Source organism: Amphiprion ocellaris, chromosome 15 (assembly GCF_022539595.1).
Source record: "Amphiprion ocellaris isolate individual 3 ecotype Okinawa chromosome 15, ASM2253959v1, whole genome shotgun sequence".
NCBI lineage: Eukaryota > Metazoa > Chordata > Actinopteri > Pomacentridae > Amphiprion > Amphiprion ocellaris.
This window is the reverse complement of record NC_072780.1, coordinates 987,691-1,131,869: the sequence shown is the minus strand read 5'-3', so window position 1 is coordinate 1,131,869 and position 144,179 is coordinate 987,691. Positions and strand designations below refer to the sequence as shown.

Genomic DNA, 144,179 nt, shown 5'->3' with positions numbered 1-144,179 from the left:
GGATTAAATTTTGTTGGCTGTCTGTACATAACCTTCCTGGATGTAAATGAAAGTGATGGAAACTGCAAAGTGTGGCTAATTTGCCTGCTTGAATTTGTTCTCAGATGCTAGTGCTCTAACAAGATCAGGTGATTCTCAAATGTTGCAGCAGTCCTGGCACTGAGGCTTTTTGTGGCATCACAGACAGTCTGAAGGACATTACATGACATCAACCTCTACGAACATCCAAGAAGATGCTCTGCTCTGCAGCGCAAAACTGCAAAATGGAACTTTGCAAAAGAACATATAAAAAAAGTTTGATGAGCTCCTTCTTTACTGATGTAAGACCAGGTCCCACATGTGTGGAGCGAAACTGACCAGGACTACCACAGTGAACACTAAATGATCATTTACTGTTGAATGAATTATATTTGGACATATCTGTCAGTGACTTAAAAAGTTCATTTCACATCCTGGCATGCATGTATTTACACACATGCTCACGGCTCGTCACTGCTATTAATGAATCTAACTTCCCTTCATTGTTTTAGAGATCCAACAGATCTGGATCAACAGCTTCCATCACGGTGATCTGTCTGGTCTGGTAGAGGCCTGGTATAGGGGCTTTCGACCAAAGAGCACCAGGTGCTAGGTTGGTTCAAAGTTAAGAGCCAGTGCTTTTTTGGTTCAAATCTCGTGCAGCCCCAGAACGGGTTTGTGTTTCCATTCAGAAGGAGCAAAGTTGGAGCTGCGTCATTGCACCACCACAAAACGTGTGTACGTACTGCGTACGTAGCCGTTCAACAGCGTTCACGCCGTACGGAAACCCACACAACAACAATGGAGGACTTCATTGGAGTGGTGTTCATGGCTTTGCTAGTGTGTCTCGCCATCGCTGAACAGCAAAACCTTCTGTTAGGGGTTACCCATCGGCGTCGCCGTTCCAATGCCCAGCGATCACGTTTGAGAAGAAAGGTAATTATCAAAGACGTTTGGATACTTAACAGTAAACGTGCTAGCGTTAGCTTAGCTACTGAGCTTCGACTACGCTTGCATTGATTACTTAGCGGTTAAACACGCGCAATAAGTTGATGATCATATCTATGTTTATCTTTTTAGATGTTTTTAGATGTCACCCCGCCCTCTGCCCGTGACGTGCTCGGCTCTCAACTCTGGCCACCTCTGGCCCAGCAACGAGTTGGTGCCCGAAACGGCCCCAGTTTTTGGAGCCCGGAGCCGCAGCTCCGGTGGTCGAAACACAAAAAACCGGCGCCAAGTCGGGCGCCGGCTCCAACTCCGAACGGGCTCCACCCCAGTCGAAAAGAAGGTGTAGAGGTCTGGTAGTGGATCAGGTCTGGATCAACAGCTTCCATCACGGTGATCTGTCTGGTCTGTTTCCGCTCCTTTCAGATGTTCTCCTGATATGTTTGGTGGTAGAAAAGTGTTTATCAGTCGATGGTTTTTGTTTGTTTTTCACCACAATATTTCACGGGTGTAAAACAGTTTAGCTCTGCTTTGGTGAAGAACATCAGGAATTGTTTTTCACCGTCTTTAGCAGTAATTTTTGTTGGTAAATGAGAGACATTAGAATGGGACATGTCTGCATCTTCAAACCAGAAACAAAGAAGTGAATTGCGTGACGTACGTGCGTTATGTTTGGGACTACTATGATTGGTGGAACTCATGGGAGGCGGGACAAAATTACATAAAAGTTGTGGTGATTGGACAAAATTGCAAGGTTGCACAGAATTCATGGAGATTGGGTGAATTTGTGTTAATTGTTGCAATTGTAACATCACGAATTCCAGGAGGGACTGGATAGCAATCAAAAGCACACTGTCAAAATCAGACAAGAGTTTCTACAGATGGACAAAGTGAGAATTATGACTTGGACACATATGTCACCTGATTTGAATCCAATAGAACACTTTTGAGGTATTATTTAAAAAGCAACACAACCTCTCCTTGATATACAATTAAATGAAACCGATAGAAACTGGTGGAGAAATTCTGAAGGTGCTGCTCATAACGGTTCTCTACAAGAAAAAAAATTGCAAAAAAATCTTACAAATGCACTGATCTTATTGCAACAGAGTGGATGAGGCATGACGGGGTCAAGCAGCGCTCGAGGTCTGGAGTAGAAGGTGACTTGTGTAAAGAAAACTGAAGGAGATAAAAGAGGGCATGAAAGTGAGAGTGAAAAGGTATAGATTCAGACAGAGTGAGATTGGTTGGATGCTCTCTGTCAGCCTCATTGGATTTTCATCATTTTTTCCCCATTAGTCTCTGTAGTAACTCTCTCAAAAGGACCTGAGCTGAACATTAAACAGCATCAAGTTTCCATCTCCAACTCAAGCTTTTCTCAAAGCAATATTTATGATTTAAAACCTGGGTATCTGAATTATGGAAATAAACTGCAGCTTTCAGGGTAGTGCCATAAAGCAGTGTAGATCTGAGGATTTAAAGCTGTCTTTAGGCATATTTTTAATATCTACCATAACTGAGATGACTCTGGGTTGTTTCAACAAATCTTTGGATCCACTAAGCGAAATAAGATGCAACTCTACAGCAGAGCCCTTTAAACGCCATTCAGCTATTTATTTTAGTTCTCCTGCTTTAAGAAATTTCAAACAAATAAACTGAAACAACACAGTTCAGTTGAAGGTGCTGGACTCTATTTACAAACAATAAATCGTTGATACCTGCATTAAATGAGTGGCTGCTGAAGAAATTCTTAAAAGTTCAGATGTACGGTTATTGTGTAGACAAAATACAACTATCACAGGATGATAATGTTACCTCAGTTATTTCTTCTAAATATGTAAATAGGCAGATGTTTGCTAACATGCTAGCTTGATGAATTGATGGTGCATCAGTCCTGGGATTTCTGTAAAGCTGCACAAATCATTCCTGTTAATGACAAAATAAAAAAATGATTACATTTATTGTAGAGGTAATGCTACTACTCAAAAGATTTATCACAAAAAAGTTCCCTTCAGCTCCAATGAGCATTTTAGCATTTTTAGCATCTTGTTTTGGTCTTACTTAAAGTTTTCCATCTTGGTTCAGTCCCATACTTGAATTTCCTTCAGATCAATGAAATATCTATCGATTTTTCTATTTTTTCAGCTTCCAGCTCTATTTTAGCAAAAAAATAAACGCCTTTCTTAACCCATACGATCCTCCTAGATGGTTTTAATTGGCAACTCTTCAACCTAAATTTCATTTTTAGGAAGAGCAGACATCACAGGGAACCAATGTGATGAACACAGAGTGAAATCGTCTTGTCATGGCCAAAAAACTGAAGTAATTGGAACTCACTAACCATTGTGGTACAGTTTAATAATATAATAACATTATATAATAGAACTTTACTGGAAGACGAGTCTATAAAAGTGGGTTTTAAGATTCTGTGAGCCTTATCACCTCAGGCAGGTCATTCCAAAGCCGAGCGGCCCTGATGGAGAAGGCCAGGTCACCCTCGGATTTAAGCCTCGACTTTGGAACAACTAGTAGGGACACAACGGACGATCTATGGATCAAGGCGATGTACTGGGTTAGGATGTCCAAAATATAGAAGAGTTTTAAAAGCTTCAAAAGTGATCAGTAAAATCTTAAAATCAATTCTAAAACGGACAGGGAGCCAGTGGAGGGAAGCTAGAACAGGGGTGTTTAGGCTGTTTGTGTCAAATGTTAGTCAAATTACAGAGAATTCTGCTTCTACAGTCCAACCCTGGCTGACAAATGCACATTGCATTGAAAGTCAAAGAAAACTACAACCGTGCTCCTAGCCTGTTGTGCTTTGTCCAGTTTTGGAAACTGCATCTTTTCCGCTGTGCAGTTTCTATTCCTTTTCTTGATGGTAGCTGCAGATGAAGCTCTGATTTCCAGTGATGATCCTCAACGTGAAGGTCGGATCACCCGGCCGCTGACTGACACAGAATATGATGTTTGCTCTCTGCACCAGACTGAGGTCCGTGGAGAAATCAAAAGCATGGTGTAATGTGTGCAGCACGGGTCCTGATGTCGATAGTGAGGTCTCCTGACAGTTATTGCTCACATGCTGCTTTCACACGCACCACAAACAGTCTCACAGCCTTCTGATGCCCCCTCATGCAGGTGATCTATGTCACTGTTTGTTCACTGCCTCTTCAGCTGCCTCCAATGGATGTTTAAAGAGGGTGTTTTTATGTTATTGTACTGTTTATGTACTTGCCACCATAAAATATGCCACGTGTCACCACCTCACATTCATTTTATGTTGCTTTTATACCTTCTATGCTAAAATATGTGTTGGAAGATATGCTATGAGGACAGTAATAGGAAATTGCATTTGCTAAAATTTGACTTGTGGCCTCCAAGCAAAAATTTCCTGCTAAAATTTTTTAAATGTTGCTCATTTTAGAATGAGAGAAGCATTCATTATTTAAGGGGAATGGCCCTGAATGTGTAATGCGACGCGTTCCAGCTCTTCATAGCAATCCAATTTATATTTACATGAGGAAAAGCTTGTTCTGAATCACACCCTTTGAGTCGCCTCAGCTCCTCTGAGGACTGAGCAGTCAGAGCCAGACTTCAACTTTTCCAGGTGCGAGTGACGGCGGAGCAGAGACGCATCACTTCCGTGACATCAGAACACAATTCACAGTGACATGTGGCAACACGGTGACAGGACCTCACAGCGAGGCAGCCGGCTGGTGATAGGCAGAGGAAATCATAAATCACACGCCGAGCAGGAGAGGTGCAGGCTCAGAGAAAGAGGACTAGAGACTGAGAAAAGATGCTGAATGAAAGGTGACGCCTCTAGCAAACTGCTGTATGTTCAGAGCAATCCGGGAATTAGAAATTTAATTTGTGTGGGTGAAAAAGCCCCTCTCCTGAGATGGAAATTGAGTCAGAATGTAAATATTTCAGTGTTTGGATTGATGATAAATTGACATTTTATATAGATAATGCATCTCTACCTGTAGATGCATTTGACATTGTATCCATGTAAATATATATTTATATATTAGTGTGTTCAGAGCTTTCTCAACACACCAACCATATTCTGACTGACTCACACTGGCCCAGTTTAACCATTATCACTGTGGACTTGTGACAGATGTTTTTGTGATTTTGTGATACTGTAATGAACTTGTACGTAAATCTTATCTAAATTGTTGAAAGTCTTTAACCGGTTAGTTTGTGCTGCTGCCTGTCTTATCCAGGATAGAGATCTCATTGAGGATTTCTCTGGTTAAATAGAGGTTAAAAAGCAACAAAGACAAAAAGTGCTAGACTGAAACATTAAATAAGAAACTATACCTGAATCAATTTCTGTACAGTATATTGGATTATATGCGTTCTTACATAACAGGAAGAGTTTCAGAACAACTGCAAAACTCGTTTGGAAAATTAGCTTAAAAATGAGACTGTATTTGTTTTTTTTGTGCTTTAAAAAATGGAAATTTATTCACTTTACCCTCTGATGACTGCAGGTGTTGTTCAAAATGATAATATTCCATAAGTCAAATAAAAAGGTTAAAGGAAGAGTTGATTTTGCTTTTAACCCGATGATGGGATCAGTCCTAGAAAAGGCAACCATGTCGTTGTTGTTTACTGCCTCCAGATCCAGTGAAATACATTTACAATGTAAAACATGTGCCCTGTGTGGTCCGCTGTGTTTTGACTCACTGCCGACATCCTGCACTAATTTAAATTCTGACCAGATGAGTATCTGTTACTTCATGCACTTGGACACCTGGCCTGATTACACAAGTCACACTGTTTAAACGGACGATCGACCTTGTGTCTCTGCATTACTGCGTTTGTCTGCTAAATTATTTTAACACCAAGATGACAGTTTGTAATTTTTAATGGGAGTGACCCAAACCGAACGGCTGACCTCTGATAATACTAATGATGTCTGGAGTGAGCTGTAGCCGGCACTGAGTCTATTAACACCGTAGCACCGTGAACCCACCATGCTCATTTCATAAAACGCTACAAGACACCAAGATTTTACTGATCTGAATGTTCTCATCAAACAATACGCTTCAAGGATATCTGACCATTCAGAACGGTGAATATTAACATGTTTGGTTTCTGTGTTTTGAAAATGAAGCGCAGCATATTTGCACTTTTGTGACAGGCCAAAGAGTGCAGGAGCAGTGAATGATGGAGTACTACTCCCTGGAACGAGCCGTTTTCTTTTGGACAGCATCTGTTACGTGACTGTAAAGTGGATATATTCACTAAATGTCTTTGACTCTTTTGAATTTTTTCTCAAAGATGGAGCTAAAGAATTTGATTCAGGATGAAAACAAAAGATTAAAGCATGTTAGTGTGTGCTAATTTCTTCTGAATAGAAAGTACAGCAGCAGCTGACAAGAACTTCATTAGTTTTGCAGGAAACTGGATGTCGGACCACAATAGGAACCAGAAAACCACATATCTTGATCATGTTTTATGGCACTTATCCATGTAGTTCTCTGCTGAAAAGATGACAGGAGATGGAAAAGGTTTTAGAGTTGATCCTGAAGGTTTGTCAAAGATGCAGTCCATTAAAGGTCAATGAGATATTTCAGTCTGGACAAACATGATTTTAAAAAAGCCAACCAACAAGCCAAGGTCATTTCTAGAGCCACTCAGTGATGGATAAAATGTAGAATTTCCTCAGTCTGTAAAGTATTTTGGAAGGACCTCACTTGAAAATACGCGCTTTAATTGGACACAAACATCTTCTCCTAACACACACACACACACACACACACACACACACACACATATGTCTATACTGTGTATATGTCTAGTCATATTCTGCTCTATTTCTCTGTGAGCAACAACTTAAAGCAGATCTGTGAAAGTCCTCATGTCGACTCCTAGGACTAGATTTCTTTGACTTGTTTAGTTCCATTGAAGCAGCTTTCAGATGACACTCAGCTGGATTTGATCAACTCATCAGAGGTTCGTTCAGCTAAATCAACCTGCAGCTGTTTTTCACCTGTTAAAAATATGTCTGTGTTTCCAGTTTCCAGCAGAATTGAGGGAAAATTGGGGAGGTGTCAGAAGTCAGCTCTTCTTTGTCAGTGTCAGACAGGAGCTGGACTGAAGGTTTCTAAGAAGAGCTTTGTGGAAACTGAATCAATTAGATCCAAAACCCAAAGTGATCCCACCATCTTGAGATCAATACATAACCCTCCTTATCCCCATACCTCAGCATAAAGCTTTCTTCATTGAGAGACGGAACAGCAGCTTCATCAGGGAGAAACATTTAGATAAAGAAGGACCACAAGACTCCAAACAGCAGCAAAAAGCCTGAGAAGATGAACATCTCAACATGTCTTTTCTGAAAGTAAGATGAGATCAAACATTGGGGCAAAGACAGCAGCCGTGTAAAAATTCCAGTTATTGATGAATCCCAGTTAGAGAGAAGAGCACAAGATCACAGTGAAACATTGAATATTGAAGACTTTTGGATCTCAGATATTTGGCTCAACCTGTCTGCCAAATTCCTTGTATATCTTGGAAATGTCTCAGTTTTGAAAGCAAAGGCTTGTCATATCAAATAAATGTCGTTTTTTCTTCTTTTCTTGCACTTTGTGTTGAGTAATTGATTAAAAATGGCCCATTTTAAAGCATCTTTACTTCCATTGCTTTAAATTTTAGCACTTTACTGCATATCTAAAGGTTTGAGTAACATTTTATACAGTAATTGACGGACATTCTGTGTTGTGTGTCTAATTGTGTACCTGAGAGAAGAAAACTAATTTTTTAAGATGAATGAATTTAAATAGTTAATTCCATGAGCCACAGGGGTTCCAGATGGTGGTACCAAATCTCAGTCCTGGCTTCAAAATTGCTTTTCATTGATCTTGTCTACAGCATTAATATTCCCACCCTTCGTCCTTAATTATTTAACCCTATAAAGTTTGAATTAGAAACAAAATGCATGTTTGCCATCAGGAATGTAAGATGTGGAGAGAGTTCACCATGCATAAATCTCACATAACTACTTCTCCAAAGTTCCAAAACTTAAAAAACATTTCATGCAGTGACCTTTTCTTATTGTTTGTGATCTTTCTTTTATGAAACCTCCCATAATTCTTCTTGTAGCACTTTTGCTTTTGCTCTAATTTTCATGTTTCAGAATTGATCTTTGTGTTTTCCTTATAATTGCAGAGATGGTGTTCAGTTGCACTCTTCACATCACTTAATAAAATATAAATTCGGCAACATTATAGGCTTTCAGCAAGCATGAAGTACAATAGAGCTGTTGCTGAGGAGAGAAAAGAGGACCTCACAGGATATGCACAGGGGATTTGTGAGATTTTAATACAATTTTGTAGGTTAAAAGTATTTTTTTTGGTAAGTATCTTAGGCGTGAGGTCAGTGCCATATATTAATCGGAAGTCATCACCTATCTAGTTTGTTGAGCCAGTTTTGATCTGAGGTGTTTTAACTTCTTGATCAAACTTTCAAAACAAGAAAAACAAGCTTAATTTTCACAATAGTAAATGTGTGCAGCTGAGTTAAAGTTGTTAAATTTCTCACATTTTGGAAATAAAGTCGTCAACGTCGCCAGTTTCCACGTTTTCTCGCCGTGTTCCCTTCCTCAGAACCCTCCAGCTTTACTTAGTGTCAGAGATCCTGTGAAAGTGATAATTCATTTAATTTGGGAACTTATTAAGACGCAGAGACAAGAAAGTGCTCTGGAGAGTAAATTAATCAACTTTTTCTCCTTCCTCTCCTCCTTTTTCCCCCTGTCACTCTTATCTGAATGTAAGAATAAGGAACCTGAAGAAGTGGTTATTTTCCTCATGCATTGATATGCAAAAGCTGTTGTGTTTGTGCGCTGGCAGGCAAATGTACGAGAAGTGGCTTATATTTATATTGATTGACAGACTCTCACAGCTTGAATACAGACACACACTTTGCCTGTATGACCGGCTGACTGTTAGATTGACTGAATAGGTGCAAATTTCCCGATCATACTGATGTGAACTGAGCTACAGTGGCTTTAAAATATATTTACTTTGTATATTTTCAGTTTGCACACAGAAGCACTTGAATGTGGCTTAATCTGGTGCAAAGCTATGGAGCTAAAAAATCTGAATAGTGTGGAAATCAGCGCAAAAGAAATGATAGGTAGCTTATATGTATATGTGGGTAATGAAAAGGCCATCAGATATCAGTAATACACTGAAAAATCTGTCTGATTGTCATCTATCCTGCTACACTGTCTTTCCAAAAAGAAAACACACAGTATTTTAATTTTTCTGCAATCAGCTAATAATATCTTATTCTCCCAAATATTGGGAATCATTTGCAAATGAACACTGCAAATTATTCAACAGCAATCAAGAAAAAATGCTGGAAACACAAATTAAAGGTCAAACATTTTAATAAAAACACATAATAACTGAGGGCACAGTGTAAAGTGTGTCTTTTTTCCCCCAACAATAATTAAAATGTTGCTGCCATGTGACCCCTGAGAGGCTGAAGACAACATTCAATTTTAAAAAATGTGAGCTTAGAAAAAGAGGCTGTATTTTGTCTATTATGTACATATTTTAATAATGATAATGCTATTGAACAGCTGGAAATGTTCCTCTGTACCCCTGTAGAGATATTCCATTAAAAATCAGCTGTTTCCAGCTACAATAGTCATTTACCACATTAACAATGTCTACACTGGATTTATCATTCATTTAATGTTATCTTCATTGAAAAAAAAAAAGCTTTTCTTTCAAGAACAAGGACAAGTAACCCCAAACTTTTGAACGGTAGTGTACGTGTCAATGTGATGAGTTTATAGATGTAATCTGAAACCTCTGCAACAGTTCATCTCATCAGATCACCAAGTTCAAATCTGTGTGGATACGATTATCACCTTAACGTCTGGAGTAGTGGACACTTTTGACTCCACAACATTAAGTTTTGAAGCAACTGAACTGAATCTCATTTATGTTTTGGTGGCAACATAATTTCTTCCAGATTTAATTTCTTCGTGACATATCACAAAAAGTTTCTAATCAACTTATCTTTGGCTGAAAAGCAGAAGTAAAATAGACGACAACCAATCAAATAATAGTTAGATTGGAACTTGTTACCCTGGGAACCAAGAAAAATGAAAGGCCATATTTTAACCCAAGCTGGACTATTTTTGTGAACCTAATCAAGTAGTTTTGGTTCCTAAACGTAACTGAAGAACAAGTGAAAACTGAAAGCAAATGAGTGAAGGTGGAGCTAAAGTGTAAAATGAATGGTTCCATACAGGACGCAAAGCTCAGCCTCCTGGGAGAAAGTACTGTTGCTGACTTCAGCCCCCATTATTTGCTGCCACCTCCTTTGCATGAACTTTGTATCTTTAATACAAAATGAGAATGCAGTTTAGTTGTATAGGGTTGTTGTTTTATGGAGACACAATTGCAAGCGACGCTAAACATTCTCGGCCTTGAGGCTAACGTTAGCTCCAGATATTAAAGTTGACAGTTAAAATCTCAACATCAGTTCCTGTGGAAGAGCAGACCAACCGTGCTAGCGACATCTCCCAAACAAGTTTCCTGTCCGGACTCGTCTAGGCGTGTTTTATTTTGTTTGTTTTTTGCTTTCGTCACAGTAAAGTATTGTTAGCATTACAGCATTCTGTTGTGCCACAGTCTCCGTTTTGTTTCCATCTGTTTCCCCTTGAGATTGCATGAGCTGCTCCCTGATGCACCATTACTTTTCCATTCTTGCAGTATGTGTATGTCTGAGATAAAAGAGAAGAATATCAGTAAAGTTTCTCCTTATGATGTAACTTGACTTCAAAATCTGCTCATATTTTAACTCCTGTAGTGTGAGCCTGGATTAAGTCACTTTAAAGCATGATGGGATTGCTTTAAAGGGAAAAAAAAACTTCAAAATATGTAACTTTGAGACAGAGAGACGAGGTTTTAGGAGTTTGAGGGGGATTTAAAGTGTGCTGCTGCTGAACTTTTTGTGCTGTGACACGTTTGTCTTTTACTTTCTTGGCTGTGTCCCCTCTCTGCCATTTTCTAAAGTCTTTCATTTCATATGCTGTGATTCCTATTCATCCCCAGCAGAAGCCCAGTGAGTTCTCATCATTTCCATTCACCTGTGCTTAATCCCGCACACACCTGCTCGTCATTCTCCCATCAGCCCCTCAGTGTGTCCATATATCCGTCCTCTTTCACCGGCTCCTTGTTTATTGTGCTTTCACAGCCGTGGTGCTCCAGCATCCGCTCTTGTTTGTCTGTTTTTTCTTCTTATACCTCTTCCCCTGTCTGCCTGTCTGTTCTCCTTTTGGAATTGTTTGTTTTCTTTGATTGCTTGTGTATTACCAACCTCTGCCTCAAATCTACCCACCAAGTAAACTCAATTTAACTTCACCCTGCATTGCCCCCTTGTCTCGCTTTTTAGTCCCAGCATCTGTACCAGGAGTTTTCTACAAATCAGTCTGCATGGGGAGAAGTCATGTTTTCAGAACAGGTGATGTTAACAATGGCAGCTTTGTATAGAAGTAATCAATACAAATAAAGCAGAGATTCAAAGGGAATATATTCTAATTTATTTTTCTTACAATGTGGACAATAAACCATATGAGGCAGTCTGAAAACTAGAGCTCTCAGCACTTACCGAGCCATTTGTATTGATCTATAAATCTCTGGACGCTGGTGCAGATGCAGCAGTACGATCGCCCTGAAATGTGGTGCAATAAAGACCTTACTTATTGCCCTTTTAACTGAGCAGTCCAGATCATAATCCCCCGCTGACCAGAGGAGGGCAGCCTGGTTGGAGTTCACGCTCCCCATCAGCTCCTCGCTGGTCTCTGGGTGACCGCAGTAGCCACAAGCAACAACATGAAATGAAAAGAGAGCGTCTAATGACAGACTCATCATTCAGCACACATATACACACCTGCACATGGACTGTATATGATCAAAAACCTCATGTGACATCCACTTACCAACACTGACATGCCTGTAATTGAAATCCTCTTGTGGCACACCTCTATACGTACCCTGACGAATAATAAGCCTCTGTGCGTCACACTTCATACTTCACCTACGCATCAGTTCCACAGGAATGATTGAAAACCTCTATGTTGTACTGAGTTCAGTTTGACCTCCAACCCCCTTCCGCTCCCATGAAAGCTGAGAGCTGATTTGACGTTGATTGAAGTATCGTGCAGCTGATGGGGGGGAGGGTAGTGGTCTCACATGTACTGCAAATGTACTGTGAATGATGCATTTCTAATTACGGTATAAAATGAGAGGAACGTGCAGTGATGGACAGGGGAAAGGCCAAATGGTGGAGAGAAAACTAAACCAGTAAAACAGGAAGGTGTATCGTTTCCGTCTTAAGTTTGAACCCGTCCGCTGGGGTTTGATCCCATTAAGGCACATGTGCACTCGTGAGGTCTGACACCGATCTTGGATGATGAGGTCTGGCTTAACGGAGGCGTTTTGGTTCATTTCACAGTGTTAGATGAGGCTGAGGTCAGGTTTCTGTGCAGACCAGTGAAGTTCTTCCACATGAAACTGGGGAAACCAATTTGTATGGAGTAAAACTGTTGCAGCAAAGCTAGAAGCAGATTGTTGTCCAAAATTAATAATAATAATACATTTATTTATAAAGTGCTTTCAGTCAAAGTGTTGTACATGAAGACAAAAACAAAAAAAAACATCAGAAATTTACAAACATACTGAAACAATAAAAAGGAAATCAGTAAAACAAACAATTTAAGAGTCGTATGTAGCTGTAAACCAGTGGGTCTTCAGCTTTGTTTTAAATCCATCAGTGCAAGACGCCTGCTTGATTTCAGCAGGTAGACTGTTCCACAATGCCGGTGCACGGAAAGAAAATGCCCGGTCCTCAACCGTCTTTCTACGGACTTTTGGGAAGCCCAGTCCACTGGGAACGCAAAACACAAGTGGGGACATACAGGTTCACCAAATTCAACAGGTACGACGGGCATTTACAGTTTTCTATGTTAGCAGCAGCACCTTAAAGTCTGCTCTAACCTGAACACGTAGTCACTGTAGTGACTACATATTCATCAAAAGCGGGCCTTTTTGAGCTGATTTTCTAACCATTTTGATTTCAGGAAAGAAGAAAAACATGCATCCTGCAGTTTAGCGTTTGCACCTTTATTTGGCTTATTGATTGCTGTCTCCTAAAGGCAGCAAATTGTGCATGCAGTATTTTTTGACAGTTCCAGCAGACACAAGGTACACTTCAACAGTCCCTCCACTAGAGGGTGCCAGATGCAGTGAGATTTTGAAGGCAGAGGAGAAGAGAATCCAATCCTGCACTGACTTCCTGACCACCTGGCTGAGTGACTTATTCACTGCTTCAGCTTGACCCAATAAATCACATTACCAGTGCCGGTAGTGTAATTACTGGCCAGCTGTCACGTCTCTTTTTTAACTCTGGGCTGGACTGAGTGTGCCGGACTGGACTGCAAGAGAGTCACTAGAGTGGAAGGGACAGAAATCCAATGGAGAGGACTGAACTGTGCTCAGGTGAGCTATAATGAAGGGAGAACGAGACGGGAAGCCGCGATCCAGGTTAGTGTTACTGCAGCGCCACAACCGTGATGACAACTCTACTGTGCTGTCAGAAGCCATTAGGTCTCATTAGTGTGTGTGTGTGTGTGTGTGTGTGTGTGTGTGTGTGTGTGTGTGTGTGTGTGTGTGTGTGTGTGTGTGTGTGTGTGTGTGTGTGTGTGTGCGTGATTGTGTGTGTGCGTGCGTGTCAGTCAGACCTGTAGTGCCATATTTCACCTGTTAGATATGACCAGACTTTTCTTGAATATAACATTTAATTGCACACATCTGGGGGGTGGGGGGGGATGTGTGTGTAGCTCTAATGACAAAATCATGTTTTGCGTTTCAGCAAAGCAAATACTTGGGAAAATGGAAAAATTGGAAACCTTAAGTGTCCTGAAATTTCTGTTGTAGTCGTGGAAACTGGTCATTTGAAAGGAATGAAATGACTGAGAAGTACATCTAACTTAAACTGGAGGCACTAATATTACTTGCTAATCTATATTGGATAAACCTAATTAAGTTGTGTGTTATCAGTTTAAACAATTCATATAAGCTGATCGAACATTTTTCTTTCTTTAGTGTATTTGTTAAAATAAAGCTACATATTTTCCTGACTGCTTTCTCAGTCATTAAAACACTGCAAATTTTTCTATAAACAGAAAAGCAGCAAGATATATCCGGAATTATTTCATTTTTTTCTGCCCAATGAGCATTTTGTTCCTCTACTCGCTGCTTTCAGCATCACGTGTTGTTTCATCCTCAGCTGAGCCTTCCTTCATAACAAGTGAAGTCTGTCTGGTTCTGAGGCCTTTCTTAAGGTGCACTGCTATCATTTTTTTGATTCATAACTGATGCTTTAAATATGCAGTCTGACTGAGATCAGGACTTTAAGGACCTTGAAGAAGGAAGGACAATAAAGTTCCTTTAATCTGATCTCATGGTGTGGTAATAAAGTCAGAGCTGGCTGACTTAATATTGGCATCTGCAGGAGGGCGAGAGAGAGAATGTGGAGTTTTACTCATATTGTGGGGACAAAAATGTTTGTGAGAGGGGATTTGACTTGCTTTGGATGACAAAAAGACCCATAATATAAATATATATCATCACATTTTATGATTTAAGTTCAATTTAAATTAAGATGTAATTGGGATTATGGCAAATCTACATTAAATCAGTGTAAATCAGTGTAATGTCAATGGAAGTGATGGAAACCTGACAGTGTGTTTTGCATGTTTGTGTGTATGTTCAATAAACTCGTGCATGAGACATCTTTAAGTGTGTGTGTGTGTGTGTGTGTGTGCGTGTGTGTGTGTGTGTGTGTGTGTGTGTGTGTGTGTGTGTGGATGATGCCTTGCCTGATGAAAGCCAGCAGGAGACCCAGCACCCCTCTGAGCTCGACTCCATCAGAGAGAAAGGAGGAGACGAGCAGCAATGAGGACGGTGGGGGAGGGAGGGTGGAGACGTGGGTTTCAGACTGTGTGTGTGTGTGTGTGTGTGTGTGTGTGTGTGTGTGTGTGTGTGTGTGTGTGTGTGTGTGTGTGTTTGTGTGCGTTTGTGCTTGTCTCTTTCTGAGAGAACGATGAGGAGATGGAGAGAGAACACACAGTTCTGTATGTCAGTCATGATTCTTCAGCCATGAATGTAAAGTAGGACTGTAATGTGCGGTTTGTCTGCGTGTGTCACTGTGTTTCTGCAGACTCTGTGGCAACACATGACACGAAACCAAATGAAATGTCATCTTATGTTTGTATTTTCCCTTCACAGCTACAGAAAATAAATGACTTCTAATAAGACTGGGAAAGCTCCGTTTTTCTAGCTTTAGGTACACAAACTAATGTGTCAGGGGGAAATCATGGTTTGGGGTAAAGTAACTTCTAGGATTCTCTGTGCAACATTCAGAACCAACAACCAAAACAAGTGGGCATATCGACACACAAGAGCCAACAAAAAAGAACCCATCCACAACTATTAGCCCATGCTAGCACTGTAAAATGCATTTAATGGCCATAATGGCTAACTTTATCTTCACTTCACCTGTCGCTTCTTCTTCTCTTCACTCATGTCTGTTTTCATGGTTTGTCGGACTGAAGTGAACACAAACTGATACACAAAGACCAGAGCAGAGCAGACATGAGTAAAGAAAAAGAAGCAAAGGCTGAGATGAAATAAAGGAGTGCATATTCAATATACACATAACATAAATAAAATACTTTAAATTCTTTGGATTATTGGGGCACCAGACTGTACAATTAACTTTTCCAATGCAGCATGGGAAGTCATGCTGTCAGTTTAAGTGCAGGGAGGAACAACAGTTTCAACGGGAGATATACACATGCACTAACCACACAGAGCATAAAACAAGGAAACCATTTTCAACACAATTCTGATGAGGATGCCATTACTCCACCATATCTTTACATAGCAGGTAGCTCCTCGCTGCTATGTTAAGGCAATGTCAGTGTTAATGTCAAATCTTGCATTTTGCCCCCCTAAGGTTTGTAAAGGACTGTATGAACAAAAAACAGACATTTAAATGGAAGATTGAAGTCAGACTTTTGACCTGTGTGGGATATTTCTATCAGAACCAGTGCCATTCTGGTGCACAAACCTACATTTGACTATAAAAAGTTGGCTCTTGGCCACGTTGTTGTCCGACCAAGATTTCCTTAAAAAAACAACACAATAGTTCTGCTGCACATTGCTGGAAATGTGATCTGGCTCATACTGTGACTCCCTGGTGGAACTTCTCTGGCAAAAACGCAGTATGTTTTTCTCTATAACATTACCACTATTTACTATTTTCACAATGTCTGCAACTACTGTCACTTGAACAAAAATCAAAAGTCAATTTTTGTCATTGGCTCAACAGGTGACATCATTATCAACAGTCTCAATTGAGCATTTAACAGATAATGATGGACTGAAAATGAACGATACATAAAATATCATTTCTGGTGACTTACAATTTCTGTTTTTGTTGCTTTGATAACATTTTATTTGTGAAGATAATTGCTGGCTTTTGAGAATGAAAATCAAATGATAAAACATTTTATTTCTACTCAAACACAAAGCAAACCTGTAGTAAGTAATGGTATAGTTGGTCAAAGTGGTAAAGTTTGACATGGCTAATTTCATTTATATTCATTTGAGCTACTGCTGTTGATTTTCTTGGGAGAAGTGTGGAAGTAAAATGAAGACAACAAATAAGACTTTGTAAAGCCTGTTTGTCCTTAAAAATAATCGAAAACAAAACATCCAATTTGTGTGATTGAACACCAAAGTTCGGGGTAAAAACCAATGACGTGGCGCCCGTATAGCTCAACGCGTTAAGCGGGCGACCCATGTACAGGGGTTGGTCCCCGACGCAGCGGCTCCGGTTCGATTCCTGCTCGCGGCCCTTTGCTGCATGTCTCTCCCCCGTTTCCTCTCTCTGTCACAACAAGGCCAAGGAATAACTTTTAAAAAATGACAAATTTTGAGACAAAAACAATGACTTCTTTTGAAATTCATCCCATAAAAGATGCCATCTCCAAACACACCGACAGATAAAGATGTTAAAGCCCTAATAACATGAAGCAGCATGTAATCAATAGCACTATTATACAAATCAAGATAAGAATGGAGGGATGGGTTTCTCATTTCATGGCGAATGGGGGAAAAACCCTCTCAGTACACACTGGACACAAAGGATGCTAATTTTCAGGAGCTTCTAGCAGCAGCAGCAGCAGCAGCAGCAGCAGCAGCAGCAGCAGTGTGTGACGGTTGACTCATCATCGTGGTGAAAAATGCAGCGTGTAGCAGCTTCAACTAATAAACGGATGTTCCCCTGAAAATTAAAAACCTCAAAGGGCAAGTCTGCCCTGGTGTGTAACACCGCAATATATCAGTGCAGCAATTAAAACGTGTTAATTAATGAACGAGTTAACGAGCTCCGAGTTTCAGAACGGGTCGTTAACCGGCCTCCGATTGGTCGGTGAGAATAAACGAACCAAATCTCTTCCTGTTTCATGTGTGTATTTGCTGGTGTGTTTTAGGGTTTAAAGATGGCCACCTTGTTCACACTTCATCATAGGTGATCGCCACCACCTGGAGCGGTAGATGGTGGGAGCTGGTGGGAACAACAGACAGAGGGTCACAGTCTAAACTTGGGAAATATTTATGTCATGGTCAAAACTGACTGTTGAGATTTCATAAAGGAGGGCAGTTTTAAAATCAGAGTCAGAAATACTTTATTGTTCCTAGAGGGGAAATGTTTTACGTTGCAGTTGCTCCCATTTAAAGTTTGATAAACATGAACAGTAACAAAAGGTATGACTAAATATTGTACCACTCCATTACCATAATCTCAATATCAGCTTTAAGTTACACAAACATCTGCGTTTATTTCAAATGCTAAAAAAATGAAGTTATTGTTAAATATCGACAGATGGCTGAATTCATTGGAAAACACATTTCTAGCAGAACTTCTGTTTTGCTTTTTAAAGTGCAATTTGCAATACAAATATTCAAAGGGAAAATTTATCATTAAAAAATATAGATTTTTTTGTTTTGAAAAGAGGCATTTTAAATTTTGTTTTCATTAGAAATCACAACGTTCGATCCCTCTTCCAAAAAAAATAAAAAATCACAACTGTCCTTACATTTTAAGTTCTCTCACATGATCCTCATAAGAAGAAAAAAAAACGTCTAACTTGTCCCATTTATTTTCTGAAACCCTCAAAAAAAAATCAATAAAAATGTATTACATTTATTATGGTATCTCTGCCGACATCTGGCCTCATAATGAAGTCATGTTTTCTTTGATCTCTGCTGTCTTTTCGCTGGGCTTCGTCACAGGAAGGTCAGAGGCATGACTAAATGATAGTGGTGATTAATGACGGGCCGTTCCTCAGGGGGAGGATGTGCTTTGTCTTCATATGAGACACAATCCGGTGTACTGTACATGACGAGCACATCAATAAGAAGATAATTTGCTGCCAGCTACTGGAAACACGCTGCCACTACACCTTTATTTCAGGTTGCTCCTTTCTGACTACAAGGCCTCATACACAAACACACTATATGCTCACAAATAAGCCAATAATCAGTTGAGTCAATCTATAACTGAGGGATTTTTGAAGTCCATGGGATATATCTTGTATCCATTTTTATTAAAAGTAAAAAAAAACTAATGTTTTTATGTTCATTATGATAATGTCTTTACAAATTCCATAATTAATTATGATGGAAACAATCACTTATTAATAAAAATGACAGGATATCACTAAAATGTCAACTAAATAACCGTCCCAATTTAATAACCATTTTCTAATTAGCTAAACAATAATAAAATGAGCTGATTCAGAAATAGTTTGGATTGTGTTCTTTTATTAAGTTGAGATAATCATGGTAGATATTTCTTTATTGGCAATATATCAAATTTTATATGGAAAATAATAAATTAGATCACTTTGAACTAAGTTCCCCATAATAAAAACACCTCTCCAGGAAGTGTGTTAATTCCAGATCACATGATCTGCTCCACATGATGTCATTTCCTCCTGAAGAAAAGACTGGCCAGACTCCAAGGCTTTCTGACTTATTTAATATAAAGTAGTCAACAGGTTTACTACAAGATCTTTTTAAATAACTTTCAATTTTACTCAGTTGTGTATATGTATTATTTAGAAGAATCTTTGTGTAAAAATGCCATGTTGTGTTTGGTTCTAGGCGGCCATGTTTATTTTAGGCCTGAAAACAGCAAAAATGTCAACTATGATACAAAAACTCCCAAAATTATAGACTGACCCGGACGTTCATGAAAAAAATCTGAAAGGTCATGTGATGATAATCTTCACAGTTTAACAGCTTGAAGTTTTTTAGTTTTTTTAAAAAAAAATTTATTGCTGTTAAGCTGCAGTGACTATTTTTAGCCTCTGCTTAATTGGATGTGTGGAGAAGTTCACACAAGTTCAACTTCAGACCATCAACACACAGACACACACTGGAGGTCCAGCCTCCGGTCCAGTAGTCTGTCACAGATGTGCCTGAGCTGAATGACCGAAGGCTAAAAAACATTCACCCGCTCAGACATTCCGTCTCTCATCTGGCTGAACAGGAGGCCCTAAATGGGTCAGAGGCATCACAGACCTGAACACGCACACTTTCTCTCTCACGCACGCACGCACGCACGCACGCACGCACGCACGCACGCACGCACGCACGCACGCACGCACGCACGCAGTGTGGAGCAGCCATGTTTTAGTATTCATCGGTCACATTACAGATATTTATTTAGGAAGCATCTTTGCACATCATCATTTAGACGTCTTATTTGTTAGACAGAAAAATCACAGATGACATTACAACAGTCCAGCTATGGAATAAAAGGTAGAAACGGTTTGATTAGCATTAGCAAACATGAGCTGTTTTGCGTTAATGTGACCGAGCATGTGAATGAATATTTCTATCCTCTTGTGCGTATCTTGTGATAAACTAGTGTGTGTGCGTGTCGGTGCAGGGGGGTAAATATAGCCAGCGTGGAGGGAAGGAGTGAGTCCAGAGCTCCAGGTCCCTGCAGGGCTCGGCAGCGTCTGCCAACTCAGTGTGGCTCCCGGCGTTTCTCTCACGGGAAGCAGTGAGGAAGAGGAAGCTGCTGTTTATACCTAAATAAAAACAAGAACATCTGTTTGCTTCCTTGCTTTAATGGGATGTGAGGTATGGATGCAGGCTGTTGGGAATTAGACTTGTTGGTCACTTTAACCTCGATGTCAGGTTTTAATATTTGTCATGTTTGTCAGGAGGGAAGCTTGATACAGTCACTGCTACTGACGTAACCGTGCATTTTATGTCACTTTCAGTTGATAAAGATGCCATTGTGATGGTTGCTAGGGGGCTGGCTTGGTATTTCTGTAAATTTATGTAATGTCCATTTGACATTTGTCAGTTTTCTTTAATTTATTACATTTCTGTCATTTTACCATCAGTTTAAAACAGCTAATGTCGCATGCACACATTCAAGGTGAGCAACCAGGTATTGGCCTGCTGTGCACTGATTACTCACCTTCACCTCCTATGGACAGCCTAATGTCACTCATCACAATGTTCGTTTTAGAGCCCTGTTTACCAGAAATTACAATTCTGTCAAACTAAACTGCATTCTCAGTTACATTTTTTGCACAATACTTTTATTCCTACATGTCATTTATTTTACTACTTTGTTGTTGCTTCTTTTCAGCTAACAAGCATATATTAGAGACTCCTGGCAACTGAAAAAAATGCTTGAGAAGCTTCAGCTGTGTTGTTAAGGGACCAAATTTGAACCCAAACTTTGAAAGTTAAATGTTTGTCTAAGAATGGTGGTCCGACTCCAGACTTGCTCCTAGAACCTCCCCTCCTACCTGCTTATGCTGACTTAATGCAAAATTTAAGTTTCTTTCAAAACATAAATAAAAATGCAGTTCATTTGGAAATTCCATGCCCATTTGGATGAATACAAATGTCATTGTTCTTTATGCGTATGTGTAAAATAGTGTCGTTTATGTGGGCAGAACCATACCTTTTATGAAGAAATACTGAGGTACTTAATAATTCTGTTGTGTCTGCAAATCTTGAAAAGCATTCCTCATTTACTGCTGACAGTTAGGAAACTGAAAAATAAAAAGGTCATATGTAACAAACCTCAGGAACCAATCCCGTCCATTTGCAGGGTGAGAAGTTTCGCATCATGTAATGTGCTCAAACTGCAGTGACTGGGGAGAAGTGGAGACTTGAAAGATCTAGATCTAGAAGAAGCAATGGTGTAGAGATATGTCAGCCGTTATAAGGCAGGTGAATATGATCCATATATCCATCCATTATCTATATGATAACTCTACAGAGGGGACGCAGGGAGAATGGAGTCTATCGCAGCTGACTAAGGATGAAGGCAGGGAATGTCCTGGACGGGTTGTCAGTCTGTTTGTTTCTCCAGGTTAAATCCAGAGGGACTTTAAATTTGTCATGAGTCTGTTGTGTTGTCAAATCTGCAAATTTCTTCAGAATTAAACTTTTGACAGTTTTAACATTAAACTGGTGTCGCTCCTCTACTGGGAGGAAATGCAGAAAACATTTTTACATTGGCAGCTTTCCAATGAAGGAACTCGGGGCAGGCGTGAGGTGGTGTAGCAGGATGGTGTTCTTCTCGGCTGCACGCGGCTGGGAGCCAATCAGGACACGCCCACCAGCTATAAAAGCTGGGAAGCGGCCCCCCGTACCTTCTCTCTCTCGCTGAGGCTGAAGCCACGCCCTTTCCGGTTGCTCTCCCTGGTCTGTTACCGGTGTTTCAAACGTTCGGCGTGTTGTCTTGATTGGTGTCGGGTAGTTGTGTTACCAACGGTAGGTTGTGTTACCTCTTTCGTCTGGTTTATTCCAGCCAGCAGCCTGCCTGTTTGGTAAAATGTTGTAATTGTAGGAAGCTACAGCGGCTGGAGCGGCTCCTGACGTGCTCTCCTTGTGTGTATGTGTGTGTGTGCCACGCAGCTGCTCAGAGGTGTGCTCGTTTTCTTGATGTTGAACATAATGAATTGCCACATTCTTCTAACACAGCCTTTCTGTTGTCACCACGCTGTTTAGTGGCAGCGCCGAGGACCCGCTGCTGTTTAGCCTTGCTGCTGCTTTGCTTCACTTTGACCGTGTATCTGTGACGGGCTAGCTATACGGCTAACTGCAGCTAGCCTCCGCTACTTCTCTGCCTTATCAGCCTGGTCTGCTTCCGCTCGGCATCAGCCGGGTTAGACCAGGCAGCTTGGGAGTGGGGTTTCTTTTAGAATTCAGTATTTATCTTCTTGTTTCTAACATTTGTTCTCTTTGTGCTTTTATTTGTGTCCAGGTAGGGACACAATTTTATGGGTGGATATTATTTGGGTTTAGTTTCTTTTTGTTTGGCCTTATGGCCTATATTGGTTTGATTAATTAAGATCGATTTTCTATTGATTTGTTATTTGGTTAGCTGTGTCTAAAGGATTGGTTTAGTTTCTTTTTTTACTTTTGAACTTTAGTGTCTGTGATTCTTGCTTTTTTTTGGTATTTTGTATTCTGTGTTCAAATGTTTCGTGATGTTTAGTTTGTAGGATTTTTGTTGTTGTTTATAGTTTAATTTCTTATTTTGTTTATTGTTCATTTTGCATTCCCACTAATCCCCCTTTTGTTTTGTTTCAGAGGCTGAGCATCTGTGGTAGGGACGTGGTGTTGTCAGTGGTGGTATCCTCCCTGTGTGATGTGTGAACCCTGGGTATATTTTGTTTAATCCATCACCTGTGTGTGTGATTTTATTCACCTGGTGACCTCTCCCTGTTCCTCCCCTCCAGGGACACATCCTGCCACATGGTAAGCAACAGCCTCTGCCCCTTTGCACCTCCCTCCCCTTGTTTTATCTAGTTGTTTTAATTGATTTTAACTTGATTGTTAAAATAAAATTGGATTACTTATTTGAGCAACCACGTCTCTTGCCTGGTGGTATACGGACCTGTGTGCCTCACATGAATTATTAAGAGGCAGGACTTTTCCTTGGGGGGTGTGTCCCGTCTGCAGTGAGCCGCCTTACCTTGATTCTCTGGATCCTGGGTTCTGAACGGACACCTGCCGCTGCCACAGGAATACCAGTCACTCCATCTGGAACGCCATACTCCCCTTGCCTGAAGCCAGTCAGCGGTTGTCCCCTGGCAAGCCAGCCATACCACTGCAGGCTGAGTTACATCAAGGAGGAGATCCGTTTCCCTCTGGACTGCTCGATTCTGGCTTCTAGCTTGGACTCTGTTCACCCAGGACATTCAGTTAAGTTCTCCAGCCTTGCATTATCAGATTGGTAGACCAGGCCTGGTAGTTTTGATCTGTGAATTTTGTATTAACTTGATTCTGGGGTTATAGCCATTTCTAGTGGTTAATGTCTTGTGCTAGAAGTTAGTTTTTGTTCATAGGAAGTTTTGGTTATCAGGATTACATTAGCTGAGAAATTGTATATACGGTATTTAGTTTGTTTTCGTTGAATTCTTGCTTTGGTGTTACCAACAGTGGGTTTTCTGTTTTTTTGAGTTCTTCCTAGTTCTTGTAGTTAGCCCGCCTCACCTCTAGAGGGTTTCTAGTTCCGTCTATTTTGCGGATTCACCTTAGTTTCCGCTTTTCAGTATTCTGGTTTTGAAATTGTTTTGTATTTATTCTGGTGTTATAAATAAATACCTTTAAACTGCTTTTGTTGTGGAGATCTTATTTCCTGCACTTGAGCCTTTGCACCCACTGTAACACCTTAATATACAAAACTTTGGGGCCTTTTCTACACTCATTTTTCTCCTTGTAAAAACAATACATGTTTGCCAAGTATAACTCACTGAATTCTTTGTCACAGTGCTCCTTTACTAGCTAAACTCCCACAATGTACCCTGCTTGCCAACTTGCTACAGCATTAAGTAAGAGACTAACCTGCAGATACCTAATGTTAAATCACTCCGATCAGATTGCATGGGGGCACTCCAAAATACCAGTTTCCATAGGATATGTTTGGACCAAATTTCACAGCTTGTCATTGAACTTGTTTGAAAAATGTTAGCAGATCACCAGGCTAGAGTTGACGCTATCACTGCTAATACTCCTAAGTGGTTAAAACAGTTGGGGACAGGGGGCAGTGTTATGTAACCACGACCACGTCAGTGCGCTTCGTCTCAGCCTCCAGTCTGATCGCTGCCATATTTCACTTCAAGTGCTTCTGAGCTCTTGGACGGAGGCAGCCTGAGGCGGGTGCTGCTGTCTCTGACAACATTTCTGCCCATGAAAACACGATTCCCTCGGGTTCAAATCAGTTTTAACAGTATAGGCTCCGGCTGTGGTATCTTATATGCCGCGTGCTGCTCGGCTTCATTTGTAACATCCCGTCCTTTCTTCTTTATTTAACACTTCCCTCATAACCAGTGCGGCCCCGAAGTTCTGTGATAAGTTCCTCCCATGCCATAGTGGGAATAAATTAAGAGGATTGTTGCTGTTGTTTCTGCTGAGACTTTCCCTGCTGCGATACAGTACATGGAAGTTGGAAGGATTAAGAGAAAAGCCTGAGCCAAGACATAATGCCTCTTTGAAATCCTCCACACCCCCTGCAGATGACTAATTTCCCTCTTTACTTAAATCCACTCTCCCTCTGTCTCCCACCTCTTTTTTCCTCCCTCCATCTCCATATCTCTGTTTCCCACAGCAGGTCCTTCTCTTTGCTTTCCTGTCACCTCTCATCTCACTGTGCTCCTCCAACGTTAACGCTAAGTCATACTGACATCATATATGATGTTTGTGTTCCTGTGACTAAGCTGATGTTGCCGGCTGATTTCCTTCACTTTAATTGTATGGAAAATCCTGTGAACAGACCAGAATTTGTCTTGTGACATTGGTGCAGAAACACACTGTGAGCGAAGGCATCTTTGTGTCAGCACATTCAATGCAATTATCACCTACAGTCTATCCAACACTGCACGCCACTTACCGTGATTCAAACTGAGAATTTCACTTATTTTTTAAAAACACAGGTGAAATTGAAAAATGACTTTAGTCAATTCTGACAATGTAAGAAACTGATTTTCAGAGGATTTAGCCTCCTTCTCAATCTCTTTTCATTTCCCCTCTCTCCCTTCTGTTCTTATTCTCTCCGTCCCATGCCACCTCCTTTCGCTCTCTCTCCTCCCATTCACCTCTCCTTCATCCCCTCCCCTCCTCCCCCCGTCCTCTCCTTTTTGCTCTACAGCAACGTTCATAATTGGTCTGGAGACGTACAATACAGTATTGACAGCTCGCACGGCAACAACAATGCACATGCTGACGCACATTTTTCAAGGACGGCCAGGCCTCACACAGTGTGCACGAGCTACACATGACTATATCCATATATCTGACTTTCACTAAACGGCAGTAAACCGCGTATTATTCATCACGGTGTGTAAAATGACTGGGGGGGGGTCATCATTACAGTTTAATAAAGGTCATCAAGAGCCACAGTGTTGATGTCACTACAGGGCTAGATGCTAATTCAGACTTTATTTTCTAACACAGAACTTGATGCAAGAATTTTGGGTTATTAAAAGATGCCCTTCAATTCAAATTCATTTTTTTTACACTGTTAATATGTCCTGTTAATACCAGTTTGCACCATGACTGAAATTAGCGCCTTGAAACTGCACTGTACCAATGACAGATTTAAAAACATGGATTCAGACTGCCAAGGTTTCATTTATAACAAACCCAAGGAACCATTAGCATTAGCAGTTAGCAATGGGTACTTGCATCTTAGATAAAGTCTTCTTGTTTAGTCTGTGTCTGTGGCGAGCTTGGCTGAAGTTGTGAAGTATTTTAGCAATTAGCGGTTAGCATCGGCATGCAACATTAGCAAGTTTGGTGAGCTGGCTTGTATAGTTTCTTTGTAAGTGGTAAGTTTGCTTTGAACTTTGCAGTAGTCTTGCAGCTAGTATTAGCATTTGGGTTAGCACTAGCAGGTTTGGAGAGTATATGTATAGTTTCTTTGTCACTTTTTAGCAGTGGGCACTAGGTATTCAGCATCTTGCACTAGCTAACTGGTAGCATCTGCACTGGTCACTGCCTGAGCACCTCCTAAACGGGCCCGGTGAACATAACAGTGCTGTTTGGATTGTGTAAGAGCAGCGTGAACTGGCACTAGGAGGGGTGAATCTGGGATACCAGAGTTCACCATCTAGCCTCCTGGAGGTGTTGTGGGACTAAAGAGGCGAAACACTGTTGAAGGGAGGTTTCCACCTGGTGACCCCCAGTGATGTGTTAGTAACCAGTGCTCACTGGTGGGTATAGTGATGGGTCAGGGATCCTAGGGCCTTCATTGAGTGCACATCCTTCTCATTTGTAGCACAAGTGTATTGTGTTTAAATTAAAATTCTTGACTGTAAAACACCAGTTTCTGGTGTCTAAAATATATGTGTACTGTTGTCTAGCAGCATGCCCCTAGACAGGCCTTGGTCTATGAGTAGAAGACATTTAACTCATGCTACACTGTTAGATTGCTGGACAACGATGTGCCTTACACTGAAAGACTGTAAATTGGATCTTCGCTTCTTGTTTCCATACCTGATACTTCTGAAATAATTTAACGCACTTGACTGTGGAGTTTGTGCAGCTTTCTCCTCCTTCCCCTCCACTCCAGGAAACAACAGCGACCTACTACACCAAAAATTTCAAGTTTTCCAGAGGATTTTAAATCATGCAGTCAGGTAGTCCTGCTAGTCATTTTGGTAAATTAGCTATTTTAATCACAGTGCTTGCCTCCCTGGATGCAATGTTCCACCAAAACAAATCCAACCATTACTATTTTGAGGGGAACCATTGCTGTGTCCTGATCTTAGCCCATCCTGTACTATTGTGATTGGTTTACAAAAGAATACAAACAAGCCAGAGCATTTTTTCTTCCTGTAGCAAAATGATGATGAAGTGCAGAATGATCTGACTCTGACAGACCGCTTCTGGAACAAAACCAGAGAGGTCCGATTAATGTGATATTACATCAGAACACTGCCATTTATACATCTACATGACAGGCTGCCTGGTTTGCCAAAGCTGTGTGGGCGGAACTTGTGCACCTTAGAATTAACATTATGTTCCACAAATGCTAAGGCATAAACCTAATTAGAGCTTTTCAGGCTTATTCTATAGTAATTGTTTGACTCACTCAACCAAAGAAAGTAATGGACCAAATAGTTCAAGATGCTTACACACAATGATATATGCTGATGTGCATTGTGGATTTTAGTGGAAATAACAAAAAAATGAACAGAATTTGAAGCAATCGCAATGAATGAATGAATCAAACTTAATTTATATAAGAACAAACCAATACCCCATACCCTTAAACAATATGTTATCGATGTGGGACTCAATAAAAACAGGCATTGAATAACTGAGGAACTCATCCTGAAAATGTTTTATTCCAAATAATCCATATTTCAGCGATTTCTTCATCCGTGCCAAAACGTAGTCATCATAATCTGATTATGGTATTTACAGGGTTTTTGCTTATATGCTTGTTTAACGTTTCTTAATCGCATTACAATCCATTTTTCACATGCATGTCTACACGGTCAGGTATAATCTACATACGTCACACCACAGCTCTTTCCTCTTATCGCCCATCTTCTCTCCATGCTCTTCCAGCTTCTCCTTATTTTGTTGTTTTCCTGACTGTCCTCTGAAGATGCTGACCTTCCTGTTTGAGACTGTCGAAGCAGCAAAATCACTCCTTTTCTCCTTCGGTCAGTCTGCCTCTGTCATCCCTTTCTCCCTTGATCCTGTCTCTCTATCCTGTAGCTTAACCCAGTTCACTTTGTTTGCCAGCTAATAAAGGAGACTTGATGAGCATATGCATTTTATAAAGGAGGATGATACGAAGCCCTTTTCATCACAAGGACAAGACCCAAGGAGTCATACATGTGGACAATATAATGTCAGTTCTGGAAAATTAAAAGAAAATTGTCTTTCATAGGCTAGATTAAGAGTCTCTTACTTAAGTTCTTTATTTCCTTTTGTTGAGAGGTTTTTGTTTCCTCAAAAAAAGATTCATTTTGTTCTTTCTAGGAGTTAATGTATGTACATGTAAGAAACATGTCACTGAAAACCACATATTTCGAAATAGTTCTATACCATCAAAATCAATTCTGTCCCTATATGCTACCTATAGGCATACTATGCAGGCTGTTTGTAAGAAGGTTTGAAAACCTTCTGCAATGATCACAGGATGTCATTTTTGTTTGACTGTCAATCTCAGGAGGGTTGGTGTTGCCTAATATGAGCCAGGAGGAGCGCAGATGCTACATAAACAAGAAGAAAGGAAAGTGGTGTGCTGATGAAGGAGCAGCTCTTTTTGATCATGGTGAGCAATGAGTGATTACCCTCATCACTGAGTATAAGGGTAATTTAAAAAGTTCTCGTCCTCAGTCGGAAATATGGGTTTTAACTCTCGTTTTGAGGCTTAGCTGTACGCTATAAAGTTTTACATCTCTGTCCCCAAATGCAAGAGATGAAAACTTTGAGCTGGCTGCTGTTGCTCCAGGACAATGCGTCTGTCTACACAACACAGGTGGCCAATAAACTTTACTCACTGTACCTGGTACTATCTGTCTTGTATCTGTTTCCCAAACTGAAATCCCACTTGCACCATTTACAGATCGATGATGAGGTCATGCATGCTGTTGAGGAGTATCTAATGGCTCAATGTGACCTTCTTCTGCAAAGCGATAGTGAAGCTCGAACATTATTGGTGGACCAACAGCATTGACGTGAACGAAGACAAAAAATAATGCAAGAACAATCTCCTGTGACATTTTCTGGTAAGACTGAGAACTTTCTGAAGTACCATCGTACTTAGTAAAAATCTGTATTTTGCTTTAGAATACTGGTTGGCCAGCCTGGCGACAAAGTAGATGGAGGAACTGCATGTTGTCACTCCAGTATTTCACTCAGCCCTGCATCCTTTCCTTTTCTGATCTCCTCAGGAGTTCTGGATGTATAGGGACCAGCAAGTTGGCAATGGGTGGTCTTGCAGACACAAACAACAGCTTTGAGCAATAAAATCTAGAATCTGTGAGTGTGGAAGAATAACCCTATCCCTGGCCACAAGATGTCTCCTACGTTGCTGAAACATCTGTTCTTAGTTGGCATAGGAAACTTTCAATGTAAAACTGATCTCACATTTTGATGAGAGATTTGGGTGTATTCATGACAAATTAGGTCAACAACTAAACTGTATTCTCATTTACGCTTAATTTCTCACTGATGATGTTGTAGAAAAGGCTTCTAGTTCAAAGGGGAACCAGAGTCCTCTCAGGACCATTATTCTGAAACTTTGGTATTGTTTTCACCTGTTGTTTACTTTTACTTTTCACTTGCTCTTTAGCAAGGGATAGGAAAATATCACACTTTTGTTGACACTTTAACGACAATACATACATGTTTAAGGCTTAGTGAAGCTTAGGCACCAAAACTATGTGGTTAGGTTCAGGAAAACATCATGGTTTGGGTTGAAATTAGATTATTTTACTACATATTTAAAGCTTCTCTTCCGTTTTCTAAGTTACGAGGGTTCTGCATTACCAATCAGTAATCGGACAAAACATATGTTTCCGCCAAAACATAACTGAGAATGCAGTTTAGTTGTATAGAAATGGATTTTCTTTTGGAAACTGGGTTGTCTCAGCTTACATGCAACAGCATGAATTGGTGATTGGGTTGTCATCTTTGCAGCAATGCAGTCAAGTACAATGAGAATTCCTGCCCAAGACACATCAACAAATACAACCACTTGTACTTAACTTGGCCATGGAAGCCACCAGGTGAGACTTGTTTCTTTCCTTTTCCTCATTCTCCGGCCCAGAGGCTATTTATTTACCCACCAAGGGTTTTGTTTGTTTATAGTAATTATTAAAGACCCCCTCCAGTGACAATCCAGGTTGTTTCAGTTACCTTGTTAACACGTCCATATGATGTATTTACATGAAGAAAATGTGCTGGCTGAATGCCTCTAATATTACAACTTGCCATTGTACAGTCTAGTAAGTTTACAGTGCAAAGATGCAGGTGAGCTGGTGTGCTTGGGCTGCAGTCAGTAGTGGATATAGAGACGAAGACTTCATAGATCTGCACATTCAGAAGAAACAACAGTGCTGAGTTACTTCTAGGGCATTTTAAGCTATAAAGGGATTATTTTCATTAAGGAATTTCTAAATATGGAACTTTTATAAACATAGATGAAGTTTTTTTAGGTGATTAATCAGTGACCAGAAAGGAACTTTAATGTTTGTTTTAAAATCTCATAATGTATTTAGCTTAAGGCTGTGGGCTGTGGTAGTGCTTCCTGCTCTCTCTCTCTCTCTCCCAGGTGTGTTCATGGTGAAGCTGGCAGCAGGTGTGTTGCATGATAATCAGCAGATGAGCTGCAGGTGGGAGCGGAGTAATTGGTCTCTGGGCGTCTCCATAAAAGTAGACTGCACCCGTCATTTGAAGCTGGACTGTTGCCTAATCGCCAGTCAATACAGGGAGTAGAACTGTCTTTGCCACCAGCCTTTTAGACTTTTAATAATCCTGTTTTCTGTGTTTAGTGAAAGCTGACTCCTGCCTGCTGGTTCTGGGATCTTCTAGCCTGCTGGTCCTCCACTCTGCCTTGGATTCTGTTCTGACGGAGGATTCCACCTCTCGCCAGCTTCATCGTGGAAACCACAGACTTCATCTGGACGGAACACTCTGGGAGAAATACTTACCTTCTATGAAATCTTGGATGCCAACAACCTTCCATGTGTTGAGTTCATGAAAAGGGAGAGAGCTGAGAGAAGCCAGGCCAAGGACTGAATTCCTACTCGTCAGCTAAGTTTCCAAGCCTTGGTATCACCAGACTATTAGTATAACATTTTGTACATCAAATTTTACAATCTGCGTTCTGTACTTAATATTATTTGTTTAATGCTTTGCATAAAATAATTTTTAGTCTGGGGATCTTTGTTCAGGATTAGAGTCTAGGCTGGGTTAAGTTTTTGTATTTTCAGTTGTTCTCCTGCCTTGGTTATACCATATGTGGGTTAACCATAGTTTAAGTTCTCATCCTCGTGTAGTTATCCTCCGTACCACTAGATGGTTTTTGGTTTTCTTGGTTTAGTTTAGTTTCTGAGTTTGAGTTCCATTTCCAGTTCCTGTATTAATCATCTTGTTGTAAATAAAGCATTGCTAAAATGTCTATCTGACTGCGGTCTCATTTCCTGCTCCTGAGCCTATTTGAACCTGCTGTAACATTTAGGGCACTTTTTACATTTTTACACAAGCCTCAGACAGGGAATAAAATCCACTGGGAAAAGTGGTGAAGTCTTTTATTTTGGTGACATAATGGATGTTGCTGCTGGTTTATAACTTACTATTTCATTAGATTTCTGCCTCCCATGTGTATAAGATGGCATCTTTTCATAATTCATCATTTCAGCATGTTCCCTTCACCAAGGTAACATGTCAAAGTACACGTTATTAGTGGAGTCCTTGAAATCTGACATCAAAATTCTTTTGAAAAATACACGTGAATGGTCATGACTTCCTGTCATAAGATGTTTTTCTGTCTATTAATATCTCTTTAACCTCCCTTGATATCTGTTTGTCTGCAGATATAACAAGTTTGACAACAGCACATGTTCTCCAAGGACTAAGGTAATGATTCGTCATTCGCTTGAGATGAGTTGTTAGTGTTTAAATGAACGGTAGAGGTTAATTTTTATCATGTCAAAGTGCCAAAAGGAAAAAAAAAATTGTCATCACATTTTCAAAACGTAAGCATCACGTTTAAAGGCAGCCTGACAATGACTTTGCAAAAGAATCTCTATATTTCTTGCAGTTCCTCCATCACCCAAGTCCCTTCGTACATTGTCCTCCCAGTTCGCCTCCATCTGTCAGACAACCTGAGTCATGACTAATAAACTTAATTAATCTGTCTGTTTGTATTACGTATTCGGCTCGTGTTCTCATCAGTGATTTGTTAAACATTTTTCCTTTCCCGTCCCACTGCTCTCTTTCCTCTCCAACTGCTCCTCATCAGCCTCCTCTTGTCCTTGCATCACCCCTACTTCCTTTCTTTCATATGTTAATCTTTTACTGATTTTGTTCCCTCCATCACATCATCATTCCCTCTTTGCGTTCCTCTCCCTAATTTCTTATTAGTCTTCTTGTTTGTCTCCTTCCTTCCCTTATTCGCCTCTGTTCTCGTCCTTACTTTTCCTTTCGATTTCTTCTTTTGCACCCTCTTCTATCCCCTCTTCCATCTATCCCCACTTCACTTTCACTGTTATCTTTCTTCCACCGCTTCATCTCCAGCCACTCGTTTTCTACTTCTCAGCACTTATTTTCCTCCATTTCATCTTTTCCCTTCCCTCTCCTAATCACATCAACACCTCCTTCGCTCACTGTCAGACTTTTCCTCTAATTTAAATGCCGTTTCTATAATCTCTCCCTCCCTGCTCCCTTCCCTCCATCCTTCACCTCTTCCATCCAAATGCTATTTTCCTGGTGGAATTTTGCTGAAATCACCGTTGTCACAGCAACCACATAATGACTTCCAAAGTATTCAAAACAAGCTTTCACAGATGCAGATGGTGGGGAGGTTCCAGTCAGGTTTACTACCATTTACAATACATCACTCTTCTTATGCATATGTAGTGTCAGACACCAGCTTCTATTTTTGTCTTTGCGATTGAAGAGGGAAGCACGACTCGCTTACTATGTGTTTCAGTGGAGTTGCTGTGGTGATGTGTATTTTCTCATGCCTCACCTGTGTTCATTATCTCCCAGTAAGTCAGATTAAACATTCAGCAGACACTGAGTGCCATACTTCAGCTCTAACCTGAGGAATCTGGCTTTTTAGGCACTAAATTTTTCATTTTCTTCACCAGCTAGTTGCTGACTTTGTTGGTCAGCTCTATGGTGTTGTACTGGCAGCTTACAGTGGATTTCTCAAAGTTCTTTAGCTGGAAATACTGACCTGAGACTGAACCAATGAGTAAATGTGCAGTAAAGTACCAGCAATGAATAAAAAAAGGTTAAAAAGATTCAAGAGAGTTGTTTGGTGTACTAGGTCTGTTATAATCAGCACCTTTCACAAAACATCAGTGATTTAATCAAAAACATAAAAATAACATTGGTTAAATGCCCCATATTTTTACCCCTTTTCAACAAATAGATGAAAGTCTTACATGTCTCAAAAATGTGTCTCAGTTTTCAGCTCAACAAGCCATGGATGGTTTATTTAACTAGTGGTTTTACCATTATTCTATATGAGCTCTTTAAACGCCTGTAGCTTTAAATGAAGCTCAGCTGCTTCTGTTTACGCCCCATTCAGAAAGAAGACTCTCTCTGCGTCGCTGATTTACAACATAGAGAGGAAGACTTGACCAGGCCAGTCGACACAAACATGAATGAGTTTGACTCAGACTTTCTATGGCCTCTAACTTCCTTAGTTTGTTTGTCAGACAACGTTGTCAAGTCAGTAGTTTGACTGTATTAAAATGCAGTTGATGTGAGCACAGGGAGCAGGAGAGAAGTAAACGGATGTTGAGGATACACTGAAGCACAACATGCTATGGGTTCAAATGGCTCTTAAGGTTTCCCTCAGGTTTACACTTTCCACAGAGCTCTGACCTGTGAGCATCTAATCAAAGCTAATGGTACAAATAGCCACATTAGCCACACAATATGCTAACACTAAGAACTTTCCTATTGTTGTGTTGATATTGCCATAATAAATAAAAGTAATCCAGGCTTCAGGCTTATCTGGAGGCTGTAGGTAGTGAGGCGGCAGGATTACACAAAGTTTGAGCTAGAAGACAATTTTTTCCTTAGTTTCTATGAAAGTAGTGAATGCTTTCATGTTCTCACAGCTTTTATTTTACACCTCCAAGTTTTTAAAACAGGCAAAACACAATAAAAATGGAATTCCACCAGTATGGGACCTTGAAGGTTCTTGGCCAGCTGTTTGGAAACATTCAGGAATCACATGAAGAGACATTCATCGAATTAAAAGAGGCAGATAAACCAATTTGTACATGATCAGGAGCCTGGCTAGACCAGAATGCTTTTTGTGTAACGAGTTTGACTGTTCTCATCAGGAGAGCTTTTCAATGAGGCTCTTTTGCAGCACCATGTGAAATCCACAGCTGAATGCAGACTTTTCTTATAGGCTTCTGAGAAACAAAACATAGACTCAACAAGGCTTGGTGGTTTAACATAACGACATAAATCACTGTGTTCCACTTGAATACAGTCTGATCACCCAGGGTGCATGTTAATGCCACGTGCAGGCAGTCAAACACATGCACACATAAACACCAATGTAAACACATGCACAGACACAAACGGAGAGCAGCATCATGTACGCAGGCCGATTACATCCTTGCATGAAATATCAACACGCACTTGAGTCATTTGACATTTACGCAGCTTATACAAATATTAAAGTGGCATTATGGCGCTGTCATATCTTTGTTTTGGATGTGCCAATTAATTATCTAAGCACCACAAAAGGAAGCCCACAGAATCAAATGGAAATGGCCTAGAAATGTCAGTGATGCCACATTTGTACACAAATATTCATAATTACCAATAATTAGAGGAGTCTTATCCTATTGCTTAGTCTTTTCTCTGTGCCTCTGGAATTTTTACCTTTTATCGCAGAAATATTTTCATGCTGTTCATATTTGTCCATTAAATGGTGCATTGCAAGACGGATGAGTCGATATCACATGAAATGCGGTGTATGACTAAATAAATACGCTGAGGAATAAACCAACAGACAGGAGATGATCTAAAAATGACTTAGGCGACAGCATATTAGATTAGAGCTTAATTGTGCTGTGGATGCCTTAGAATCCACCAGTGCATAATATAATGACTAATGGAAAGTGTGACTAACACAGAGATTAATGATATGTGTGATAATGAGTCCAACCTTGAAAATAAGCATCCGACCAGATGTTTTCACAAAATTGAATATTTAACTTTGTGTAAAGACAGTTGGTCCTTTCAATATTTGACCAAAAGGTAACTCTTTAACATTTGCATTCTTTTAAAGCAGTAAAGAAAGAATAAAACACACTTTTGATATGAGATATTTGAGCATTTTTAATGAGATCCTTCAACTCAGCATGCAGGACCCTGAAGGAGCTTACTATCCCTCATTACAGCGTCCATGGATGTAGAATCCCTCATTTCAATGCTATTGCTCACATGTGTAGATCAATGTACAGCTGGCTATATATAGCTCTGCTCGTGTATTGGATTTCCCTGGCAGTGAGCTAAAAATAGAGTAAGCGGCGAGAAAGAGGGGAGAGGGACCCCAGAGGAATAAGACAAACACAGTAGGATGAAAGGAGGAGCAGAGGGAGGATCTATATGGACTCTGCTTGCTGTACTTGCTGTGCAGCCTTGTTCCTCCCTGTCAAGTTTCACTGTTTCTGTTCTTATTAAATGAATTAACAGCTTTACCCCATTTTCCACTAATGGTTTATGTGCAAACCAAAAATTCTTAATGACAGCACTGTTTGACACAGTTTTAAAACCTTTGAACAATTAAAAAAAGGGACAGAGTTACTTTTGTGGATCAGTGCCCACTTATCCATTCAGCATTTGGGTGCCAGGGGAGTTTTACTTCAGTTTCTCCACAGTGGAGCTCTTAAAGGATGCCTCAGGCAGAAGTAGTAGGTTTCCGTGTCCGCTGGGAGGTTTTTACGAGCTGTGTTAAGCAGAAGCTGGTGTTCACTGCTGATCGAGCTGCTGCTGCTGATGCTGCTGCTGATGATGCTGCTGCTGATGCTGATGCTGATGCTGCTGCTGATGCTGATGCGCACAAGCTTCCGTTCTGCCAGTCGAGGAGCCGTTATCCATCTGAACAGCAGGTTGATTTGGATTCAGAAGTGGTTGCAGGCGCTCCCATAGCATTTCTTTCACATGAGGCGTTTTGTTTAGTGCTGGCTTTAAGGCGGTAAAGCTGCGGCTAATTATTTTTATCAGCAGTTAATCTGTAGATTTTGTTTCATTAATCCATTTAGTGTGTTTGTCAGAAAGAGGAAAACATTCAAATGATTTATTTTGTACAATGGTCCGGCCGAGATCAGACTTTGCTCAGAGGCATAACCCACAGTTCATACTGTAACTAAAAACAAATACAGTGGATCAATATGCCTGAACAAAAGACATATAAGACATCTGTCTAACGTGTCAGTCAGCTATTTACTCACCGTTACATTTTCAGAATCGAGAACTATCAACATATTGTGCACCTTTTTAAATATGCGTCTACTATATATACACTGAACGTGTATATGTAGCTAGCGTTCTTAATACATCCAATAAGTTATCTTTACAACAATACGCGGCATGGCTCAGTGGGTAGAGTGGCCGTCTTGTAACCGGAGAATTACCGGTCCGATCCCTGGCCTGGAGCGCTCATGTCCATGTGTCCCTGAGCAAGACACTGAACCCCTAACTGCTCCTGATGGGTGGTGGTTAGCAGCTTCTGCCATCAGTGTGTGAATGTGATGTATAATGTCAAGCGCTTTGGGTATCGTTACAGGTATAGTAAAGCGCTATATAAATACAGACCATTTATTTATTTTATTGAGTGGCACTCTTTGCGTTTAGGTCCTCATTTTCGTGTTCTGTTAAAATATTCTTTTTTCAATAAATCACCTGAATTCATTCTGGCCAAACAGCGTCCATCTGCTGTTCTTGTTATCTTCCAGCTACGGGCGGCTGTGGCTCAGGTGGTAGAGCGGGTCGTCCAATGACCGAAGGGTCGGCGTTTGGATTCCCTCTCTGTCCTAGTCATGTGCTGTTGTGTCCTTGGGCAAGACACTTTACCCACCTGGCCTCCAGTGCTGCTACTCACACTGGGGTATGAATGCGTGTGAATGTTGGTGGTGGTCGGAGGGGCCGTAGGCGCAGATTGTCAGCCACGCTTCCGTCAGTCTGCCCCAGGGCAGCTGTGGCTACAAATGTAGTTTACCACCGCTGAGTGAGAATGTGTGAGTGAATGAATAATGGATTCATTGTGAAGCGCTTTGAGTGCCTTGAAAAGCGCTATATAAATCTTATCCATTATTATTATTCTAGCTCATCCTAGGTTTTATATCTGCATATTTGTTACTGTACTTTCAAAAAAAAGCTGCATTGATTGTATTGCTGTATAATGTTGTTGTACTATTCTTAATGCGCAGTACTTGTTTGTTGTGTTATGATATGGTGGCAAGACTGGACAAGAAACAAACTTGGAAGATGGAACAAACTACATATTGTTTGAAATATCACCTTCACACACTTCACTGACCACAGAAATGGATCTGTACAGACAATCTCATTTTAGTGCTGTTTCATTCCCCACACCATGTTTGGAGCCTTCACATGTTCAGTGATGTCACTTCATATGTCAGGGTTCAAGGCTGAGGGGGAACATTGGGACTTGTGCTTATGCCTGGCCTACGGGTCTTTGTCTGCCCTGTTGAACTAAACCGTGTTGTGAATTCAGAAATAAGTGTATGTGAACTCTGAGAAATGTGGTTGTTGAACGCTGGAGAAAAGATGAGGATAAAGAAGCCAAGTGGAACTCACAGAAATAGCCTCTATTGGGAGCTGAAGGAGCATTGGGCCCAGGTGCTCCCAGTTTCACTAGATGGACAGACACGCCTACCAATTTACTACAAGACAGCGAGGGAAAAACAAGCAGATACACTTGGAGCAGGCCAGAGAGCATCGCATTGTGTTTTAGACATGGCATCTCCTGAGTAAGTGATTTGTGAATGTGCAGGTCCGAAGACAAGCCTGAAACTAGCTCTTCAAAGTTTAGTCCATCAATGAGCATTTCATATTTCCAAATGTCTGCATAAACTGCTGGTACAGATTAAATAGCACTTAAATACAACACATACACTTTCAGGTAAAACAAAAAAGGCAAATTCCAGCATAAACAGTCAAAATATTATTGTACAACCAAATGTCCTTTTAAATTTGGTCACCATTATTAGCAATTAAACCAATAGTTGTGTTCATCTTCACCATCCTGCCTGACTACTTCATAAAATGCTGGCGTTTTACATCACTCGTAACATTTCAGATTTTATTAGGATTAAATCAGGAAACATATTGATTCTGAAGCCATTTTAAGATTTCCACACCTCCTGAACTCTACCCTTTGTATAATTATTGATTATCACTTTGTCTTTTAAAATAGACTTCTGCCTCATTGAAGGGATATTAGCATTGATCCGGTGGTATTTACTGTTGCTCTCAGTAGAAACCTTTTCTTTAAGTGTACAACACAAAGCCTCGGGAGACATTTTACATTACGCACGCTTTCACTCCAGTGATGAAACTGGAAAAACAAGTCTAAAGTGCAGATAAGTGCTGCGATTTTCAAGCCATCAGTGACCGTTAGTGGTGTTTTGGAAAAAAACGAAATATGCAGCAGAGTCACAGTTTTTAAAATGACAGTACACAATAAAATGCATGCCAGAGGCTAAATAATCCTTTTCCCCCTTTCAGGTCTGAATTTTGCATTGTTTCTATCCACGAGTAAATAAAGGCAGTGCAAGCACTCACTGTCCTCCATCTGTTGTTCATCAGCACTGCAGCAGTCTTTGGTCCTGAACACATTTGAACTTTCAGACACATAAAGATACTATCAATTGATTCACAGCTACACTGTATGTTGGTTGTATAGATGCTGGAAGAAATGTGCCTCTAGAAACAACAAGGAAGGAATAAAACTGAACACAGCTTAAGGACAGCGCTATTTGTTCGTATTTAAGTAACCAACTTTCCAGGAGTTGCTTCTCACTTCAATTTCAGCCCCCCAGTTTACAGAATTGCTTGCAGACAGCTCCTCACAAGGACAAAATGTGAGTTATTTTCTACACAGATACTTTGAAGCAGCTGTGAAGAAAAGTGCAGCAAAGTCTCACGGCTGCATCCGTAGTTATTTTTTCCCTGATTTGTGAAGCAGCAGAAGGCAGTTTGACTCAGGACCAGTTGGCCTGACTCTGGAATAACTGGTTAACTAGGCCATGCGCTCCCTCGCTATTACTATGTTTGTGATTATGAGTCACGTATTTCACCATAAATGGCAGGAGCTTCCTAAACCCTCTGCTGTTCTGAACCCTAATAGAAGAATTAGCGGTGGGAAGCCAAGTTTCACTTTAATCAAGTAATCAGTCATAGGATGATACCCCCAAACAACATTAGAGAAACAAAGCTGTGAAAAAAATATATTTTTAAAATTAATTATAATAATGGATAAGATTTATATAGTGCTTTTCAAGGCACTCAAAGCGCTTCACAATGAATCCATTATTCATTCACTCACACATTCTCACTCAGCGGTGGTAAACTACATTTGTAGCCACAGCTTCCCTGGGGCAGATTGACGGAAGCGTGGCTGACAATCTGCGCCTACGGCCCCTCCGACCACCACCAACATTCACACGCATTCATACCCCAGTGTGAGTAGCAGCACTGGAGGCCAGGTGGGTAAAGTGTCTTGCCCAAGGACACAACAGCACATGACTAGGACAGAGCGGGAATCGAAACGCCGACCCTTCGGTCATTGGACGACCCGCTCTACCACCTGAGCCACAGCCGCCCAAAATTTAATTAATTAAAATTAATATGATTTATTTTTTTAACTACAGACCACTGTGAATAATAATCAGAATTTGTCACTTGTGACGACAAAGAAAAGGCGGCCAATTTGGAAGAGCCATAAAATCTGATTTCAAACACTGTGAAACTACTCTACACTACATAATGGCAAGTTTTTAATGCTTTTTAATATTGTGAATAACTGGAACCAGAAACTGATTCTGAAGAACAATAATGACACATAAAGCTGACAGGGTTGGTTCCTTAGGTTTGCTACGTGTGAAACCCTGGAAGTCTGAATCTGTGTCTTTGAAAGATTCATCAGAACACCACAGTCTCAAAGTGGAAATGCTCAGCCATGGTGCTGACAGCTTTATTAAAGAGTTTTCAAGCATATAAAAACTCCATTTGGACATGCTAACAAGGTAAAACACTGGATTTTCCGCAAAGGGAGTCTTCAACTTCCTCAAGGTGACCAAAGTGGGACTTTTGGCAAAGGAGCATCAACCAGAGTATCAATATTACAGTGATGACAAGCAGTCTGATGTTTTCTAAAGGGACCCCAGTGTGTAAATGCACTAAAATCAGGCATCTCACGTGATGTTGTAGCAGAAATCCCTGAAAATGAATGGCAATCTTTACAGAAATTTTAATATTTGTTTGGTGGCACAAGTGCAAAGATACCAACAAATTACTGATGAAAAAACACTTTTACTACATGCATCACTTTTCCACATAGCCTGAGCTGTGTAGATGATAAAACAATTTCCCCTCCAGCTCACAAACATTTCCAGCCCAGGATAAGAAGTTTAGAATTTTCTCCTGGGGATGGGACTTATGGAGGCAGATTGCTCGGCCTGCAAAGCTGAGAGATGAGAGCCCACCTGAGGTGGGGGACAGATGACCCATTTTGAGGCTGAACTCATGTTTTTTCCTTTTTTTCTGAAGGCAGATCCTATTGAAACATGTGAGAATGTAGGCCAGCGACTGTGAAAAGTCAACATGTAGTGAAGGATGTGATTACCATCGACTCTGTACCCCACAGAGACCACATGGCAGATGTCACATCACATCAGGCTCTTGCTGCACTTGAAAGGATGGTGATATATAGACCCCGGCATGCACATTTTTAAAGACGCTATAGATCTTTCCTCATGGTGCTTCCCACTGCAACTGGGTATCATACCAGGGGTCTGCATCTGCATCTATGCTGCATTAATCTCGTAGGAAATGTTCTTCTGAGAGTTCAAACATTTACATCTCTGCATATGCTCGTTATTGATCAATGTCTGACCTTTGAGTGAAGTGAAATCTTGCATATTCTTGGTCTATTGATGGTCTCTATTTCAAATTCATGTCGATAATTCAGTAATATGTCCACATTGGATGATTCCACACTTCACAATGTGTCCTTTACCTAACAAAGATGGGATTTGGAGGTTTGGGTTGGTGGATGGTTGTAAAGAAAATATGATTTGAAGTTAGCATTTTGTCTCCAGCCTTTGATTATTATTAGTCACAATCTTTCTAATCTTTCGTTCTAGTCGGCTAACTTTGAAAACACCTTAACCACATGCACAGCTGTCCTGCTGACATTTACTATTGTTTTTTCAGCTCAGTTTATTGAGATTTACAATAAAAGTTCTGAAAATAATGCAATATCGTTTGGTTGCATGCGGTTCCTATAAAAAAGCTTTTCTAAGTATTCAGAGGATGCTAAAGATGCTGGCTGAGGACTTGGAGGAAGCGACGCCGTGACGTCACGGGTGACGACAGTTGAGGTAATTGGCTCAGGTGAGAATGCCGGAAGCGCAGGAGGCTCGGAGTTGGCGTCGGCTGGAGTGGACGCCAAAAACAGCGGAAACAACTTTCCTTTTGTTGCCGGAGCCGCTACCTTCTCATTCTTTCCAGCCCGTCCTTGTACTTTTGGAGAATTCCCGTGCGGTGAAAACGTGCGCCGTGTGCGTCATGGAGAGGAGATGAATGGGATGGCTGAGAGTAGTCGGGCCGCGTCTGCATGTCCAGTAACGGCTTTTCCAATGCATTGTGGAAGGAGGAGACCGATTTGGAGTTGGAGACACCTCGTTTGGTGAGCGTGGAGGTCGAGGAACGCGCACCACGGATGGCAGGCGGCTTTGGAGTGAAGTTTTACTGGGGGAATATTATTGCTAGAGTCGGATGGATTGATCAGCGGTTCCATGGTGAGTAGGCTCTTACTGCTTGTCTGATGTACGAATAAGGCAATGATGGCATGACGCGCGGTCTGTTGTTGAGAAAAGGAGACGAACGATGATAGATGTGTTAGCTGAGTATAGGTAGGCCTGTCAGGTGAGGCTTGGCCCTGCTCCCGAACCGAAGTTTAACAAGTTAGCTTCATTTGTCTTGCTGGAAAACAAATCTTCTCTTAAGTTGCAGTTCTTTTTCAGACTGCATCGGGTTGCTCTGTGTGAATGGGTGAATGGATGAATGAGAAACACGCTGCCAAGTGCTTTGAGGACCGCTGAGGTAGAAAGAAACTGTATAAGTGCAGACCCTTTAACATTTCTTTTTCATCACCCCCCCATCATGATGCTGCCACCACCATGCTTTAAGGTGGAGATGGTGTATTTATGAGGATTTGCAGTGTTTGGTGTCATCAGACCAAAGAATCTTCTTCCGATTGACCTAAGAGTCTCCCACATGCCTTCTGGTGACATCCAGTTGAAATTTATTAAGCATTTTTTTCAACAATATCTTTTCTTTGACTGGTATGGAACAGGCAACATTTGCTGCAGTGTGCATAGTCTCTTGTAACTCCTTCTGACGAGTCATAGGTGTCTTGGTGGCCACAGTGGTGTACTGAACTGTACTGCAGGAGATAATTAGTGACTTGCAAAGTTGCTTGTATCCATCCCCTGATTTATATTTCTCAATAGCCTTTTTACAGAGTTGTTTGGAGTCTTCTTTTGCCTTCATAGTTACAGGCACATTTGCTGATTAAGCAGTGACTGGGCCTTACAGGTACAGGTGTCTTTATACTACAGTCACTTGAGACACATTAATTGCACTCACGTGAATTCTACTTTACTAATTGTGTAAGTTCTAGCACAAGTTGACTGCATCAGTTAGAATTAAGTGAGTTGCTTTAAAGGGGGTGAATACTTATGAAATCAGGTATTTCAATTGAAATTTGACACAAAAATCTTATGATGTAAATTCTCAATTCTCCAAAAAAAAAGGCCAAATTAAATTTACTAATGTTTAGTGTTGAAAAGCGGTAAGAGAAGAACATTTCCAAGTGGTGTGAATACTTTTTATAGGCGCTGTATAAATAGCTCGCTGCTTCGGGCTCATTTCGTGTGTCATGTCTGTGCTTTCTGTAGCTGTTTTGTGTGTCACCATCACCATGGTGTTAAGATAACATGTGAAATGGTTAGTGTTAGGGGAAAGTGACTTGGCGTGTTGTAAAAATGCCTTTACGTGATCCCAGGCTGTTGGAAAACCATTAAAGTCAACAAATCCCACCCAGCATCATTCTCATCTCATTAACATGTGGTCACTATTAGGTGAAGATTTGATCGTTATGCTAATACTCAATATCAAAATCAAGTGTTTGCCACCTCTTGTGTTTTTTTTTTTACATTCAAATAGAGCTTGATTATTTGTCTGCTCTGCAATCAGCCAATCAAACTTCAGTGTGTTTCTTATGTAACCATGCACAGTCACTGGCTGGTTCAAAACCCCTCGACTCTGCGTTGTGTAATTTTCTGTATAAATAAGTCGGAAGGCTGAGACGTCTTCTTTGTGCCGCTTATTCAGGTAAATATAAGAAAACCTCTGGTCAGTTGGCTCAGGCATCTTGTGCACAGCCCACTTATCCACGCCTCTCAGGAGCTGACAGTGAATTTACACAGTTGTACAATATTCAAAGAGGGTAATAAAACACAGTATGTACCTGGTAAATATAAGAAAACCTCTGGTCAGTGGGCTCAGGTGTCTCATGCGCAACACAGTAAAAAGGGAGCAGCACATTTATTATGCTAATACTCGCTAGGCCAGCTCACAGAGTATCTCAGCCTCCTCAAATACATATTTACACAAGTAAAAATGACATTAAATATAACAACACACTCCAATCCAATCCATCCAATCCAACTTTATTTCTAAAGCACTTTAAAACAACACTGTTGACCAAAGTGCTGTACATATTAAATAATAGAATAAAAGAATAAATAACCAAATAAAAATACAAATAAAATAATGTGAGTATTAAAATAAGACATAAGACACAGTTTGTACAGTAAAAGTCAGCTCTAAGCTGAGCCATACGCCAAGTTAAAAAAATGTGTTTTTAATCAGCCAGTCTGATATTTAGTGGGAGCTCATTCTACAGAAAAAGCACGATCACCTCTCAGTTTCTTTTTGGTCATAGGCACCACCAGTAGAGCTTGATCTGCTGACCTCAGTGAGCGAAAAGGGTTGTAGGGAACCAGCAGATCACAAACCATGGAGGCATTTAAAAACAAATAAAAGAAGTTTGAAATCAATACGGAGGTGCACGGGGAGCCAGTGGAGGGATTGGAGGATGGGAGTTATGTGGTTATATTTCCGTGACCCCGTTAAAAGGCGAGCGGCTGCGTTCTGAACCAGTTGAAGTCTCGACAGTGAGGTTCAATCAACATCTGGATAGATCATAGTGTGCATACACTCGTTAAATACAAAAAGGACATCAAGAAAACAACCTTTTATGAGCCCATGCTGTGCTCCACAAACTACCTCGCGCACACTTCTCAGGAACTGACAGTGTGGCACCAAGGCCAGTTACACACTACAGCTCCACAGAGGGTGCTATTGAGCCGACAGCAATAAATGAAAACCAAATTACGGCAAGTGGAATTACTGTTACACTTAAATTGGCAAGAATAAACAAATCAGCCGATAATGTATCTTTTGGGTACAGAAGGCTCCGTGTGTGTCCGTGTGTTTGTGTGCGATTGGTTAGTGTTAGCAGGTGGGATGAATCCCCATGTTGCCCACACATGTACCCATGTATTTACGCTCATGCACACACACACATAGAGTGAGTCACAGGGCAAAGCAGCCCACTGTATCAGTCTGTGGGTCGCCAGGGGCTGATGGGGCCACTCAACCATGAAAGAGGGGTATGGAGGCATAACGAGCGCACAGACACACAATATCACATGCAGGAGGACAGGGAGACACATGCACACGGTTCCTTTTTTTCATATGTGACCTCCTGCTCACTCTTTCCTTCTCGCTGTCTTTCTTGAAACATGAGACTGGATTGACTTTTCCAGAAAATGACCAATATTAAGGATTAATCAAGGATTTTAGTGGTCTAACATTCAACAGCACCAAGGATGTTGGACCCAAACCCTCTTGTGCTTTTATCTAGTCAGTGATGCACACCAACCCTCTCCTCCTTGACACCAGAATTGACACAAACTGTTAGAAATAGCTAAATATGTTTTTTCGGATTATGATCAGTCTGAGACACTGCTGCTGTTTTCCAGCCAGCTTCAAGTCTCCTGCAGTATTCAGTTCAGCAACTCGGTTCAAAGAAAACTGAAAATGAATTTCTGAAAGGAGAATGCTGTGGAGCCTTTAAATTGAACGTCCTCTTAATATTCCTTGTATGCTTTAACTTTCTGCATAGTATTACCAGACAAATTTGCAATTAGTGCACTTGTAATTAATCCAGCTTTGGTACAGCACTCCCTCCCTCCCTCCCTGTTCTCCTTTTCGCTCATTTTCTCTTCCTTTCAAAGCTCAGCAGGCAGAACCACAGCCATTATTCTGATAACTTTCAATCTAATTTTATTTATGTAGTGCCAATTGACAATGTGAGTCATCTGAGGGCACTTCACATAGAAAGGTGAAAATCCTACAATATAATATTATCTAGAAAACCCAAGAAGTTCAGCTATTCACCTTTGAGATATGCTCCGGGAACAGAGCACAGGAAGAAACTCAGTTTTTACAGGTGAAATCTGCATCAGAACCAGGCTCAGAGAGGGTGACTATCTGCATCAACTGGTTGGGGTGAGGGTGGGGGACTTCTTTTTAATGACTTCACCAGTAAAAAGTAGACTTTAAAGTAAATTCCCCCTTTGAGCAGCACTTTGGCATGGCGACTGTCTGCCTCGACTGGTCGGGGTGAGGATGATCGACTTTTATTATAATAACTTTGCCTGTAAAAAAAAAAAAAAAAAAAAAAAGACTTGAAGATAGATTTGAAGCCCTTTAAATTTCAGATCACTGGCAATTATTCCACCATGCCAGTCCAAAACTCCCAGCTCCCATCCTGAAGCAGAAACACCTTAATGAACAGCTCATATTGTAGATTTTTTCTCTCCAGTTTGTTGCTAATTGCCATCAGAATAAAGTTTTCAAAGTTGAGCCACAAAGAGACGTGCTGAGCGGTTTTAATAATTAATTAGTTACACAAACACATTCAAATCAGTCATGATGTTGCAAACTGATGACAATTATGATACTTCCCAGTGTGGCTCAGCTTCTCATATCATAATGAACCCACTATTATTTTACATCTTTTACATCATATTGCATCACTATTTTAATTAGCAGGCTGGTTGCTGTCACATCATTCCAACTCAACAGTTTAAATTCCAGTTTGACTTTGAAATCATCCTTTCATTCCCGGCTCCTGGAGATTATTTCCACCCTTGTCAATCTTTTGACTGCTCAGTTATTATGCAGAGAAGATGAATGCATGCTCACACTACAGATACTGTTTGGCTGTTTTGTTCATTAATGACTTACATGACGCTAATTGTTGCTGTATGTTTGAATCAGTCATGCTGTCACTGTGCATGTGTCCTCAATTTCCAAGCCTCCTATGTGCCATGCTGCCTTTTTATGTGTGCACGCCTCCTTCTCCCCTCCAGCCTACATCACTGTAACACCACCACCACCACCACCATCCCCCTCTCCTTCACACACACACACACACACACACACCAGTCCCACCTCCCTCTGTACCCAAACTACAGTGAAGCCAATTCAAGCGATTCTCCGCAGTGCTGAAAGAGCAGAGTGAAGTAAAGAAGGAGAAGCAGGAGGAGGAGGAGGAGGAGGAGGAGTGAGGAAGAGAAAGAAGAGGGGGGAGAAGCAAAATAGAAGAGGGGAGGTTCGGGGAAACACGAGAAAGAGAGAGAGTCTGTGTAGAGGAAGCAGCAGAGAGAGAGAGAGAGAGAGGGAGACAGATCAAGGGGGGAAAACTGCAAAATTTGGTGTCCAGGCTTCCCAGTTGCGCACAGATCTCAGCTGCACCGTTCTGACCAGCTCTCCGCTCTGCAGGGTGAGTAGCTTCTGCTGTTGCTGCTGCTGCTGCCGTCTTTTATTTTTTTAACTGCGTCTCATTCCACCCATCTCATCTCTCTGTTTTTTCTTTCCTCCCCGCTTCCATCTGTTTTAAAGCCACTCGCACTCTTTGGGGGGCTGGTTGAGGGGCGAGCTGCTCCGTGTCTTTGGCTCTGCGCTCGTCAGGACTTCTGTTTCAGGGGGATGATGCTCACGCATGTGACCGTGTCATGGCATCACATTTTTTAAATTTAATTTCTGCCTCCCCCGGTTTCCCCTCCTTGTCAGAAATAAGCCAGAGATGATGTTGTATAAGAGAGGAGTCCTCCTGCTCACCTCAGGGGGTTTTTAGGGGGGAAGAGAAAGATGTAAGATGTGCGTTGTTTTTTTAAATTAATTAATTAATTGTCTAAATTTTGGGCTGACAGCTGCTGATGAGTGTGTCTGCCCGGCTCTGCTGCTCCTGTTAGTGGAGGGGGGTGTACTGTACGCTGATTAGTGTGGTGCATTTGGAAGCAGCGCACCGTTTGCACTGTACAGTCTGGAGAACAGCGCAGGAAAAACCGCTTCAGTCTCAGAGGCGCGTAGAGGAGGAGGGAGGGAGGGTGAGGCAAAGTGTGTTAGGATGATGTGATTGTGTCACTATATGTGTGAGTGTATGTGTGCTTGTGTGTGTGTGTGTGTGTGTGTGTGTGTGTGTGTTCGTTCTCAAAACTCTTGGCTCGTTCTTGGGGAACCCATCCTGTGATTCTGTTCCAACAGACTGCAGCACTTCTTATTGGGTGTCTCTCTCTTTACATACATATGCATAATATGTGGAAATGAGATGAAGAGCAGAAACAGGAGTGAGAGGGATGAAGGGAAGCATCTTGTTTTGTTTCCCCCCTTTTCATCCATCCCCAGTCTGCATTTTGCTCATTAAGGCTCATCACTGTGGAGATCTGCAGAGATGTTCCTCCTCAATGACTGTAAAAAAGAAAAAAAAATCTTTGAACACTGTACTGTGATTTTACATATTTTTTCCCAGTTTTGTGAAATAACAAAATAACATCACAGAAGAAAGTATTCATTTAGATGTTAAATTATAACAAGAGGCCAAAACTGTATTCCACATTAAAAAATTGGCATTTTTTTTTACAAGCAATAATTTGTCCTTTTTACACAGTTTGATTACAACTGAGTGAATGTGTTCTTTATGCTGCTGCAGATTCAGATGCAATAATATTAATATGCTGCTTCAACTGACTGCTGCACTTTTAAGTTGTTCAGTTATTTAATAATCTATACTATTTCTGTTTAACTCTACATCTCAGGCTGAATGATGCACAGGGAAAGCTGCCAGACAATGTTTTATTATATTTTTATATTCAGTAATAATAGAGGTCTATCGATCTATTGATGAGATCTAAAATTACATCTTTTCTACTGTACTATCAGCAACAGCTATTGTTATTTTACAGTTATTTGCTGTTATTTGAAAGAAAAATTACATATTCTAAGGACTGAAAAATGTTAAATTTTTTTTAAACATTTTTCAAACATACATTTTGCACTAAAAAATTTAATCTAATTTTAATTGACTTTAATTGAATAAACGTCCCCAAACTGTAAATAATGTACATATCAAATCTGTATATTTTTTTCCACAATTTTTTTCTTTTGCAAAATACAATTGCAGTTTTTTACTGTATGTAAATCTTTTTTTTAAAAAAATGCAATTTTACATATATTTAGTTTTTTTTTTTATACTTTTTACATTTTTTGAACATTATAGTATTCTCTTTTTTGCATATTTTTTCTGGCATTGTTGCTGCCAGATTTTCACATACTTTAATTTTTTACAGTGTACAATCTATATCATTAAAATCAACTAAAAATGTAGTTATTTGATGGATATTTGCTGTTATTCTCAGTTTTAATAGTTCGTTACCTTTTCAGCATTGCAACATTTTGAATAAATTTTTTTCTGTCACTCTTGCTTATTTTATTTTTTTACAATGCACCAAAACATAATGGGCTGTCACGTGACTTCAAACTACAATATCATTATTGTTTAAAACGTATTAAATACTTGAATAGATGCTCACGGTTCTTCTCAGATTCCTGCTAGAAAGGAATGATTCAGCCTTTTGATGGTCTGTCAGAGCTCTATAATGCATTCATATTCTGTACGATGGAGGCATGTCATGGAAAATCCCTGTGATTAGAACGCTTTCAAACCATGGAACATTTACGATAGCGTTAATTAGTGTGTTAAGTCACCTCATGACTGAAAAGCAGTGAGAGCTGGCGATGAGGAAACTAAATAAAGTGGTAATTTTTAAGATTAGCATTGAATTTGGTGTAGACATGTTCAAGTGTACAGTCCTTAGTCCAGATTAGCAATCAAATGCTGATGCCAGCTGTATAAACAGAAATTCTCCAAAGTCCTAAAAGATATTTCTATCTTGTGCAAGGGATGAATTTATATTTACTTCTGAGTGCAAATGATCTATGAACTGAACCGTGTGGAGTCATGTCGAAGACATTTTAAACCATGAAGGGATTATCTTCCTGAAAAAAAGCATCTAAATATGTAACTTTGATACATAGAGATAATTTTTTAAGGGTTTAATCAGTGACCAGAGAGTTTAAGACCAAGAGAAAGCAGAACTTATGCCAACCGTCCAGTCTTTGAATAAGTGGGGATATCTGGAAAAACTGCAAAAATGAACAAGAATGGAGACCTGAGGACGGTGACACCCTGAACCCTAAAACACGTTCTAAAAGGCTGCGTTTCATATCTGTTCTTAACAATCAAGGGCTTTTAGTGCTGCTGCCATTTTGTAACAGATTTCAAACAGTGCAGCAGAACAAGAGGGAGGGAACACAGAGACCAGTTCTGCTTTTTGAATGGAAAATGAGTTCCTTTCATGTGGTACTGGTGATTTGATGCAAGCCAGAATCCCTGCACAGCGGCAAGAAAGGTCAGATATAGAGTTTATGCCACTGCAGGGATGTCCAGATGTGTAACGTGGTTGCATAACGTGTGAGGTATCATCATCATCTGGCATGTTGCCCTCTGAGCTGAGCAGAAATGAATCACACACTAAGTTGAGTTGTTGAAGTGTCTGATTGATGATGTGAGTCCCGGACGACGGCAGGGTCAGTGCTTCCACTGAGGGGACTGTAAAGTGTTTCAGCTATGTTAGTCCAATAAAGAGATAACACATCTCTGGTGTCACTGAGACCTCAAGACTCCACATTAGTGCTGGGCGATATGGAAAAAAATCATATATCACGATATGGATTATTTTATATCACGATAATGATACATATGATGATATACCACAACAAAGTATGTTTTCAGTTCTCTGAAAAGTTTGACAAAAATTTCATTGCTTACTTTTCTCCATGAAACTTCAACCTGTTGCTAGGGCTGGACCCGAATGTCCGAATATTCGGTCCCCATGGTGGTATGCGGATATTAATTTTGAGATCCGAATATTCGCCCCCTCCTACCTCCACCCCCCGTGGGGCGTTACGAACTGAGCCGAAAATTCGGCTCTTTCCTCCTTTAGCTCACCGCGTCTGGCCTCACGGACCGAACCGAATATTCGGGTCGTCCGTCCGTCCGTCCGTCCATCAACACCCCCCAACCCCCACCCCCGGACGTTACGGAGCGGACCAAATATTTGTCATTAAAAGGGCCCAAATATCCGGAGCCCAGAAACTGCTATTCAGTCCAGCCCTACCTGTTTCGCGTCCATCTTTCAGCACTCATGAGTTAAGTAACGTAAAGCATGTCGCAAACCCGCGTGAGAATTCAAGAACGTAAAGCAGCTTCATGTCGCAAAAGCCACAAGACGGAGTTTCTTTGCAAAAAATCTTTTTTATTCTTCTTTATTTTCATGTATATAAATTTAGAGTATGCATAGTGACAAGAAAACACTAATACAATCGTCGCAGGCTATTTAATGATAAATTTGCTGTAATAATTGATAAAATTAGGTTAGAAACGATAGAAACGATAGAAGAGAAATGGAACGATACACACTTTTCTATCGTTCTCACGATATGTATCGTCATATCGCCCAGCACTACTCCACATGTCAGGTTTTGTAGCACGTTCAGCTGCAGGACGAGTTTAAAATGAGCCACAGTTTGACCAGATCCTGTCAAGGTGAAGGAGAACTTACAAACCAATTAAATATATTTGACTCAATCCAAGTCTGCTGACTAGATTTACTACTGAACAAAAAATACATTTCTTCTAGATTCAGCTGTAGGAATCTGTGTTGAATCAAACAAGCTTTAAAGCTAATAATAAAACTATTCTAAACCAAATGCATTTAATATTTGAAATTAAATTCTATCATTAGCAAAATGTGCTTTCAAAACACAGAAATGAAAAGAATAAACCAAATGGGGAAATTTGTGGTTGGAAAAAGAAGCCAAAGACTGCAGTTCCTCCAAAGTTCACTAGATGCTGGCTCTAAAAGTGAGTCAATCCCCATAGAACTCCATGTTAAAATATTCACCTTTAAAGCAGAAGTAAACATGTTTACAGCCTGGTACAAAAATGCTGCTGTAGTCTTTAGAGCTAACTTCTCTATTTATGACAACTGTATGGTGGGTGAATTTTTATATAACTCATCTGTTTAAATTGAACTGAGGCTTAAACTTCTGCATAATTAAGGGCGTGGCCACTTCATGTGAGAGGTGGCTGCCTTCATAAGACGGTACACGGCCCACTCGCTTCACCGGTTTAGTTTTGAATTAGCCTAAAGTTAGGAGGAGATAGAAACAGTTTGTTCGTCAGCCAAAGCACAAAGTCCATATCATTATATAAAATGGTTTACATAGTGGCATTAACATATTTGTCTTGTTTTCAACTCTCAGAATGAAGAGTTGTAACCTGAAGATTACAGCGGAGTAACAAAATGAAGACGTTGCTCAAAATTTCATTTTTATGGTATATTTCTGATGTATTATGCAGGAACCAATCAGAGGCAGACTTGAGTGAATCATAGGACCTGTACGGAGATGCAGAAATAGTCAAATAATTGAGCTTGTTCACAGTGTTGATGCTGGAAGATGCTGTTTTGTCTTATGTGTTATCAGGATATGCAGCAAATTCAACTGAGAACAAACCAAAACAAATTTCTATTTTTCTTACATACACCCCCTTGTGGCTGCATTAATAATGATAAGCCAAAGAATGACAAACCTATAACCTCATAGAGAGATGATTGAGGTGGGTAAAGTCAGCTTTGGCATCCCATCTCCTCCTATCTGAAATCGTTTAATTGGACTGGGACCGTGTTTTGTAGTTCCCTAAACCTAATCCAGCCTGAAGCCCACATCGGTCTGACAGACTCATGCGTCAAAGCAATCATCCTGTCTGGCTGTGATTTTGAAGGACTTGCTAAAATTAGAGGTCAAGCACCCTCGAGACACACTGGTTCCTATTTTCTAATGACAAAAAGGTTTTTATTCTGAAAGGCCACACATAGAGGTGGGGCAGAAAGCCAGCTGTCATCACGCAGCTGTGGTTTCTGTGTGTCTCTGCACAATCAACTCTTAAAAAATGCGAATAAACGAGCGCTCTCATCCAGCCTCTCCTCGAACACATGCGTCACTACGGGACACAGAAGGTGGCAAAATTAGCATCGATAATGACAACTTAAGAAACTCTTTGTGTCGGCTTCTTTAAGGTCCGAGCTGAACGTCATTTTCTGCGTAAAGACATTTTGGTTTCCATCTGTCAGGACGGATACGTTTTCAGTGTTTGAATCATGCACAGTTAAGGTCGATTCCCCTTCAGGCCAGTCAAATGTGACCTCAAACACAAATTACACAACATCCAAACTGACTGAAGGTGAATGAAGACGGGGGTGTGTGTGTGTGTGTGTGTGTGTGTGTGTGTGTGTGAGAGACTGGATGGGTTTTTTTAGGGTTTTGTGCAGGTGTGCAGGCATGTACGATGTGTTGAGCTGCCGACCAGCCCTGGTGCATGCATGTGTGTGAGTGTCGTACAGTATGTGTGTGGCACAAGGACTTTCCTCAGTTTTTGGGCCAAGGTCTTTCCCTGTAAGCTCTCTCTTCCCGTTTTCCTCTGCATCCCTGCTCGTCCCTCCTCAGCACATTAGCAGTCTCTTGCAGGCCCTCCTTCCCTCTCTCCAGCATGTGCACGCGTGTGCATGTTTTTTAAGCTAATTATCTTTATCAGCCCAGCAGTGGTTCCATAGTCTGCAGGACGACGGGTTTGTTTCCCAAAGCTTTCACCGTCTTAAGTACCGCTTTGAGAAATGAGAGTCTTGTCGTGGCTCCGAGAGACTCGAGGCGCGCTTCGGCAGAATTCCTAGAAAAGTCTGGGAGAATGTTGTGGCTAATTTTTAAAGATAAGTTGTTTTTGGCATTTTTGGAGCAAATGTCTTGTTATTCTTCACATCTCTTTTCCTCCATGCCCTCTTTCTCCTTCTGTTTATTCCTTTCTTCCATCCTGAGTTGACTGCTTTCAGCATTCAGTACATTTCATTCGCCTTCTAATCCCTTTGACCGGTTCTTATATCTCATAGCATTAACCCTCTAGTTATTTTTCTTTTATGAATTAATTTAATCTGGTAGATGTTTCTGGCTTTCTTCCCCCTCCCCATTCCTCCTCTTCCTCCTTTGTTTTCTCCTTCTGTTTATTCCTTTCTTCCATCCTGACTTGACTGCTTTCAGCATTCATTTGTTCTTTTTACTCTCTTCATTCGCCTTACAATCCCTTTCACCAATTCTTATATCTTATAGCATTAACCATCTATTTCCGCCTTTATTTTTCTTTTACGAATTCATTTAATCCGGTAGATGTGCTTGACCTTCTTCCACCTCCCCATTCATCCTTCTTCTCCTTTATTTCATCCTTCTGTTCCCTCCATCATGACTCCTCTTCATGTCGTCTCCCATTCTTCCCATCTTTAAATATCCATCTCTTTTCCTGCCAGTTGGCTCGATCCTCTCGCTGCTGACAGAGGGACATATTGCCTTCTCAACAGAAAACAAATCCCACCACCCCCCCCAACCCCAACTCTCACAAACTAACCTGGGAAGGCCATCTGTGGAGCCCCGCCCGGCACCATGGGACATGTAGTTTCGTGGTGCTCAGCAGTTGCTTGGCCCTGTTCTGTACTGACCCACAGTCGCTGTGCTTCGCTTTCATCTCCGTTTCATCCGCCTCCCTCTTTATTTCTTTGCCACTTCTTTGTTTCGGGAGCCAAGATCGCTGTCCTCTGTGGGTGTCGGGTAGCTAGAAGTTTCCTAGAAGTGGTAGGGAATATAATAAACAATACAAACTTTATAAAGAAGCGGTGTTTGCATGGTGATTTAGGAAAGTCTGTTTCTCAAATTTGGCTTCTTTAGAGCAGAACTATAGCCAAGATTTTAGAAATACTGAGGTCATGAGTCCAAATTCAAAATTCCAACAACCAAAGACTGAACCAAAGAAAAAATGAATTTCATTTCCATTTTCAGTTATGTGTAGTATTTTAAGAAATGTTATCTCATCAAGTAATGGTATAATTATTGCTTTTTCTGCTCTACCAATTATGTCATCCTGCTGTCAGATATCTTTAATCCTTTCCACGCTTTTCTGAGTCATCAACTCTCTAAGCCAAAAAATGCACCAATGGGTTTGAAAGTCACGTTATCTTTCTAAAAATTGCCAAAATGACAGTTAATTGGCCAGAATTAACCGAAAAAACAAAAAAATGGTCAGATCTATGACATGATGCTGCATTGCAAAGTTTAACCAAAACTATATTTAAAATCAGTTAGTTAGGGTCCGAGCACCGAATGGTGCGAAGACCCTATTGGAATGCAAGGAATTATTCTTTTTCTTTTTCACTCTTCTCCCGTCTTTTGAATTGCCTTTTTGGCGGCCTTATCATACCCCAAAACACATGAGACTTGGCATGCTCATCAGGACTGGCGAAAAATTTGATATTTTATGGGAGTTGCGCATGTGTGTGGCAAAGTGGCTCCATAGCGCCCCCTGGAAAATTGATCTTTCATCTACAGCTACAAAATTTTGTGTGCATATTCAGCACATCGGGACACGCGAAAAAGTCAATCATGGCCACACCCTAACCCCAACAGGAAGTCGGCCATCTTGAATTAACTGTAAATTTTTTAAAATTAATAACTCATCATCCGAAAGTCCAAAAGACCTCAAATTTGGCCTGTATATGCAACACTGCTTCCTGATGAAAGTTATCAAAATGCTCATCTCATTTCAGAGGGCGTGGCCATGGCGACTCCCAAAATCATTGATCCTTCGCCATGAAACAGGAAGTGGTGTCTAACTCAGTTGTACATGCTCCAATCTGCCTGAAATTTTACATGTGTGATCAGTGTCCAGCCCTGATGACATCCATGTGGTTATATACATTCACAGTCATAGCGCCACCTTGTGGTAGCAGGAAATAGACATTTTTTACACTTTGATGTACTATTCTTAGCAGGTTGATCATATTCACCTCAAATGTGGTGACATAAGCCAGAACACATTGATGATGATTCCCAGTGAAAATGGCGACTCGTCGTCAAGGGGCGTGTCTGTGGCGGCGCGGCGAATTTCGATTTCTCGCCATGAAAATTGAATTATTTATATCTCAGCTGGACATGGTCCAATCTAGACCAAACTTGATGTGATGGACACCAGTCCGGGTCTGAACACATCCACACTCATAAATTTAGAAATACTCATAGCGCCACCTATTGGCAACAGGAAGTAATTGTCATTACATTTACACCTACCATTGCCTGAACCTTTGTCATATCATCTTGAAAATTGGTCAACTCAGTGGTCACGCCTAGACGATGCCACAGTGTGAAGATTTTGACGATTCATAAAACACTGTTGCCATGGCAATGCATTGTTGCCGTAATAAACAAAGTACTTTTTGACAGGTCTGAGGGCGTGGCCATGGCGGCCTCTGGAATTTTGATGCTTCGCCATGAAACATCAACTGCTGTGTAACTGCCCTAAACATGCTCCAATCTGTCTCAAACTTTACAGGTGTGATCAGAGTCCAGCTTTGAAGACATTCATAGACAAATATACATTCAGAGTTATAGCGCCACCTGTTGGATGGACAGGAAATGCTGTATAACTAGCCTGTACATGGTCCGATCTGCCTGAAATTTTACATGTGTGATCAGAGTCCGACCCTGATCACATCCATAGGCCAATATACACTCTCGGTCGCAGCGCCACCTGGTGGATGGACAGGAAAAGCTCGATAAGTAGCCTGAACACTCTCCAATCTACCTGAAATTTTACACGTGTGATCAGAGTCCAGCCCTCATCACACCCGTAGGCCGACATGCACTCTCGGTCGCAGCGCCACCTGGTGGATGGACAGGAAAAGCTCCATAAGTAGCCTGAACACTCTCCAGTCTGCCTGAAATTTTACACGTGTGATCAGAGTCCAGCCCTCATCACACCCGTAGGCCGACATGCACTCTCGGTCGCAGCGCCACCTGGTGGACATGCGTGGATTCGCCGACCGGCAAGGATGCAAGGACCCGTCCAACGCTGCTTGCAGCTTTACTTCTTCTTGACTCTTTAAACAATTCTTGAAGCATTTGTATCAGATTCTCAAACTCTGTACTTCTCAGTACAACCGACAATCATGGAGCTGAAATTCAGTGATTTTTTTAGCTTAGCTGCAGGCTGTGCTGACACAGAAGGAAAACAGATATGGAGACAAAGAAAAATGTAAAAAGTAAAATATCTGTAGCATGAATTCATAGTTGTTGTGTAATAGATTGTATATTTTACAGGTAATACACGTGGGCACTGGAAACAAAAAGGTTTTCTCAATTATTCTAAAACATATAATCAAAGAAATCCATCTTTTGTAGTTTTTCATCATTTAGCAAATATATACTGTGACACTACACAAAGGACATTTCTGAGTTCTCTCTACTTCTAGTCATGGTTGTGCTGTTTTCATAGAGGTGCAAGACTTTATATTGTGGTAAAAAATGAGTCTGCAGTGAAGAAAAATTTAACAGGAGAAAAAAAAAAAGAAGAAACTCCAAGAAATATCACAGAGGACATGAGCCATGCTTTGTAGCTGTGTGGTTTATGTCCTAACATTCTTCCAAATGAAAGTGATAACTGTTCCTTTTATTCATTTGACCAACCGTTGTAGTAGAACTTGCTACCAAAACAAAACTCAAAGTCTCTGCTAAAGTATGTGTCTATAACATTAAAAATGTTCAGGATTAAATTCTCAACAGCCAAATAATATGAAAAAAAATCTGATATTTGTAATTTTTTGTGTAACTAGATCAAATCTAAGTGACCAAACAGCACAACTGTAATGTTGTAGGGTCAGTATATAACTGTGGGACTTTTTGTATTATAGTTGACATTTTTGCTGTTTTCAGGCCTAAAATCAACACATAACCAAACCCCACATGGCATTTTTACAGAAAGATTCTTCTAAATATTATATATACAATTGAGTAAAATTGAAAGTTATTTCTAAAGATATTGTAGTAAACCTGTTGACTACTTTATATTAAATAACTCAGAAAGCCTTGGAGTCTGGCCAGACTTTTCTTCAGGAGGAAATGACATCATGTGGAGCAGGTCATGTGATCTGGAATTAACACACTTCCTTGAGAGGTGTTTTTGTAATGGGGAAATTAGCTGAAAGTGATTTCTGGGACACAGATACAATTTGTTATTTCCCATATAAATTTTAATATATTCGAAAAAACGAAATATCATGTCATGATTATCTCAACTTAATAAAAAGAACACAATCCAAACTATTTCTGAATAAACTCATATTATTTTAGCTCATTAGAAGGTGGTTGGTATTAAATTGGGACGGTTATTTAGTTGACATTTTAGTGATATCCAGTCATTTTTTATCAATAAGTGATCGTTTCCATAGTAAGTAATTATTGAATTTGTAAAGACATGATCGTAATGAACATAAAAACATTGTTTTTACTTTTAATAAAAATATATGCAAGTTATATCCCATGCACTTAAAAAGTCCCTCAATTATAGATTGGCCGTGTTAAATCCACCCACAGAGCTGCTCTAAATTCAGCAAAGACGTCACTCATAGCAAGAAAATAATTGAGAAAATAAGTTTTGGAGCTCTATAAGATTCCAACAGAGGAGTAAAAATGTCCTTGACTCAATTTTTTTTTAATGTGTCTGAATTCTTTTCTACACCTTATTATTTCTCCATTTTTATCTGATTCAGAAATTCAGCTCTTCAGTCTTTTGCTTCTAACAGGACTACACAATCGTAACTTTATTCATTAAGTGAGAAGAATAATTACCAACACAAACATTACAATCACCTGTAAAGAGTCTTGTTGATGGCAGATAAAAACCACCCCTGTCTGACTGTCCTGCACAATGGGCTCCTTATTAAGTAAATGGACTATTTCCAGAAATTAATTCAGATGTACAAAGCTCCTGATTAAGGGGAACTTATTATCACTCCTCCACCGACAACCCCCTTTTAATGCCTTAATTAGTAACGCACACTCATTCATTAAGTTGAACTTCATTTAGGATGCTTCTAAGCCTCCAATGAAATTAAACAGAATTAATAATGTATCCAAATAAAAATGTGAATTGTGCTGAGGAGTATTTTGTGGAGCTTTGTAATAAAGAAGCAAAATATAACCCTCGGCGATGTACATCTTTACTCTTATAAAAGGCAGGAATGAGGCGCAGTTTGCTCGCTAACGATGCTGCAGGCTTATGTAGTATAAAGTAATTTATTGAAGCAGTCATCAGAGAAAAAAGGCAAAAATTCAAAGTGTGTGTAAAAGACATGACAGGCATCATGACAAATGTAGATAAATCAAATAAAATCAGAGATGGTCAGCATTTTCCAGATGCAGAAATGTCCTAGCTGACCCTGACCTCTGAACCGTCTTAGGAAAGCCTCTGAAGAACATTTTATACCAGATTTACTTATTTTTGTTTCTAAAATGACATGCTTTGAGCTGGGGGACTTTTACTGTTTTTGTATTTTTGCATTTAACAGCTAAAACACAACACTGCTTTCATCGTTTCTTCTCAGATGTAACAGTCAGTATTCACATGGCCTCATGAGGTTCTTACCAGTTGAAGGCAGCTCTGTGAGCAAACAAGGACAAAATTGCACAGAAATTGGGTCCAGGAAACAATCAACAAGCGACACTGAGAGCTGAAACATTTAATTTCCAATATCTAAACTAGTGATGTTTACTAGCACTTCACCTTTCTAGTTGTTGTCAAAAAACTGCAAAAAAATAAATAAATAAATAAATAAATAAACAGCAAATGTGCAAAAAAAAAGTGGACATTCTTGGTAGAGAGAAAGAGAGCGAAAATGAGAGTGAAAGAAGGGAAATATGTTTAGCCAAAGCGGAGGAGAGTCAGTGTGGTTGACTGTAGTGTGGTGGAGGTTTCAGCACCACAGTGGTGGACAGCTCCCAAAAAACCTTCCATTCATGTCTCTGTCCGTCCGTCCGTCCGTCATGAAATGCTTATATTCATAGTTTATACTTCTGCTATATTTTTCAGTGATTTCCGAGGCTTTTATTTTGGTAAGCCACAGTTCATAGACTTATATGTCAGTGAAAAGCAGACAGGCTGAAAATGTGTATTTGTCTACAGATAAGAAAACAAAGTCTCAAAGTCAGTTTTAAATGAATATCTAACGATTACGAATATATTAAGATGAGAAAAAACATTATTGATCCTTCACCAGGGAAATTCACATCATGAAAAGAATATATACATATATATAAAAATAGAATTAGAAATCAGTAATGCGGGTTTATACACAGTCAGCAAGTTTGTGATCAACTAAATGGAAATAAAGGATAAACCAATCAGCCCCAGCACTGGCTTATTACTATAGAGCTCCGTTTGTGCAGCTCTAATGTGGAGTCTGTGGGGTCGAGGATGTGGACCGTGGATTGTTTGCGTCCTGGAATGGTCGAGTTCCAGCACATATCACAAACACTCGATGGAATTAAGATCAGGGGAGCTCTGAGGCCGGATCTTGAGCTCTTGGTTGTGTTTCTTGAACTGCTGCTAAATAATGCATGCAGTGTGACGGGGGGCAACGTTCTGCTGGGAAACCATGAGTCCCCAGGTTTCCCAGCAGAACATCGCCTCGTAACCAGATGATCTGTGGTCATTTCTCGTCTGTTCCAAATATTTGCATCTCAATGGAAACAAAGTTAGATCTTTATAGTTATTCGAGTCATTCAAATATTTAAAATATTCACAAATATTCTTTCTTCTTCTTCAGCTTCATCCAAACACTGTCTCCCTGTTCTCTCCTCCCTGCATTCCTTTGTTTTTTACCCTCCTCCTTCTTTTCTCTCTTTATATCCTCCTTCTCCTTCACCTCCTCTATCCTTCGTACTAATCATGCTTTTCTCTTCTAATTGCTGCCTCTCTTCACCTCTCCTCTCATTCATCCTTTTATCATCCTTTCTCTACCTTTTACTTCCTTTACCTCCTCTCTCCTCTTCCTCCTTTTCTCCTGCACCCACATTGTCACAGGCACCCTCCCTCCCTCCCTCCCTCCCTCCCTCTCTCCCTCCCTCTCTCCCTCCCTCTCTCCTCCTCTCCTTCGTCTTCCCTCCTTTCCCACATCATTACCTCAGATTATTTGTTCCTCAGCACCAGCCCTCCATTCATCTGTAATTCATTACATCGCCTCTGCTCCTGGATTGCCCCCTTGCACACACAGTTAGTTAGCAGCTGGTGCAACCTGGGAATTGTGGTTATATTCTCCAGGCTTAAACTACAAAGAGAACCTCATCCCAGCCCATTTGTTGTCTGCTATCTCAGCAAACGCAGGCCTGGTTCAGAGTGTGTGTTTGCATGGACTTGTGTTACTCGTGTTGTGAGGACATAAATCTGTTTGCAGTCACATCTTGAAGTCTTGCTGCCCTTTTGGGGACGAAATTAACAAGTGCCTATGAGCTGAATCATTAGACTGTAGCAGGAAGTCTTGGTTTAAGGTTGGAGTAAGGCCTGCTGGGGGGCGAGTAGTGATTCTGGTCAGGGTAAGTCGATGTGATGTCCTTCCAAGTGATGGAAACTCAATTGTGTGTATTTGTGTGTCCGAAATCCTCGTGCACTGACCCATCACAACAGTTCTGTCCTCCAAACCCACATTTCTGCAGGCTGCTGTCTCTCCAGCCCGGTTTGTGTATAAAGTCATTTACAGAGCATCAGAGTGACTGAAACTATACAGGATTTTTTGCATAAACTGTAGATATTGTATTTATTCATCCCAGTCCAACCAATCCAACATACCCTGCAGTTAACGTGGTTTTACACATTTGATAAAGACTGAGGCCAAACTGTCTGTAATTCATGCACAAAAGACTGGAAAAACTGGAGCTATTAGGGAGGTCAGTCCCAAGTTTATTTTCTGAAATTAAGTTCTAGGTATGTTTCTGAAAATGAGAAATTGAAATTAATGTTAACAGGATTTAAAAAAATAAATTTGTAATGTTTCAGCCAATGTAGAAAATCTGCTGTTTAATCATTTCCACTGTCTTCTTTAACAATCACCCACTTGAATAAGTAATTATAATAAACACATCAAAACATGTCAGATGTATTGAATATGCTGCTGCTTAACATCCTGTACAACCGAATCACAGCTCTGCAGCATCATTAAAGTTCTCTGAAATACAAACTAAATGAGCAAAATCTTCCTTTCTCCTCAAATTGGTCCCATCATGAACTCACTGCTGCACAAAGAGGCTTATTGGATCCACACTAGATCACATTTTACATGAATGAACCCCAGAATTTGTCACATTTCCTCTCATTTTTTACACTTGACAAATATGTCAACTATTGTTCTTGTGACTTTAAGAGATGGTTCATGTTTACTCATGTTTGTTCTGCTACTGCTTATACTTTTAGGTTAGGTGTGTCACACTTGAACTCAAACTTTGGCAACACCCGCCCTCTGACTTACCATCCAATAGATTTGAAATGCTATTCAACCAATTATCCAATGAGAATCACGCACCTGGTTTAGTCTGGCTAGAACTGCATCATGTCTCTGTCCACTTTGACTCAAACCAGAAACATATTCAGCAGCATTTTGCTTGAAGATGCACAGAGGACCTTCATTTTGCTCCATATGTATGTATTTGTGGACCATTTTATTAATCCAGTGTCATAGAAATGATTGTGCACAAACTAGGGCTGCAGTGAATCAAAGAAGATTCTAGTGGAATGAAATCAAACCTGCTTTTCATGCAATCAGCTGGTTGCTGTAGATGAGTAGCTTTGTTAGCCTAAATGAATTCTTCATTTATGCAAAAATCTAGAATTTGCAGCATCGGATTGAACAAAATGCAGTATCATCTTCTCTGACATGGTGTCAATCACTCCAGAGTCGACTCTAGTAAACGTTCCATTCACGTTAAATACGTTAGACCTAGCCGTCTCCATAGGCACTTCAAAGTTGTGAAAATGTGTTTTCACAGGTAGTCTGTTCCTCCTGCTGCCATAAATAATGGATTCATCCTTGAAAGCTGTTGATGTGCAGCTTTATTTCTTATTAAAGTAGCACCAGAGATTTGACAACCAATGAGAATCTGTTTAGATGAGAGGGTATTGATCCATCTGTTCACTGTAGCGACGGCACCAAGTTCTGTAAATTCCTCAAACTTCTTGATCTCAGAGAACTAGATATATGTAGAAACCTATAGTCCAATATTTACCGACTACCTCCATCTGTTGTGACTTTCCTTAAGTCTGAAAGTCATTCTAGTTTCTATGTTTTAGTCAACAGAATGAGCTCTGAATGAAGCCCACAGGCTGAGACGGTTATCGGAGTCCTGCAGGTACTCGACTCTGTCTCTGGTGTTCTAAGTGGAGGATGGATTTATGTGTTTTGACTGAGCGCCGCTGAACGCCTGACTGCCTCTCATGTTGAGCCTGACATTTCCTCTGCTAAGACTGATGCTTATTTGCACGAGCCGAGCACAAATCAACCTCTGTCTCATTCAGAGGACGTGACTTTGGTCTCGGGAGGCGTCTTGTTTGACTGAAAGTCGCAGCGTTTTCTCTCTCCGTCTGTCTGCACGGTGCAGAAATCTGGATGTTTGGCTGAAGTTTTTCTATATTTTGGGGGATTGCGTCCTACTTTAAAATTTATATGTTGCCTGAAAACTAATACAAGCTGCACTGTTTGGCTCCAACCACAAATACATGCAATCCCTTCTTAGAAGTTTCAAAAATTCATGAATTATTTAGAAATTTTTCAGACTGTAGTGAGATCAGGGAGCAGGTGGAAGTCTGCCCAGGAAAGGAGAGGAAGGAAGGTTAGCAGTACAGAATAAATCTGTGTGAATGAGAGATAGGGTGAGGTTCCTGGGAGTAGAGAGAAAGAAGGTGGAGGATTTTAAGCACTAAGGGTCAACAGTCCAGAGCAATGGAGAGTGTGGAAAAGAGGTGAAGAAGCAGGCAGGTTGGAACAGGTGGAGAAAAGTGTCAGGTGTGATTAAAAAGAGTGAGAATGAAAGGAAAGGTGTAGATCTTGTCTGGTTTAGAGACAGGAGGCAGAGCTGGAGGTAGCAGAGACTAAAATGTTGAGGTTCTCTTTGGGTGTGACCAGGATGGATAGGATCAGGAATGAGGACATCAGAGGGACAGTGGATGTTAGATGTTTTGGAGATAAAGACTGAGATGGTTTGGATGGTGAATATATTGGTAGAAGGATGCTGAGTTTTGAACTTCCAGGCAGCAGGCCTAGAGGAAGACCAGAGAGGAGGTTTCTGGATGTAGTGAAAGAGGACATGAAGGTAGTTGGTGTGAGAGACGAGGATGCAGTGAATCGGGTTAGATGGAAGCAGATGATGGAGAGGAAAAGAAGCACATCCACGTTTTTCAGACTATTGTTTGGTCTTTGGTGGAGGCCTTACCAGGAGCTATCCATCCATCCATCCACTATCTATACACTGCTTCATCCTCAGTAGGGTCACAGAGGGGCTGGAGTCTATGCCAGCAGACTGAGGGTGAAGGCAGGGGACACCTGGGCAGGTAACAGTCTATCACAGGGCTACACATAGAGACAAACAATCACACTTACATTCACACCTACAGACAATTTAGAATCACCAATTAACCTCAGCATGTTTTTGGACTGTAGGAGGAAGCCAGAGAAAACCCACACATGCACAGGGAGAACATGGAAACTCCATGCAGGAAGATCCCAGGCTCAGGTCAGGACGTGAACATGGGATCTGCTAGCTGGAAAGCTACAGTGCTAACCAGCGAGCCACTGTGCAGCCCTGTTTTTCCTAAAAGGTTTGATTTAATCTCACTGATTTGTGCTTAAATTAAGATCAAATTTATTTGGTTGTTGTAATCTCATATTACATGGGATGTATATTAGCCTGGAGGGGTATATTCTGGGCTAAGCTATAGTAAACTTTAGCCGGGGGTTTAATCTGGCCTGTTACACCAGAGAAAACCTGCACATGCACATGGAGAACATGTAAACTCCATGCAGAAAGATCCCAGGACCATTCCGGAACGGGGAACTATTTCTTCTGACATTCAGAAAGTTAAAGTTGTGTTTTGCAGCTCCACTGAACGTTCTGTTTGTCTGCAGACTCACATGAGCAGCTCCACCGCTGCTTACCTGCGCGTCTGCTTTAATCTCTGCGGGGGATTTCTGTTGAGGGATGTTTTACGATATAAAATATTTGTAACGGGTGACTCACATCTGAGTTAGCGAATCCTGTCTGGCACTGCTGAATGTGCTCGGTGGCGTCTTACTTGAGTGATGAGGTCACGCCTCGCTCCCTTCCTGCCTGACAGCGACTTTCTTTTTGCTTCTTATCTGTTCGCTTCTGATCTTGTCTCGCCGAGTTCATTTTGTTCTCGGCTGGTCTCTTATCTGCTTCTCTCTTTCTCAGCCTCCCCTCGTAAACAACATTTTAAGAGTGAGTGAACCTTCCTCTAACGGCCCGCTTTGAATGGCATTTATTCGTAGCAAGATGGAAAAATATCCAGTTTATCTGTAAATATCCCCTTTGAACAGGACAACGAGGGGAAAAATGCCTGTGCTTTATAGGTTTACTGATGTGAGAGGGGAGAATTCTTAAGACCACAGTGAAAACGTCTGATCAGAAGGATGTGCTTGTTTTTGAAATATAAAATGAGCTGTTGAACTTTCTCTTATTTAAGCTCTATTGAATGGAGTCTTGGCAAATCCTGAACAAAAATTTAAGTTACAAAATGGTAGATAATTTAAAAAGTATGTGAAGCTTGGAAGTCATAGATTCGAAAAATAAATAAATTGTAGTTTGTTTTTTAAAATCTATATATAGATCATTCTAACTGCAATAATTACAGCAATAAACTGCATATATGTAGGGAAATTCAAGATAAAATCAAAGATTAGGGCCTTTACAACAAGACTAATAATATGATTTAAAAAAATAAAGTCTACAAATGGAGGGTAAAATCTGTTATTTTTTCACTGAGTCTCTACAGACTCCAGTCATACAATACCTCCCCTAGAACCATAGAAATATACTTTTGTGAATTTAGGTTGAATTTAAAGTGTTCATCCATCACAGAATACTGTTATTATGGTATGTACTGCATGCATATACTGCAGAGCGCACATATAAGCAATAGTATTGATCTTATTGACATTTTTCGACTTCCTCCTTTCTAAAAGTAGAGCTTCAGCAGCTCAGACCGTAAATGCATCAGTATTTTATGTACGTATTGACAGCATTGCAAACATTTATTTATTTTTTATAAATGCACATGCAGCCCTGTTTTATGGGCTTCATGCAGTTTGTGCACGGCTGCAGCTGATCTGATCTGTAAGTTAATATCGTCTTATTCAGGTTTAGAGACAAGCAGGTTGTTTCTGTGAAATAATTCTTGAACGTAGCTCACTTGGAGACAAAATTCAGACAGTAATGTGCAGAAATGACTGTGTATCTGAGAGGAGAATGTTTGTATTTAAGTGGAATCTGTGTCTCAGTGTCCACACAGTGTTTAGTTATTGGTGGAGTACAGCATGAAGCTTCACGCCTGCTGCACCCGCAGCACCAATGTCACCTCCATTTTGACTGGATGGATGAGGCTGTGTGTCGTGTGTGTTCGTGTGTGTATGAAAAAGAGAATGTTTCTCAGTGTGTCAACAGTTGAAGTGATGCATGGCAGAGGCAGCGTTTGTGCCACCTAGTGAGTGTCAAACTGCACTGCAGGTTACCTGGAAGCCTGACAGACTGGAGCCTCCTGAAGCCCGTTACTGTTCTGAGCCCAATGGTTGTTTTGGTCATTTACTGAACGTCATCATCGTGTATGGAACCAAAACTAACCTTGAGGATTAAAGATTTATTGATATTTTTGCCCTTTCGGTGAAAACTCCATTTGCCAAAGAAGACCAAACAGCAGAGTTTCATGTTTTTTGGTTTTTCTCACCTTTCAGTCGCAGTCAGGGTTCTTTTTTCTTGTTTTCTACACGATGAAAAAGCTTCTCATTTTCAAGGATTCTGATACATTATTGATCAGCGCCTGCATGAATAAACCCTGAACTCTACCTGCGACTCCCCGAAGGAAAGTCTGAGTCATAGTGAGCAAACAGGACTCCCATTCAAAGTGCATTGTTTGTCAGAATATTCACATTTTCTCCCTTTTTCTAATTAATCCTCTCATAATTAGTCGTCCTGTTTTGCCTTGTTTTAATATTTTATACTATTTTACTCTTTTTTACATATTGATTGCTTTTAGTGCTTATTTTATATTTAGTAATTGTAGTGTTTGTTACTTTTGATACAGAACTTTAGTCAACTGAGGTTGTTTTAAACAGGTTATATACAGAAACTTGATTTGATTTTCCCAATTTCATTGATAATGACTTTCCTCTTTGCTGTTGGCATCAAAATCCTCACTCTGGTGTAAAGAAACTGCTTTTTGTTCTGGTGATGGTGTGACTGATCACCCAGTTAAGATCCTTTCCTTGCATCTTTTACGTCAGTGCATCCTTTTGTTCGCTCACGGCCGTATTTCTCCGCCTTTATGTCATTTTTACTTGAAGACTTCTCCTGGAATTCCTGACCTTTTGAAGCTTTTCTCGAATCCCTTCACTCAGAGTATCATTTACAGTAAATGTAAAATGTATTCACACCCCCCTGGAATGGAATAAAATAAATCAGGAAAACTTATTTTATTGCATTTCAACTTTGAATTATGCTCAATTAATTTTGAATTCACAAAAAATGACTCTTTTATGTGCAAGTGAAAACGGACTTCTACAAAATAAGAGTAGAAAGATCAAATGTAACACTCTATAATATGGTGAATACTTATGCAGCCACTTATTTTAGTTTATTTTTAATTAATTCACAGTACATTCCAAAAATATCATTTCACTTAGGCATGAAAAAGTCTTTTATGTAAATTCATGTCCAAAAAGTGGACTTAAAATGACTCTGATTCAGTGTTGAAATGCAATACAATGAGAAAATGTCTGAAGGAGGTGAATATTTCTTTTATATAAACTGTTCTGCTTCATGACCTTTTTCTTGACTTGGTGAAATTCAAGGTCACGATGGAGGGTAAATTTCCTCCAGAAAACACGAAATAACATAACAGCACCATTTTCATTTTGAAAAAGCATTCACAGAAAAACATCTAAAAACCTCAAGACCACTATTAAGAGCTCTTCAGTGCTTTTTATGCTTCACAACAGAAAAAACTCACAATTTGCTGTGATGATACGGAGTTGTATTTTGATCTGTTCCTCGCCTGTCTTTCGTCATCTTCATACATGCATATTTATCAGCTCATGTCAGTTAAAGTCAAGACAGATTAAAAGCAGTGATTCCTCATAGCTGCCTTTGCTGTTTCTGCATATGTTAAATTCTACAAAAGCAACAAGTTAAATCAGTTTCTTTCTGCCCTCTTGTCACGTCTCTGTTTCTGACTTTTTGGATTCTTTGTTTTCCTCTTATTTGATTTCTTCATATAACCGGAATCCAGCGTTTCTTCCCTCCTCTTCTGCACCAGCTGAAATGAATGCAATAACTCTTTCCTCTTCCTCCTCAGATGAGTTCGTTTAGCACGAGGGCCCTGACACTGCTGTCGTCGGTGTTCGGAGCCTGCGGTTTGCTGCTGGTGGGCGTCGCCGTGTCGACCGACTACTGGCTGCTGATGGAGGAAGGAATCGTCCTGCAGCAGAACCAGACCACCGAGGTCAAGATGGCGCTGCACTCGGGCCTCTGGAGGGTCTGCTTCGTGGCAGGTCGGTCACAGTTTCATGCCAGTATTCATTCATTTTATGTACGATTGTTTTCAGTAGCTTTTTGCTTTTCTTTGTTAGCATACTTTTTTTTATATTATTTAACCAGGATAAATCTCATTGAGATTAACAATCTCTTTTGTAACAGAGTGCTGGCCAAGAAAGGCAGCAGCAAATACAAAACACAGGTATAAAATTACACAGTTAAAACATAATTAAGACACAGACAAAAAAAGCAAATAAATAATTACATTTACAAACAAGTTATGAAAACAAGTGCATGTGGTGGAATCAGCCTCAAGAACTCCTAGTCTGGTTTTAAAAGCGCTCAGTGAAATTAACTCAGTTAGTTTCCAGTCTTTCTGAAACACATTCCATGCTAAAGGTGCAGAGAAAACAAAAGCCTTTTTATCCAGTTCAGTATGAACGTTTGGAACAGAAAGCAACAAATGATCTTGTGAACAGAGAGAGTGAAGATCAGAACTTTTCTGTGCAGTTAGAGAACAATTGTAGGTGACAGTAGTCCAAGTATTGCCTTGTATATTGAAGTCTACCAAGGACAGATCCTTCTGGAGGCTAAAGCAGCCGTCCCACCCGAGAGTAGAACTCACAGAGGTGTGTTGACACTTTACAGGTCATAATAAACCTCAGAGAAGCAAACGGTGTCAACCATTCAAAGACATTGAGCAGAAGCATTCATATACACAAGATCTATGTAATCCAACATAGACAAAAAAAAAGCTGCAGTGGCAAGCCGCTTTTTTACATTAAAAGAAAAACATAACTTGTTTCAAAAATAAAAACCCAGTTTTAGCCTCAGCTTCTTCACAAGATTCTCCACATGTGGCTTGGAAGTGAGGGAGTCATCAGGTATTTCTACATGTCAACCACCTCTAGTTCATTTCCCTCCAGCGTGTCAATGAACGAATCATTTGTTTCCACTTCCTAGAGCTGGAGAACAGCATTAGCTTAGTCTTGTCTGCATACTTACTTCCATCTTGTGGTTTAGAAATAATTTGATGTCTTTTTGGTTCTTATTAACCAGAATATTCTTCTTTTGAGGCTGAAAGGGTATCAGACCATTTTCAGCTTAGATTTGTGTGTTCTAGTGTGACATTCCCTCTTCCCCATAATCCTGCAGGTCCTCTTCATGCTGTTTATCTCGTTCTATTTTCCCTGATCACAAGTCCTTTTGTCAAAGTGTTGCTTTTTATCACCACTGCAGTGATAAAACACTGGGGCTTTCTTTGAAAATGCACAAATAAAATGGAAAACAACGTGTCAGTTCAAGTGGAACCATAACCCAAAGTAGTGGAACCAAAACGTTTATTTAAGCCTTGAAAAGCCACGACATTTCCCATGTTTGCTGAGGTAAACTTCCCCATTGAAAACAGTTCTACATTGATTGTCTTGAGTGTCGATCTTGAGGATAATTCCAGGTGTTTGGTGCACAAAAACTAAAACTAGCTTTTGTGAGTTCAGAATAAAGATGACTGCATCAGACAGTCAGTGGAGCAGGTTTCTAGTTCAGCCATGATGTTGTGTAGGGTATGAATAGCAAATAATGGATCTGTGAATGAAAAGATGGAAGTGTTTAACATGCTTGTTGCAGTGGTGACTATCAGAGAGCTCTGGTAATGATTCTGAAGGTGGAAAGATAAACTCAGTCTGGGGGTTTGAGAGCGAAAGCAGCAGCATGTCTCCAGATTCTATCACTGATTGATAGAAAGACTGCCTTAGCTGTGCTTTTTTCCCCACAATTTAAAGAGAAGCAGGAACTGTTTCTACACATACACCTGAGTTTTGGCAACGAAAAGATTGAGATCAGGGAAGTCACTCTGAGGCAGAATCCATACTGAGATTTGACACCAAATTCTCTCTCTGTTTGGATCACAGTGGAATATATGAGGCGATAAAATGAAGTATGTGCTGCACATTCCAAATTTTGCTTTCCAATTAGAAAGCAAGAGCATAAGCAGTTGCTGCATCCACATATAGAGGTGACAAAGTGTGATTTTTAAAGTATTTGCCAGGGTACACTTGCTTATTTTCTTACTTGGTTAGCATTTATCTCTTGGTAAGTTTTCTCTCTTTGAGGCATCATTGTTGGACAAAGAATAGTCTGAGTTTTCACTGTCTGTTCTGTGAGTTGGTGCAAATAAATGCTGCTGTTTCACTTCTTTTGGCTGAAACAATGCAAGACTGCTGCAAATGATATTAACTGGTTGACTGGAACCAATCAGACCACTTTCTGCATGGGGACTTCCTGGAGTTGGAATCCCAATATGCAGGATGACATACCATAAGAATTCAGCGACACATTTTGAATTGTGTTTGATATTAGTAGAAATAATTTTATTTGTATAGCACATTTTAAACAGGTGGTTTACAAAGGGCTCCAAAAGAAAATGCCAAAGCAGGACACCCAAGAGGCAAAATATTAACAATTAAGATAAAGGCAAAAAAGCTGCATATGCAACGTTATTAAACATAATAATTCAATATTAAGTTTCTCAGTGAAGGTCAATTCAAACATTTTTAACAACAGCTGTCGAGCCAGACTGCTTTCCAGGAGAGAAATAACACTTAACTAGTTTAAATATTAAGTTAAAAACCCTACAATATTAACAAATTACCTGACTAATTTACATGATTAATTCGGGAATTATACATGGCAAACCCAGTGAATCCAAAGATTCCCTGTGAGCAGCAAATCAGTCAGTAAAGAGAATAAACTCCCTTTGAACAGGAGTAGACCAGCAGCAGAACCAGGCTCAGAGAGGGACACATCTGCCTCGACTGGTTGGGGGGAGGTTGAAGGAGACAGAGAAGTAAAAGCAGAGACAAACAAACAAATAAAAGAACATAAATACTGGACAGATTGGACTCCGCAGCCAAAAATACCTGCAGAGAGATGCAGGGATGTAGAGGACAGAAAGGACAAAGCACCAATAATAGACGATAAGGCATCAAGCTACCATCACAGCCCCTAAACTTCACCCTAACATCACATATAATGGTGGTGGATAATACAGTATATACCTATATTTCACAAGAGTATATACCAACTCCCATCACTCAGCTGTGCATCTTGATAACAGGTTAGATCCTGCCTGAGTCAATGGTAAGAGAGCCATATGTCATTTCAATAAGAAGAGATTATATGAAAATAGAAACATTAGCATGTCAGATCCAAGTATTTTGGTTGTTCGACTCTGTTGAGAGGCAACATCATCATCTCAGGTGAAGATGAGGACAGGGATCCCCAGAGTTTAGAGACCTGTGGTGGTGGAGCAAAGTTTGAAACCAGCTGAGAATCCCTGGACAACCCAGATGAGGAGGAGGAGGAGGAGATGGAGGAGGAGGAGGAGGAGGAAGAGGGTTGTACAGTCAGCAGTGTGGAAGGAAGACTGACAGAGCTGGAATGACTTTAAAAAACTGGGTTTAAGGGCTGATTGGCTCCGAGAGCGAAGGCTGATAGATCATTGGATGATCATTGAGATTGAGTGTGAAGTGATTTCGACGGCGTGGAAAAACTAAAGTGACAAAGAGAAGCAGAGCAGTGGGAAAAGCCCAAATTTACTAAGAAGAAGGGAGAAGATTGAAGTAAACCTGTGCCTATAAGCCTCACTTCAATGATTACCAGGATTACAAACTGTATTTATAGAATCACCAGTCAAACCTGCTAAAGTTTGTTAAAAAAAATGGTCAATTCCAAGCACTTTCTATGAATTTTCTGCTTCTGTCACTTTTATCCTAACTGTGGGCTCATTTTTCAATGTAAAATAAAGTTCTGGGCCTTTGTAGAAACAGCACAACTATGACTAGAAGTAGCAAAAACTCTCGTTATCGTGCGAAAAGACACAAATATAATGCCATAAATCAAAAAGAAAGATAACACACAAATTTCTTTGATCATTAATTTGACAAAAATTGAAGGAAAAAAACAGGAATGGACATGTAAAACATTCTTCCAAGGGCTCACAAGTGTTACTAATGCTAGGGAAAAAACAGGAAAAGTTTTTAATGTGTTTCTCCTACCTGCTGTGTGTGAACACAGCCTGCAGTTCAACCTAGTTCACCTGGATAGTTGCTGAATTTTAATTTCTGGACAGACGGTTGCAGTTGAGGCACTAATGGCTTTATGTTTGTACCAAAGAGTGCAGAATTTTTAGTTTTAGTTGAAATGGTTCATTTTTTTTCTTAATGAGACAAGTAGAAATAAAGTGATTTAGATGGAATATCCCAAAATTTCCCTTAGATTTGGTTAGAATGGTACATCACAGATGAGTAGATCCAGGACTGTTAGAAACTTGAAAGTCCAACAAGTATTTTACAGGTTTTCTGCTTGATAAATGGTGTCATGTTGACATTTTTTAAAAGATAACATGTTTTTCAACCTTGCTGGCAGGTTTTGGGGTTTAAATTTCCCCACATCGTGATTCCATCAGTTCAACTACATGATTGGTCGGATGTGTCCCAGTTGGGCCGTTATAAAGCAGATGATTGGCTCTTTTGGACCAGGGGGTCAAACTGCAATCTTTGTTGATTCTCCCATAGCGTTCTCTTCTTTAAGTTTCGAGTGTTTACCTCGGAGACGACATGAAGTCTTTTGTCCCATCTGGTGGAACTTTGCTTTTCTAGACATCTCTGTTGAAACCCAAAAGAACTGAATTGTGTTTTCTTTTCCTGTACACACAAACAACAGCAGGGTGGACACAAATAACTGCCCTTAATGCGGTGGCTGTCTCAGTGTTTCGGGTCATGATGGTGTTGCTCTGGGGAGGTGGCCATGTTTGTGTTTCCCTGTCGTCTGACGCCTGGTACAAAAGGTCAGAGGAGGGAAACGCTGGTGGCATTTGGATCGGCCGAGAGGGAGGAGAGACGTCACATTTGTCTGCGCATGCATGCATCGTTTTTGTCGACATATTTTTGTGCACATACAGATGTCTGTTTTGTGTATTGTGTGTGTGTGTGTGTTTTCTCTCTGCCTACAGTTTGAGGTTAATTGTCGTCTGCATTCAGCTCCTCTTTCTCTCTATCTGGACTCAGACCTTGTTTTCTCCCGAACTTCCTGACCTCCATCGGTTTCTGCTTCTAATTCACTTTTTCTCTCACTTCCAATCTCCGCCTCCCCGTTTTTGTTTGTTTATTTGTTTTCCGCCATTTCTTCTGGGGTCTTCACCTCTCGTCCTTTCCAAATCTCTTTAGAAACTCCCACTGTCTGCCCTCCATCTGTGTCTTTTAACCTCTTTATTTTTTGGTTTGTTTATCCTGGTTTTTATTTATATATGCAAATAATTCCATATTGTTTGTGACCCAAAGAAGACCCCAATAAGGCCGAACATTTATAGCTCCTTCTGTTCATTTTCCTTCCTTCCTCAGGACCGGAGAAGGGCAGATGTGTGGCGTCAGAGTATTTCACTGAGCCGGAGATTGAGATCACGACAGAAAATACAGCCAACATACTCAGTAAGTTCCATTTCTATGCATAAGAACTTTATACTGATCAGACAGATGAGGTGAATTACACTGAAGTTGATTTATTAGAAGCAGAAAAAAAGCAGCGTAAGGATGTTAGTGGAAAGTGTTTCTTTAACTCTCAGTTAAATAAACTGGTTTTACCAATAACTAACATCAAGTCCTAGAAGGAGATTAGCTTCACACCAGTTTATTGTAGGACTTTTTTTGTAGATTTTTCTTGTCAGTGTTGGCATGTCAAATACAAATGAGTTGTGCATCACATTTAAATCCTATTAATTCCTATCTGCAACATCGGACCCGACATCTAGCAAATCTAGCAAACAGGATATCTGTGACTTTTATGTTTTTTGGGTTTTGTTTTTGGGTTTTTTTGTTCTCTGCAATGGCTCCCATGAATCTGAAACAAAGCACATCGAATGGACCTCATATATGTTGCAGAAACACACAGGATCAGAAGTTGTTGATGAAGGTTTGACTCATCTTAAACGTCTTCTGTTCTTTTGAAGTGTTTTCTGCTGAATTTGATAATACACTCACAAAGCACAGACGCAACTTTGTGTGATAGATTTTGTGCAAAATGAATTAGAAAAACATATGGTTAAATACAAGCTAAAGTGATGAGTTGTTTTAATGTAAAACTATATGTGCAGTTTATAAATTAGAGGTTTGGGTTTTAGGTTTTCTGTTCCTCTTAAATCTAGATTTAGTTCTGTGTGTGTTTTAACTGATTTGTTCCAGCTAAGCTACTGAAAAAGAAAAATGCAAGTTATTCTTAAAAGAATTCTAAAAAAACAGTTTCTGTATTAATTTGCATCTCTTTTTTTCAGATTTTTATACAAAATTTATTTGAAATACATCCTGTGTGGTTAAATGAAAGATTAAATGGTGAAGCAGGAAGTTGTACTGTATGAATACAAAACTATATGTTCAGTTTGTAAATGAGTTTTTTGTGTAGGACTAGTTAAAGACACAGTTTAGAGGTTTGGGTTTTAGGTTTTCTGTTAAATAGTATATAGTTATGCATGTATTTTAACTACAGGCTTCCAGTTAAGCTGCTGAACTCGAACAAGACAAGTTGTTATTAAAAGAGCTACAAAAAACAGTTTCTGTATTCGTCTGTGTCAGTTTTACCTTCTGATTTTGTCCAAAATTTATTTGAAAAGTATGCCTGTGTGGTTAAATAAAAGGTAAACTGGTGAATCATGAGGTTATACTGTATGGATAGGAATCTATATGTGCAGTTTGTTCATTACTTTTTCATGCAGGACTTCTCTACTAGTTGTAAATGTGGTTTAGAAGTTTACATTTCAGGTTTTCAGTTTAGCTGTGCATACGTTTTAACTGAAGCCTTCCATTTAAGACAAGTTATTCTTAAAGGAAATGCAAAAACTAGTTACAGTAATAGTTTGCATCTCTTTTTTCTTCTGATTTGGTATAAAATGTATTTGAAAAATATACCTGCATGGTTCAATAAATAATGAAACTTGTACTGTATGAAAACAAAACTGTATGTGCAGTTTGTTAGTTAGTTTTAGAAAACAACAAATTTAAGAGCTGAAAAACCAGTTTGTGTGTTAGTTTGTGTTGCTGTCTTCTGGCAAACAGCAGCAGGAGAGACTTAAGGATCAGGTGTCACTGATTTTCCTCATCAGGTCACCATCCTCACCTGCAGATACTGAGTGTTTGTAGCTCAGAACTCACTGCATTCCTCCATGCTGAGAGCAACATCTTCTAACATGTTGCTGCTAATGGCGAAATGTTATCCAAAGTTCGATTTCTGGTCAACAAACCTGTGCAAAACCATATTCATTTTTCAAGAATTCTGTGTTTACGCGAATATATTTTTCACTCAGTCGGGACGATGTTCCCCGCCGAGCCATTTTGTCTCTGAGCTGTTTGAATGATTTAAGATGTTGACACTGTGAACCGGCTTCAAAGTTCTCTCCTCTCTGCAGTTTGTTCTGTCTCTTTGAAGTGAAGCACACACTGTTGTTAGAGACACCGGCGGGGAAGACGTGCGGTCCGTTTAATGCCAGATAAATGTCCTCAGGTAGACACACAAGTTAGAACACCTGCCATGGCTCGATGGGAGAAGGTGCTGAATAAATCATAGAGCAGCTTAACACCAACAGACCTCTGGTTAGGAGTATACAGCCCAAATTTATACGATCCTTCAAGATTTCTGACTCCAACCTGCCCCATTGTTAGGAAACACATTCTGTTCTTCAAATTGAGACTTGCTTTTATGTAGTTTTCCTACTTTTTCAAATAATGGTGATGTTTTTTGAAAGTTGCAGGAGTTCCTGCTCTTGTAAATTAAAATGCACTCAGCCTTGCAACAAAAAACATGTTGGAAAAAATGTTCTCAGAGGAAGACATGCCTCTGAGATTGAACACAGCCAGAAGAAACAACACACTAGGGAGTCTTTTGTATAGTACACTATCCTTTGGAGCACAACAAACTGAAGTGTTTACAGCCAACTTGAGCATGACCTTAGGATGTTAGCGCCACTTATTTTAATACTTTCAACAATTTTTAATGGTTAGTAGCTTCACAGCAAAATACTTACAATTAGGAAAATTTTTTGCTGCTGCACCTTTGAACCATTCAGATGTATGCAGTTTAAAGTGATAATTGAGGCAGATTTACTACATTTCAGCAACTTAAACAGTCTTCCACCTTAACATCTGTCTTGACCTTGAACCCCAAATGATAAAGACCATTACCTAGTATGTACATTCACACATGGTACTACTTTATTTACACATTTTATTGTGTATTTTTTGTGTACCACTACATGCCCACTCATTTAGCATAATGACAATTTGACAGTTCAAAACTTGACAAAATTGCATCGTCTGCAAGGTGACTATTAGACAGTCTAGGGCTGAAGTTTAGCAAAATTTAAGTAAACCAGCTGAAATGAGAAGACCTTTAGTTCAAGCAGAAACTGCCAGGGCTCTAAAATGAAGCCAATGTGGAAATGCAAAACTGTAGTTCCTCAAATTGCTGCTAGAGGCTGGCTCCAAATAAGATCTCCATGTTAAAATGCCCAAAAACACTGCAGAAATCAACATGTTTACAGGGTTGTAGAAGAAATGTTTCTGGTGTTTATAGCTAGTTCCCTCATTTATGACTACTATATGGGGGTTAATTTTGTAGAACTTACTAGTGTGGCTTAAAGTAACGAATAACTGAACTGTCATAGGACAATTGGTGGCCCACCTCAGCTCTACGTACACTCCATCTCATAAATTTTTTGGATTAGTCGTCACTTTATCGAGACGGCGCCACCACACTGAGCTTCAAAACCCTTCAGAGGACAGTTTATCCATCTTTTTATGCAGTCAGTCCTTTAATCAGTGCAACACAAAGCTGCACAATTATAATTACAAGCTGCACCAAAAAGTTGAAACGGGCGTTTATGGGCTTACTGAGGGCTACAGTTGTTTTAATCATTGATGAACAGTTTTAAACCAAGCAGCATTAGAATCCAAACCTTCACACCCTTCAAATAATAATGAACCTGAAAAGCAGAGAAACTTATGACTCACTGTCTTTGCCTTGGACTAACAAAGTCGAAATAACTTGCTGGAAAAATTTTCAATTATTTAGGATTCCCCCGCCAGAACATTTCTCAAGGCTTCTGTGTTTGCTGCATTTTAATTTTCCTCATTTTTCCTCTCACCTTACTTTCTCTTACTAACTCTCCCTCTTCCAGAAATGGTCCGAACTGCCACTCCCTTCCCCATGGTCTCCTTGCTCTTCGTCTTCACCGCCTTCGTCATCAGCAACATCGGACACATCCGGCCGCAGCGCACCATCCTCGCCTTTGTGTCCGGTATATTTTTCATACTATCAGGTAATACACACAGCACACACCTGTTTGTCAAAGAAAACTGTGAATATGAAGGTTTTTTTTATGCCTGGTTGAAGGTTTCAGACCATAAAAGACGTCTCAGCCTCTGAACAGCAACAGAAGGAGTTTTACTCACTTCACACCTTGTTCTTGTGCAGAGAAACAAGTTATGCAAAACCGTCGAAACCTCACAGAACACAAATTTTATACTCTCGTGGAACAGCCTACACTCCATGATTTTTCATGTCGCAGTTTGTTTCCCGATTTTCCAATTACTCTGCTGTATCTTGTAGTCGTTGCAAAGCAAGCAGCCTGGGAGGCAAAGCTCAGCTGTCAGAGAGTCTGGATGCAGGGTCTTCAGAGAGAAAACAAGTTTTCTAGCTGTACAAAACGCAATGTTGCTCTGTGCATTTACGCCAGAATCACAGCAACCTCTATCCAGCTAATGCCACATATGCTGCACCGCCACTGAGGAGCAGTTTTCTTCCAGGCGCTTGCGAAGGTTTATGATCAGGCGATTAAACCCAACTGTGAACTTTCCTCAGCTGCTCCCAGGTCAATCTTGCATTGCCTCGTTTTAAATTGCAGACTTGACAGTCCATGATGGCGAAGATTTAAAGCTCATCCTGGCACTGCAGATAAAAAGGCTTTAGAGAAGGCGACATTCTGTATCAGAGATCAAAGAATGACTGAGGTTGGTTTCTGTAATGACATTTTCACCGTACTGTCCTCAGTTTTTGTATTGCAAAGGTATTTTCTTTGGTTTTCTGTGGGCGCACAGATATTTCTTAATGCTTTTTGTGCCTGTTGTCCTTGAAAAGCACAATATATTTGTGCAAGCACGAGCAGATTGCATCCTAATCAAGAACATGATAGTACACAATAAACACTGTGTGCATGAAGGTGATGAGTTTATATAACTTTGCAGAGTGGAAAAACTGCAACAATTCCAGTATAGTGTTAACATGATGAGTACCGGATCAGTGGATTTCTAAATATGTAAAAATGAGCTGCATTTGATCAAAAAGTTACGTTTCCATTAGCAAAGGCTTTTTAAGAGCACTCAAAGTTATTCAAGGAAACAGTATAATGGTCCAAATTGTGGAATTTTAATTTGAATACACACCGCAAAAAGTTTGTTACTCAATATATTTTTTTCTCTCAAATCACCCCACAAGTATGGACGACTCTAAAACTGCATATTTCTTCTAAGTCAAACTATAATCCGAAGCCAGTGTCATTTTTTTCACTTTTTTAAGTAATACAACTGAAAGCAACACAGCATGAGTACATCTGACTATGATTGCAGTCACTTCCTCCATTAAACCAGCATGTTGCTAAGATGTTTTGCATGTCTTGTAAGACAGTGTTTTATTCCTTTAGCTTGGCAAAAAAATAAAGCAAAACAATTAAGTGGCTTTGAAATCGCAGGTAGCTCTAAAAATTCTTGCCGTTACCAAGAGAGCTAATCAGTAGGTGGTGTTCTAGTTCACACTGATTTGTTATCTCAAACTTAACCCTTTCAAAGATAGCTCAGCATAAGTTACCATGGTGATGTACCCCAGTAAGAAGTAAACCACCGTGAATCCAGGTTTAAACCTGATGTTAAACCTGCTAACTCCAAATCCTGCTTTATAGCCCAGTTGTCATTTAAAAATGTTTTTAAGATGAAGGAATTCCACACCTTAAGTATGTATATATTATAAGTGGTGAAGGGTTAAACCTGCCTTTGCATTGTTTGGTTATTTGTTGTAGTTTTACTTCTTGTTTCTGTTATGTCATTGTCTGTGTCTCAATCTGTTTGTCTATTTGTGCCTTCTGGCTCCCTTTTTAGTTACTTTCAGTTTCATTTTGAAGTTATTCACCCTGCCTGACTCTGTTTTCTGTTGTTTTTTTTTTTTTTTTTTTGCTGCCTCACTTTGTGTGTTTTTCCTGCCTGTGTTATTGTCATTGGTTTCACTTGCATTTTGTTCCCCAATTAGTTCCCTGTGCGGTCCTGTCTCTCCTTGTTCCCTGTATTCCTGTATTCATCTCCTGTGTTTGCTCCCTGTGCTCCTGATGCCATGTCGGTTCATTTTTAGTTTAGTTTTTGTATTCCTCTTTTGTTTATTTTGGATTTCTGTCAGCCTGTTTCCCTCCGCTTTTGTGTCTCGAATCAGTTTTGGGTTATTGAAGCTTTCTTTTTGCTTCTTCAACCTGCCTATCTAAAGCTTTGCAGCTTATTTAACAATTATTCCAAACAGTCCTCCTGAAGGAGTCAGTGCATCTTCAGTCTGGACAATATTATTAAAGGGTTAATAGAGTATTTCAAGATGTTTTACACACACAACTTGAAATAAGGATAAAATAAACTATTCTAAAAATGTAAAAAGAAAAAAGGTCTGAATTCAGAATAACAGAAAAAACAGTTGATGAATGAGGTGTTGTGCAGTCAGCAGTGCAGGTCTGTTAGCAGATTGTGATCATTTTAGATTCAGAGAATGGCAGAAAAGATTGAGGTGCATGAAAGTCCTGTCACCTGTCGACTTAAATAAGACGTTAAATAGCAGCAGAGCAGAAGAACAGAAGTGTTCCTGCTGAAAGTCACCATCCTTAAAGGTTAATGATAAAAAGACAGCTCAGTGGATGGAGATTCACTCTGCAGCTCTTCTATGCATTTCCCAGCTGACGGCTTGTCAGACCATACCTTGTTCTCACTGCTGGCTGAACAGTGAATGGAATTTAATTCCAAATAATTGCTCTCTGCTGAGAAAGCTGCAGGGCGGCAGCGATTTGATGTTTCACTGCAGGCTTTTGGTTAAAACTTTCAGCTTAAACCGTCTGGAATGGGACTTTGTTGTGGTTTGACAGAACTACAGTCAGAAAGACTGTAATGAGGAGGTTGGTTTTCTTCAAGATGTACCTGAGCCAAAACTCTCCCATTATCTCACTGCAGCAAGTGGACTGGTCATCAAGCTTCAGTGCAGTCAGATTCCACTATTCCAGACATGCAGCTCAGTGGAAAGTTACTGGATGATATGTTTGATCACAGTTTTATAGACCCAAGTGGTTCTGTACCAAAAAAAAAATCCACCTTCAAGTCTGTTCCATCCAGATTCTGCTATGTGGGAAAAAGTGTGCAGACAACCCTGGTCTGGTGCCGTTTTTCATGATGTGTGTCCAGATTTCTCATTCCAGCAGAAAAGAAGTTCCTTTTAGTGCTTCATGGTAGTGCCCCTTTACACAAACCCAGGTCTATAAAGAAGTGCTTTTTCCATTTTTGTGCATAAGACCCTGCACAAAGCCCTGACCTTAACTTCATCTAACACCTTTGGGATGAACTCGCACATTGACTGTGAGCCAGGCCTTATTACCTCACATCAATATTACACCTCACTAATGCCTCTTTTAGCTAAATGAGACAAAATCCCTGCAGCCAGGTTTCAAAACCTTGTGGAAAGGATTCAAGAAAAAATGGAGCTATAATAGCAGCAGATAAATGTTCATGATTGTGGTGAGACGTGTTCAACATTCAGATGTGGATGTGATGTTTAACTGCCTACACATCGTGTTTGTCTGTGTACAATGTTCCCAGTAACAAGCAGATGCATCTGCTAATGGCAGCCCATTTGACAGGAAGAAAACTGGAAAGATTTGCACCTCCACCACAGGAGGATTCACTGAACTGTGTAGCGTTTTGACTGCTAGTCGCAAGTAAAAATATACACATGCATGAGTATGTGACATTCTATATTCCAGCTAATAGTTTTCACAGAGTAGTTGTCATAATTAGGCAAAAAAGCTGAAGCAGACTGCTTGTGAGTATCACCGGATGTACCAGATAATTACAGGAAACAACAAAAATCTCCAAGCAGAAAAAAAAATGCTGAGAATAGTTTGCAGCATTTGTAGTGTAACAGGAATATTCTGTGCACTGGTTATGGACAGAGTTTCACTTTCCAATCATGTTCTACCAAAACTGGTTCACCTCCTCTCGACGCTATTTTGCAGGGTCACCATTGCTGCATCCCGGGCTGATGAAGTTGTTGACTGGACCTCTTTTTGCAGTTGTCTCGCTAGAATTTGGTACTCATCTATAGCCTCCACTAATTGTCCCCACGAGTCAAAGTCTGTGCCTTTCTTAAAACTGGCGTGCCATTTCTGAACAGTCTTGTTGACATCAGACATTTTGGCGAGGCGGTGACTCTCAGGGCAGTATAGCCAGGGAGGAGGCCCATCTAGTGGGCTTCAGCGACAGCAGCGTCGTCCACCAGGTTATCTGTTGTCCAGAGTGGCACGGATGTACCGGTGAAATACAAAAAAGACACTGCATTTTCACCCTGTAGCAGAATCATAATGGTGTTCAGCCAGATAGTTCTCCAGCAGTGACAGCATTGTGGTGATATAGAAGTATTCCTTGGAAGTTTTCTGCTTTTTACCACTGATCATGATCAGTTTAATTTTCGACAAGAATCTACAAAAAAAGAGACAATTTTATGTCAAAGTGAAAGTGGATTTCTATAAAGTAATATCAGTTATTAAAAAATGTAAAGTAACTAGGGATGTCCGATAATATCAGCCCATCAATATTATTGGCCCGATATTGGTATAAAAATATAATATCGGTCAATATCGTTATCGTTTTTTTTTTTTTTTGCCTATCATTAAAACCAATAAAATAAAATAATGCCTGGATTTCGCTGGCAGTGTGAACTGTTGTTTGGAAGACATATAGCATAATTATGGCATTTTTCCCATAACTTAAGTTGAAATACTTTTCTTATTTTGCACTGACAATGTTTACATTTGGAAAGCCTTGTTGCATTTGAGAATGCATCCAATGGGGCATAAAATAATAAAATCAGGCATGATGTGTTAATTCCACTACAGGAGATATGTGATGTTACCTAAAAATAGTTAAATAGCCCACATATATTGGCATCAAATGATATCGGAATCGGAGATTGAGAGTTGGACAATATCGGCATATCGGTTATTGGCAAAAAAGCCAATATCAGACATCCCTAAAAATAACTGATTGCATGAGTGTTAATCCCCTTAAAAGTGACTGAGAAGTCACACAATTAGTGCAATGGAGGTTAAATGAGTGCAGTGAATGTGTCTCGAAAATGTTCTTGTCTTGTCTTTATGCTACAGTAGCTAAATAACTGAGCATCCCTTAAAAACGGTTATTATAAAAATGGAAGGAATATGGCCGTCTTTACAAATTGAGTGAAAAATTGAGTGGCCGCCAAGACACATATGACTCCTCCACCAGCAGAGAAAGTATCTAAAACTGTTGCTGCAGACAAACAACAACGTACCGTACGTAAAGGGTTCCTGCAAAATTCTTTTTTCACTGCAGCACAGACTAAGTGGAGACACTTGCTGATCGGTGAGCTCAGAGCTGTGTAAAGAAGCCATGAGATGTTGGCCCTGGTGAGCTTTGACTTAAATGAAAAAGACCACAAAGAGAACTTTCCCAGAGCAAAGAACAAACTTTGTCACTGTAATCCATCTTCTTGTTTCAGTGGTTGCTCACAATCGATAAACAAAGTCCTCTCTGTCAGGTTGCTGGAAGAGCAGAGCTGCGATATCTCTCACTGAGCATTCTATCTCATTTGTGTCCGAGTTGTTTTGGAAGCGAGCCTAACTGCAGCTAAATAGGTGACATCAGCTCCTGCTATCTCTGCAGGATGCTGCGTGACACTTTTGGTCATCTACCTCCAGCATAGGGTCAGCTGATGGAGTGGTTGCTGGGATTTTTTTGGGCATTATTATTCTCTCCATTTCCCTGAGCAGACAGGATGACATCACCTTCCTGTTTTGCATGAGGGAGCTTTACCTCGCAGATGCTAGCTTAGCATGGTGGTCTGCTGACAAGACACATGATGTCATGGGGATGTCACCGAGCCAAGATGATGGAGGAAAAACACGTTTGTGCATCACACACACACACACACACACACACACACACACACACACACACACACACACACACACACACACACACACAGATATAAAGAGCTCAAAGATGTACCAATCTGTGCAAAATGTGTGCAGAGAAACATCCAAAAACTGAAAATTCCAAAAGCATACCCAGGTTAGAGCCTTTAGCTAATTGTGCATTCCATTTGCCTTTTTCATGCACAGTCATTGATTTTTGTGAGTATTTTCCTTCTTTTTTTAAAAAAAGTCTTATTTTATTTAGTGCATAAACTTGAAAATTTATCAGATAGAATAAGACTTAAGTATTTCACATAAAAACATTGTGTTCTCGTGAAAAAACATTTCACATGTGATAAATCAGTTGACATGTGAGCAGACGTGTGGTGTTTTGACACATCACGCTTCATAAAAATTTGTAAATGATAATGCCACCTCCATCCATGGTCAAGAATGTAAGAGGTGATTTTTGAGAACATTTTTTTTAAAGTTTATTTTTCAAGAAATGATTAGGTGTAAACAAATCTCCGCAGGGTTATTTTGATTTTTTTTTTTTTTTTTTTTTACTTTGAAGTCCTTTCAACAGATAGTGACTGTAGGTTGGTAGCTGTTGGGAAGAATGAAGAACTGGTTCCCTGTCAGAAAAAAGCATCTGATCATTTATGGCAAAAAAAAAGAAATTGAGAAATCGACAATCAGCAGTTGCCAGTTTCAGCTCAGAAACAGCAACTGGAGCAAGACTTTGTGTTGGTTTACTCTAAAAGCTGTTTCTCACAGGCAGCTGCAGCTATTTCACACAGCAGGGAAGACGAACAAAAACCACAGAGGTCAGTGCTGTTTTTTGAATGATGTCACGTGACTCCAGCAAAAAAAAAAAAAAAAAAACCTGCCGCGTTTGTCTCTGTCAGCATGTGTGTATTTTTGTCATGAAAAATGGCCATCAGTGACCATCAGCACCCTGAGGTTACCGCATGGTGACCGTGGACCAGCTGTTTCCTCCCTTTTCCTCCTGCCTGTCCTTCCTCTCCAGTAATTTCTCTCCTCTCTGGTGTTTTTCCCATCTTCTCCTGTGAATGTGTGCGCTCATTCATGCACATGTTGGTTCCACGCATGGCCAGCAGGCTGTTTGAGATGAGCACTGAGTCACAACACTGCCATCTGATGGCCAAAAGCGGGGATCACACCCCCCTGTACTTTTCCCCCCACAATTAAACCAAATTAAAGCAGTCTTTATTTATTGTCATATTTAGTATAATGGGAAAGATTGACGCTGAACATGAACTCAGAAATTTGCTTGGGATTATTTCACCGCCAATTCGTTACTAAAATTTTCAATCTATTCTTTTATTTTTTAGTTCAGTCTCATCATGTCCTTATATTGTAGTTTAATTTTTATGTGTATTGATGTTCTGATTTACTGGTTTTCTGATTGTCACTCCTCATTTTTGTTCTTCTGTTTTCCAACTTTTTTTTGGAGCTAATGATACAATTAATGCATTTAGACATAAAGTCAATGTCAGCTTTATTGACAGTTCTTCAACATGTACATGACATGCCAAGGACTGAAATGACGTTACTCTCTCTCCGTGCAACAGTATACATTAAATAAACACTTAGAAGGTTCTGAGAAAAAAGTGTAATATAAATTTTAAAATACGATATAAAAAATAAGATTTGAAAAGGGCAAAAACTAAGTAAATTAAGAACTCGAAAGCAAAAATTGGGTAAGAACTAAAGAAGCAAAACTAGAACTAAGCAACAACTAAGAACTAAGATAAGCAGAACTGGGTGAAATGTAAACATGACCATGAAATGAAGTGGCATGGCAGATATAGTGCAGAACAAAATACTTATGTTTAAATATAATATATATTATGGGACAAAAACAGGCAAAGCTAAATCCACCATCTGATTTCCTAGTAATTAATCACAGAAAGACCGGAAGCAGTCCATCCTCGTCTCTTCCTAGAAATATGAAAGTGTTTTGTTAATGCATATCTGTTGAGTCCCTTCAGTGTTTTTTTCTTTCACCCATCATCTTATAGGGATAAAGAGAAAAGTACCTATATTAAAACACCACAGATTATTACTATAAGCCTCAAGAGCAGCTTGATGTTCCGTCCTTCATCGGCTTTGGATTCCTGGAAGCATCTTAGCTCATAGATTTGTTCCATCATTAATGTCCTAGGCTGCAGTGGCGTAGTGGTTAGCACTTTCACCTTGCAGCAAGAAGGTCCCTGGTTCGCGTCCCGGCTTTCCCGGGATCTTTCTGCATGGAGTTTGCATGTTCTCCCTGTGCATGCGTGGGTTTTCTCCGGGTACTCCGGCTTCCTCCCACAGTCCAAAAATATGCTGAGGTTAATTGATTATTCTAAATTGCCCATAGGTGTGAATGTGAGAGTGCTTGTTTGTCTCTGTATGTAGCCCTGTGACAGACTAGTGACCTGTCTAGGGTGTCCCCTGCCTTCACCTGAGTCAGCTGGGATAGACTCCAGCCCCCCCCATGACCCTAGTGAGGATTAAGCGGTGTATAGATAATGGATGGATGGATGGATGGATTAATGTCCTACAAATCTCCTGCCTGTCTCCTCGAGGACCCTCCCGCTACGATTAGTGCCATTTTACAGATGCCACACCAAACTATCCCACTGACAAATATGTCTGGAAGTCATTTTGCACACCTTGTGGACAGAAAAACGGCCTTGGAGACAAATTGAAGTGTCTCTAATTTGTGCAGAAGAAACAATCGCAGCTTCCAGTGTTGCATCTCACTGTCTCTGACATGCAGTTGCCTTTTGAAGGAGGAGCAGAGCCGTTCTGCAGAGCCTCAGAGCCTCTGCGGCACCCCGAAGCACGAGCCTAAATCTGGTTTAACACATTTTAACTCCATGTAGGCTCTTTATAAATTTTTTTAGGACTTAGCACAGTGTCGTATATGGAGATGCCACTGATGTTTTGTAGAGAAAAACAAGAACTTTGAGGTGATTTTTACATGGAAGCATCTGTGCGTTGTGTCAGACTCACTACTGTAGGATTTTGCAGGTCAGCTGCAGTGGTTGGTTTGTCGACAGGGGAGGAGCTGACACACTCTTAATGAGGCTTCACTGTGTGTGTTTGTTTGCGTGCATGCAACCAAGATTTGTATTTTAGTGTGTTGCATTCATGCGTCTCTTTCGTACTGATTTTTCTTTGACCACAAAAGTGCATGTGTGTGGGTTTGCCCTTATTTGTGTGTAACTCTGTTCTTGTTTATCTCTTCACCACAGCACGGCCCGTTGTTGGGGTTTTCTCAGCCTATTTACAGTACAACCAGGACACGTTATCATTAGCCATTCGAAGCTACACAAGCACACACACACACACACACACACACACACACACACACACAGATACACACAGAAAAAAGCACACAAATACAAAGAGACTAAAGGGCCGCTCAGACGAGATTAGTATTACAAGGTAACGAGGGATATGCAACGTTAGCCTTGCACCTCCTGCTTTTCCAGTTATTTGTAGTTTGTAGCCTGGTTAAACATTTATGAGGGCTAAAAAAAAACAAACAGAATCTCCTAATCTCCCATTTTTTTCCCTCTTCAGCTGCTGTGCCTCCTCTTCAAATATGCACTGTTACTGTGCACATTTGCAATCTGTCTCAATCCACACCAACCCACAAAGCATAGTAGTGCACCTTTGATGCACGGACACCGTTAACTTGTTGCTTGTTTCTCAGGTTGTGTAACTGCTGTTCCTATCAAAATAAGTTTACATACATCAGCCAACTATAACTGATCACACGGTCAAATGCTAGACTGACTTCATGAACAAGTCATTACAAACAACTTCTTTTGTTTGAAAACGAAGGCTATATGAATCTCAAAGTCAAACTGATCAGCCAAGGATTCCCTTTTCTTCCAAAGTTGAGCGCAAAGTTGATTTCTTGTTTGATTTCTTTGTGAAGTTGGGTTCCCCATGGTTAGATTTTGATGGTAGTGTCTTCTCCTCTTGTGCACTATAATTTGGCTATACTCTACTTCTGTATTCATGCGCTGGATAAAGGATAGAGCTAGCTAACGCATCAAAACTCTCAGCTAGATCTTCGAAGTGCTAACTATGAACTGAAAAGGTCAACAAATCAGAAGCAAAACTAAGTCATTTCAATTTCTTTTTTTTAAAAGGGCAGTGTTGAGGAGGGGAATGGTCAACAAGCTAAGACTACAGCTCCTTGATACTTGATCAGAAATCGATGTTGTAAGACATGACTTTCAAGCCTGCTGACCACTGACAAGGAATTACAACAGAGATTTCAATGAAACAGCAACACAAATTTCCTTCTGTAAATGTTACTGAAATCAATAGAAATGGGCTTCTGCTACAAAAACTCATTCCAATAGTATTTTTTTTTTTTGCTAATGAGATTGTGGACTAGAGGAAGCAGCTCATTTGTTTACAAAAAGTATTGTTTTTTCATGAAAATGCTTCCAAATGCTTTCACAGTTGCTGCTATGTGGTTGCTGGAATTCAGAATTTGTTGCAAAAGGTGTTCCACAAGGCTCAGTTTGGGGCTTTTGCTATTCCCCTTTATATAGATGAGATTGTCTCTTCTGTGTCCAGCTGTAATGTTACATCTTTATGCTGATGATACAATTTTGTACTGTAGTGTGGTTACTGCTCTCAGAGCACTTCAGGACTGCTTTGCTGAGTTAAAAGATGCACTCAGTAAGCAGAAACTTTTCCTTAATGGAGATAAAACTACATTTCTGATCTTCACCAGAAGCAAATATAATGAATATAACAATCTGGTCATCTGTGGGTGCCACAATAATCTGGGAAGTTGGATCGATGAGACATTCGAATGTCAGTAATGACAAATACCAAAGTAAATTACTGGTTTCTTTTACATGAATGTATCATGTTTCCCACTGCCTTGTAGAAAAAGCTTACTACGGCAGTTTTTCTGTCAGTCGTGGTTAATGGTGACATTTTATACATGCATGCATCAGCTTTGACTCTTAAGCCCTTGGACACCGTATAACACACTCAGTTCTAATACTTTCCACAGTGAGCTGCATGCTAAGGATGTGTGGCCTTCCTTCTCTGTGAGGCAGAACGACATTGGATTTAATTAAAATATGTTGGTCATAGGTCACACAAACATAGGCTCTGACTGTTTCTTTTTAATGCTGCCTTTTAATGCCTTACCCATACCAAATGTTTGGATTACGCTGCAGGTCCTCACTGCTTCTACTGAGCTCCGAAAAATCTTCTTGTACTCTCTGTGCACCTGCAACCTGGAATAACCTCCAGAACAATCTAGAGCTTGACTCATTTTTATGCTTTAGGGCAGTTCAGGTTTTTAATTTCATCTCAGTTCACTTCCAGCTGTTCTCGTTTTAGGTGATTCATTTGTTTCTACATTTTAAATGCTCTAATTAATTCTTTTATTTTCTCACTAACTTTGCCGTCTTTTATTTTTTATTGCTATTGTCAACTAAGTTTCTCATTTTTGTGCCTGCGTCTTTCATTTTCTTACTCAGCTACGTCATAATTGAGGCCTCAACACCTCCACCTAAATTAATGAATTTTCATAATTAAAATGTATCATAAGAACAGTATGATTGAGTCAGTCTGTGTGTGTTTTTGTGCCTCTGCAGGTCTCAGCCTGGTGGTGGGTTTGGTTCTGTACATCTCCAGCATTAATGACGAGGTGATGAACCGACCCAGAGAGCCCGAGCAGTTCTTCCACTACCGCTACGGCTGGTCCTTCGCCTTCGCCGCTTCGTCCTTCCTGCTCAAAGAGGTGATCGAGGCGCAACACACACCAGCGTACACATGCACAAGCACAAAGAGTCGGTCACACATGAACTCGTAGCACTGCGGCATGTACACAAACACACAGAGTAAACACACGCCGAGCGCTTCACAGTGACACAAATATGTACTGATGCTTTACAGAGACTTAATGTGCGGCGACACACACAGATTGTTTGGAATCCGGTTTGGATGTCCACCAACCGCCATTTAGCTAAACACACTCGAGCATGTGCACAAACACCAGAGAGAAAAAGACGCACATACACACACTCCCTGATTGCTGAAAAGCAGACTTCTTCCACTAAACACACACTTAAAAAAGTGTGTGCGTAGGAGCCCATCATCCTGCCCACATCAATATTCAGAAATGTTAATAGCTTGAATACTTGAGGGCAGCAGCTCTGTCGCAGCACGGCTTCATATGCAGCAGAATATTTTCTCACTGAGGGGAGGGAGGCTGCTCTGCTACTCCTCCTTCATCCTTCACTTCTCGTCTCATCTCCTCTGCTTCATTCAAGCCTTCTTCTCTCTCTCCATCCTCTACTTTTATCTTCCCTTCTTTAATCCTCTGTTGTAGCCTCTCTCCTCTCTTATCTCTTCTCTTCTTTGCCTTCTGTGCATTTTTGTATCTCCTCTTTGTCTCTGTCTTGTCGTTTCTGTTTTGTTTTCCCTATCCCGCCTCTCACTTGTGTTCTGTAGCATTTCTTCTCTTCTCTCTCTTCTTCTGTGCAAGCTTTTATTATCATATTTCTTCTTCTTTGGTTATTTTTCAGTGTCTAATCCCGTTAGCCCTCCTTTCTTTTTTCTCTGTTTTGTCCTCTTACTTACACACCAGCTTCCCTTATTCTATTAACATCTATTTTTTAAATTTTTTATTTCCACATTTTTTTCTGTCCTTGTCTCCTTTCATGTCTTCTATTATCTTCCCATGAAGTTGCTTTGTCATCTGTTTTTCTCTCCTCCTCTTCTTCTTTCATGCTCCTCTGTAATCCTGTTTTTAATGTTCCATTATCTTATCTCCGTCATCCCTCTCCAATCTCCTGTCTCTCCTCATCTGTTTTTATCTTCTGCATTTCAACACCCCGATATCCTGCGTTTTTTGTCCTCTATTTTCCTTCCCTCTCTGATAATCTGTTCTCTCATTTCCTCTCCTCCTACCTTGTCCTCTCTCAGCTCTTTCCCGCCTTCCCTCTTACACTCGTTCTTCTTCTAATCTGCTGCTGGAGTTGCAAAGCACATTTAAGCGCACCATTTTCCTGTCGTACACACAAACAGGGTGATCAGCATTCACATTCCAGGGTTGTTGTGGCGACGGTGTTGTGGATGAATACAGAATGAGCTGTGAATGCTCGGCGGATGCCCGAGTGAAAACATGAATACATTTTTGATAATGGCTCATTCCAGTGAGGCGCAGCAGGCCTTTTTGTCAGCTCTCTGCTAAAATTATTCGGGATTCCTTTCATTTTTCCCCCCTCTCCTGACGGCGATGTGTTACAGTTTAAGGATGGTGCTGGTTCTAGTGTTTCATCAATCTTTGGTGTTGTTCAGTTTCGTTCCCTCTGGCAATGCAGATGTTGCGTTTCCACGGATGGAAAGTCTCTTCTCTCTTCATGTCAGTTTCATTTCTTTTAGCAGCAACATTCTCAGCATGTATTTATTTTTCTCAAATCTACTTTACTTTCACCACTGTCTGTGAAGAAGTGGAGCTTTTTAAAAATGTACAGTTACAAACAAAACTGCAACCAGTAGGCAGTACGTGCTGGACTTTACATCTGATTTAAATCATTTTACATGTCATAAGAGGATAATTTTCCCAGTTAGGAAATTTGTCAGTTTATCTTATTAACATGTTTTCTGTTTACTGCTGCAGCAGCCTGCCGTGAAGCATAAGAACATAAAGAACAATAAATAGTTTGCAAAACATGAATTCCCAACAGGATTGAATGATAAAATGCTCGAAAGATTAAACCAAATATGGATCTTTTTATTGTATAAAAGCAGTGACTATACACAGATATAAAAGACAATTATTGGATATAATCTGACTTCTTTTAGTCAAATAAATGCTGTTGTTCATAGCGTAATATTACAGCAAATTTCCTGTATTGGGAGGCAAGACGAGCTGAGTAGTACTCTACAGTAGTGTAGTGTCCAAGCAAAAGATGCGGCTTCGGTCTTTAGTGGAAAAAGTAACGGATGGAATTGCCGGTCAAAGCATTGATAGACTTTGGGGAGATGTTGTTGCTTATTTAGTTTTTAAAATAATTTAAAAAAGAAGGAGTCTGCTCAGCACCACACTTTGATTCAGCTATTATATCATGTTATCAACAAATGTAAAGAAAACCCGAAGAAGCCAAAATTTTATTGTCTCCAGCTGAAGAATCCGATATCACTCACTATACCCTACATAGTGCACTATGTAGTGTGTTCGCCGTTTTGTAGTTGCTGTCCCAATGCTAAGTTCCAAATGTTACACCCTATATACTGTGGTGCACTCAAAATATCCCAAAATGCACCTTGAAAAGTCATGTACAGCTGATGGCCAATGCAATATGTACCAAAGTGTATTATGGGAAGGGGGCGAGACGAATGGGAGCACGAAAAACTTGTCAATAAAATGTAGGTAATTTCCTGTTTAGGCTGTACTGATGAATCTGATTTTACCAGTTATTAGCCATGTAATAAACTGCATTTGATGTGTTGTCACTACTGAGCTGCAGCACAAATCACGGCTAGCAAGCAATCTGATTAATAGCTGGAATAGTGTCAGAAATATTACTCTGCTGAAGTGCTCCCTACATAGTTCACTATACGGGGTCCTCGACTTACGTTGGAGTTTCGATCCTACAGTGTGACATAAGTCGAGTTTAATCGTAAGTTGGAAATCCAGTGAAAATCTAAACAAAGCTGTTAGTGCATCATGGTATTGATCAGTTTACATATATGTACAACTACAGTAACGAAAACAGTCATTAACTCACACTGAAACACAACTCGGTAGGAAAATACCGGTGAAAACGTAAACAAAACCATTACGTGCATCACCATAAGGCTCACTGGGATATGCTGTTGCTGTTGGTCTTCCAGCCAAAGCAGTAATAATCTTTCCATCAATAATGAGACCACTACACTGCTTTGTAATCACGGTTGATTTCACAGGTACAGATCCTTTCACATGTTCAAATATCCGCTTTTTTTCACCGACTGATCGTCGAGACAGTCGTGCAACTTAGTCCAAGCAACCAGCCGATGTTCGTCTGTGTTTCGCCCTGTTCTGAGCGTTTTATTACATCCAGTTTCACTTCCATGGAGACGGCTTTCCTTTTCTTCGAAACATCAGAAGAATCTGACTTATGCTTGGGAGCCAGAATGAAGTTAGCGAATGCAGCGTAATCCGATGTGGTGGCAGATATAAAGAAAGTGTCTAATAGCGCTGTGTGACTCCTGTACATACAGTATTCATCCGCTCCGCTCGCCAGTTGGTTCCACTGAACCAGTAACGACGAAATGCCGTACATTAAACCGAGGACCAGCCCGTAATCAGTTCCAACGTAACGGCGAAACGACGTAAGTTGAAGATGTCGTAAACCAAGGACCTTCTTTATAGAGGTGCCTAGACAGTGGGTGGTTATGTCTGACCTCGTATCTTTGTGTCTGTCTCCACCCAGGGGGCAGGGGTGATGTCCGTCTACCTCTTCATGAAGCGCTACGCCGAGGAAGAGCTTTACCGGCCTCACCCTGCACTCTACCGCCCCCGCATGTCCGACTGCAGCGACTACAGCGGCCAGTTCCTCCACCCAGACTCCTGGCCTCCACCACAGCGGGGTCGCAGCGCCTCCGAGGTCTCCTCCGACATCTCCATCCAGCTCAACCAGACCCCCCCACCGCAGCCGCCTCCCAAAGGGGGCAGCAGCTCCCAGGCGACGCCCTCATCCTCCGGGCCTTCGTCGGCCGCCAGCTACCAGCTCCAGCCGGCCTCTTCCTCCTCCACCTCCTCCTCCTACCCGCACCCCCTTTACCCAGCTGCCACCTCCACCCTTCCCAGGGTCTCCCACGCCCACGGCCACCCTCAGCCTCACCCTCACCCAAGCGGGCCCCCACCTCAGTCCCTTCCGATGGCAGTGCCCCCCTCTGCCGTGCCTCCTCCCCGCTACCACACAAATATGCGAATGAGCGCCTCGCCATGCTAGGCTACATAAGCAGGGAGTGGGAGGGAAAACACAACTCGGGGTGGGCTAGGGGGGTTAGATTGGTTCTGTTACAGCTCTGACACACCACACGACATAAACACAGATACAAACACAAATCCTGTACCCTCAAAGTGTGTGGGAGGAGGGTTGCGGCAGAGTCACTGAAGGAAGGAGGTTTAAGGAGATCAAAAAAAAAAAAATGAATAGAGAGGAGGGAGGGGAAGGAAAGGGGAGGGGGAGAGGCAGGTGGTGGGCGGAGGGATGACTCACCGCCGATCCCGAGCCCGAGATGAAGACAGACAGTTAACAAAACTTTTAACACGCTGGGAGGGAAGCTGGGAGGGGAGGAGGGAGGGATACGATGATTAGTAGCAACAGGACGTTTGTGGGGTTTGTGACGGGTACATTCATCACCGGGGCCGTGATACACAGGCAACAGCGTGGAGCAGCGCGGCAAACAGGAAGCTGAACCATCTCCAAAATGCTGTCCGTTCACAAAAAGAACAAAAATGTGAAACAAGCAATGTAGCTTGTAAACATACTGTCCTTTCATCAACCAAGGATGTAAGTAAGACACCTGCTTGACGTTGAAAATACCCAATTTCCTTTGACTCTATCATCTGTTTCTGATTTCGTGAACATGGTTGGGAAGGTTGATTCATTATATGTTGATTATTTTCAAAATAGTTGAGAACACTGTGAGAGACGACCCTAAATTTGACTTGTGTTGTTCAACGTATATCTGAGCAGTAAATTACCACAGGAATATTACATGTTGATGGAAAGGTGCATATTGGGTCTTGATACAATCAAATTTTAAAAAGTCTTAAAATAAAAAATCTTGGTCCCAACCAGGAGTAATATTTTTTTTTAATTGCTGACTAAAAAGTTTAGCACCTTTTTTTCCAAAATTGTTGTCTTTGTTCAGACACAACCTATTTATTAAGGCCTTAACATGGCACCAAATACATATAATATATGATATATTGAATTTTGCAAAGGTGGACGTCATATAAAATCATTTTTCAGGGCATGTTTCAAGAAATAACTAGCATAACAACAAGAAGTAACTGGACACTCAACCTTTTAAAATGAGTCGAGGGCAACAGTCTTCCTTTCCGGCTAGTATGTTTAAATTTTACATTTGTGTTTAATTGTAATATTTGCACAAAAAATAGCATTTACATAGTCAGAAACTGTCTAAATTGAAAAAATATATATACAATTTTATTTTTACAACTGTAGATTTACAATTTTATGGTTTTAAATTTGACTTCCCAACTTTGCTCATGAAAAACTATATTTGAAAAGAATGAGGAAAAATACCAATATGATACAGAACGTCCATTTCGTCAATAAACAGTATTGCTTATGGCTTTTGCCCACGCACCATGACCAAAAACACAACTATTATCTACACTTCCAGAGGTGAAAGTGTATGCATAGAGATTTATACTCCAACTGTATAGACTTGTTTCAGTATGCTGAAACAGATGTTATGAAAACTTAATCCTGTACGTTTTAGGTGTTTTAGCTATCGGATTTTCTAAGTTGTTTGTACTTTAGGATGGAAACTTTGGGAATGAATGTTCAACATTTTGTGCAATGACATTTGAAGACGCAACTGAGAGACTTTTTAAAGAGTCGAGCACAGTCGGAGAACCTCTGTGGGAAGTTTCTCTGACCTGACTGAGCAGGGAATGTCTCTTCACCCACGGTACAATCAAAGGGGAGGCCTTGGCGTTTTGGCATTTACAATGCGAGTCTGAGATTTAAATGTGTTTGGTGTGTACATAGTAATACATACAGATGTGAGAAACTACTAGCTAAAGCCAGGTTCAGATTCCATTTTAATCAATTCGATTCAGGAATAAAAGAACTCTGGCAGGGATCCACTGTTCAGAACATGATGATTGCTCAATATAATAATAATGGTGGAATGTCCATGGCCAATTTTGTTGTGATTTCCACCATCCCAGTTTTATTCGTGACAGTTTGGAGGTTTACTTCAGATGATTACCTCTCAGTTCTCTGTTTGAGTGACAGTGCACTTCCTGAGTTGACAGATTTTAAATGGAATCTTGTTCTTCCTGGTTTTATTGAAGTTATAGAAAGTTTCTATAAAGAATATATGGAAGAATAGAAATGGCACTTTGATGAACACGAGCTCAGATGGAGAGCAAACTGAAAACCTGTGTTTTTTTCCAATTTAGTTCCCGTTTTAATCTGTTATTTATGAAATTAGCTTAGCAGTAAGATTTATACTGACTTTACATCTTCATGGATTCATAGACAGGTATGTTTGTGTGTCATCAGCATAACAGTGGAAGGATACTGAAGCATAAAGGTACCAAATATAAAGAAAATAAAATGGGCCCTAAGATGGAACCTTGAGGTACTCCACAAGTGATTGGGGCAGACCAATATCTATTCGTGTTTCAATTCCCTGTGACTTTCAGAATAAAATGATTTTCCAAGAGCTTGAAATCACCAACGGTATGTTTTATGTTTAAAACTATGACATGAAGTCATGAGACATTTTTATAGTACAGCCAAAAGTCACTGAGAGGAAGATGTTAGGGTTAGGAGTTACTGGAATTTGTATGGCTGCATTCGAATATTTTTTAGTTTTCACTGAAGATCCAGGTATTCACTTGTTCTTCTTCACGTAACAATAGCTAATTAAGAGATGTAGCATTTCCTGTCCATACTAGCATAAAACATTAGGTAAACAGATTATTGTTTGACAGTGGAAATGGCTATTTAAGGAAATATAAATAAACTGATCAGAAATGACATTTAAACCACCTAATTATTAGTCTGCAGCCATGTTTAGGTGAGTGGTACATGTCAAAGTAACAACCACATGAATGCAGGACCCGAGGTTTAACAGCAGAACATGATTAGTCTCATTCACTCACCTGTCATTGGTTTCAGTGTTGTTTTGGATACACAGGTGTTTTTCAGTTTGCCTCCTGCCTAAGTTCTCATGTTGCACAGTGACTAGTAAGATTGCCTGTTTTTGTAGCATATTAACAATCGTGCCCAGCATAGGGCATTGTTAGTAGCCATTTTTAGACCTATCGGGGAAAATGTTATGCTTACAACCTGTGGTACTGTTAAAGAAAAACATTGTAGCAAATTACCTGCGGTGTTACTAGCATATTTTATGAATATTTGCTATGTGAAAAATTAAATAGGAAGTCATTTAGCAGCTGATTATAAGAGCTTTTGCTGATGTTTTGAGATGTTTATTTGAATTGCCAAAGCTGAGCATCCATGCTGTGTAGTGAGCGCACACATCCAACCACCACAGACACACAAAGACACACATACAGATGTTTATGTAGCTGACCTCTGAGGAGCTCTTTTTTTTCTTCATACAAATGAATCTGAATCAGTGTTTTTTCAAGGACATCAGAGCAGAGGAGTAGAGCTCAGATGCAGTGAACCACTTTCTGAAATGTTTCCTTCTTCTGTTCAGTGCAGACATTTCTTCAAACTGTGATATGGGTGTAAATATTCACACTGTATATTCTGTATGCAGACTACCTAAGATATGTTTACATTATAAAAGGTAGAGGGAATTTTCAGGTTTACATGGTCATTCATTTTTGAGTCAGTACTATAAGACTGACTAAATACATGTCAAACTGTTGGTTTAAATAGGAAATGTTTTGTTTTCACCATTCCTGAAAATGTACTATTTGCAGGATTTTTATCTGCCAGCAGTGTTTTGTTAAGTTTAAAACCAATAAAGCTTGCCTGGTTCCGGAGGGCTATTTGCTCATTTCATAATCATATACACCTGTTTGGAATTTAAACAGCAATTAGAAAGCAAGTTTGTTTGAAAACTGTGTCATCTCTCAAACACAAATACCTTAGAATGATATTCAAAATACAGAACCCCAAAATACAGCATGTTCTGTGAGCACCAGAACTTTCTTGGGACTGTGTCTACTTGCATGTCCGCATTATGGCTCCACATGGGAAAACATTGAATTATTGGAGTAAAAAATGTATTGAGGGACAGGAAAATCGAAAACGAGCTGAAAATCAGTGTAAAAACAGTTCCAGCAGTAACTAGGAGGTACAGAACTAGGCACAGTAGCACTAATCAGACCTGCAGTGGTCATCCTGCTAAACTGATGCCACAGACAGTGCACTGCTTTCACAAATTAGTTCTGAAAACCAGAAAGACATTTGATTCAGACGTGACAGCGGTTATTGATGGACATCAGAGTTTCTGTGACAGCTCAGACACTGCAGAGGACAGCTCATAACATCAAGATGCATGGACAGCGTCCAAGAAAAAGCCATTTAGTCGAAAACTGAAAGATGAAACTTTACTAAATGAAAAGAAGCCTGATGAATATTCAGAGCACATTCTTTGGTCAGACGGAATCAAGATGAATGTGCTTGGCTCTGATAGGGTGCAGCATGTTTGGTGTAAACATCAGCAGGACTATCACAGTGAATGCCTAGTCCTGACAGTGAAGCACGGAGGTGGGAGTATGATTATATGGGTCTGTATGAGTGCAAAAATGTTGTGGAAATGACATTTAAAGTACTGCCAAAGTCACACAAGAGTTTCTAAAGAAGAGCAAAGTAAGAACTATGACCTGGATAAGTGTGTCGCCTAACTTGAATCCATTAGAATACCTTTGGCGTATTTTAAAGAGAAAGACGGAACAACACAACACCTCCCAGCAAAGAGCCACTAGAAAAACAGTCTCTAAAGAATGACAGAACATCTCCAGAAATCTGCAGACACTGGTATCATCCATGCTGAAGAGAGTTGAGTTTGTTATTGGACATAAATATGAACATACAAAGTACTGAAAAAAATAAAAGATTAGAATCTTAGTAATGTAGACTGGCTTTTGTTGCAGACTGTATTTTTAATGTAGTAAATCTGAACTGGTCATTTTTAATTCGACATCAGAGCAAATACTTTACTGTTCAAATTACAAGTAATGTGATTACTGCAAAGAAAAATACCTCAGTGTCATACAGCTGCTCTTCATTAGCAACATTCAAAACACTATTTTCATTTGGTTTATTTTTACAGGTTGCTCTTTTGGTGCATTTGGTACTGTACACATCCTTTACATTTTATTATTACTCCTTTGACTCACCTTCTGATGACATGGACTGTGTTAGATGCAGCAGGGGGGAAACATCCAGAATAGGTTACAAAATGAGTCATAAATTGATTAGTTCATAACCATATTTGCATGTCTTGATACCCGCACTTATGTAACAATTGCAGGTTTGAAAATGAAATGCATTATGGTGCTTTATTAAAATATGACTCAGCCCTTGCATAACGTATTTGCTTACTAAGTCATTTTGATGTTATATGTTTACAGACTATTAAGTGATATGGAATCATTCTATTCATTTGGTGCAAAGCACATCATTTCTGTGTAAGAGTAGACTATACCGATGGCCTCTGTAGGAGATGAATACCTTGTTATCGGATATTTGTTCCTCCAGTTTTTAGTTGAGGGGACAAAACATGCACAAATCTCAAAAACTTAATGTCTCAAAAAAGCTTCATGTTCATGTAGGAGTCTAGTCTCATTTAAACTGTAAAACATTCACATTTGCTTTGTTTTTACAGATGTAGAAAAGGTAGTCAAAGTGTTTTTTCCCTTAACAGAGAATGCATTTGTGAGCCAACGTGAATTAAATGTGCTGACAAAGAAACCCCATAGGGTACTTTCAAACAGGTGTTTTCTCTGAAGCTAATTAGATCTCATTTCAGTTTTGAACTTGGGTGGAGTTTTGCTCTATATAAGCCCAGGACTGAGGGATCATTTGTCCTGCCTGATGTAAGAGGTGCAGCAAATCTAACAAGCGTTTCAGAGAGATGGCACTCAAGCAAGTTTTTTCACACTTGAATGTTTCTTAGAAAAAAATCTAATCAGCCCATATAACAGAGCAGACCTCAGCTAGTGCACTGTGGGTATTGAGGAGTTTTAAGAGCAAACAGAGATGTTGCTAAAACCCTCCGGTCCAATTTTATGTTGGAAAACCTTATTATCCCTTTGTGATTTCAGATAACTGGCCTGACATTAATTATAAAGTTTGCGAGTTCCTCTCAAACTTGACGTTGCTTTAGAAGCGAGGGTGATGTAATGCTGTCCGCACCACTGAGCTCACAGCTGCACCTTTTATTTGAGCAGCAAGAACACACTCTTCTGATCAGAGGAGGAAGTTCCAGGCGTTTTGTGGAGGCAGTCCACTATTTGGGCAGCCGGTCTCTCCCAATTTAACAACTTATTTAGAAAATCAAGTCAACTTCAACAAAACAAGCAAAAAAGAAAAAGACTTCAATTTTCAGGCGCACTGATGAGCCAATAAGATTGAGCTGAGCAGACAAGGAAGCAGCCTCAGGGGGGATTAGTTGATGGGAATCAAATGTGCAAGAGCACCAAACTCACCAAGGGCACCTAATGGGTGACCATGAAGATAAACTAATGACATACACTTGTTCAATTAACATGAGGGAGGCAAGGGGATTCGACTGATTAATATGATGACCATGACAAGGTAAGGTCACAAGATCAACACAAGTAGAACAGACAGTGTTAACACTTGAGAGCAATTAATACGCCAAAGGGAGTGACACTGGTGCTAAAAATGGTTCCAGATGGAGCCAGGACCGCATTTGTTTTTTGCATGCATTTTGCTTCAAAAAGTTCTTGTCTGCTTTGATTTTTCCAACACGAGTTTTACATTAGATTACACCAAACAGTAGCTTCCCACTGTCACTGGCTGCTTTGGTTGTTTCTATCAAAGTGAAATGCATCCTCTGTGTAAATGGCCACCTTGAAGCCTCTTAGATCCTCAGAAAAGCAGCCGTTAACTGTTTTGTGATTGAGGCTGGTGGCAGGTCAATCAGGGAGATGATGCCCTTTCAAACAGGGCTCCCAAGATTTGAAATAACCTTCTTTTGTCAATCAAATGTTCCTCCTCTATTTACATTTTAAACAAAATAGCTAGACATACATATTATCAATGGATTGTTAGGGGTGTTCATATTTTTGTATATTTATTTTATTCTAGAGTTTGATCTCACAAGATGTTCTCCTGTTAGTCTTGTTCTTTAGTATTTTATGTTCATTTTGTAAGTTTTATCCTATTTTCTGTCATGCTTCATTCCACATTACTGTGTTGCGTGTGGTAAACTGAGGCTGTTTTAAAAGAAGCTTTTTAAATAAATTTGATTAGATTTAGCATGCTAACATTTTCTAATCATCAACTGAACACAATAGCTGAATCAGCTGAGAATGTAATTTATTATTCCAGTGTTTAGTCATAAACCACAGGACTGTGGACACATTTTACATTTTGACCTGGATGAAAGTTCAAGGAATCACTAAATGATTAGGATTCATACTGAGAGGGATCTGAATGTTTGTATCAAATGTCATGGAAATGCAACCAGCAGCTCTTGAGACGCTTCACTAAATCCCACAAATGTCAGCCTCTTGGTGGATTGAGAGAAGTCAGAGGGATCATGGCAGTCATTGGGATTTGTCCTCTGGGAACCATGAATGTCATGGCAATCCATCAAACAGCTGAGATATTTCAGGGGTGGACAAACCAGCGGGCCCTCCAAAGGCCATCTATAACATAGTGTCATTGAAATCAATATTCTAACTTACTACTAAAAATCCTCTTAAGTATTTCAAGTCTTTATGTACCTACTTTTACTTTTATATGCTTGACTACATCTGACTGCTAATGCTTGTTTACCTGAGGCCCTGCTTGCTGCTGTGTGACTGCACTGTGAATGTCAGTGGAGGTTGGAACAGACTGGCTTTTACTGTCACTACAGAGTGGGACCGCACTTAATTTCTAAATGTTTGTCTTTCTGGCCTGAGCATTGATTTTCTCTGTCTGTCTTTATTACTTTGGCTCCCCTCCTGTGAATATCCCCACCGCACACACACATCCACACAAACATTAAAGTCTCAACTCTCCCCTTCCCCAGGCAGACTTCTGATCCATATTGACTATCCGTCTTGGTTTAGCTCCCCTCACTGTTCCTTATTAAACCTGTAAAGGCTGTCTTGTTCTACCTGTCTGTTCTCCTTTCCACATTCATTTCTCTCATTCCTTTCTTCGTTGCCTCCCTTCTGTCTTATTTCTTCAGCCTCTATATACTTTGCTGCGAGGCAACAGAAGTTACACAATCATCCCAATATAAGGCCTTTAAATTTACTGTCTGCTGAGTCTGATCCAATTTGTTTACCAACATAATATCAATATGCAAGGGGGATGTTTTTGACAGCTGTTGAGCTCACTCCTATATCTTCAGATCAATTACGCCCCAGTTATAAAGATAGCAAGATGTAATATCTGTCATGTTGTTGCAGTGGTTGACACTGTGGCCTCACAGCTAGAAGGTTCTTTGCTTAAATGGGTTCTCTTGGACATTTCCTTTGCACGTCTGCCCTGTATCTGCATGATTAGTCATTCCAAATTGGTTGTGAGTGAGCATGCATGGTTGCCTTTCCACTAATGTCTGTTGGGATAGGCGCTATCTCCCTGCAACCTTCTACAGGATAAAGTAAGCATAGCTGATGAACGGGTGGATTTTAATGTTGAATAAACCAGCAATAATACAGTTCTTTGTTTGTCCAGAGAAGTCATTCTTGGAAACAACTTGGAAAAAGGCAGGCACTTTCATGAAATACCCGGTAGGTTGGATGAACTATCCATCCATCTATCACCAGCTCACACCTCAAACAGAGCTGTACCTGCCAGGAGCTCCTCATTGGAGGCCAGATGGTCCGACTATCTGTGAAAAGCTACAAGCATTTACAATTGTAAACAAAACTTGACATACACTTGTAAAGACTTTTGTATCATGGCAATCATGAGTTTCCCGTGACTCCTAAAACCCCTAATTTTCTTTGATGAAATCCCTCAACAAATGCATGCCCCTTGGCCATTTTCACCTCCGTTAAGTACTTTTGGTAGCTGTCCACAACCGTCTGGTTGTATCTTTGACCGCTCCTCTTGACAGCATGGGTCCAGTTCAACTAAATTTGTTGACGTTCTGACAGAGACTTGTTTCTTCAGCACAGTCTACAGATTCTTGATCGGGTTTAACTCAGGACTTTAGGGAGATCAGTCTAAAATCCTGATTCTGCCATGTCTGTACCATTTTGATGTCTGTTTGGGGTCATTGTCTTGCTGGAACCCAACAGCGTCCAAGACCCAAACTTTCTGGCAATGATTTTAGCTTTTCCTGAAGAATATGTTGGTTACGCTCCTTCTTCAGTGCTCCATTTACTTTGAGTAAAGCACCACATCTACTGGCAGCAAAACATCCCCAGAACATAATACTGCCACCACCATGCTTCACAGTAGGTTTGGTGCTCTTGGGCTTGAAAGCTTCACCTTCTTTCCTACAAACATATTTCTGGTCAAAGTGGCCAAATAACTTGGTCTCATCTAATGGAAAACACTTTCCTTTAGAAGGCCTTTTCTTTGTCCATGTCATCAGCAGCAAACTTCCGTTGAGCCTTAAGGTGTCGCTTCTAGAGAAAAGGCTTCATTCTTGCATGGCAGCTTTTCAGCTCATGGCAATGTAAAGAACTTTGTGGTCACTGAAACCTGTGTTCCAGCAACTTCTAGTTCTTTGCAGATTTGCTTTTAAGGGATTCTTGACCATCCTGACCAGCTGTCTCTCTCTGTACCATGTGCTTTACTTACAAACAACTGAAAGCACAGATAATTTTGAGTTCTGCAGCTGCTTTGAAATGGCTCCAAGTGACTTTCCTGGCTTGTTCAAATCCTTGATTTGTGTCATATTTGCTTAATAATTACATGGAAACATGTCCAGTGATTATCTTGCTGTGTCATGGCACACACTGATTTTGAGTTACCTTCTATCAACCACTTCACTTAATGAGAGGCAGATTGATAAAAGCAAACAGAATGAGATGTGACGGCCTAAAAAAAAAGTTAATTCCTGACACAGAATTGTATGAAATATCCTAAAATGTGAGACAAATTAAGTTTCTGACTCCAAATAGCAGAAAGTTCACTGTTTTGTCTTTGTTGTTATTTTTTATTTTTCTCAAAGCAAAAATCCCATCAACCTCTCAATGATAATCAACCTCCTGCAGACACGCACATAAGTATCCAGCACTTCTACCTATTTTTGAGTTCCACCCTGCTGTGCTCAATCCTTATCTTGATTGTCAAAAGAACTTCAAAAGAAATTGACCCAACCTTTTGCCTTCATTAATTCGCATTCATAATGGAAGGGAGACAGATGGGTACTGATATGATTTGTGGAAAAAGGCCACCCTAACGTTTTGTCTAAGAAGGAGTCTCATTTATTTCTTGAAGGCAGTGAAAAGTTTACATGTATTGCTACACATGAGACATTTTATTTTAATTAAAAGGCTGTTGGTAGAGAGAGGATTGCTGGTAGTAATTATGTTCAGTTTGCATGAACAGTATTGTAAAGTTCAGTCTCATAATGACGGAGATATAGTGAAGAAGGTGTTTTGTCAGTACACTGGCTGTGTTGCCTTTTGGCTTTTAAATGTATTTAAATGAAGAATGAGTTTGCGTGTTCCCCCAAATACTTCAACTGCATCAGTTGTGATTAGTTTACAGAAGAAATACAAACAAGCCAGAGCTTTTTCCACCTGTAGCAGAATGATAATGAGATGCAGCCAAACCATTATGTGCTAAAGAATTGGCCGACTTGTAATAATGTAAAGAAAAAACACAGAAGTAGTTCAAATTCATCATTAACATCTGGAACATGATGTCTTTTGTCACTTGTTTGTCATTTTTGGGAACAAAAATCTTTCTCTTTCTAAAAATGCCATGTGGTGTTTGGTTATAGGCAGCCACGATGATTTTAGGCCCGAAAACAGCAAAAATGTCAACTATGATACCTGGCAACTGTGTTACAAAAAGTCCCGCAATTATATATTGACCCGGTGGTCATGAAGAGCATGATGCATTTGTAAACAGTTTTTTTTTTTTTTTTTTTTTTTTTTGCATAAAGTGACTATTGCAGTGATAAAGTGAATTACAGTCACTTCATGCAAACCCAGTTTCCATACACCACACCCTTCCTATATACACTAAGTTCTACTTTTCACATTGCACCTTGTATTTTATAACACTCTGTTTTACTGTATTCTGTACTCTTATAACATTCTATTTGTTGTAAATACCACCAGCTTGCACCTCTTTCTAAATACCAACAATTTTTGCGTATTTAAATGCCAGAAAAACTGTACTTCTTGTAATTTAGGCACCTTATTGCTATTTCTTCGACAATTTGCACAACAATTGCGTGCTCTTTTGTACATTGTTTCACATCTACCTGTATGTAACGTGTGAGCCACTGTACACCTTGAATTTCAACAAGGCGGTGAATAAAGTATCTGTCTATCTAGGAAAGAGCTTAGCCCTGAAACATGCTCATGGTAACAGTTTTGTCCAGAGTGTCTCGTTGTGTTCCGGTCTGACCCGGTTTTCCACATTTAGATCTGAGGCACAATTTGGACTCCTCACATCTGGTGACTCTTTGTCTAAAGACATTAAAATGATTTGGTCACATCCCTGTCCAAAACTAAGCTCAAAGCACCTGTTCCCTTCAGCCTCCACAGGTACAGAGGCCAGCAGAAACGAGAAAATGACAGAAAACAAATTGACTTTCAGTGCTGAGACAAAGCACAAAAAGGCTGTCAGTGACATTTAGGAGAAACTCCAGTATGTCACAGTTTGTTCCATCCCTGATTACACATCGACGGAAACAACAGCATCCACCTCACCTCCCTCCTCCTCCTCCTCCTCCTCCTCCTCCTCCTCCTCCTCCTCCTCCCTCTCTGTCCAATCATGCGCCTCCATCATCGGCTGCAAAAGTTTCTCTTGCAGAGGTGAGCGCGTAGCCAATCAATACCAACACAGTCAGCATACCGGAACTTTATTTCTATGTGTTAATGACACGACTGCGCGTCAATGGGAGCGCGATGCGCATGCTTGGAGCTGTGGAGGAGCGCAGCACATGGACACATTGTACTGGAAGCGTCTGACGGCGCACCGCTCTGTGCTGCGTTTGTGTTCATTTAGAGGCAGTTTAGAGCTGCTCTTATCGGACAAAGCTCCACGCTGGAGGTGGAAGTGAAGAGAATCCGTGCAAGGTAAGACAGATCTCACCAGAGAAAACAGTAAATGTCGTGAAAAAATAATCCAAAGATGCAATGTTATGCAAAACTGTTGGGTGTGAAGATGCTCAGGGATCAGCTGTTCACTGTAAACTTCCATTCACACCGTTTCTCCGACTGGACGATAATATAGCATCATTTAAAGGACGTGTTTGGAATATTTAATTCTAGCACATCAGAGCATCACATCATGAACTTTCCGTCCTTGCTTTGTGTCCTTTGGTAAAGAACACCGTGTCTTATAGTATGTGTAGGATGTGTGGAGTGTGGGCTCCAGGAGTCTGCATTTAGATTCCTCTGTCTGAGTGTTGAATGTTCTTGAAAGAAGCAAACTGATCCTGCTTCCTGCCTATTGAGTTTCACTTTGCTCCAGCTGGGCTTTGTGCTAAATGTCAGTGTGGGATGGAAGTTATAAAAAGCTTAACTTTGCTGTCTTTTACCGAAAACAGTGGCCAGATTTGATCTTTTTGTAAAATAGGAAGATGAGAAGATTGTTCTTCTGCAGTATAGTATGGATTTAAGGGCAAACATTCCCATAAATACTCTGCAGAAATGTCTTTGAAACTCAAATAGCCACAGAAAATTGTCAGCAGTATTGTGCAGTGTTTTGTATTCTACACATTCATTCAAAGAGAGCAGCCTGGTATCATTAAACTGTGTGTTACGACAAGTCATCTTGTGTGTTATCGTGTCAAAGTCAGCTTGATTGTCAGTTGTGTTGTATGTACAGGACATAGATGGGATTGAAATGCCATTTCTCTCAGACCCTGGTGCAAACATGCAAGGCACAGTAGGAAAAAAAGACAAAGACACTAAGACAAAAGCATTGCAGTGCCACAGATAGTGAACTGGTGTCACATGACCAAAGACTCATTGATCGGGAATTTGATTACTCACGCCTGGTTTCCCACCTGTTTTATCAGAATTTTTTAACACTGAATCAGTGATACTGAATTGTAGATGCGGCTCATCAAATCTGAGCAGTCTGAATGTTTGTGCTTTGAATTTTTCACGCTGAATTTGTGAATATTGGAGAATAACGATGACAATGAGTTACTGAAATTTGCACTTGTTGAATTCAGAGTCAAATAATCCGATGACTCTGATTGTCCGCCCTCTTTGCTTTTTGATGGTGGCTCCCCGCTGTGTTGCTCCCATAATGACCAATGCCACAATGAGCTGCTACATTTTGTCCACGTTCCGCTGCTGTTCTGTATTCACAGCAGGATTCATACCATTGTTGCATTGGTTGCTCATTTTGTCCTTGAACTTTCATCCTTTTGCGTCTGTGCTGCCGCCGGCGAGCCCTTTCCAACATGTGTTCTGTTTGTGTTGCGCTGCAGCATCAGGACTCCCTGATAATCCACAGTCAGTGTGAGCAAGCAGGTTTATTTTCAGGGCTCTGAGCACAGAACAACAACGTCTGACTTCCTGCTTGTTGTTAGCGATGGCGGCAGGCCTCCCAGGGGGTTCTGCAGGGCTTTTCAGTGGGCCTCAGAAGAAGCAATCAAGATGAATACTGAGCAACATCTCAGCTGCAACTCCTGCAGGGGCCACTAGATGGGCCACACAGGGACTTAGATAGCACTGAAATTGTCATCTAACAAGAATAATCAGTTGTTTTGTGCTGTCATAAATTAGTTTTATATCTCTTCAGTCATTAATTAGAGATTAAGTGAAAGGTTTGCTGTAATTTCCAGGTAGAGATGGCAGATTTGACATAAATGCATCAAGTTTGCAACAAACTATTCAATTACAATAAAGTCTTCATTCAGTTAAAGATAGAATTCTGCAAAATTTGAGAGAATTTTCTCAATTCATGGAGTTACATAACTCATCAAAAGGCCATAAGGTGGTGATAATTAGTCTGACTAGTAATTCAGCAGGATTTATTCTAATCAAAAGCCCCCCAATGTACCCCAGGCAGGATTTAAAAAGAGGAGGCATCAACCTTTCAGCTTTCAGCATCGTTTTGAAATGCCTGCAGATAAATGCTTATATACAGATCTGTGTAGATGTGGGAGGAACTGCCAATCAGAGAATGCTGCATTTACAGAAACATCTTCTCTTCATCTACTAATTTATACTTTATGCGATAATTTACCACTGAGTTCACGTCATTGATCTGATCACGACAAAAGAAAATCCAGCTACTAGATGGCAAGAAGAGAGTTACTGTCTATTGCAGAGCAAAGAAGGAAAGCAGGAAACCCAAATAAAATGCTCTTTAGGAACCAGAGTGACATCAGTGATGGTACGTCAGTTCCGTTCCTCTGTCTGCGAGACCAGAGCAAAAGAGATGTTTAAATGCTGCATGAGAAAAAATTCACACTTTGGTTTTTCACCAGTATTTCCTGTAAGTTTCATAATCCAAAAATCCTGCTAGTCAATGCTAAATTTCTCCTCGTTCCCTGGTGGGGGTGGATGTGTTGAAGAGTTCCAGCCAGCGTTAGTGTGTACAGTTTTCTCTGGATGGACTCCTTGCTCACTCGATGCCATAGAAAGCTTTAATTTCTGACTGTAATTTTTGATTCTTTGCTTTCCCTACACGGGGAATAATTTGTTTTACTGTCTCTGTAACAGCAGCGTTTCCTTTAGAAGAGAGCAGAGACTCTTCAAACCCCCAGCTTCAGATGTAGGCCGTGAACGGGTCATTCAATTTAAACAGATGATTTTTGGAACCACAGTTTTGTGTTGTCGTCTTTGAATGTGAAGGACTGATTCCAGTGCAGAATAGCTGTTGCTTACAGTAGCTGTAATGTTCATGGTAGAACATGCTTTCCAGATGTTCCACTTTTCCTATGTTAATTGCGACACTACAGACCAGAAGTTGTCATGGTTTCTTGTACATGTGACTCAGTCTGAATCCTAGAGGATAACAAAACTGGAATTGAGGTTTTTCGTAATCAAACGATTCCAAAGCTGACATACAAACCGATACTTTTTAGCTACATTAGAGTTATATTGAGAAGGGAAACGATGGGATCATTGTTTAGCTTGCTATTAATATATGACACAAACTAGTTCACAACTAGATCAGCACCTCCAAGTCTGAGGCCATGGTTCTTTGCCGGAAACCGGTGGATTGCTCCCTCCGGGTTGAGGGGCAGTTGCTTCCCCAAGCGAAGGAGTTCAAGTATCTTAGGATCTTGTTCATGAGTGATGGGAAAATGGAGCGGGAGATGAACAGGTGAATTGCTGACAGTGTCCGCAGTAATGCGAGCGTTATACTGAACCGTCATGGCTTGCCTTACGGCTCAGCTCTCAATTTACCATCCATCTACGTTCCTACCCTCACCTATGATCTTTGGTAGTGACCAAAAGAACAAGATCGCAGATACAAGCGGCTGAAATGAGCTTTGGGTGGCTTGACTCAGCCTTAGAGATAGGGTGAGAAGCTCGGAGTAGAACCGCTGCTCTTTTGTGTCGAACGTTTAGGTGGTTTGGACATCTGATTCCGATGCCTCCACAGAGGCTTCCTTTGGAGGTTTTAGATTGCCCCAAGCATCTTTTCCTGCATGGTACTCTGTTAAAACAAACAAAACACAGAACGTCTTCATATTAGCCACATATCCAACAATATATACACCCATACCAATAAATCACCGATAGGCCGATATCAATCGTAGCTCATAAGTCGAATTCTATTACCATAGCTCCCAGTTGGTTGCAAGAAATGTAAAATCCGCATGTTATCCCAAGGTTAACTGAAGTGATCAAAAGTGCACTGAGGTGCACTCTAGGAGCAAGCCCTATCAGCTTATATCAATTCCAAATAAACATAAAAAATAGAGTTTGCAGCATATTAAATTGCTCTAATGTGGTTATTTTATACCAAAATAATAACAAAATCAGTGCAGACTACTGTGTACAATGGGTCAATATATAACTGAGGGAATTTTGAAGTCCATGGGATATATCTTGCATACATTTTTATTATAAGTAAAAAAAAAAAAAAAATGTTTTATGTTCATTATGATCATGTATTTACAAATTACATAATTATTTATTATGGAAACAATCATTTATTAATTAAAAAAAAAGAGCAAACATGTTTTTTTTTTTTTTTTTAATTATTTTAAATCACAAATCAAGTCCTGACTGTCCAATGATATCCAGGAGGATGTGTCCACTACCGAGGCCGATGCCCTAATGTTAATGAAAGCGATCTGAATTTAAAATTTAATTGCCTCTTTTGATGTTTCACCTCATCAAGTTTAATAAAAGTCATCTTTGTAGTTTTCGGATAAGTCTGTTGACAAATAGAAAAATAGCACTGACAACAGGAAAAAGAACTTCTACAGGCTGGACTATGTGACTGATGTTTTTAAATGAAGCTTACTGAATGTATTAGTGGTTCAGAATCCAAATAATGTTAAATTACTTCTTGTACAGTTGGTCATTGGACTTGAAGCCTCTAACAGTCTAACATTTTTTTAATTAAAAGTAAAAAAAATATTTTTTTTATCTTCATTATGATCATGTTTGCAAATTCCACAATTATTTATTATGGAAACAATCACTTAGTAATAAAAAAACAACTGGATATCACTAAAATGTCAACTAAATAACCGTCTGAATTTAATAACAACCACCTTCTAATGAACTAAACAATAATAAAATGAACTGATTCAGAAATAGTTTGGATTGTGTTCTTTTATTAAGATGAGATAATCATGACAGCTATTTCTTTTTTGCCAATATATCACATTTTATAAGGAAAATAATAAATTGTATCTGTGCCCCAGAAATCCCTTTCCACTAAGTTCCCCATTACAAAAACACCTCTCCAGGGAGTGTGTTAATTCCAGATCACATGACCTGCTCCGCATGATGTCATTTCCTCCTGAAGAAAAGACTGGCCAGACTCCAAGGCTTTCTGACTTATTTAATATAAAGTAATCAACAGGTTTACTACAATATCTTTAGAAATAACTTTCTATTTCAATTTTACTCAGTTGTATATATAATATTTAGCAGAATCTTTCTCTAAAATGCCCTGTGGTGTTTGGAGGGACACAGTGGGGCTGATGTGGGCTGAAGGGCAGGGTGCATCTGTGTGTTGTCAGTTAGCCAAATCCAAGCATGAAATACGTTAGCACTAGCAGTTTCAAATTGCGGAAATGTGGAGGTATTTAAAGGTAGTCTGTTCTTCTTGTTGCTAAAAATGATGGACTGATCCTCGAATGCACTGAAAAGCTATTGATTGATGAGAGCGTATCAACCAACCAGTTGACCTGGACACTATAGTCGACCAAATGTTTAGATTTTCTGATCAAAGTTTGCACGAAATCAACTTGTTTCTGCTCAAGGAAAGGCACTTGAATAAGTTTACGGGTAAAAACTCGTCACTGCAAGAAGATTTTTCAGCTAAAGTTTGTCTTCATGAAGATTTCTGGCTGTTTAAATTCCTCCCAGTAGTTCATCCATGTCTGCTAACAGACAACAGTCACGATGCACTGCTCTGCTCAAGTTTTTTAGTTTTGTTTTTGTCAGTTAAATGTGTTTTGAACAAAGAACGATGCTGCTGATTTTCTTGGGAGTTTCCAAATAGTGAAGCAGCTCGAGATCTCCTGCTGTGTTGCTGCAGATATCTCTCATGTGGATTTCTGGTGCCCTGCAGTTTTGGCAACAGCTTTCAGAGAAAAAAAACAACAAAAAAACAAGCTAAACGCGACCCCGTGTCAGTGCTGATGGGGATTCTCTGTTCAGGAAGACTCTCCCTTGCTGAATGTAGGACGTGAGTTCACGCGGGAAAGCGAGCCACTCTGCAGTAATGCCCTTTAGCAAGGCATCGAAATCCCGGAAAAACTCTGCATTGTGCATTTGAAAGCACGACACGCTGCTAAATGCCTGTAATGAACAATCGCACCAATAGGAAGAAAGTTGGACGGATGAAACATGCCGAGACACTGTGACCGCAGCGCTAATGACTCACAAGTCTGTCATCTCTGCTGTGAATGTTCATTCCTCGTGTGCTGTACGCGGTCACGTACATCCGCTACACAAACATGCGTGTTTCTGACATCCTTCATGTTTCACATCCAGGCTCCTCCACACACCGACCGAAATCACACACTTATTTTATTTTATTTTTTATAATCTCAGCAAAATCCTCTCAGCTGTTACATCCATCCCTCTACTCCCCCAACACACACACACACACACACACTCACACACTCACCAGCTCCACCATAGACTTTGGAATTCAGTGTTGCCATGGCAATGGAATAGACCACGCTCTCTCGCATCGCCTGTTCTTTTCTATTGCTTTATATCTCTCTCTCTGTGGAGGCAAACCAGCTTCTTGTGTTTGACAGGGAGGGGCTTGTAATTTTTTTTTTTTTTTTTTTGTTGCTGTCGGCATCAGGTTTTTGGATGTTTGCATGTTTGTTTGTTTGTTTTTGTTTCTCTTGTGGTATATTACCATGTAGAAAACATGTTTGCAGAGGAGATGCTTCCATACAGGAGCATCCTCTGGTTTCATGTCACGTTCGTTAATCGAATCCCTCGCCCACCCCCCCACCACCACCACCATCTCATCTTCTCATCTCGCTCCCCTCATCTTCTTCTCCCCGTCCTTTCCCTTCTGTCCCTCTCTTTTCTTTCTCTCTCTCATCTCCTCTCACCCTTCCTTCCCCACACCTCTTCTTCTTTCCTGCCTTTCCTCAGTAGCTAAGATGACTGCCACGACAATTCAATGAGAAGAGAGGACGCCAAGTGAAGAAGTATCTGCCCCCCTCTACTTGCTGGAAAGGAGCGAAGGAGGTGTGTTCAAGATAAAAAAAAAAAACAACAAAAAAACAAAAGAGAGCAGTTGGTGGAAAGGAGGGCGAGTGCAGGAGGAGAAGGAAGAAGGGTTAAGAAAAAAGAGGAAGTGGCAGAGTGGCGAGGGAGAAGGGGGAATTAGGGAGAAGGGGGATAAACGGTGGATGGAGGCGGGTCGGACCGGGGAGCGCTCTTCACTGACGAAGAAGAAGAAGAAGATCAGCAGCAGCAGCAGCAGCAGCAGCAGCAGCAGCAGCAGCAGCAGCAGCAGCAGGGGGGAGAGGAGATGGAGGCGAAAGGCAGAAACATGCCCCCAGGTAATAACAGACACACACACACACACACACACACACACACACACACACACACACACACATTAGAGTACAGATGTGTCCAGATGTGTGGATTCAGAAGGCTTCGATTAGTCTGCGCTGACATTTGTGTAACCAAGCTAAATGTTTGCATATTTAAATGACAGAAGGGACGTGTGAGGAGTTGAGGAAAACTGTAAAAAAGAAAAGTGGATGTAAGGAAACAGGTAGCGCAACGTTGGAATCACCTGCTTGACACTTGACATGTTGTTTTATTTTCATTTAGTTGTCTCTACATGCACCGTGGCTCCGAACAACAGATTTTCAATTGTATAGAGCAGCCTTGGTTGGTCGAGTGCCATAAATTCTTTGAAGCGAGCGGCCAATCAGGAGTGAGTACAGTGAGGATACGTAGGATTGTGTCACCTCTTGTTGTCTAGACTGGATGCAACACAATTTTTGTAAAAAGAGAAAATATTTAGTGGAAATTTGCACTGTTGCCTGAGGCGTATTTACACACATTTTCAGTTTATTTCTGTATACTGATGCAGAGCCTCTACCAAGCAGTGTCTGATTGAACACTTTTTAAAAGTTGAACATTTCTGTTTTTTAATTCCCTTTTTTTAATCCGTCATAGGAAATTTTCTAATAATGTGAGATATTGGATTTCAAAATTTCATGAGATTGAAATATTCCACTTTATGTGAAATGAATATATGAAAGTTGACATTTTAGAATTAAATTATCAAAAAAGATCACGTTTTCACAGTTTTCTAACTGTTTGAGACACACTAGTCTGTTTATATATACAGTATGTATGGATGGACAAGACTTATTTATTGGGCTGTACTTAATAAGGTATATATATAGTTTTATGTATTTATTCATGTAAATGATGGAGGATGGCATATGCTGTATACATTGTAAAGCACTTTGAGAAAACATATGGGGAATTTATTATATTATTATAGTAATGACTTGGCTAATCACTTTGGCAAATTTATCTCTGTTATCTTGTCTGAAATATAAATATCGATAACAAAACATAACAAAGGATAAGTCAAGATAAGCTTTATTAATCCCTCACTGGGGAAACTCTCACATATCAACAGGTAGATACAAATGAAGCATAGTAAAAAACACAAAAGTACAATAAGGATAAAAATAAAGACATAATAAATACTATATACGACCTTGACATGTACAGATATTGGAGGATGGATAATATATCCAACTGTAGTGTGTGTAGTGTGTAGGATTGTATTGAATGTATACAGAGTAACGGTGCTACGTAAAGTTTGGTCTGAGTTGTGTTATTGTCAGATCCCCACTCAGCTCCAGGGTAAAGGTTTCCCCGACTCTGCACATTTTAGTATTAACATGTTTCCATCTATTTTTTATTTAGTTCTAACCCACGTTCTAATGTCTGGTTGTTCCACATGGCCGCTCAAGAGTTTAATTTTGTTTCCTTAAAGCAAGCTGAGTCAAGCAGAGCGGTTCCCCTGGATATCTGCATGAATAAAAGAAGTTTCAGGGATAAGTTTGGGGCTTTTTTTTTCTACTTTTGCTTAAAATGCTGAAAAGACACGCTTAAATGCACATTATGACCACGTAACTTACAAATAATGTCTAACCCCTAAACACTCACTGACCTGAGTGAATATTCTGTATTTTTAATGGCACTGGTCTCGATTATATATTGTTAGAAAGCATGATTCAAACAGTTTAAATGTTTTTCAGGTAGCAGTAACAGCTATAATGGCAGCCATATGGTAGCTTCTTATCTGTTCTCTCCTAAATAGGGATGCTTACTTGTTGAATCACTGTGAGCTGCACAGAGGTTTCACTGTTAGAGTCCAGCAAACAAAATGCCTCGGAGCTTTTAGTCTGTTTTTATAGGAAAAATGGAGGTAAAAGACAACTCAAATTAAAGATGACTCACTGCAGTTGAAATATTTCCTTAAGTGCATTACAATAGACCAAAAAAATTAGAGCACAATTTTGATATAGAAAAAAAATTAATCTGAATACTAATTGCAGTAACGTCTTCCTGGGACTTACCTTATGCATATTCCAGCAGGCGGGTCACTTTCAGGGTCAAAGTAGCAGTGGTCGCTGTTATTTTGGGATTTGCATTGCCATGGCAACGCTCAGCAGGACAGCTGAATTAGCCAAATAGTTTGAAAGCATGCAGTGGGATTGGTATTCTCTGTGCGATCGATTGTTTACATTAATCTCCCGTTTGTGGCTGCATGAATAGAAACCGTGGTTCAGGGTTTCTCCAGAGCGAATGCTGGTGCCGGCGTTTTCTCTCCATCTCTATTAAAACGGTTGAAAATCTTACTGGGAGCTAAATGGAGTCCTGTGGCTGCAGAAGCATCCCCTCCTCTTCCATTTTCATTTATGTCTCCTGAAGCACAACAGATGTGTTGTAGCTCAGTTTTCCTCTTCTAGTCGCTCTCACTGTTCACCTCTCAGCTCCCATTTATGCCTCTCGTCTCCACTCCTCTTATCTCTTCTACCCTCTTGTTTTTATTAATGTGTACAAAAACCTCAGTATTTCTTTCGTCTATCTTCAGCTGCTCTTTACTGATCAGAAGCCGCCATACCTCCTAGTTTTGTTGTTTTTTGCTTTGATTGTGAAACTCTTCAGAAGTCCTGTTTTTTGGAGGAAGGTCAGTATTTAAATCTGCTCAGAAAAGCCGCTGAGCTATATAATTGTTCAAATTTTCGAACCTTCTTCTTTCCATTTCTGTCCACTCAGCTTTGGAACAATATTTGGAGTTTTAGTATTTTTGTTGATGCAGTGGGGTCGGCATTTTGTTCTTAGCTGGCTGCGTGCCGCCAACATTTCTTTACCGCTTCGGGCTGTGTGTGCTGTTTTTTGATTTAAAAAAATAAATAAAAAACGCTCCAGTGTGCTCACACCGAATCCAACCCCATCACAGCTCCCACCAGTCACCTACAGTGGCCCATGAGGGACAGTAGTTCTATTAATGCATAAATATTTGACAGTTCAATGAATAAATTGTGAACAGGCTGCAATGCAGAAATGGTTACATGTCTTTTTTTGTTAGTCATTTTCAATTTTGCAGGCGTTTAGGCATTTCAGGAAGATTTTAACCAGTAAATTATGATGGATGTCAATGGATTAAGCAAGAATCTGCATATTTTCACATGAATCCAAACACTGAAATAAATAGCCTTGTTTGAAAAGCAGGTTTTCCTAGAACTGCGATTATGCTGTCCAGTTTGGTTATAATTCTGTCACCTGTAATCACCTGTTGTCACTAACTACCACTGATAAAACGTCTATACACTGATCAAAGCAGGTAAACTTCATCCAAATACAAGTCAGATTGAAAAGACAACCACTTAAGCACTTGCATTATCAAATTTGGATATTTTTTTCCTGTGATATCATTGTAAAATTAAAGAGTTTAAATGTTCTCTGTGCATTAATCAGTCTCTCTAGGATTTTGTGGGCATTTTTCCAGATTGTTGAGGCCCAAAATGCCTGAATTTGCGGCAGCTTTTCTAAAAAAAATTGCGACGTAAGTTGCGATGATTTAAGCATATTTGTTGCAATGAAATTGCGGTAGGCGGTGACAATTGCTAAAAAATTGCATTTCTTCAGCTTTTAGAACATGTTTCAACATTTTAATTGCCAATATTTGTTCCTAAACTAATTCTTTAATGCTCCAACCCATTTCCACCAGCTGGTGCACCACGGTGGGAAACTAGCAGCAGCCAGATACTGGTTTAACAGGAAGTGGTTGGTAGATTTAAGCCACTAAATGATCATTTACTATTGAATCAATCATATTTGGACATATCTGTCAGTGGATTAAAAAGTTAGTTTCACATCCTGGTATTCACACACGTGTTCACACGCTCACGGCTCGTCACGTCATTAATGAATCTAACTTCCCTTCTTTCATTTTGCCAAAATGTACTTTCTTAGGTGAAAAAATGGCTCAGTGTCCTACAGGTAGCTAACTTAGAGGAACTAATTATGAAATATTTTTTGTATTATTTTAATATTTTCCTTCTTTTTTCAGTATAAATCTTAGTTTATATAGTGCTCACATACAGGTGTAAGACTTTCAAATATTTCACATGAAGACGTGTTCTCATGTGGAAAACCATTTCACATGTCATGAAATGTCTAAATGATGATTTAATGTCACCTAGTTACAACATTTCACCACAACTGAATGGGAGAAATGACCAAAACAGAGACTTGTGTGTGAATTGTGTAGGTTCTCAAAATATTTACAGAAATTCTATTAGTCACCTGTGAAGTACATAATCTTTAAGTCAACTTTATTAGAAGTCCACGGGATGAGTGTGACCAGTCAGCGCTGAGTGTTTCAGTAATGGGCGACTGGAAGTAAGGGATCAATGCTGCTAACAGCCACACAGCTAACACATGGATTTGTGATGGACTTCTTGCAGGAAAGATCATCAAATCTGCAGAACTTTAAGTAAAATAAAACAGTACCAACCTTAATCCAGCTTCCTGTAATCACCTATTACTGTTACTTGGCACAGTTTAAACTCAAGCACTATGTTGTGCAGTAGTCAGACGGTGGATTTTGTTGTCTGTGCTCTTGCCAGATGTTAGTTTCCTTCCCCGCCCAGCCATGGTGTGGTGGGAACGAGGCATCCAGGTGCTGTTGACCACCATGGGAGCGTTCGCAGCCTTCGCCCTGATGACGGTGGCCATCGGTACGGACTACTGGCTGTACGCCCGGGCCTTCATCTGCAACAGCACGGCTAACTCCTCCCAGGACGACTCCAGCTCCAATAAGGACAAGAAGGACCCGGGGGCTCTCACCCACTCCGGCCTCTGGAGGATCTGCTGCCTCGAAGGTACGGCTGGTGTTTGTTTAAAGCCATGGAAACCTTCTCTCCATGCGTTGGGGGTTGAATGTACGTATTGTCTCTGGCGTTTGTCACCGGAGGGTCTCGGAGAGGTCAGTGCGGCATCAGTGTAATCAGAGCAGACAGAAATAGGTGTTCTCTTACTCACAAACACAGTCACATTTACACGCCACCAGTGTGACGTCCTGCTCTACTTTGGTTTCATTTGTCTATTGCGTTGATCTGCTTTGTAAGTTTTTACCATCTTTGAGGTCAGCCATAAGAATGTCAAGTTGCAGCAACAACTTGAGGTCCCATGATGAGTTGACACTGGTTCAACTTTCAGTTCAGTTTAGTTCAATATCATTCAGTTTTGCTCAGTTTAGTCCACATTGATTCAATTCAGTTCAATTAAATTTGATTCAGTTTAATTCAATTCAGCTCAGTTCAATTTCATTCAGTTTAGTTAAGTTCAGTTTGATTTTCTTGAATTAAAAATATTTTAATTCAGTTCAGTTCAGTTAAATTTAGTTTAATTCAGTTTAGTTCAGTTCAGCTAAGTTCATTTTAATTCAGTTAAGTTAATTCAGTTTAATTTGATTTAGTTCAATTTAGTTTAATTCAGTTCAGCTCATTTCCATTCGAAGTTCAATCCAGTCCAACTCAGCGTAACTCAGTACAGTTTAATTCAGTTCAGGGTTCAAGAAAAATCAGCATTTTATGTCTACATGAACTGAATCGGCCTCATATCACTAAGTACAACCTGCAAGCCTTATTAGCTTAAATGAATACTAAATACACATAAAAATGGAATATTTGCAGCAGATGAAATTATTTGAAGTTGGTTATTTTATACTGAAATGTTAAGAACAGACTCAGAGAAGACTCATATTCATATTGAGGAATATAACACAGATGAGCTTGCTGCTGTTTTTAGATGATCTGTCATGTTGTTTTTTTAGCTGTGAGATGCAAACTGCTGTTTACAGAGTTTACATTTGACTTTTTCAGCCGGCCAACACAAAGCAGCCACACCGACGCCTTCTTTGACGTGGTGTCAGTGAGTCTGGATCAGAGTCAGAGTCAATTCAAAACATGACCCTCTGAAGTCTGAGCAGTTTCTGGTCTTGGGCTTTTATAGAAACGACTCAGACATGGCTAGAAGGAGAGTTAAATCAAATGCCATCTGTGTCGTATGTGCACTTCTAATGCCATCAATCCAAAAATGTCTACATGGAAATATTGCATAGAATCTTTAGTTTTGGTCAGAGCAAGGATTTGTTTAGCAATTTTCTCAACAAAACATGTATAATAAAGTGATTTGATGAACTATCATCATTTTAAGAGTAGATTTGGTTTAGTTCCTGACCAAACGGCACATTACAGATAAGTAGTTCAAGTACCATTGCAAGGTTAAGCCTTCTGTTTTTACACTTTCTGACAGATAAATGGTTTAATTTCAGCGTTTCAAACCTGCCAACAGTTTTTAGGGTTGAGAGAGTTAAAAAGGTGAGGTTATCTGTTTGTTTTGCCACCAAAAATAATGGATTAAACCTGCATTGCTTTTAGTAGCCTGATAAAAATCTATGAGAATTTGGTCGGGTAGAGCATATCAATCAACCAGTAGACCACAACAATGACGGGAACAGTCCCAGGAAAGCAACGGAGGTCAACCCTGTCTCCTTGACAATACATTTGTTTTTCCAGTGATGTTGTTGGAAGGTTATACCTGAGTGGATGGTGTTTAGAAATGAAATCCCACAGAGGTGGTTAAAATGGACAGCAGACTTTGATTTAGGAGTTTTTGGGTTCATATCCTGAGCTTTATCAGAGGTTGGGTGTTGCTAACAGATATGCTGCATGTCAAGACACCTTTAACCAACCATTAAACATCTGGACGTATATTTAATTGCAAGGCTAGAAACTAACATATGTAGTTTGAGATGCTCACTATCAGCATGACTAATGCTCCCCCTACTTTCCCACTTAGTTGGGCGACATGTCAGAATAGAGCAGGTGAATAACAGCAGCCTGTAGCAGATGGTGCAGGTCGCTGATAAGACCTAATGGAACCTGATGGCATGGTGCATCCTGTTGCCCATTTAAAATGCAGAACACCATGATATCCAAGCAGCCCATACAGCGACAACACCTTCAGTCCTTTAGCTACAAGCAGATGTAGTGATATTCAGTTGTACCCATAATGCATTATTATACAAGGGCTACTTTCTGCTTGGTACTAGGAGGCTAATTAACTCCAAATGTTCATTCTTTTGATGCATTTTTGAAGCTTTGCTTCATTTTTTCTGCACAGACACACAGAAGACACTTAAATATATGCACACATACCACAACTCATCTAATGCCAAGTAAATAAATGATTGCATTATTTTCAGTGCACTAATATGATTATAAATTAGAAAACACCATCAACAACACCAACCTTCTCACTGCATTTTTCATTTCTTGCACCGAGATGTGACATGGAACGATGTGTCTGTGAAATATTCCTCCACAGTGGTTTCATCGAGTTTAGTAACTGTTTTGGCTGTTTTCTGTCCTGCCAGATGTGGTCAGTAGTGACATTTGTTGTTGCCTGCAGTTCTTTTTAACTGATTACAAATATCACATGGATTTCTCCCAATTCGCTGACAGTCGTTTTTGGATTTGTCATGTGTTTTTCATCCAGTTCTTGATCCTCTCAGGAGAATAATTCTGTCCGTGACATGTCTGTTCTGAAAAGATCTCATTCTGCTTCAGGTTTTTCTTGGTTGATTTCTTTTTGTTGTTCATTTGTTTTGTTTTTTGTTGTTATGTTTTGTCTTTTTGAAAAAGACTGGCATCTCTGTTTCCTGCTTGATGTTAATTTGGTCACAACTAGCTGTCAAGGTAAATGGCTATGTGCCAATAAACCATGCAAGTATACTGAAACAGTTTCTGTTGTGATTTACAGCATAAAACACTGCAGGCTGCTGTTGTGCTGCGTTTAGTAAAAGGCACAGAAGAATATTTTTAACCTCTTTAGTTCGGCACAGGGGCCCCAGAACAATGTTTCATACAGGGAGGCGGAGGAAGGCATATAGCGTTTGATGCTTATGATTGATATTCTAGTGGTTGGACTTTGAGAATAAATCATATATATTCAAATATTTTCTCCTTTTATCTACCTGCTGTCCATCATCCTTATCTAAATAGTTTTATTTCCCCTGAAAATGGCATAGTTGGCCCACGACTTTGGTTCAAACTGAAATTTTTGCACATTAACATAAAAACTGGCAGCTGCATCCCTCTGACTTTGGTGACTTTTCCTCTATTTTGACTCCAACTGCTTGGATTTCAATGCTTATACATGCTATGATAACATTTGCATAATAAACAACAATGACTGTGATCATACACCTGTTAGCATTATCGTTGTAAGCATGTTGGTGTACTGTTAGCCTTTAGCTCAGAGCACTACTTTGCCTAAGCAGAGTCTCACAGAACTCGACTGGAGAGTCACCAACTACTCATCACCGTCCTCTGACTGACTCAGAGTAACTGTGCTGATGAATGATAATGACTTCTGCCATCAGTCTTTTCACAAGCATTTAGTGCTCAGGCCTTTCTTGCTCTTTTTATCTTTCACTTTTGCATCAGTCAGCTGTCTTTGCATCTACAGTATAAAGTCCTACACGTCTATGGAAACAGCACAACCACGGCTAGAAGTAGAGAGGACTCAGGAATGTATTCTGTGGTGCATGATGCAGCTATATTAAAAAATATATACATACGAATTTAATTTATTTTACAAAAAAATTAAAAGAAAAGTATTGGGATCTGCATCTGTTACATTTCTCCACATGCCTACAGTTGGTGTTAACAATACTGGGGGAAAATGTGAATCTTCACACTATAGTAATTTTACTGCTTTTTAAATCTGACACCCCTGTCCTCTCTGCTCTGTGGAAACACAGCCTGCAGTTCAGCCGAGAAGTCTTAAATTTTTGTCACTTGACTCTTGGTCACAACTGAGTCATTAATTGCTTCATAATTACACCAAGGACCACCAAATTTTAGGTTTTTTGCTGAATATAGTCAGAAAATTGTTCATTTTTGGTGATTTAAAAAAAATGATTGCATTTTTTACTGAAATATAAAAAATAAAGGGATTTTGATTAATTATAACAAATTTAAGCTTAGATTTGTATAATTTTAAGCATTAAATGATACATCACAGATGAGTAGTTCAGGGACCTCTGGAAAGTTCAAAATTTGGCAAATTTTTGTGTTTTTACAGTTAAAGGCTGTGATAGGTGGGTCATTTTTGGCAATACCTTTATAGAGAACATGAAATTCAAGATGGGCTGCATAGTGGCGTAGTGGTTAGCACTTTCGCCTTGCAGCTAGAAGATCCCTGGTTCGCGTCCCAGCTTTCCCGGGATCTTTCTGCATGGAGTTTGCATGTTCTCCCTGTGCATGCGTGGGTTTTCTCCGGGTACTCCGGCTTCCTCCCACAGTCCAAAAATATGCTGAGGTTAATTGATCATTCTAAATTGCCCGTAGGTGTGAATGTGAGAGTGATTGTTTGTCTCTGTATGTAGCCCTGTGACAGACTGGTGACCTGTCTAGGGTGTCCCCTGCCTTCACCTGAGTCAGCTGGGATAGACTCCAGCCCCCCCATGACCCTAGTGAGGATTAAGCGGTGTATAGATGATGGATGGATGGATGGATGAAATTCAAACCAGTTCTGGGGGTTCAGAGGGGTTAATTATCTCTTTTCATTGAATTCATTTCTCTGTCTCAACTCTTGTCCATCGTTCTACATATGATTTTCCTTCCCATACCTCTCCTTTTTTTGCTGTCAGAATTTTTTCATTTGCTTTCTAGAACAGTTGGCTTTTCTCCACTTTCTCTTGCTACTCTTCTGTCTTTTACCTGTTGTCCTCTCCCCTTTTCTCTGTGACCTTCTTCTTCCTCAACCTCTCCTCCTCTTCCTCTGTCTTTTGTTTTTTTCCAGGCCTGAAGAGAGGTGTGTGTTCCCAGATCAATCATTTCCCCGACGACGCAGACTACGACCAAGATGCTGCAGAGTATCTGCTGCGTGAGTGACGCGCACACACTCACTCTTACAAATGCACAACAAATGCACACAAACATGTGTGTATGGAGACATTAGATAACCGCACACTGGTGCACACAGCACACAAAACAACACACATATACACACACTACAGTCTCCATCGCACTCGGATACAGAAAGGACAGAAGGGGATGGTGGGCGGACATCAATGCACAGATGTCAGATTCAAGCAAAGTGTTCCTGAAGGTGTGTGTAGCTCCAGCGTGTGCATGTGTGTATAAATGCCCAGGTGCATGGGGTTGGGAGTCTGGGGGTGGACAGAAAAGCATTTTCTTTTTCCACAGATGGATTGAAAGATCAGCCTTCACTAATGGATTATTTTCAGCTGCAGGGTTCAGTTTTCACATCCTGCCTCCCTTGTGACAGCAGATTGTGTTCATGCAGCCCTGAACCCTCCTGCTTTACAAACTATATGTTCCCTCTATATATTATATAAAGACAGCTATTTCTGTGGAAGAGGCTGCGATGCTATCTTCAATTCTCACGTCTGCTTTGCTGTGCAGCACTGACTGAAGGAAGCTTTTGGCTCCCCGAAGGCTGCATAGTCTTTTTATGTGTTTTAATAGCAGAAAATGTTTAGAATTCCCGGGAGACATACAGGTTTTACTCCTGTAGCTAATGAGAAAACATTAGAAATGCCTAAAAGTGCCTCATATTGCAATGTTGAGATTATTTTTTCATTGTTAGATCAGCAACAGCAACAAGTTTCTGAGATGCAACTATGTTTTCACTATCAATCCCATAATATCTGTTCTCAGTAATCAATTATTCATATAGTAAATGAAAGAGAAAATAGTCTACAAACCAAAGACATTTCAGTTTAGTCATGAATGACACGGAAAACAGTGAATTTAGGCGTTTAGGTGCATTTTTCCTCTAGAAATCACCATTTCTCTCTTAATCAGTTTGTCAGTTAATTATTTTAGGTCTTCTTCCATCAGGCTAAAAATTCAGCCTCAATGAAAGAGGCACTCATTACATGACTCATTATGCTGTTGAGAGTTTTTCACCTAAACACCCAAAAGGTCAGAAAATCACTACAAAGCCACTATTTTAAACTCGGTGCAGCATTCTTTCCTTTCAGCTACTTATCAAATCATCCATAAATTGTCCTGAAGAGGCAAACGTCGCCCACATGCACCTTTTTGCTTGTCAGAGAATCGTTTGCAACAACATGTCTGACAGGAGCCTCGGTGAATGTATGTTTATCACAGCAGCATCTTTTTTCCCTTCAGAGGCAAACAAAAGCTAGCGCAGCTTGAAAAGTCACCTTGAGAATATGAAGGCTCTGCTGTTCCATGTTTCTGCCTGAGATGGAGCTTTTCAACATTTTAATCTTCTATAATGTCTCTCTGTTATCGCTGGTGCTTATAGGCTTGAGGAGTCTGCAGAGGGACACGCTGGAGAGGATTTTTATAGAATGCAACCTTTTGCAGTCAGATTGCAGAGATTGAGCAGCTGTGAACTGCTTACCGACTTGTTATTTTTTCATTTATTTCTTAATTTAGTTTTATTTTCTTATATTTATTAGACTGCAAAAAGGCAACATTTTTGTGAGACCTGATAAACACCCATTTCTTTAAACCTCATCTTGTAGTACATGCTGTCTTTTCCTAATTACAAGTGCCGATCCATTCAGTTGATGTCACTTAAGTGATTGAGTAATTTCCTCAGTTTTGACAAAGCTTCTCCAGAGACTAAAAAGACATTATGTACCAAAGATTATGTGATAAATGTATACATAGATGGCAGCTGGCCCACGACCAAGTTGTAGTGTCAGCCATAGCAAGTCTTGGTAACACCTTATCTTTCCAGGAGAGTCACAACGCTGTTAACTTTGCACCTTCAAATGCTGCAGAACCTCAAAAAAACTAATATCAACTGCACTATGATTGCAAAAGTACAGGATTGAGTTCTATATCAGATAAAGTTGTAAAAGCAGTGGCTGTAAAAGGGTGATGTATCTGCTGTCGTGTGCAGGCGTGGTGAGAGCCTCCAGCATCTTCCCCATCCTCAGTGCCATACTGCTTCTGCTGGGTGGAGTTTGTGTCGCCTCCAGCAGCTTCTACAAGAGCAAAAGGAACATTATACTCGGTGGAGGGATTCTCTTTGTGGCTGCAGGTGAGACCACAGGTTTGCTCTTTTACTGTGAGACTTACGTTTGAATCCAATTCAGTTGTATTCAAACAGCACTAATATTCAACATACGAGGACACTTCAACAAGTCCTCGGCCTCACCAGAAGAGACTGATCTTGCATTATTTTTTAACATAGTCTCCTTTAACTTCAGTGCACTTTGGTTATCACTTCTCAAGATTCACAACTTCTCACTTTGAAAATCACGCAAATGAGATTTCAGTTTGGGAAAAAAGAAGTAAGATGGTGCCAGACTGGGTGACTAAGGTGCAAGGAGCAACAATTCAAAGCCAGATTTGGCTGCGTTTATACTGTGTGGAGAGTTGTATTGTTCTGGAGCAACAGCAGCCAGCTCAAACTTTGGAGTTTTTGTGGGCACTGATATAAGACTTTATAGTGTACAGTTTTGCCCAAAAATGGGAGTTACATACATTGCTTCCAGGTGAGGCCGTACCCTCGTAAATCATCTCTGTGCACTTCACATAGTAAGGAGAATATTTTATTATACAGAGAAGCCACAAAAATGTCCACATACATTCCATTTGAGCAGCTATTTAGCCACAGTCAGGGGAAAAAAATTCTCCTTTAATTGGAAAAAACCTCCAGCAGAATGAGGATCAGGGAGGGCAGCCATCTGCCTCAACCAGTCGGGGCGAGAGTAAAGGGGAGCAAGAACAGGAAAGCAGATAGAAATCAACAAGACAGCAACACTCAGGACGTCAGTGAGGTCAGGAACTGCAGATAAGGACAAAAGGACAAAACATGAATTACAGGAGAAGACACAAAATTAGCATCATGCAATGGTGGCATATAAAGACAAATAAGGGAGAGAGGAGTCCAACCGGCAGCTTTGTCCTATAGCTGCATAACTAAGGAATGGTGCAGGGTCACCTAAAAGGCCCCATCTATAAGCTTTACTAAAAATGAAAGTTTTAATTTTAAAAGTAGAGAGGATTCCTACCTCCTTACCCTAAACTAGAAGCTAGATTCTGAGAGCGAAGTGCTTTGTGGGGACAACATGGTGCAATAAAGTCTTTAAGATGCAGTGCCGCTTGTTCATTAAGGGTTTTCTATATGAGGTGAAGGATTTTTAATTCTATCCTGGATTCCATAGGGAGCCAATGAAGTAAAGCTAATATGGGAGAAATATGATTTCTCTTGCAGGTTCCTGGCAGAGCTCTAGTTAGTGGGACATCCTAATAAGAAGAAGCTACAATATCCAGACTATAACAATCAAATACTGTGCTTCACTTTCATTTCAGCAGAAAGTCAACGTGAATTTGGTTTAATATTTTAGCATTGGCCTGCTTTTCCAACCCTCACATATCACTCCAGTCTGTCTTACCATTATTATTATACTGCAAACTAAAATGAAATGTTGTTTTTTCAAGATGAGAGGTTTTGCACCTATCAGTCAAATACAGCCATAATAAGAAGTTCTTATGTATGATATGCAGATTGATTTTTATATTGTGCCTGCCTCTGCTCTGTATAATTGAAAGGAAGTGCTCCTAGTGTTCCTGCCTGCAAAACAGTTTAATGAAGCTGCAGGTTAATTTGTCTCAGAGGAGCACTTAGAAGTCTTTTATATTTCCTCAGGCCTCAGCAACATCATCGGGGTGATCGTGTACATCTCAGCAGCACTCAGCGACATCTCCCCCAAGAAGGACGAGGACAAGAAGTGGCACTACTCGTACGGCTGGTCGTTCTACTTTGGCGGCCTGTCCTTCATCCTGGCTGAGATGGTCGGCGTCCTGGCTGTCAACATCTACATCGAGAAGAACAAGGAGCTACGCTGCCGCTCTCGCACCGACCTCTTCAAGAGCACCACGCACGCCATGCTGCGCCTCCCCAGCTACCGCTTCAGACGGCGCTCTCGCTCCAGCTCACGCTCCACCGACCCGCCACGTTCGCAGGAGACCTCGCCCATCGGAGCTTCCAAGACCTTCAGCCTGCCGCCGTCTGCCCCGCCGTTCTCCGTGGCCACCCTGCCCAACCCGCACCACACCAGCAGCGGTGGAAGCGGAGGAGGCGGCGACATCTCCTTGTACACCTTGTCGAGGGACTCCAAGCTAGGCAGCCTTGGAGGAGGCGCCCCACCGCTCTATGGCACGGTGGACCGCGCCACGCTCTACCAGCTCCACAACTACTTCCCAAAAGATTCCAGCGGCAGCGGCGGCAGTGGAGGAGGAGGAGGAGGAGGAGGAGGAGGAGGAGGAGGAGGAGGAGCGGTGATAAGCAGCGGTACGCTCCCATCTCACTCCAAATCCAACCTGGCAGCGGCGGCAGCTGTAGCCCAGAATGCGGCGCCACTGAATACCTCCACATCAGCCACTGCTCCGGCCCAGCCAGCCCCGATATCTACAGCCACCATGGAGCGGGACAGGGGCAACGTGGGAACCCTGGACCGACTGACGGCCAAAAGGGACCGGGATAGCAACTCAGATACACTTAACAGGAAAACTACGCCAGTTTAAAACTAAACCTCAGAGAGGAGGGGGAGAGGGGAAAGAGAAAGCAAAAAAAAAAAAAACATGGAGAGTTTAGAAACTTAGAGAGGAAGAGTAGGACTGAAAATGTGTGGGTGACATTACAACGATAAGATTTCTATCCTTGAGCCTGAGGTATCTAGCTGCCATAAATCCAACCAACATCATAAACAGTCATAAAACGCCTAACGCCATGTGCAAGTTCATGACAACTGCATTAAAATCGAAGAACCCTTGTTTGTTAATGGTACAGCAATGGTGCAATCGAGGATTTAGTTGTTTGTTTTAATTTCTGAATGACTTTTTCACGTGTTAGAGAAAGTCATTTCCTCCCAGTGCAGCAGTTTCATGCCTTGCTGAGGAGACAATTATATTTTCCCCATCTCTACTTTGTCTTAACAAAACAGAAAGATCTAATTTGGTGTTTCTTAGATCCAGATGGAATATGTAGTCAACTGTAAATTTCTACACATCTAGGAATCTGTTTTCAACCTAATTTTGAAGGCACCTTTAGCCAGTGCTAGCCACCTAATCCTTGCTCTGTCGTATTGTAAACTGTACAACACTTTGAGACATCACAAATAATAAAACTAAAAAGTGGCCAGATGGCATAAGCCACAACTCTTTGTTCCTTTTAAAACAAGACTGGAACAGAGTGCCTCAGATGGGAACATTCTGCCAAGTAACAAGCTGCTCAGTGACGAGTTGACTGCTAATTCAAGGTCAACAGTAGCTACTTCACCTCTGGTCCCAGGAGAGTAACCTCAGACATATCTAGCCTATCGACACACACCAGAGGAGGCTGCCACACTGGGAGCCTATTTATTTTTCATTGTGTGTCAAAGGTAATTACCGTGACAGATGGGCATTCTCCTCAGTCCTACAGAAAGAAGCAGTGTTTAAGCTTCACCCTCAGTGTCTCCATTCCACCACAGTTGTCACAGTTTGGTTAAATACTACAGCATGATGGCCATCTGAACAAGTAACTTCATCTGACATCTAGAGTCTTTGTTCAAACATGTGAAACATTTGCTTGTTCTGCTTTGACAGAAACATTCAGTATTTTAATATGCTGTCAAGATTAAGCATTGAGTAGACTTACCAATCCGAGAGCCAGACAGAAACTTTATTATTGGAAAATCCTTTGTTTATACAGGGTGCAACCAAAAAGTTCCAAGAGTGACCCTAGCAAAAACCTTACCTAATTTCATTTTGGAAGTCATCTCCTTTGAAATAGTTATGTTGTGCAGCACTGCACTGCTCCGAGTGCTCCTGCAACACTTGGAGTGCTCTTAGAAAGTCCTATTCTGTAATTGTGTCAAGCACTATCTGCAAACTGTGCTGGAGCAAAGACGTGTAATGAGACTGTGTAACACTCAAAAACGACATCTGATTTAATTTTGGCCAGTATCCCTATTAAATGAGTGGCTTTGTGCAGCGATGCAGGGATTTTGTGCTCTGTAAACATGTCAGACACCAATTGGGATGTCCTGACTCAAAAAGGTGACCCTTCTACTTAAATTTCATGAATTTTTGTGAAAGAGGAAGAAGTTGCAAGGAGCCGGGTATGGCAAGTAGAACAGGTGGAGAGCAACTGTGTTGATAGAGCCAAGTCCAAGACAGCATGAGTGGGTGTCTTAATGCCACGATGGAGCACCCAAGTGCCATCCAAGACAGTTCAATTCGCCAAATGATCTCTCTCTTTTACCTTAGGATGTCACTGTAGAACTCCAACTACCTGGTGCACAACCATGTGAATGTTGAAGAAAACATTCTGGCCTGATGTACCTTCTTTGGTCTTGGAGACTGTGGTTCTTCCATCGAAGACTTCTGTTTGGTGTCTGGATCAGAGGTGCAGACGAAACTCTTACCACCTGTGATGATCGTTGACATGAAGGTTGAGTCATTTTGGGCTTGCTAATGGAGATCCTTGTAAAATACAACATGGTGCATGGTGAAATTATAAATGCTCACCTGCAAGTAGTCACAAAAAACCTTGGAACTAAGGTACCCATGTTGTTTGAATGACAAGACTTACTGTCTGTTGCATGATTGTGCTAGGCTCCATTAGTCTGCATCAGGAACTTTAGAATTGAACCTTGTATTCAGTGACAGCCTTTTTTTTTTATATCCAGTAAAGGTGGCAATCATGTTAAACTATAGCTAAATTATGGGTAGGGCTAAGCCACTACAGTCCTTGGTTAAAATGAAAGCATAGTAATGGCCACTGTTCCTAAAAATGACAAATATTCAACTTCCTTGTGAATTCTGGTCATTTGTGTCATCAGCAAACAGAAATACTCTTAGATACAACTCCAACGTCGATGAAAAGCGCTTGTAAAGATGGACTCTTATGCACTGTGTGTGGCATTTGATTGCCTAAAGCTGAATTCAGGGTTCATATGACTGTTTATGATCATGATTTGGTACCGAAGGCTCCAGGGTAGCATCTGTTGAGTGTTCCTGCAAAGGGCTGCAAAAAGAAAAACCAAACCAACAGGGTGGGGGTTCGATTCAGTTTACACTCAGGGGGTGGAATTTTAGTTAGAATCAAAAGCTGAAAATTCAAACCACGTGCTGCTCCAATACGGGCAATCATCATTTTATTAAACAAAGTACATCACTTACTCTTTAGGAATAACACAAAGCACATTCTTATTTAAAAAGTAACAAATTAACTTGCTAGAATTTCAAACCAACCAATCAGATTTTGAGTGAAGCACATGTCTGAGGGCGTTTTTTGAAATGTCGCCTGAGATATTTCAAATGAGAGAAAACAGTTCTGTGACATATGTACTGCCTAATATTTTGGACTGAAGCCCTCGACGCGCTCTAAATCTGATTACTGGACTAATATATCAAACTCTGGATGCACTTCTGAATCAGCTGTGTTTGAAAAAGAATTTCAACCCAACCCTGGGTGATGAGGGAAAGAGAAAAGAGCACAATCGCCAGCTCCTGCTCCTCTTCCCTCTGTCTCTCTATTAGCTATAACTATATACTATTTCTCAAACTAGAATAATAAATGTATTAAGTATATTATCGACCCATTCACTTCAACAAAAGCACATAATGTCTGTAAATGGTGATCTTTGGGTTGTCTTTTCATTCTGAGTGATTGACTATCATCTCTAGGTTACATGAGATTGTAACTCCTTGAGTATTAATATGTTGCTGGTGTTTCTATGATCGTAATGGTTATTGCAGGGTATTTATACAAGTCTTTTTTTTTCTTTTTTGTAATCTTTTTATATTCCTTTCGATGACTTTTTCTTTTCTCTTGCTTATGTACACTAAAGTCAGTGGTGTCACGTGGAAAGCAAGTGCACAGAGTGAGAGGGTGATCACGTGTAAATTCATTTTTATATCATTCTTATTTTATCGGCATTGTTTTGTACAGGGAGAGTTGACTGAGCATGCATGCTCTATTTCAGCAACGTCCTCACACACAGGTTGGAAGCTGGAACTGGGAGCCACCAGTACAAACCTTGGCAACGGACTGGTTTATGAGTGGCTCCACTGGAACGGTTGGGGGTTATGTGCCTTGCTCAAGGGCAAAAAGAAAGTCAGAGTGTTTATCTTATGATTTTTTCCCTCCATCTTGGTTGTTCTAGTCATTGTAAAGATACAAATGGGCAACTAATGTGTACTTCTGTGCTCCTTTTGGTGTCCTACTTTCTTTTTTACAAATATTTTTCTCATTTTTTATGCTCTATATATCTATTCAGAATTGCTCTTTAATTTCGTACTTTCTATAGTCTAGCCTATATTTTTGTTCTTTCCTCTCTCTTTTTTTGTTTCTCTCCCATCTTCATTTTGACTTCATTTCCTTGTAGAAAATGCATTGATCTTTTCCTTTCTTAACATTGCCAACGTAGCCTAATAATCAGTGTTTTTTAATGTTCTGAGTAGTGTATAACTGTAGGCGATAGAATTTATATTAATCTATTTATTTTGGTGGTGGTATGTATAGATATTCTTAATGTTCTATTGTTTCAGAGTTCTTACACCTGTACCTTTGGGCTGAAAAAGGCTTCATGCCTGCCTGTGACACACGGTCAGTAGCCTAAGTGCTGGAAAAGTGAGCTAAATGTGGTCTGTGTTGGTGCTGTCAGTGTTTTTTTTACTCAGTAAACATAAAGTGCAACAAGATGCATCTGCCTCATGCTTTAGAAAATGTGTGCAGCACTAAATGAACACTGACACGTGTCCTAAACGTTCAGCTTTTGTGAGATCATGGTCAAAAGCAGACGTTCTGTTCTTTCGTTTTCAACTCATGTCCCAATGTGAAAGCCATTTAAAAGCCAGCATGAGTCACCAGGTTCTTTTCCCAACACTTGGGTAACTGACACAAGTCAAACCGGAAACTTTTCAAATGGAAAACTCAGCAGACTGATACACGTAAGGGACAATAAGGCAAAGGGGAAGCAATACAATACAATATACTGATCCTCACTGGAAAAGACAAAAAGTTGAAGGTATATATACATATATAAAAATATAGATATATTCAATAAAGTTCTCTATGAAAATGTGGTTGTGTTGCGTGTGTTTGTGAGTGCAAACACATACTGTGTGTGTCGACGCATCAAATCCAAGGTGTCTCCCAGACACTCATATGACCTCTACTTAAACTGTGTTTTCTGATCTGGCACATGGTTAATGTTTTGCAAAGTTTAGGCAATTAAAGCTACCTGAGGGATGTGAGGCCACATGTGTTGCAGTAACACATAACCATCCACTCCACTCCCTCCCAAGGGCAGCATCATACAGCAATTCAAACCACTGACAGGTAAAGTAAATACAATTTATGGTCTCGTTTTAAAGGCACCTGTCATTGGGAGGGGTGTATAAGGCAGCAAGTGAAAGTCGGTTCCTAAAGTTGATGTATTCATCAAAAGCAGGAAAAATGGGCAGCATAAGGAACTGAGAGACTTTGATAAACTAGAATGGCTAGACAACCGGGTCAGAGCATCACCAGAACAGCAGATGTTGAAAGGTGGTTCCAAAGTGCTCCAAAGAAGGACAACTGGTGAACCAGAGATTTAGTCAGGACTTGGATCATGAAGAAAACTGCTAGAGGGAGGTATTAGTGGATGTAGATGGTAGGGGGCATGTGCTTCGTTTCTCTGGGGAAGAGATGGCAGCAGGATGCACTGTAGGAAGAAGGTAACCAAGAAGAGGCAGTGTGACGGTCTGAGCAATGTTCTGCTAGGAAACCTTTGGTCCTGGCATTCATGTGGATGTTACTTTGACATGCACCACTTGCCAAAACACTGTTGCAGACCACATACACCCCTTCATGGCAGCAGTATTCTGTGATGGTCTCTTCTAGTAGGATAATGTTCCCTGCCACACTGCAAACATTGATGCATGTCTTCCCCCCACCCTTCTCCCCTGTCTCTCTCTCTCACTGTGCCTCAATAAAGCTGAAAAAAGGCCAAAAAAATAACTTTTACAAAAAAAAAGAGTTGTTTCAAATAAATAGATTAGCACAACCTGAACTTTAATCTTTAGATGATAATTGGATGAGAAGGTTGCTGTTGTTCTTTCCAGGATCTCTCTTTTGCACTTTCCTTGCCTCTAAGGTACAACATTTTTAAAAAGCACAATATCCTGTAAATGATTCCAGAAAGCTTACGAGGTAACATACCCATACCATCAAAAAAAAGAGAAATTTTTATCCCATTCATGCTCTGAAATAGCACCCAGGATGCAGCTATTTGAACAGTGTTTCTGTCCTTTTGGGGTGTCTGGCGTGTGCTGAGTGTGAAATGATGCAATTTTACATAATGTGGCAGGTGTGTTGCACTTTTTGCAGTCATTATCCACACAAACACAAAAGGTGATCTGCTGGGAAGTGTAATATTCAGAGGATACATGGATAGAAGACTGCAGACGGATGATTTCACACATCTTCCTTACAAAAGGAAACAACACAGACCATGACAGGCAGTAATTAAGATGGTGCAGTCCCTTAATAATGCTGAGACGAACTCCTCTCGGGAGAAAAACACAGGGGAGCGACTGTCAGCCCGGGGGAAATGTGACAGTTTTTAATCCCGCTGACAATAGATCTGCTGGCAGAGCACACTGGAGATGAGATGGTTGAAACGGTGAGGAATGTGACTTGGTGTCAAAGTTTTAATTAGTTGGCTTCTCCGTCGGGACAATACGCCACTTCTTTGTGTCTTTGTGCAGCAGGAACAGCTTCTAGAAAGGAGAAGTTAAGCTGCTGTTCTGCATTCTCACCATATTGTTGTAACTTAAAGCATTTTTTGGTGTATTTGTGACTCATTACGCTCAGTGATTTTTGTACAGAAGAGAAGGTCAGCTGAGCTCCTCATCTTGTTCTGCTCGTTCAGTGTAACTGCTGTGTTCCACCACTGAACAGCTGCAATGGAAAACCTGAGCATTTCCAGTCATACTTGGTAAATCTGATATTATATCTGATGTGAACTCTGCCTTCAGAGCAACATCTGCTAACATCACGTCAAGTCATCCTCAGTTAAATTTGACCTTTCCACTCATTTAACAACCACACATAGTTTGATCTTTTATTTACATTTCTTTGTGTACATTTAATTGCCTTTAAAATTGCATTTCTTTTTTTTTTTTTTTTTTTTGTCTGCATTTGTTCTCATTGTTTAACTCCACAAGAGGGGAGTCAACATTGTATGAGATCGATGCATATTTTAGTCTTGCAGCCAAATATTTTAATATTTGGTGCATGTGTGTGACCATCACCAGCCCTCCCTGAAAGCTAAGCAGACCTTCTTTATTAGAATTCCCTATTATAAGCCAGGGAGGGCAGTGCTACACCTCAGTGATGTGTGGGGGAAACAAAGACTGGACAGGACGAACAGGACGAACAGGATGAACAGGGATAGAAATTAACAGGCGGTACTATTGCAATTAAAGATAGTAAGGTGGTGTGTTATTCCCAACTACTAACTGTCAATCAATTTTAAAAAAAATAAAAAAATAAAAAAAATTTTGAAAAAAGAAAAGAAATCCAAACCAGCAGAAAAGAAAAAGAGATACAATAAATAAATAATTAAACAAACGGTACTGAGCACCATAATTGTGGATGTCTTGATAGTGTAGAATAGAATAGAATAGGCCAGAAGAGGATACTAGTGCAAGAGAGAATGAGTTTAGGGTAGAGACTCTGGAGAGATTCTCAGCACATTCTGGCGGGTCCCATCATTCACTGAAATGAAAATTGCATTTCAAACATTTTCTTTCCCTCTTAGCTGCCATGCTACAGGCTTCTGGATAGATTGACTGACCGATCCAATAAGCAGTGCTAAACAGCTACACCTGTGTCCTGGACTAAACCAAATGCTGGCCACAGCAGAAGGGAGTTTAGGGAGTGAGCCTTCAGTTTTTGCACATTCACATGCACACATGCTCAGAGATGGACATGCTGGTCTCTCTGAGCTCAAGGAAAGCAGGTTAAAGTGCAGTTTATCTCCTCAGCAGAAACAACACAGCTCACATACTTTGGGAAAGACCTGATTAGGGATGGTGAACTTAATTGGTATTCATGACTTCCTGATGTTTTGTCAACTCAGCAGTTTAGACGCAGAGTCAAAGGCCCATTGATTTCAAGATGAGCGATTCCATCGGAGTCATGTGGGGTAAATGGAGGAAGATTAAGGTGGTTACAATCAACTGTTGGTCACATGGTTTGGATTTGAGGTTACTGACCTTTACCTGTGCTTACATTACAAAGAAAATTAAGCGTACCTATTAAAAGCATCCACCTCCCTTGAAATATTTCCCTATTAATTCCTTTTCAACCTTAAATCATGGTCAATTTAATTTAGCTTTTTGGTCAAGAACTGAAAAAAGGAACCTTTTATGTCAAAGTGACAGATGATAATCCAAAGAATAGAGCCAGAACTATACAGAAATGGTTTAAAGCCAATCAGGTGAATGTTCAGGAGTTGCCGAGTCAGAACCCAGACCTCAGTCTAATTTTGAAGTTTGAAGCTGGACTTGAAAAGAGCTCGGCATCCCTGTGAAACCTGGTAGAGTTTCAGCAGGTTTCCAAAGAAGAGCAAGGTACAACTGCAGCATCCAGATGTGCAAGGCTGATTCAGACTGATGCACGCAGACTCAGTACTGTCTTTTCTTTTCTTGTAAATTCTTGTCTATAAAACCAAATTAATTGACTAGGATTCAGTGTTCAAAAGCAAGGAGTAAACATCCAAGGGTGAATACTTTTTCTGGGCTCTGCTGCTCATATCAGAAACAGTTGCCTGATTAAAAACACAAGTAGTCTTTAGCAAAAACAAAAAATACAATCACATTTTGCTTATTTGTGGGGAATTTGCAAGCTCCAATTTTGTTTGCCTCCACAGTCCAAGCAACAGTCACAGTCAACATGCAGTTTAAGAAAACTAGAAACTGAAATTTGTCAATAGAGTGACTAGATTGTGTCCTTTCTGCAGAATGGACATTCATCAAGCCAGCTTCCTCAACACTGTGGTGTGTGAAGACAGCTAAATGCAACCTGGCAGCCACATACAGGACTGCAACAGCATTGTGGTTGTCTGTAAAGCTATTAAACTGCTGCATTAGTATGGATAAGAGACACTTTAATAAATAAGCTATGAATAATTGCAGCTTATTTTTATCTATTTGATAAAACACAGAACCTGTGGGCCAAGCAGGTAGATTTAGCGAAAGAAACATTATGTATGAACATTTGGAGCAGAATAAAGAATTGTTTGGCATGTGTGTTGGCTGAGCTACTTTTGATAGATTAGTTCTCTTAATTCATGGCCACAAGCATCACACAGAATGGATTGGCGGATATGTGTGGGGGGGAAACACTAGCACCCGTAATTACATGTTTCCAGACAGGAGGTTTTCGTGTTGGCAGGTAGGAACGTCCATCATAGCACCGTTGTGTGGCCAGCGTGCAGCATTTAATAAAAGCCTGATGCACTGTAACCCTTCACAGCAAACCTACACTACGTCCCATGGTGCACCTGCTCTCCTGCCTTATTATGATGTCTGCAGCGAGCAGCAGTGCTGTCTCACATACAGGAAGGAATGATAACTGCTACGGCTTTGTGTCAGCTTTCATGAGTCAACAGGAGTCTGTCACCTGTGAAGACATTCTGTATTTTAAATTTCCTCCGTTGGTGCCGTCTGAAGCTTGCTGTCCAGCTGTCTCTCCTTGCAGGGCTCTTTGGTGGTGAAGGGTGAACGCCTGCAGTCGCTGATAACAGCTCCACTCGCTGACAGACATCCATATGCCAGTGGGGAGGTCTGTCACTCAAGATTACGCTCTCATTTCCTCTTGTCCTCGAATCCGTCCTCGCTCCCACAGAGGGAGATCCCGAGACATGAGGCCTGGGCTGTCGGAACAAGTCTGTCTCATGAAAACCAAATATCAAGCTGCACAGAAAAAAGGTTCAGACTGAGCTTTTGTAATGTCAGTCATGATATAAACACACATGAATGGATGATACAAATTACCTGTGTTTGAAAACCACACTGTAAAAAAATTTAAGCTTTTAACAGGTTTTAAATGTACGGTTACTACTATATCCCAGGCTTTCTCTGTTTTGGTAAATTGCAGATAATGACTACTAAAATAACTGAAAAAAGGCCAAAGCTGCAAATATTGTCCACATCAAAAATCTGTATATTAATGAATTTTAATAACTCTTTTACATTGCTTGATCATGCAATGGCAGTTTATACTGTACTTAAATCTGAGGAAAAAAGTTTACAGATATTTGCCCTCATTTGAGAGATGCAACCCTGCAAATGACAGTATTTCTACAAGGATATGACATTTAACTGACAAAGCATGAATTGTTCTTGTGGATTCAAACCTAATTACAGTACAATACTGTTTCTGGGGACCAGCTACTGGGAGTTGTAGTCTTTTGAGCTTTGCACTTTGTCAATAAAAGTATTCTTGTTGGCATCAGCTTGTCTCGATCTCTGTTCCTGCACCTGAGCCTCAAAGAAAACCGTAACAATCTGTAATGGGATTGTTTCCCAGGCCTTCCATTGTTTTGTTTTTTTTTTCTGATAAATGTTTGTTCTTAGGACTTTCAGTAACAGACTGATGCAGAACAACAAGCTTTATTTTCAGAGGTGTAAGTTGGGATAACCTCATTTTTCATCCGTCTGCTTGAATGAGTTGTGAGTGATGGCAGGGACATCGTAATGGTTGTAACATTAAATCAGGGTCCTGGGGAAAAAAAAACACATTATTAAGGGTAAAGTGGTGACATTTCATATCCAAAACGTCAGGTTTTCTGGAGTAAAGAATGTTTGGGACACATTCAGATGCACAAAAAACTTCCAAACAGATGTCATGTTGATGGCACCGTTTTCTTCTCTTGCAGAAATTTTGCAACAGATTCTTTTTGCAAAAATGTCAATACTTTTACCAGCTTTGTGACCAACAAAAAGCAGAAAATCAAATTATATAACAACCAGCTCAAGTATCGTCTACCTTCTTGTATGGACCAAATGTGACATCCAACATGTCTAAAAAAGTGACTTGGATCCAGAGTTAATAAATACATAAATGCTGATCCTAAATCAGCAGCTCTTTAATTTAGCAATTTGTGGCATTGAGATAATGATTCCAAACCACTGTGGTGGTAATGTGGATCAAAATGTACTCACACCCTAGTGGCTTAAATGTAGAAATGAGAACTTCAGTATGACTCATCTTTCTTTCTGTGCCAGTGGATCCTAGTGTTCAGCTAACATTTGTGTGTATATAGATATATATTCCATATATAGAGTTATTTAGCTATAATTCTACAGCTTTACATTGCTCTAACATGTTTCATGAGACGTGACTTGCTGCTGGTTGCCTTCATGTGTCTAATCAAGCTGAAATGTGAATCACCTGTGGATTAACCCACACATGGGCTGACTCATTCTGCACTGAGGAAAGTTCAACATGAGCTCAAACATTCGCACTTTTTATACATTTTTACTGTCTGTAAAGGCCTGTAGTGTATCAAATCTAAGTATTTAAAAAACAAACTTCATTTTATTCGGTGTAGCGCCCTCTTTTCCTGCACAGTAAGAAAATAGTAGGCAAACAAAGGGCAGGTTTTTTTAGGTGCAGTCAATCCATGTGAGCTACTGTAAACTGCACCTTTAGAGATGCAAAGCTGCAACTAATTAGCAAATAAAATTAGTTTTTAAAGGCTTTAATAGGCTTCACAATAAATTTTCAATCTGCTCTGTTACAGCTAATGTTAGAAATGCTGATGTTTTTCTAAGAACATGTTTTTGTATTTCATTGAGGGCACCTTGAGTGACAGGAAGTTGTCAGCAGCAGGAAGTAACAGCTCAACAGGAAGTAACAGGTGAGCAGGAAGCAAGTGGATATGTAATGGAGAACAGCTGTTCAGGTTGTATCTGTTCTAATCCAGTGACATCTACATACATCTCATGTCTTTGGCAGGATCCTGGGTATGTATTTTATTTATTTTTGGCACAGTGTTACATTTCAGAAGTTCATTGTTAGAAACTTTCTCCAGCTGCTATCGTCAGTGTCTGCTTGTTGATTTTCCTCAATAAGCCCATATGAGAGCAAACAAATACATTCAATAACAACTGATTTATGTTAAACATGTTGTCGTATATTACAATCTGAGGTTGAAAAAATAATATGAATACATACAACTCGTAATGATAAAAAGCAACATCTACAAAGGATTGAACTCACTTTAAATAATGAGTGAAGATGTTTACGATGTATATTTTTTACGTGTTAAGGTCCATAAACCTGTGGATGAGTTGAATGCCTTCAGAGTCTTGATGTTTGGAAGGTATTTATCTGGCTGTTGAGTTATATACAGCAGAAATACTGAGGACAGTACACAATCTATAAACAAATACTTCAAACTCCTCACATATGGAGATTAACATGATGAAAATCAGGGGAAAAGCACAGAAAGATGTTTTTGCCACATGTATTCGTGTGTGTAGCTGCATATTTATCACAAAAATGACAAAAATCTCTTCATAAATTGGCATAATGGAACTCTCCTACAAGTTAGAGATGAAAACTGGTGTTTGCCACAAGCTTAAATTTTAAAATTCAGAGTTAAGATGGAAGATTTAATTTAGGCAGGGGCAAAGGTTTAAGAACACATGTTGGATTAAGCATTAAAAACTGACACATTGTTACAGTCTTCATTGATGCGGTATGAATTATTCAGCATAATTTAATCTACTAATAACCACTGATAGTATGAATATTATAATGTAAACCACATTTCTGACCAACATGTCTGTTAACTCGTCCGGTCTGACATGAGGTCTATTATGGGATCTCTGCTCAGACATCTGACATTCATCGACTGACCACCCGATCAAACTATGTGTGGCTGAGCTTTACAAACATGCGATAAATTCTATTTTTAGTCAGTTTGCTAAATATGTGTGTGACATTCTGTGGATGTTGATTCAGTGCGTAATACTGCAGACATATACAGTAGCTGCAGTCAGATGTCGCTGTTTGGCTTTAAACATCTGTCGGGGTGTGTGTTCCCATGTAACCGTAGAAAGACCAGACAGGAACGTTAAGCTAAATTCTCTCCCACACTTCAGGTCTGGACTCAAGCCAACAAAGCTGCAAACATTTAAGAGCTTACTATCAGTTTTCGTTGAGTACACTCTTCACCTGTGGACTTCTTGTGTTAATTAGAGGAGTGTATTTTCTTTCCGGTGGATTGGGGGACGCTGCGAGTCAGCAAGCGCTGGGGGTCGTGGCACAAATCCGACTCCAACAGTCCACACGCTGTGCAATGAGCATTAAGGCAGCAGCATGCAAATTACGTTGGGCTAATTATCTTGAACTATTTGAAGGAAAAATCAACACGGACATGTCAAACCTCTCCAGCAACAGAATCGGCATTTCAGATAGGGCTGCTGTGATGCGTGCAGGGTCGCATCTGATTGAATGTCAGTCCAAATGACAGGGCAAGAAGCTTTCAGGGAGGTTCTGCATGAGTCTGGGGATAGTTTTGTGGATTGTGACCAAGCACTTTATGGAGAAGTGTCCCTGTTCATTCTGGTATTCCAGCTTTAGCTGGGTAAGGAAAGGTCAAGTGTGGTGAGGCAGCCCTGCCACCCAAAAATTGCATTCCTATAAAACTGAACTACATTTCTGTGAAAAAAAAAACATACATTTCTTCCAATAGGTAAATGCAGTTTAGCTGGACAAGAATGCTATTTTTTGGAGAAAGGGCTGGGTTCGGTAAGGTTAACACACGGTTTATTTACTGGAAGCAGTACAGTTTGGAGCCCATTTCCCTCTGAAATACTAATTAACCAAGCCTGTTTTAATTGACTGATCTAAACTAGAACGCTTGGAAAACTAAATCTAACCAATGGTGACCAGACCAATCAAAATCCCCTTTCATTTCAGTCAGGCCTGACTTTAAAAACTGAACACGGCATGTCTCCTAAACCCTCCGTTTGTATACAACTAAACTGCATTCTCAAGCACATTTTGTATATTTTTATAAGAAAGATGGAGGCATAGGGCCAGTGTTTCCATGGTTTCTGCTATCACATTCAGACTTTGAAAGTGGACAGAAGCACAGTTGTATTAGAGTAGGTGCATGTTGGTCAGCTGTGGACGGTCGCATTGTCCCTCAAATCAAGCCCAGAAATACACAATAGGCTCCTGTGGATGTCTCTGAAAGGCAGTTACAAGATATGGCGGCTGGTTACAAACTGACACAGGCATAGACAGGATTTCTGGAGAATTTAGAACTTCCCACTGTGTTTGGACTCTGTTGATGGACAGCATGCAGAAATAAAAGCACCTCGAAATTCCTGCAATGACTGTTTCAGTTCCGGTTGTGTTGATGATGATTTCTAAAGGTGTGGATGATGGAAAATCTCCTTGTACATTCTCTACTCATAACAAGCATTTGTTTTTCTGGTGCATGCAGTTACAGATCTTAGGTTGCATGTTGATGTCTTCAGAGGGGTCTGCATTGATGAAAATCATGTAATGTGGACATATAGATGCAGAAACCATGATTGACATCTGTTCGAATGCCCGTGTGCAGCCCAAAGGTCATGTCCATTGATAACGGGCCTCCTAGTGAGCTCACACAGTAGCATGATGACAACAGCTCTGCATCTCTGGGTGTCTCCAGCTGTCTGTGAATGTGTGGAAGGCAGTACAATCAAGGCTGAAGTCAGGAACAGAACTTTAACCCAGGAGACCAGGGTTAGCATCCCATGTGCAGCCAGTATTCTCAGACTTAAGTTTAATTTAACTCTTCATGGTTAGCTTCAGAAAAATATAACATTCTGGGTTAAACCATGACTATTTCTCAAGATGTTTGAAGCTTCTTCTCCATATTTTGTGTTCATAAGGCCTCATGTAATATATAATTGACTGGCTGAACAGCAGTGACAGTAAAGCATCCTGTGTCTATGCGCTGCAGTCAAGTTGTCTCAGCTTTTCTTTGATGCTGAGGTGTTACTGATGAGGTGCTTTGTGGCAGAGAGGTCAAACTGACATAAAAACAGATCCTGTGAAAGGAATAGGTGGTGCAAAGCTTGACAGTAGCAGGAGGAAAAGAAAAGCAGTCTGAGCAGTGATTTTTCTCAGCGGTCTCACAAGGAGGCAGTCTGGCTGATCAGTGATGGACAGTTTACTGACAGACCACGGGGATGTCAGCCAGTTTGCTAGCTTTTCTATTTAGCAAGCTAGCGGTGTCCGATTATCCCCGAGTTCCTCCGACGGAGAATCAACATGAGTGACAGGTGCTGGAGTGTAAAACCTGACCAAACACAGGGGGAGGAAGAGGAGGAGGGAGGCCTGTTGCAGACTGCTGACTTGAAGAGGAAAGGTTTAGCTTTACCTGATCTGTGCTCATTTCAATTTATGACTTCTCCTGTTAAACTGATGATGATAATTTGATTCTCTGTGGTGCAGTAAAGTGGATCAGATGACGTCAGGAATATCTAACGGCGGGAGAGGTTCAGTTTAACGCAGGTTCTGACGGTGTGTCATCCTGCACGCAGTGTGTGAACGAACCCACATGTGCGTCTGAACAAGTGGATTTGAGTGCGTTCGTATGCGCAGCTTGTCTCGGGGTTTGTGTTTCTGCTGCTACGTCAGTCCTATTGGCCACGGTCTATATTTAGCCAGGAGGTCACAGCCAAACAGCGTGGGAGACGGTTCAGAGAGACGTGAGTCTGGAAGGAGGTCAACACGTTGACAGAGATGTGTTGGGAGCAGGACAACCAGAACTGAACCAGCGGTATCGTTGTTTAGATGATAGAGGAGGGACTGAAACCACAAATCTGGGCGATCCAATACACTCTCAAAAAGCATGTTTATCACTGTTTGCATCTGTGATCCTCAGTGTCATGTTTTTATTCCAAAAGCTTTCAACATACCATTAGATGATTTGTTAATTTGCAAATATTAACGCAGCTTTCTAACTCTTCCAAGACCATCAGCATGTCACATGATATAACCTTATATGTTAAAAATATCACAATTATGACATAAGAGTAATCGCTTATATAGAATAAAAAGGGCATACCGCTGTTCCTGCAGTCTAAATATGTACTGTATCACATAACTGCACGTAACATGTAACTGCTACATCCTGAGTTCAAATTTAACCAGGGAGCTTTGTTGTATGTCATCGCTCTTTCCCTTCTCCTGTGTCCCGCTGCTCTTCACAGTGTGGTACAAATCCAGCGTTCAACAGAAGTTTGATGTGAGGAAAGTGAGAAAAGCAGGAAGTTACTATGACATTTCTTACATGTCAATATTTTGTTTTGGACAGTGATATAAAGATGATTCTTTGCATACAGTCAGATAAAATGAAGTGTGGAATTAGTTTGTTTCATGGGTGCAGATCAGGCCAATAAAAGCCACACTGTCGCCTGTTGATGTTTAGTTTTCCTTATTACAAAGAAGCCAAGAACTGTAAACAGTGGGTGGACTCCAAAACCCAATGACACAATGCTAGTTTAAGACCCTCCATTTCAATAAACAGCACTGTGCTGTAAACAAAATGCCATGTGCCAGCAGCATCACTAGATTACTAATCTTTAAACACATATTTTACAGGGTGACCCAAAGGAAGCTTAATACAAGGGCTAAAATACTCTCCTCCAGCTGGACATTCCTACCAAAATAAAGGCAAAATCTTGAAAAAAAAATCTAAATCAGAAAGAACAAAAACATATTTCTCATTGTTTTGACAAATGTAATGGGAATTGTGTTCTGTATCTACCAAAGCTTAAAAATTGGACAAACCTGGAGTGAAACTCAAGGGAACTCTTCTCACATCTATTTAATGTAGTAGATACATAGGAGAGAGAAGAGCACATCCTACATTTCGGTACTAGACCTTCAGCATCTCGGTACGACGACCAAAACTTTACGCCAATAAATTTATGATTGTAAGTTAGACAGTGTGCAGGGGTTTATTGGTTAATTGGTGGATTGACTGACTTTTTTTTTTTAAAGTGTTGTCATGGTATTGTAGCATTTCAGAAATAAATCAATAAATACAAATACATCTGGTTGCCTCTTGGCTCTGTCTTTACAACTGGCACTGTCGCCTAAAAATGACTGCAAAAAACTTTTGATAGAAACAGAATGAGACTTGCCACCCTGGTAACCAAGAAAATGAAGGACAACC

The 144,179-nt window shown here is 40.3% G+C and overlaps 2 protein-coding genes and 1 long non-coding RNA gene across 7 annotated transcripts; all 3 read left to right on the top strand.

The window, feature by feature from the left end:
- Positions 1-19,208: 19,208 nt before the first annotated feature.
- LOC118470494 (uncharacterized) lies at positions 19,209-25,736 on the top strand. Its single transcript, XR_008604114.1, has 3 exons — positions 19,209-21,872; positions 21,949-22,862; positions 23,067-25,736. It is a non-coding gene; the product is annotated as an uncharacterized LOC118470494 (long non-coding RNA).
- Positions 25,737-41,539: 15,803 nt separating this feature from the next.
- Positions 41,540-97,354, top strand: cacng7a (calcium channel, voltage-dependent, gamma subunit 7a). Of its 3 annotated transcripts, none has more exons than XM_055018190.1 (6): positions 41,540-41,875; positions 68,116-68,311; positions 73,694-73,780; positions 77,515-77,655; positions 89,229-89,374; positions 92,845-93,030. In XM_055018190.1, the coding sequence occupies exons 1-6, from the start codon at positions 41,873-41,875 to the stop codon at positions 92,878-92,880; spliced, it is 609 nt and encodes a 202-aa protein (XP_054874165.1). In that variant the 5' UTR covers positions 41,540-41,872; the 3' UTR covers positions 92,881-93,030. The 3 variants fall into 3 exon arrangements, with proteins under 3 accessions (XP_054874165.1, XP_054874164.1, XP_023125360.1); XM_055018189.1 differs by lacking the exon at positions 92,845-93,030 and adding an exon at positions 93,057-97,354 and having other exon boundaries at positions 41,551-41,875; XM_023269592.3 differs by lacking the exons at positions 41,540-41,875; positions 92,845-93,030 and adding exons at positions 46,748-46,995; positions 93,057-97,354.
- An 8,185-nt stretch (positions 97,355-105,539) lies between these two features.
- Positions 105,540-132,020, top strand: LOC111568093 (voltage-dependent calcium channel gamma-4 subunit-like). 3 transcript variants are annotated; one of them, XM_055018188.1, is made up of 6 exons: positions 105,540-105,772; positions 112,472-112,881; positions 117,496-117,750; positions 122,741-122,824; positions 124,844-124,984; positions 126,599-132,020. In XM_055018188.1, the coding sequence occupies exons 2-6, from the start codon at positions 112,851-112,853 to the stop codon at positions 127,474-127,476; spliced, it is 1,389 nt and encodes a 462-aa protein (XP_054874163.1). In that variant the 5' UTR covers positions 105,540-105,772; positions 112,472-112,850; the 3' UTR covers positions 127,477-132,020. The 3 variants fall into 3 exon arrangements, with proteins under 3 accessions (XP_054874163.1, XP_054874162.1, XP_035803733.2); XM_055018187.1 differs by having other exon boundaries at positions 112,469-112,881; XM_035947840.2 differs by lacking the exon at positions 105,540-105,772 and having other exon boundaries at positions 110,720-112,881.
- Positions 132,021-144,179: the final 12,159 nt, after the last annotated feature.

What these genes read in the sequence shown, in the direction of transcription:
- cacng7a (XM_055018189.1), top strand. An exon ending in GAGGGTCTGCTTCGTGGCAG is followed by an intron (nt 68,312 to 73,693) that starts GTCGGTCACAGT and finishes TTCCTTCCTCAG; the next exon opens with GACCGGAGAAGGGCAGATGT. An exon ending in TATATTTTTCATACTATCAG is followed by an intron (nt 77,656 to 89,228) that starts GTAATACACACA and finishes GTGCCTCTGCAG; the next exon opens with GTCTCAGCCTGGTGGTGGGT.
- LOC111568093 (XM_055018188.1), top strand. Translation starts at nt 112,851, where the DNA reads ATGGAGGCGAAAGGCAGAAACATGCCCCCAG. An exon ending in GAGGATCTGCTGCCTCGAAG is followed by an intron (nt 117,751 to 122,740) that starts GTACGGCTGGTG and finishes GTTTTTTTCCAG; the next exon opens with GCCTGAAGAGAGGTGTGTGT. An exon ending in TGCTGCAGAGTATCTGCTGC is followed by an intron (nt 122,825 to 124,843) that starts GTGAGTGACGCG and finishes TGTCGTGTGCAG; the next exon opens with GCGTGGTGAGAGCCTCCAGC.